The sequence below is a fragment of the Polyodon spathula genome, chromosome 21 (assembly GCF_017654505.1).
Source record: "Polyodon spathula isolate WHYD16114869_AA chromosome 21, ASM1765450v1, whole genome shotgun sequence".
NCBI lineage: Eukaryota > Metazoa > Chordata > Actinopteri > Acipenseriformes > Polyodontidae > Polyodon > Polyodon spathula.
This window is the reverse complement of record NC_054554.1, coordinates 9670820-9814998: the sequence shown is the minus strand read 5'-3', so window position 1 is coordinate 9814998 and position 144179 is coordinate 9670820. Positions and strand designations below refer to the sequence as shown.

The following is a 144179-nucleotide window of genomic DNA, read 5'->3' as shown; positions in this document are numbered from 1 at the left end:
ATTAAAATGCATTCAAATTGTTTTTTTTTTTCATTTATCTACACATCCTACCCCACAACTTCCAAGTGAAAAAAATATTCTAGATATTTGTAGAAAATTAGTTAAAAATAAAAACTGAAATAACATGGATGTATAATCGTCAACCCTATTTGTAATAGTAATCCAAAATTAGACCCTGCCTAGATCAGGCCGTCCCTCCAAACTGGACGACATAGCAAGGAGACTGATCAGAGAAGCTACCAAGAGGCCAATGGCAACTTTGCAAGAGCTACAGGCTTTTATGTACAAGACTGGTCAAAGTGTGCATGTGACAACAATATCCCAAGCACTCCACAAATCTGGCCTGTATAGTAGGGTGGCAAGAAAGAAGCCATTACTCAAGAAAGCCCACCTTGAATCCCATTTGAAGTATGCAAAAAAACACTCAGGAGATTTTGTAGCCATGTGGAAAAAAATGTTGTGGTCTGACTAAACTAAAATGGAACTTTTTGGCCTAAATGCAAAGCGTTATGTTTGGCGCAAACCCAACACACCACATCACAGAAAGAAGACCATCCCTGCTGTGAAACATGGTGGTGGCAGCATCATGTTATGGGGATGTTTCTCATGGGCAGGGACTGGGGCACTCGTCAAGATAGAAGGGAAAATGAATGGAGCAAAGTACAGAGAAGTCCTTGAGGAAAACCTGCTGCCCTCTGCAAGAAAGCTGAAACTGGGATAGAAGTTCATCCTTTCAGCACGACAACAACCCAAAGCACACAGCCAAAGTTAAACTGGAGTGGCTAAGGAACAAAAATGTAAATGTCCTTGAGTGGCCCAGTCAGAGCCACAACCTAAATCCAATCAGAAATTTGTGGTATGACTTGAAGATTGCTGTGCATCAATGCTCCCCAGGGAACTTGACAGAGCTTGAACAGTTTTGTAAAGAAGAATGGTCAAATATTGCCAAATCTAGGTGTGCAAAGTTGGTAGAGACCTATCCCAACAGACTCACAGCTGTAATTGCTGCCAAAGGTGCTTCCACCAAATATTAACTCAGGGGGGTGGAGACTTATCCAGTTATGATCTTTCAGTTTTGTATTTTTAATATATAACTTTTTCCTCAATAAAAAACTTTTTTCCCCTTAACAGTGTGGAGTATGGTATGTAGATAAGTGGAAAAAAAAATCCTCATTTAATGCATGAAACTCTGAGACACTGACACAACAAAATGTGAAAAAAGTTCAAGGGGGTGTAGACTTTCTATAGGCACTGTGTGTGTGTGTGTGTGTGTGTGTGTGTGTGTGTGTGTGTGTGTGTGTGTGTGTATATGTACCGGCTTTGCACACTGTGTCAGAGTGATTTTGGCCCATTCTTCTTGGCAGATTTGCTCCAGGTTGTTCAGGTTGGTTGGACGAAGCTTGTGGACCGCAATTTTCAAATAGTGCCACAGATTCTCAATGGGATTGAGATCAGGACTTTGACTGGGCAACTGTAGGACATTCACCTTTTTGTTCTTGAGCCACTCCAATGTTGCTTTGGCCTTGTGCTTGGGATCATTGTCCTGCTGAAAGGTGAATTTCCTCCCAAGCTTTTTAGCGGACTGAAGCTGATTATCTTGCAGTATTTTCCTGTATTTTGCTCCATCCATTCTTCCTTTAATTGTAACAAGATGCCCAGTCCCTGCTGATGAGAAGCATCCCCACAGCATGATGCTGCCACCACCATACTTCACTGTAGGGATGGTGTGTCTTGAGGCATGGGCAGTGTTAGGTTTGCACCACACATAGCACTTTGAGTTTTGGCCAAAAAGCTCTATCTTGGTCTCATCTGACCACAAAACCTTTTCCCACATCGCAGGTGGGTCACTCTCATGCTTTCTGGCAAACTCCAGACATGCTTTCAGATGGTACTTTTTGAGTAACGGCTTCTTTCTTGCCACCCTCCCATACAGGTCAGTGATATGCAGAGCTCTTGATATGGTTGACTGGTGCACCATTACTCCACTCCCAGCCACTGAACTCTGTAGCTCCTTCAAAGTGATTGTTGGTCTCAAACAAGTCTCCTTCTTGTTTGAGGGCTGAGTTTTGAGGGACGGCCTTTTCTTGGCAGTGCCTGGGTGGTGTGATGCAGCTTCCACTTCCTGATTATTGATCCAACTGTGCTCACTGGGATATCCAAACACTTGGATATTATTTCAGTATATAGAAGTATATGTATTTGCAGGAAATCCATTTAAGAGTGGTTTGGTATACATGTTAAAGTTATTGTTTAAATGTTAGTGAATAACAAGTTTCTACTGTAAATTTTCTTTTTTACAATGCCAGTGGTCTCCAATCCTGGTCCTGGAGGGCCAGTGTCCCTCCTGGCTTTTGTTCCAACTGTTTTTGTACCCTAAATTACTTAATTGGACCAATTAAGCTTCTAATAAGTATATACCAAGCCTCTCGTTTAAATACAGATACAGATTAAACAATCTGCATATTGAAAGACTAAGTAAATATCAGACTACTGTATTTTTTGTGTTGTAAAATGTAACAGTTGTTTTGGGGTGTGCCGATGGAGATCTCGACTTATATTAATGTTAGGATCCTGAGATCACTTTTCTTGTGATCACAACATAAGATCTGTTTTAGAATAAACACAGCTGAATCATAAAAAAAAAAAAAAAGTTAAATGAGATTTAAAAAAGTAGTTATAGAAATTCACTCTCCATGTGGAATGATCTAGGATCTGCAAGAGTAACAGAAAGTAATACACTGAAACTGGGAGCCTTCATTAACAGGTATGCGTTCAGATAGTCTTTTAAAATTAAAATACATATTGAAGAGAAAAGGAGTCAGGTAATCCTGTCTGGTGTGCTTCCAGTGTAGAAAGCAGGGAGGGAGAGACTAGATTCTGTCCTATATAATTAGATCCCCCTAGCCCCCTAGTAGGGGCGAATGGTGTGCTAACAAGGGACGGTTCTTGATTGGCCGAACAGCTTTTTCTTATTCCTGTGTTCTTATGTTTTATATGTGCTACTGTATGCTATTCTCTTAAAACTGCCCGAGTGCGAGTTGTAGTGCGAATGGCACTGCATGACAAGTGACTTATGGGATTACTTAAAAACAACAAAAAAATAAGCTCTTTGACATTCTTGTCAAAAGAAGTTTTAGTATTACTGCATATTCCAGCATTTATGGTTTTATTATTGTTTATTTGTTTCTGTGAACAATAGTGTTTAAAATAGGGTTTCATGATAAACGTTTGCCATTGTAAAAGCATAGCGAAGTGTAATAAAAGCATGGTGAAAACATGGTAAAGGACGGAGAGGTATTGTAAAGCATATTAAAAAAGAAAAATATGCTACAATAAATGTATAGTACAGTAAACCTATGGAAAAACTCCTAACTTACAGTACAAAATTATATTTAACATTTCAAAATTGTTGTTCTGCAAATAGCATGGTAGGCATGTTTTATTCAGATTTCCTCAGGGCACACAAAGCAGGCATCCATGTAGGGCGGCAAACTGAAAATGACACTCCTAGGTCAGGTGCCAGTTGACTTGGGGTGGCTTGTTTCTCTCCCTATAGCTTTGTTTTGAGGTGTCGTATCATGTGATCATAGTCTCCAAGATTCATACACATTGCATTTACTGACAATGTGAAACACCCATCAGAATGTATTACCAGCATTTAAACAATATAAAGCAAAATGTTTTGCAAGGAAGCAAATTTTGAAGCTGGTAACAAATTCTGATGGAGTACCAAATATTGACCGTGCACTGGCTCCTGTGTGATCCAAACCCCCCAGTGTAAATACTGTGAGATTGTTTCCGGTGAGCTGCTGAACCAAACTTGCTCAATACAGGATGGTATGACAGGTGGGAAGTGGAAGTATATGATTGTTAAGATTGTTAAGATCAGTTAAGATGATCAATTGGAGATAGTAAAGCAAATCCGTGTGACTGTCAATAACATTTTCGCATGCTTTCTGCATAAGAATATAGAAAAAGAGGTTTTACGAAAAGGAATCAAGTTGCAGTTTGACACGTAAGGTGAAAGAGAAACTGAGTGCAATTTAGTTGAACTCAAGAACACGTTTCCCCTTACTAGCATAAATAACCAGTTATATCTCACAACTTCATGATGGCTAATGCATTTAGGCACAGGAGAGACACTTTGAAAGGCACTCCAGGTCCTCCTGGTGATCTTGAAGATGTGTGCCGACGCGCTCCGAGAGGGAAAGGCAATTCAGCTATCCCTTTACCTCTGTAATAACTAGTGCTACATTATTTTGTATAAAGATAATGTTTAAAACATATGTGTGTAACTCTTGAATATTTGAATAAAATAACGGAACGTTAAAAGTATATATATATATATATATATATATATATATATATATATATATATATATATATATATATATATATATATATATATATATATATATACAAATAGATAACTTCCAGGAGAGAAACCGTAGCAAGGAAGAAAGACGGCAACTCCCATCAACAAAATGCAAATCCTTAGCAGATATTAAATAAACAAACTTTATTCTTATATTAACACATCGAAATAGTATTTGCTGAGATGTTTCGACAAAAGCATGGCTTCATCAGAGCAAATGATTTGGAAGGAAATTGAAAAACATTCTAATACCCAAAAAAAGAAGACTGAAGACAAGACTGAAGGCAAAAAGCCCCCGAAACAAGCAGGAACTGAAGATGGCCTCAGTACAGGCCTGGCAGAGCATCACCAGGGAAGATACCCAGCATCTGGTGCTGTCTGTGGGTCACAGACTTCAAGCAATCATAGCATGCAAAGGATATGCGGCCAAGTACTAAACATGATATATATATCCTTACAATTTCATTATTTATTCTATTCTGTACACATCGTTGGTGTATGTTCTCATTATACTAAATTTACAGCCATCGCAATCTAGTCCAGACAGGTGTTTTAAAACCCCAGTGTTTTGACCCTCTTTCTGTCTAAACTCTTGCTTCTGCACAGTCACCTTCCAGGAACAGACATCTATGCTTTCTTAGAGAACAGATAAGAGGCGAAAGCATGTGCTGTGCAAACCAGAAATAGTACTGTATGCATAACATTACAGATGTACAGGGTATTTTTTTCACAATATACAGTACTAACAAAGGGATTTTTCTACAGCTATATAATTGTCTAAAGGGAGTGTTTGGAAATATTCCAAATATGACATTTCAGATTGAAACCAATGGATGTAAAGATCCCATCTACTTGTGTAAATTCCTTTCTTCAGAGTAACCATATTACTCAAGCCAGATCTGGGCTTGACACTGAAGCAGGAGGGCTGGAACATTCTATTTTCTAGTATAACTCTAGACACACTAAATAAAATGTCATTTAAAAATATTTCACAGGTTATGCACCATCAAAATTGTAGAGTAGTACTGAGGGGAAAATGCTGGAGATGCAGTTCATGGTCATGGATGTCAAGCCAAATGATTTACTCACGGTAGTGGTAGCTTCACTCTATGCACGTGTTTTTGAATGCATGCTGCTATTTTCACTTTGCAAGTGTCTCAACCTCACAGATATCTTGTCAGTATTCACACCACAATGTCAAACAATTGGCTATATCATAGTTAAAGTGACAGTATGGATGTCCAATAGGAAACTACACAAAGCAAAGCAGTTGGCAGATTTGGAATTCTAGCCAAACGTGCATGAACCGAACAAAAACTCACAACTAATCACTGCCATTGGAGTCAAAAAGAGAACAACAGACTGACCAATAAAAGGAAACATAAAGGGAAGCCAGCAAGCGAATCAGAGAGGAGAACCAAACCATGACAACAGCAATGAAATAAGAGGAATGAAAGCTATAGAGCAGTTATCGTTAGCAACACCACTGAAGAAAGAGGGGTTGCTGAGGTATCTAATGGAGGGTGAGGGTTGTGGCCACACAAACGTGACGGAGTGTACAGACACAAGTACAGACCCTTGTGTTTCATGTTTTCTTTTTTGTAAAAGGTTTCTGAACCCTGGATATACAGAGATAACAGAAAACTCATTATCTGCTTTTTGTGTTTAGACAGAGTGATGTTTACATCAACATCAAAATAGTGCTGCATCAGGTTAGTCACCAGGGCACAGTACAGAACTTGTTTTTGTTTTTAGCTGTTCTGTAAAAATATCTGTGTTATTTTATCTCTTGCCGTTCCTGTCTCAAAAAAGGAACAGTGAACCATTAATCAATGTGTGCACCACAAGCGCTAACAATATATAAAAAAGAGAAGACAAAGTGCTGCTGTTTGGGGGAAAAAATAGTCTAGACCTCTTTTATAAAACCCAAACAGGGGTTTGTAGGTGGTTGGTCCTACAGATACTATAGGACTGGCAAACTAACCAAGACAGTTTTGTAAATCAATCTTAATTATTTATTCAAGTTTGCAGCACCCTTTTTTCAGCTGTTTTAGTTTAGAGATTCTATCTCTCAAGCATATTGCTTCTGAACAAGATTTCGCTTATCTTTTTAGTTTCTTCAGGAAAATTATTCTCTTCCAATTTCAGAAATCTGTCATTTTTTAACAACATAAAATAATAATTAAAACTTATTTCAGACGTTTCCCCTTACAAAAAAATACTGATTTTGTAAATCTTTTATTCACGGAACAACATAGAAACATGCGTGTGTCTGATATCTATTGTATTCTATTGGGAGGTTTCAACGGATCAGATGAGGGTATTCAAATATTGTGGAGTGGACAGCTTGGTGTTGATGAATAGAACCTTAATTGGCATTTAGGAGTGTATGCCAGACAACCTTTTATGGTCAATACCCACAATTAATTCAATATAAAGATAACTTATACTGAACTCCAGTAAAACTACATAAAATGGGAGTGATCCCCAATAATTTGTGTCACAGGTGCAATCTAACACCTGGCACTCTTGTTCATAGGCTTTGGTCATGACGACATCTTTGGAATTTTCACCAACTCTAGTGAGGATTTAAAACAGTTCATTCAGTCAGTAATACATTTCCACCCAGCCCTGGATTTCACATGGAACATATCAGAAACAGGCAATAGTATGTGTATCTTTCTTAGACATTTCCATCACTGTTTTGAATTCCACTACTACAAAACTAACTGATTCACATTCATATCTGCAGTATGACTCCTCCCACCCATGACTCGATTCCCTATTCACAAGTGTTGAGACTCAAACATATTTTCAGCGACGATCAAGATTTCTTCGTCAGAAGTGAGGAAATGTGTGGTTTTTTAAACTGTGGCTTTCCCGACAACATCATCACTACAGCTAAATCCTGCATTTAAAATATAAATAGAAAAAATGCTTTATATAATAATAATATACAACACACAGATGATAGAAACCCTCTGGTCCTCACTTATCACCCTACCAACAGAAAGATACAGACAATTGTGCAAAGAAACTTTCAAATTTTACAAGACCCATCTACAGCACCTATTTTCAAGGACCCCCCCCCCCTTGATGTCAAATAGAAGAGACAAAAATCTACCTCTGGGAATGAACATTCTATTCGAATAATCATGACACCACCCACAGAATTTTTGTATAATTACAATTATTGAACAACAACAAGTTTACTGCACTGTGCTTACTTTTCTTTTTAAACAGCTGAAGAAGGGCTTTTGCCCAAAAAGTCCTGAAAATAAAAGATTTTTGAATCTTTTAAACCTTTTGTGTACATTTTTTAACAACCTTTTTCTTTCATATGCCTTCAATTTTGTACACTGGTTTTATACACTCACACACACACACACACACACACACACACACATATATTTTGTACATAAAACAAAACAAAACATTATTTTCATGCTGTATGTTTTTCCCTGTAAATTTCATGAACTGACATGATAATTGTAGGACACCTAAACTGAATAAAAAGATTAGAATCAGACCCTATTAGTGTTCTATTACGGCAGTATTAGTCCAATGGCAAACTTCTGAAAAGCTGCAGTATTATAGGATGTGGGGGTCAACCTTATACTGTAGAAATCTTATTTTGAATCATATCAAGCTGTAAAACAATCCAAAAGTAAAAGTACCAGCCTTGGGATAACAACTCAAAATATATAAAATGGGATCAGTCTAGTACTGTATTGACCAGAAGTGGTTCCTTACACTTGATTGCTTTTTGTTCTTCTTGTTTCTTTTGAAATCGGTACAAGGATAAAGTTTACGCTCATGAGTGGTAGACACGCCTATGGTAATAATGTTTTGCAATCACCTTCTTCTTCTTGTCCGGTCTGCAGCTGTCCTCCAGCACTGGTATACTGCATACGGATTGCGCAATGGATGACATAAAAAGTATTTTTCTTTCCTGAAAGTACTTCTTTGTATCTGCCTCAAAACACCAGAAAAAAAATCTGTTTCTGGAACAAGAATGCAAATCTTACCAGATTATCAAGAATAACAGTGCTATGGCACAACCATGGTGTGATCCTTGTAGTTTACCAACATTGCCTACTACAACATGAGAGAATCTCAAAGAGCCATTATTATGCAAGACTGAAGACTTCCTTATTGCCTTGAGCTAAGAAAGTGGCTAACTGTGATAAGCTACAACAGCAATTATTTAATGCTAACCCTATATACAATGCCAGTAACCATGAGTTAACTTTACAGTTGCTGTTTGGTACTTTGGTACTTTCGAAAAGCTTCTGTAAGACCCAAGGTAGGTCTACTGGGTCATAGGGTGAGCCCAACAAAATCTTTTCACCGGTTGAACTGAACCAGGTCTCTGGATGTGAAAGGCATCTCCCTAGCATTACTAATTTCATTTACCCTTCTAGAAAATATATTTGTTATAGAAGCAAAGTAAAACTGGTAGAAATAGACTTTTAGTTTGTTGCTTTTCTTTATAGACAATATAAATTTGAAGAGTATATGTGAACAGCTGTACAAGGTTATAAATCACAAGTTCAAGCACAGAATCCCCTTTTTCCAAAACAGTAACAGGAAACAGAATTGATATTTAAAGTATTAAAGGAAAGTAATAACTTTTTAAAAATATTTACACACAAAGATAGATTTTCCAATGCAATAAATAGCAGAGGCATTTAAATAGCCATGCATTTCATTAATTGTATTTTAAAACTGTGTTGGAAGCTACAGTTTTAAAAACAGAAACATTTTGATCCCCTTATGACAAAAATCTTAATTTAATATTTAAAGCTTTGTTTCTCACAGTAAATCTCCACTGAAAATAAGCATGACAAAAAAATAAATAAATAAAAATAACACATGACTGACCTGGTTCCATGTATGCTCACATTCTCTTAAGTATTAAGGTTGGAGACATCACCCAAACAAAATTGCTTCATCAAGATTGATGTTTCTGCTGCAAGCAGAAAAAGGAAATAGAGGTTTTTTCTACTGTTAGTCTTCTTCCTTGCAAACTTCCTGTCGTAGAAGCAGGATAAAACAGAAATTATATGATATTCTCAAATGGGATATAAAAAAAAAGGAAGTGTTTATTTATATTCAGCACTACACTAAATATCTGGTAAACATGCAATTATTACAGGTATTCTCCATCTCTTCAATGCTGTGCATACTGTACATTATCGCCTCTCTAAATTATACTGCCATTCCAATCAAAATCCACATTTCATAACACAATTTAAAATGCATTTTCTTGAGTGCATTATTATTCTATTTTTTATTTAAATGACTACACATGTTTTATAATATATTAATATAAATATGATTTTTGCAACTTTGTTTGCACACAAATGTGTATTACAGTACAGAATAGTATACAATTATTTATTTTTTTTATTTTGATTATTGTAATGCACTTTTTTTTCTGATGTCCTAAAACGTGTGGTATCTCGCTTGTAGCTTGTACAGAATACCAGCGCTAGAATTCTGACAAAAAACAGTAAAAGTGAACATAATACCCCTGTTTTGGACACTTTACACTGGCTCCCTGTGCAGTATAGAATTCATTTTAAGATTTTGCCGTCAGCTTACATAGCCCTGAATGGATTAGCACCTAGTTATTTGCAGGAGTTACTGACCCCGTATCTTCCAAACCGCACTCTGAGATCACAGGATGCAGGGCTGCTGGTTATTCCTAGGATCAACAAAAGCAACACGGGAGGAGGGAGGGCTTTTTCTTGTAGAGCTCCTAAATTATGGAATGCTCTGCTTTCATTTGCAGAGAAGCTGGGACTGTTACAGTTTTCAAGTCAAGATTTTTATAAAATGGCATTCATACCTTAATGGGTTTTAATGTAACTTTAAAATTGCTGCTTTTGTATTATTATGTGTATACTGATATTTAAATGGTCTGACTGGCAGTTATATGTATGACATGCTATACAAATGTATTGTGGTTTGTTCTTTTTTCTGCTATGTACTGTACAGTGCTTTGCGCTACTTTTGTATAAAAAGCGCTATATAAATGCAATAAATACATTTAAAAAAATTAAGCAACATAGCTGAGTATTTTCAGAAACAACATCCCTTGTTTTAAAAGCAACATTAGTTTGTAACCCTGGTAAATAATGATATAGGCAAAAACTAAAATATTTATTTTTAAAATAAATCAGTTCCAAGTTACGTGAACAAAACTGTAACAAGTGACAGTATCTAGTTAAAGACACAATTAGTTAATTCTCAGGCACCGTTTGCATGTTACAGATTTGTTATTATTATTAGATATTTGTTTATTTTTTGTTTGGTCAGGCTGCAGACAAAATACTTTTTAAAGATTTATGCTTTAGCATAATCCTTTCTCTTAATGTAACAAAATTATTTTATTACTTCACATAAAATATACTTGGATGACAGTAATGAGTTACTCCCCAAAACTGCAAAACAAACAAAACATGATTATGGACTGAAAAGAATTCTACATATGATTTAGGGTAAAAAGTTTTAAATAACTTTTATAGGCAGCAATGCAGGAATCTTTAGCTGCAGGTGTGAACCCATTTACAATGCAAGACATAGAGTTTGAGAAGGTAAATTACATGTATAACATTTCCCTTGTGAAAGACAATAAACACAGCCTTGGCGCAACATTTGTTTGGTGTCATAAAATATAGTTCCTATGGTTTCAACAGAACAAATCACTTTACTGACATTTGCAGGAGAAATGAATTGCAGGCAGGTTTCAGGATATTACAACATAGAGGGATTATACCAGAGATAACATTTTAATATTAAAAAATATTAACCTGAGGTATGTAAGTAACACCACGACCTCCACCCATAGCACGTGGCACTGCATGACAAAGACTTTTTTCATAAGCATCTATTTATTCATAGCAACCAATGGTTTTATACATGATTTGCAATGTTGGTATGTAGGGTGAAGAAACCATGCTCATGCTTTTCTTTGTTAAATGCCCACTTGCCTTTGCTAACAGCCAAATATTAATAATTTAGTCTAAAATCTAAACATGAATGGTATTTGTTTTATATTGCATGATAAGCCATGTCCCATACTCACAGCGTGTGGGTACACAGTAGGCACAATAGATATAACAAAGGATCACAAAAAAAGTAGTTTGTACTTATATTGCTTTAAATTCCAATATTCTTTCCTGCAGCTGAAACCACTGTTCACGTCTAAATGTTCCCCCTCATATTTTTAATCCCTCACCCTTTTATGTTGCCTTTTTTATTGCTGTGACAACAGTTCTAACTTAGTTCAAACTGCAGACTAAAAAAAAAAGAATCAATCATAAATGTATATAAATTAATAAAGTACCGGTACATTATTAACGTATTCAAGTTAAATGGATGCAAAAACTACTTTAAGTTTCCAGTCACATACTGCACAGTTCACAGCTAAAGATTGAAAATATCATCAAATCGTTTACAATTAACTATAACAAATGCAGCCTTACTGTAAATATGTAACTCCACAGCACTATGCCTGTAACACTGACCATAGCACTGTGCCTGTAACACTGAGCACAGCACTGTACCTGTAACACTGAGCACAGCACTGTACCTGTAACACTGAGCACAGCACTGTGCCTGTAACACTGAGCACAGCACTGTGCCTGTAACACTGAGCACAGCACTGCACCTGTAACACTGAGCACAGCACTGCGCCTGTAACACTGAGCACAGCACTGCACCTGTAACACTGAGCACAGCACTGCGCCTGTAACACTGAGCACAGCACTGAGCCTGTAACACTGAGCGCAGCAGTGCGCCTGTAACACTGAGTACAGTACTGCACCTGTAACACTGGGCACAGCACTGTGTCTGTAACACTAAGAACTGCGCCTGTAACATTGAGCACAGCACTGCACCTGTAACACTGAGCACAGTACTGCACCTGTAACACTGAGCACAGCACTGTGTCTGTAACACTAAGAACTGTGCTTGTAACATTGAGCACAGCACTGCACCTGTAACACTGAGCACAGCACTGCGCCTGTAACACTGAGCACAGCACTGCACCTGTAACACTGAGCACAGCGCTGCGCCTGTAACACTGAGCACAGTACTGCACCTGTAACACTGAGCACAGCACTGCGCCTGTAACATTGAGCACAGCACTGCACCTGTAACACTGAGCACAGTACTGTGTCTGTAACACTAAGAACTGTGCCTGTAACACTGAGCACAGCACTGCACCTGTAACACTGAGCACAGCGCTGCACCTGTAACACTGAGCACAGTACTGCACCTGTAACACTGAGCACAGCACTGCGCCTGTAACACTGAGCACATCACTGCGCCTGTAGCATTGAGCACAGTACTGCACCTGTATCACTGGGCACAGCACTGTGTCTGTAACACTAAGAACTGTGCCTGTAACACTGAGCACAGCACTGCGCCTGTAACACTGAGCACAGCACTGCGCCTGTAACACTGAGCACAGCACTGCGCCTGTAACACTGAGCACTGCACCTGTAACACTGAGCACAGCACTGCGTCTGTAACACTGAACACAGCACTGCACCTGTAACACTGAGCACTGCACCTGTAACACTGAGCACAGCGCCTGTAACACTGAGCACAGCACTGCGCCTATAACACTGAGCACAGCACTGTGCCTGTAACATTGAGTACAGCACTGTGCCTGTAACACTGAGCACAGCACTGCGCCTGTAACACTGAGCACAGCACTGCGCCTGTAACACTGAGCACAGCACTGCACCTGTAACACTGAGCACAGCTCTGCGCCTGTAACATGGAGCACTGCACCTATAACACTGAGCACTGCACCTGTAACACTGAGCCTGTAACACTGAGTAGATCACTGTACCTGTAACACTAAACACAGTACTGCGCCTGTAACACTGAGCACAGCACTGCGCCTGTAACACTGAGCACGGCACTGCGCCTGTAACACTGAGCACAGCACTGCGCCTGTAACACTGAGCACAGCACTGCGCCTGTAACACTGAACACAGCACTGCGGCTGTAACACTGAGCACAGCACTGTGCCTACAACAATGAGCACTGCACCTGTGACACTGAGCACGGCACTGTATCTGATAGACTGAGTAAAGCACTGTGTCTGTAACACTTTGCCTTTAATGCACTTTAACTTGCACTTATCTGCTCCCTATTTTACTGTATTTAATCCTGCACTTAACCCCATCTGTAGTATTTTGTATTTCACCTGCACTCGTATCACCCCCATATCAAATCATGGTGGGTTTTGTATTTGCTCTTATTAGGACTGAAGTCATTGTATTTTTGTATCTTGCTCTTAATCGTACTGTAATTATTAATATGTATTTTTTGTATACAACTGTAAGTCGTCCTGGATAAGGGTGTCTGCTAAGAAATAATAATAATAAATAATAATAATAATAATAATAATAATAATAATAATAATAATAATAATAATAATAATAATAATAATAACAATAACTGGAACTGCCAGGCAGTTTTACGGCTCCCAAGTCCCAGTATCAGCGCCCATCTAAGCGTGTTTAGTTCCACAGAAGAACATTTTGAAATTTTTTTTTCAAAAATGCGTCACACAGCCATCTTGTTTAACACCAGTTTCTTAAAAGTCAGTTGTATTGCTACAGTGTCAAGGACGATGCTTGTGAAGTTTTGGGTTAGTCAAGTAAATCGTCTGTCAACTGAGGCAGTTTTAAATTTCAGATGTAAACGTACATCTGGTGGCCATCTTGTTTTATAAAACATAACCATTTTGACATATTTGTATTCCATTTTTACTGGGATAATAACTACCAAGTTTGGAGTTTGTTGGACAAGCAGTTTTTAAACAGCAGCAGTTTGTTGTTAGGGGCACGTTTCGATAAGATTTGTGGCAGCCATTTTGACATGAAAATTAACACAGCAGCTTCTGCTTCGCAAACTTGATGCGGGTTTGGGTGCTGATGATATATGCCAAGTTTCAGATCAATCACTTCACCGGTTCCCAAGAAAAAGATTTCGAAAGGGTTAATCAAAAAATGTGTCACGGCGCCAATTGCAAGAATGCAGAAGCACATTTTTTTCAGCATCAGACAGCCAATGTATCCAGCCTGTTACCTGCCAAGTCAGAACCTGATCAGTCACACAGCTTCGAAGCAGCAGCAGTTTAAAGTTTTGGGAAGAAAAAATAATAAATAAATAAATAAATAAATAAATAGAAATCTTAACAATAACAATAGGCTTCCTTAACAAAGGACTTTAAGGAATTACAGCCTTATTATGTACAGTTGGGTTACATTATTATTATTATTATTATTATTATGCTTCCTAGCCAAAGGCTGGGAAGCCTATTGTTATTGTTAAGAATTTATTTATTTTTTCTTCCCAAAACTTTAAACTGCTGCTTTGAAGCTGTGTGACTGGTCAGGTTCTGACTTGGCAGGTAACAAGCTGGATACACTGGCTGTCTGATTGTGGCAGAGCAAAGCTCTGCCATTTAGAAATTGGCAGGGATGGGGTTAATTTCCCCTACCTGCCTGGGTTTATTATGTTCAGGTGGCTGGGGTTGATTAGTTGATTAAATGATTAACTTAATTAACAATCAATCAGCGCCCACCCACCTGACATAAAAGAAGGCCTCTGATGCCCATTAAGGGAGGGAGTTGAGGAAGCAGGTTGGTGGTTTTTGGTTTGCTTGTATTTTTGAATTTTGTGAAGGCATTGTCCAGCTTGGAAACCTTATTTTTGTAAGTTTTGTTGTCTTTCTATTTGTGTTTAAAGATCTTTATTTTGCCCTTGTGCACTTTATTTTTGTGTTTATTTATAATAAATTTAGTATTTTTTTTGAACTGCAGTCTGTCTCTGGGCCTCTATCCACTCGCCAGCCTGCCACACTAATGCTAAAAAAATGTTGCTGTTGCGCCTTGCAATTGGCGCTATGATGGATTTTTTGATAAAACCTTTTGAAATCTTCTTGGGAACCGGGGAAACAATTGATCTGAAATTTGGCAACCATCATCAGCATCCAAACCCACATCAAGTTTGCGAAGTTGCTATGATACATTTTAATGTCAAAATGGTTGCCACAAATCTTATCGAAACGCGCCCCTAACAACAAACTGCTGCTGTTTGAAGTTTGTCCAACAAACTCCAAAATGTGGTAGTTATCGTCCCAGTAACAATGGAATACAAATGTCAAAAGGGTTGTTCTATAAAGCAAGATGGCTGGCAGATGTGTGTTTACATCTGAAATTTATAACTGCCTCAATTGACAAACAGTTTACTTGACTAACCCAAAACTTCACAATCATCATCCTTGACACTGTAGCGATACAACTGATGTTTAAGAAACTTGTGTTAACAAGATGGCTGCATGAAGCATTTTTGGGGGAAAAAAAAAAAAAAACTTTCAAAATGTTCTTCTGTGTAATAGTTGAAGTTGCTGATTTTAAACTTGGACACTGAGAACTAAACATGCTTAGATGGGTATTGATTGACTGGGGCTTGGGAGCAGTAAAACTGCTTGGTTAGTTGTTGTTGCTATTATTATTATTGGATAGCATGAAACTGAATCCTGTTCAAGTCAATACTGCAAAGGGACTTTCTGAAGAGGAATAATTAACAGGTAATTCGCAAGTAACAGGATTCTAAATGAAGGTGTATAAGAGCAGAACTAATCTGGAGTCAGGTTCGCGCTTTCATTCGGTCCGAAACTTGTCTCTCGGTTTACACAATAATCTGCACTTGGGAAAGACACCGGAGACTGGAACTCCCACAACTATGAAATGAGAATTAAAGAGACAATTGAGGTTAATACCTAATTGGGAACTGTGATTCTTTCATACCCAAGAACTTGAGAAAAACATAGCGAACAACACTGCATTCAAGAGTTACTGAATACTTATTGGATTACATTACTTCCATTAGCAAAATAGGTCTCGGGTGTGCAGTTTTAAAAGAAACACATTATAGCATATGTGTATCATCTCCTCGTAAACATACTAAAGTACCTTTAAAGAAATGTAATCACATTTTAATGACATGGTTAATGTAGAGTTGACCCCGAAGCATGGATCTGTTTGCTGAACAGTTAGCTGTTATTTTTTAAAGTAGTTACTATGTACTAATTAAACATTTACAACATTAAGTTAAAGAATCTCTATACTAACTGGGGGGGGGGGGGGGGGGGGGGACTCAATGTTTTTAAAAAATGACAATTTTGCTGGAGTACTTAGTAAAGCACAATCCAGGCAGAAACAATAGAACCCCCCTCCCGCTTAGTCTCACACAATATAGAGTAAGAAATGAAATCCAATGATAAAGTATCTCTTTAAAGATTAGCCACAAAGATGTGTTAAAGCAAATGTACAAGTGATAATTGAATATCCCTTAAAAATAAATGCTCATCAGTGCTATATAGACAACATCAATGGGAAATGAAACCTGAAACAGCCAATATTGGTTTACTAAAGACACAGGTTTAGTTACAGGACTCCTTGGGTGGTTTTGTTATTGGAAATTACCAACAGTCATTATACTATTTGTTTTGTTAAATCTGGTACCTTTTCAACCTGAACTCACTATTAAGGGAAAGATTGCCCTTCCTCCTGTATTAGAACCTTACTAGCCTAACCACAGTCACAGATCAACAGGATAGACTGCATTCCTGCTTCTTTGAATGCAGACCGCAAGTAGGCTAGGATTAAAGTGAGTGGTAGTTAGATCATGCCTTGCAACAAAATGAGAACACATGTTAAAAAATATGATAACATTTTTTTGTTCCTGGGTAAAAATGACTACAAAAGATTTAGAAGTGAGTAATTTTTTGAGATTTACAATTATACTGTATTTACAGTATAATCGTAAATCTCAAAAAACTACTCACTTCTAAATCTTTTGTAGTCATTTTTGTACTACTTTAGTATAAATACATGTTAATTTGGATTCATATGTTGTTTTTTTCTGACTTTATGTGAACGAAAAGACACACATTCGCCCGTTTTCCCATTGGAAATAGTGATATTTTGAAATATCACTGTCCTGGTCACAAAAGCAAAGTTTGTGGGGAATAATAGCCATTTTCTATACTTTTGAGGCATAAGCAATTAGGAAAGAACACTTACTACCCAGGAACAAAAATTGTGTTACATAGTGTAATAATTCTCTCCACATTCCTCCTTTTTCTTGCTGTGCTTATCCATCCCAATCAAATTGCTTTACTAATGGTCTTTATAATGTGCTCTTTTGTTAAAACTAAGAACTGGACTGAAAACAAGATTAGCTCATTCCCCAACTGCCTTTAAATTGCAGTGTTAAGCACTAACCTAATAGTTTTTGTAGTGTTCATGTTACTGTTTCTCATTAGTCACAGGCATCACTGATGTTATTTAAATGTTGGCTGTCTAAATATACTCTGCTGTTGCTTATTGAATAGACAGCTCCAATAGTGAAGAGATTCTATTCACTGTTTTGTAAAGTCAGAAAGGAGAGATGCATTTCCATAATATCCTGGCTTTGATTGCAAAAGCTGCTTTCAACATACAGGTAATGGACAAATGGAAATGGTCCATTACCTGTAATGGTAATGGAAACACCAATGTAAAGTCACTTAATAGGGCATTGGGCCACCAAATGTGTGGCCAGTACGGCCTGTATGCGCTGTTGAAGAATGGAATTCTGCAGGAGGGATGCGGCACCATTCTTCTACGAGAAAGTCAATTAACTCACGCCTGGTTGATGAAGGTGGAAAACGCTGTCTCAGGCGTCGTTCCAGAATATCCCATAAATGCTCGATTGGGTTCAGATCTGGTGACTGAGAAGGCCATGACATATGGATAACATCAGTGTCATGCTCATCAAACCACTGGGCGACCACGCGTGCTCTGTGGATGTGGGCACTGTCATCCTGGAAGACACCACTCCCCCGGCAGGAAAAAAATGCTGCAACATGGGGTGAAGATGATCAATCAGTACCATTAAGTAACAATTCACATTGACCTTGCCTTCTAAGGGAATGAGTGCACCCAAACCATACCATGAAAATGCACCCTACAACATTACGGAACCACCAGAACCCTTCACTGTTGGAACCAAGCACTCGGGGCTGTAGAGTTCTTTAGGTTGGCGCCACACGTGCACTCGTCCATTTGTCGAGAACACGGTGAAGGATGAGTCATCTGACCATATCACATTTCTCCACTGCTCGGTAGTCCATTGCCTGTGCTCTTTGCACCACTGTATTCGCAAACGTTCATTGCCAGGTGTGATGAGCGATTTGTGCACTGCAACCCGCTCTGTATCCCGCTCTGTGGTGTTCTCGGCAGACCGTTTTTGATGAAACTGGCTGCTCGCTCCCCAGGTTGAAATTTGCAGGCAATTGATCTGCAGTTGCTCGCCTATTTTCCCTTGCACTTCTAATTAATGCACGGATATCACGACCCTGGAGTATGCACTTCCGCCCACTGTTGGCCCTTTGCTGCTGATGTCACTCTTGTTTCATGACGACATCACCTTAGACATTGTTGCTCGTGAAACATCAGCAAGTTCAGTTGTCTTGGTCACTGATGCTCCTGCCAAACACGCCCCAACAATCACTCCTCTTTCAAAGTCATTGAGGTCTCCTCTTGCAGCCATGCTAGCTATAATTATAGGCAACCAGGCCTGTCTAGCATTTTTATACATGAGCCTAAGCATGCTGGATGTTATTTGCTTAATTAACGCATGAGCCACACCTGATGTCCCTCATTTACCCAGGTGTTTCCATTTTTTTGTCCACTACCTGTAAATACCACAGCAGTAAATGCACTCCGGTATAATCAGTGACCCAGATAGCTAATAACACTATCACAATGACTAACCTAATGTACTTCTGATACATCTGAAATTGTAATTGGGTACTCCCTAATCAAATCAAACCATTCAAAATCTACCTTGATCTAGTCTCAGACAGATGCAAACAAGCACCAGCCTTCCCCATTTGTACGTACTGGCTCCATTCTGGACCTGTGAAGATATGCAGACTCCTATTTTGGTATCTCTCAAATTAAGCTGTTGGCCAAGGATCTTACGTCAGCCAACTTTTAGTCTTCTTGTGGTCCAGGCAGGAGTCTAGTTTTAAGCTTTCCGGGCAGCTGTTCTGAAATAATATACTGGAATAGGAGACAGACAGTATAATATACTTTGGCACAGCTAAAGTACAAATACTGTCTGTGACGCAAACGTTTTTACAGTTCCTCCCTGTACTAACACGACTCTCTTTAATGCATGCCCCAATAACCTTCCATATGTACTAATTCACCCAGTTGAAACTGCATTGGGCAAAGTAGCACTGATATTCTAGATCTCTGCAGTGTATGGTGTCCTGTCAGCCGGTTACCAGTCAAGAATCTGTAACTATGTTTTGTTTTTTTTAAATATAGTATAGCTCGGTTATAATGCAGTATCTTATTTCAATTGGTATAACACGGTGCTTCCCTTCAGCACTTGTCCATGATGCTGGGAACTGAACCTAGACTCTTCTGATCTGCAGTCCTTAGCTCAAACCACAGTCAACTTCCTCAACCAGACAGCACTGGGATTAAGCATCTTAAAACCAGGGAGCTGTGCAGATTTTTCTCTCTGGCTGCAAGTCTGAAATGTGCACTCAAAAAACTGGTTGGCATTCTTCATAGAATGAGAGAAAACACTACTGGTTTCAGCAACACCAGAAAAACACCATGCAGACTAGACTTACATACATTTAGCAGGGAAACAGACGGGCGCCACATCAGTATGACCACAGAGACTTGGCATGCTTAATATTGCTGACAGACAAAGAACAAGGGAAAGGACAGCTCACAAGCTCAGCTATTAGTTTTAACCAGCCCTGTCGAAAAAAGGCCAAAGTAAAGTAAATGACTTCATTATTTTGAGAGACACATTTTATTAAAGAATACTAATAAAACAAATAAAAACACGCTATAGTTTATGGTCACAGTTCATTAATATGTATTACACATTGTTAATGTCTAAAAAAAAAAAAAAAAAAACAGGTCAACTGGATCTCAACCCTTTTACTTCCCTATGCCAAATTAAATGTGTTATGCCTGCAAACTTGATCCACTTTTTTCTTTTTTTTTTATCAAACTCTTAAATGAAAAAAAAACTGGTTCTTTCATATTTTTATTAACAAAAGTACAAAATTGTATGCAACAAAAATGCAGAACTCCATTTGTTTTTAAAAAATAAATTACAAATGACTTTTTATGATTAAATTTACAATGCACATTAGGAAAAAACAAATAACTTGTTTAGTCCCTGAATAGGCCTATTTATTAGGCTTGTGATTTCTTTGACAGGGAGGATGTACAGTTGTGTATCATGTTTTGAAAGCAGACAGCAAGCCTATACAGTAGTAGGTCTTCACCGCAAGATTTTAGAAATCTCAGTCATATAAATTATTAATAAAACTGGGGCCAAATGTTTCATACTCCAGAAAACCATCAGCAGCGTCAATCGTGTACAAAGATTTTTGATCCTTGTTAATTTAGTAACACTCATTTTCATTTTTACACAAAATGCAACAAACTGGTGTTCTCTGGAATAAAGTTAACCATGAAATCTTTTGTTTCACGTGGAAGCTACAGCATAGCAGCAAAGCAAACCTTTCCTTGAAGTATTTTTCCAGTTTAATTAATTTATTTAATTTTCAATATCTTTAAAATCTACATACTGTACACTGCCATCAGAATAAAAATACTGGTGTCTATTTATTTGATCGAAACAGACATGTACCTAAATATCATTAAAATAGGGCTTGTTCTTAAGACCAACATCTCTAACAGTGCTTGTAAAAATACAGTACTTAGTGTAATTTGTATTTAAAAGCATGTAAAATGTGTTTTAGTGATATAAATATCAAACTATGGACCTCTTTGTCTTTTTTAAACACTACAGTGTGACATTCTTGTGTCTCCAAAAAAAAGTTTTAAAAAATCTACAGTTCTATTTTGTGGAAGTTTGTGCAACTTTAACTTCTCTATCCAAGGATTTAACAAAAATATTACTTGTGTCTTATGATACATTTCGATTTCACAATCAAACAAAATATTTGCAGCTTGTGTAGAGTCAGTATTCAAAAAAAATGTTTCCAAGATGCAAACATAAGCAACTCTTCCTGCAAAACCGTATCAAATGATTTGAAGAGGCCACCCTTGGTTCTGTGGGTTGAGACAGATCTAGGACTGGTGCTGTTTGAATGGAGGGACTGCTATTGTGGGCAGAACCTGGTTCTGGAAAACAAAGATCTTGATCCTCTCAAAAACCCACAGGAAAATTAGCAAAACGCTGACGTACTGAACCCAGGCAAACTTAATCATTTCCCAAAAGCCAGGCTGATAAGTTTGCTGAAGTTAAGGAGAATTTTCAGCAACAGATAGCTAGTTAAATATAATCTTTCAGAATATTCTGAGACGTTTATCTGAGGTCATATACATTTTTGTATAAGTTGGTAAGCACTTTCATATTTAATATCTTTCACACGTTTGGTTTACATTGTACATGATGTGCTGGTTTAATAACATAATTATCTCTTAACACTGCACACCTCTATGGAGGTCTAGGGTCAAAACTTACCAAGACCAGGAACATATGCTTAATAATATAAAAACAGGTTTGCCTTTTCCAATGTCTGTTACCAAATACTTACTATTAATTTACCTTCATACGAACCCAGAAAAATGAAGGGTCATTTATTTATTAGATCTACATCTTAGTAAAGGATATGTAATGATCTCCACGGGGTATCTAATAATGGCATTTATTTGAAACGGGGTACCGGCAGCTCGAACCATCGTCCACACAGGATTTGGGTTTGACAGCAGCGTGGAAACTATAAAAAGACAAACAGATTGATATTTTGCATATATGAGAGAAGCAATGACTAGAGAAAAACTGAACAGTAAAACATTTAAGGAAGGTATGGATTTCAGGTTGCTGGACTCAGACCTATTTAGCGCTTTCTTATTTCAAAAAGCATTCAATTCATGCCTTATACATTATGAACATTCTTTATATAAAGGAAACTCAATCCCCTTTAATTTGTACAGCTGTCTCAATTCTAACAAAGAACAAATCGCAGCAGCACTGGATTGGACTGGATGCAATTTTACGCAGTGGTACATTTTAGGGATTTCATCATCTGTATTTGGCAAAATAAAACCAGTCATGCTTACAGCAGTGGAAAACAGGGCTCACCGTTTGTAATGGGTGAGCCCTGTAGAACATCTCACACATATTCCCAGGTGTGACCAGAGGAGTGATAATCAAGACCTTGAGATTAATGTTGTATTCCTCTTTTTAGCATAAGAAAATTCATTTATATGCGCTTTTTTTTATTATTGTACTGTAGATTCAAACTGCTGCTACTTGTACCCACGCAAGGAAGTGGTAAGGTACCAGGAAGCAGCAGTTCAACTGTTTCAATCTGAGTTCTCTCGTTTCCTGTGTAAGGCTGGTACACACCCTGTCACCTGCAAATGGTTTTGATCTATTTTTCTTTTAATTACCTTAAAAACAGAATACTGAGACTCACCATTTCTTTCTTGGTAAGTTCCAACGATGTTAGTAAGGTCATAGGCACTGGCAAATGGGCTGCTTCCATTAATAACAGAAACCTGGAAAATGTACGAATTAATTCAATATGTTAAGGAGTTAAGAAAACCCTTAGATACATTTCAACTAAGCTGAACTAAAATGAGGAACTTTTGATTCCAATGTTATATAAAGCAATCAGTAAATATGGCCCTCACATTGTATCTGGTATCGATTCCCCTGTGACTCAAAGGCTGTCTCTGCTGTAGCCTCAGATCCCCATTGATATAAAGCTGTGATCCAGGTACTGGAGAGGAGTGCTGAATGAATGCCATACACTGCATTACGAAGGTGGACATCCTCTGAAACACACATTCACTGGAAATGTTATCAGTGGGTTAAAAAAATAATAAACTGGCGTTACCATGAGAAACCTGAAGACTGTACGGTGTTTACCAGCTTCTGTTCCAATACTTCAAACTGAGTGGAATGTAACTATTACAAAACCTTATCTTTTCAGTGATCAGCAATTTCTTAATCTGAATCCCTAAATATCAGCTCTAGTTTTACTTTTCAGTTAACCTACTACTGTAAGTTGGATGATGTTTAAATTTCAGGAAGTAAAGCACAAAGAATAAATTATTTTGGCAATCTCTGTTTATTTTTAACTGAGCTTGTATGTCACTTGCAAACTGCTGTAAGTGGTAACAGGACCAAGACAATATGTTTACAATATATGAGTTTCAAAAACTGTAATGAATTTCAAATATTTACCATTCATTTAAGAACACAGTCCAGTGCTAAATCATGTACTATTATCAGCTGGCATTGTTAATTTGAAGACAAGTAATCTGAATTACAAGCAACTTTCTCCCAATTTGGAATTCTCGATTATTATTATTTTTCTCCTTCACCACGGTGATTCCCCACACAGCCCAGGGACTCTGGGCATAGGCGCCCTCAGAGCTCTAAGTGCTCGGTTAGTGGCAGAATAATGTGGGTCCTCCCCCGACAGGCGTCCGATGGTCGGAGACCTCTGGTTTCCGGTCAGGTCGTTAGATAGGTGGGGGGTTAGCAGTAACCGGACATCCCCAGCTGGACGTCTCGTCACTCCTCTGCAGAGCAGTGAGGAGAAACGTTTTAAGTGCCGGATCCACCCTCCCCACGCGGTCTTCGAGGGGTTCGGTTTTTCGACGTTCGCGGTTCGCGCGCGGCACGCGGCACGCGGTTCGCCGTTCGCCGGCACCCCCCCCCCTCCCACCCCCCCCCCCCCACACCCCCACACAGGGTGGCCAAGGTGCACAAGGTGATAACAAACTTTTAAGAAAACCATCCATTTAAGACTGTTTACTTACAAAAAGCTGGTATGAGAATGTGAGAATAAGCTGGACACTGTACACCTGTTCTGTGGACTGGAGTGGGAGTCCCAATGTGAGACTGAGCTGGTCAAACTTCCCATCCTGGTTCTGATCATCTTCTCTCACCTGTAACAAAAACAAATGAGCAAATGTTCAGTATACAAGTGACCTGCATCCTGAAAAAATACCTGCTTGTCATGTACTTTGTTGATTGATCCAACACAGAAACATATGGCCTATCCTTCAAAATCTATTACAGTACAGTTCTTAATTACGAACAAGCCTTAAATTAGTTAGCTGCACTTCAATGGATCTTAAGGGACAGAGCTGGGATCCTGCTATCTATCTTATAAATTATATAGCCATTATAATCATTTATTTGCAGGAGGGTCAATTTAATAACCAAGAAAATGAAAGGCTAAAATTTCCTGCAATGGAATAGTCTGGAAGAGACGAATTTGCCTTTCCCTTAACTAGGGTATAATGATTCATATTCATATGTACTCTGCTGTCTTGGGAAGCTTAACTTTTTGTGTCATGTATTTCATGCAAGGGAAAATAAAATGCTGAAACCAAATTATTTTATGTGTAGGCGTTTGTTTATTTGTTTTTTTCTTGTTTTTGTTTTTATTGATTAATGTTTGATGAATGCAAACAAAATGAGGTAAAACTTACTGATATTGAAGGTATTCTAAGGTTGTTTCCCTGCAGGTTATTGAAGTTCTGATATGTACTCCATGCAACGTAGTCTCCACTGGTACTAGTCGCTGCGATTAACAAAACCTGGTACTGAAATCGCACACTTGGCTGCTCCTCATAGGTGCTGAGTTTTAACCAGAAACCTAAAAAAAAACCCACAACTTAAAAACAGTTACACCTACCGTGTCTTACAATCATATTAACTGGCATTTAAATGCATTCTGGTTGAACAGAACGTACGATTGCATTTTACAAAAATAGACAAATCGCAGTATTTGTTACCTTGACTTCTGTAAGAAACCAACAAAGGTGGAATGTAGGTGAGCCCTAACACGATTAATAAAAACACCGTGGCTTTCGTGCAGATACTGGTTTTGTATCTTAATAAAGCAGGGTGGGAGTAAACCTCATATATGGCCATTTAATAAGGAGAGGTAAATCAAATTAACTAATAAAGATAGATAAAAAAAAAAAAAAAAAAAAAAAACAGCGTTAAGAGTTATTTTGTGACGCTTTTCGACACGACGTATTGATGTTTAAAAAATAAAAAATTCTAAAACAACTTTAGGGTAAATTAATAATAATAATAATGAAACGTTTCTAAAAGTAATCGTGTAGCAGGCCTTAAAAACATTTTAAAACAACGCGTTTTGTGTGAAAAAAATTAAATACACTAGAAATCGTTTCAAATTTTAATTATAGCACTGTTTAAATGCTTTCGAAACTCATTTTTAAATAATAGTTTTTTTGTGTTTTTGTTTCAAAGTTCGACATTCAAAATAATCCAAGCCGCTCCGTTTTTAGTTACTTCGTGTGGCTTGGCATCTCTCAGTTTCCATAGCCTCCACCTTCCCTAGCAACCAACGTTAGACTGTGAGTGACAGAAGCTTTGGTCCTATAAGAAATCACAGTCAAGGGGTTGCCTTAACAAATCAGGTTAAGAGCTTAATAGTCAACAGGAAGTAGACAAGCATGTTATTAGTAACAGGAAACAAAGCAGCTGTGAAGGGGTGTGGTAGTTTAACTGTCAAGCAGTTCTGTAAAGCATAGATGGAAAAGCACACATATTAAAATATTAAAATGTCAATATACCCCCGAGATCGCTGTGGCTCGATTGCCTGGTCGTGTGCTAGTCCGCAATCTCCGTATATTATTCAGCCAGGCAGTCATATGATCTAAAATGGGGCCTGCCTTCCCCTAGCTTGTAAATAATTGTTAGGTCCAGAGAGACTATAAAGTAAATTTTATTGTCAAAAAATGTAGTTAGGAGCATACAAGAGGACACAGAAACAATTTAAAAGGGGTGTTTATTAGCCTCAATATTATAATAATGAGCACAGTTGCATAAGGTAATATGCTGCTCTGGAATTGTTTAGAAGACAGTGAATATGATGTATTACAATGATGACCTGCTGTGTTTCATTTTAACACCGTTGTACAGAAATTTTAATTGCACCTATGTCTTACTGAATGTACACTATATATGTCTAGTATGGCACCGTTATAACCAGTCAAGTAAAATATACAATAGAGAAATGTCAGAATATCACAGTATTTGATACCACAATACACGGTGCAGGGTGTGGCAACCATCTAAGTACTGAAATACATCTTGCATAGTCCCTGTGAACTGTTCACTACCTGTATTCACTGTGTTGTGGTTGACCACTTTCAGCTGGCACAGCTTCATACAGCATGTAGACCGGTTTTGTAGTTAACAGCAGTCATTTAAGACACAGTGGTGCTTAATTGTAGCAAACTAAATACTTCCATAAATCATATCCATTTTACACTTCAATTTGCCACATAGATTTCCAATGTTACAGCAAAAACAGACTAGGTTAAAGGAAGTGTTTAACTGCTGTGCGTCCTTAGACGTTTCACCCCAGCAGTGCCTTTTGTGTCATGCTACTAGCTAAATGCATGTCAGCAAAAAGGGGGAAGCAGCTGACTGGTTATTGCAAGGCAGTGCAAGACAGTGTAAAAACATGGTTTGCAAACAGGGATTTATTTACTCTAGTGCAGTACCAGGTGTAATCTTTTAAAAGTAAAATGTTTGCTATAACACGTTGTTTCTTTCTTGTGCATTTATATATAATGGATGGCAGAGGAATGCATGGAATTATTTTGTTAGCTACAACTACTTAATATTGTTTCTTGATATTCCCTAATAAAGTGACCACAGCCTGTATAAACATGTGCTATTCATATCTATAGGGACAAATACTCTGGTTTTTAAAAAGCTGTCATAGCAATCAGTAGCCATTACTGCCAGACTCAGTACACTACTGAAATACTGAATCAGTCCAGGGGTTTAGTTGGCCTATCTGCATGCTGTTATGGGGTGAAACATGCCATTATTTAACCAGTAAGCTGTGAAATGTGGTATTCAACATACCCTGGTCAAACAAAAGTATAGAGGCTATAACAGTATGAATATGCTTGCAATTAACAAACTAGGGCAACTGAAATGCCATTGCAGTAAAAACCTACTTTCTAAAACAGGAGGTGTGCAAATAATCGAAATGACAACTGCAGGACTGTTTAAATGACTTTCCAAATTTAGAAACCACCTTAAATAAGATTTATTACAACCCATTTATCTTTAAATATATAACATAGATCACTGCACTCGTATTGCAAACAGAAAATACAGAGATGGTTAGTATTTTCCATGACAACAGGGCAGAATAGCACTGCGCAGAACAAGCCAGGTTAACTGGCTGTTTGGATAACCGAAGTGTCGCGGTTATTACGCTTTCTTTGTTGCCTAAACACAAACTCATAGGTCAGGGTGTAGTCGTGTTATGCAGCATTCATCAAAATACACATCCAGAAGGTCAGACTTTTGAAATACAAATTTGAAAAAGTACCAGTGGTGGTTTTAAAAACCCGCAGCACACATCTCCTATTCAAGATTAGGCTGATTGAAAAAAAAAAAAAGCGTGAAACAGAAATTAAAACCGCTTGAGTACAAAAAAATCCATACGATCTTTCAGTTCCTAGTAAAGGTGTCTACATTTAGAAACAGCAAGAGGTAACCTTATGGAATGAACTATTCCACAAAAGAGAAGGATTTAGCTTCCAAATGCTATACTACCACGATTCTCTGTTTGTATTTTAGTTTACAACACATTAGGCAGAATAAAGCTCTTAATTTCAGTACTAAGAACAGAGGCTGTTTTATTTTTCCAAAGCAGCCTCCCCCCGGTTACAGAGGCAATGTTTCACCCCATGGAGGTGACATCATAGCCTGGGTTGGACTCTGAAGCTGCAGCTTGTTTTTGGTACCTTGTTGATGTTTTAGTTTATCGCTTTTGTTTATAAGAAACAAAATAACAGTTCAAATTAATTGTTTTTTTAAAGAAACAAGAGTCTGCAAAAATGAAATGGATGTTTAAAGAAGACCATTCTCTTGGTAAGTAGTTTTTGCGGTTGATTTGTTACCGATTTGGTTTTGTTTCCTAGCGTTATGTATTTTTGACATCTCAAGGCCTATATAGTTTGGATGGCCCGTGTAGATTGTGTTTGTGTTTTTTTTTAACTTTTGTTTTCTATTCTGGGTATGGGGTGGACATGTTTGACATTGTATTACGTAACAATAACGTAGATGTATTGTTTTGTGTATTATAATGCTTACGTTCAATGCATTTTCAAAGTGCTGTTGCTATTCATCTCATGTATTCGTTCTATACATATTTCACACTATATACATAGTTTAGTTTTTAGAGATGTTCGTTGATATGAGGTTTCCATACCTGTACTGTGCATTACTGTCACGCCTAGTTTTTAAGGGAATACTAAATAGGCTATTGAATTATAGGCAGCATTTTAAAGGTAGTGTTATTTCCAATTTGTCACCTGTATTAGAAAGTCCAGTAAACATTAAAATGTTAGAATATTTCCTATGATACGACTTTAATTAGGTTATCTGAGGTTACAAATATCGAACATAGGATATCGTGTGTTCCGTATTGCACAGTGACGTTATAATTATAACATTAGTTTATGGTTCTATTTAATTTATATTCCAATCATTGGTCAACCTGTTAATGGAGGTCTCAATGTTGTTTTCTGAAATGTCTTGTTGATTAGTTAGTTGGCACAGAATGTTAATCAAACTGCTCCCACTCTTTTTAGATTTGGGCCAAAAAGTCGCTATTTATTGCTGTTAATAACACTCTGCATTCAACTTAACTCCCGTTTTGGAAATGATAAGGTTGCCAGGATGTTTTCAGCCTGGCCTTCTACAAGCCTGGACGAAATTAGAGCAAGCACAGCCCTTTTAAACGACATAGGCCTTTCAGTTAAATACCGTACCTACATATTAAACTAATAAGATGTTAACTGTTGTACAAATTCCATATAAGTAATCTATAATATTGTGTTTTATTTATTATATGAAGAAACTCTTTCAGTATGATTGTATTGCATTGTGGACCAAGTTTGATTTTAAAGGTTACAAACAAACAATATGAGAAGAGTTCATTTGTTTCAATAGAGAAGAAAGCAAGTTAAAGGCCTTTTATTGAAGTTTTTCAAGTTAGACATGCTCACAGTCAGAAAGACCGAGGACATTTACTGCAGGCAAAAAATAGCTTTTGAATGCTGTAAACAGACGTCCTTCATTATGCTGCCCTAAAATTGTATTCTTTAAAACATTTTAAAGGTTTTATTACCCCAGTAGTATTAACTGTCGAAACACAAGTTTGATATACAAGCACGCTCCCACTACTGAAATGCATGGAACAAGCAAGTGTTCCCCCAAATGTCTGCTATGCTGATAAAATATACAAATTGACAAAAAAATCCACCCCCACACCCATTGGCAGTCTGGCTGGACAAAATCTTTCAGATAGTCTGTTATTTTTTTTTTGCTGATACCCAAAATGAACAGCTGTATTCACACAAAGGGTCTTTTCAACTGCTATCTTTCACAGTTTCCTGAACTAGCAAAAATTATCCATCTTCAATTACCCTTCAAATGCAACTTGCTCAGTTTCAATAATTGGTATAGTACAGTAGCATACAGTGCATAAAGTAAATCTGATTAATACTTTAAATTGTATTGTATATTATAGATATCTGCAGCTTGGGGACACCAGAAAGAAAAATAGGGATCCATGAATTTGAGATGAGCAGAAATTGTATGTGTTGGAACCTTCTTTCGAGATACTTAGAGTAATTGAGTAACATTTATTGATGAGCTTAAGCAGACTGAAAAATCTAGGTTTTAAAGTCTGGTACAAATATTTTTTTTAAATATAGGGTAGTCCTATTATCATCAGCACAAGTTCTTGAGGGTATTAGGCTTTGGTGACCTAGTTAGTATGCTTCAGTTTTGTCTGATTTGGTTGGGCTAATATAGTGTAGGACGGCAAACATCTGTTTATGTGGAGTAATATCAGAGTAGAAGTGAGTCTGTTTATGGCCTGCAAAGGCCATATTTTTTGTATTATTATTATTTTTATTATTATTTAGCAAACGCTTTCATCCAAAGCAGCTTACAGAAATGAAACAAAATATAACAATATATAAATTAGTCTTAACTTGAAAAAATAAAACAAAAAAAATAGATAGAGAGAAATGACAAACACCCAAGAACAGCCCCAAAACAGCCCATGTCTTTTCCCGATTTTCTTGCACGATTACCGCACGTGCTGCCGCTCACACCGGCAGGGAAGATGAATCCGTAGCAGTTCTGAATTGGAGGCAGTAGAAACAGGTGTGTGATGGAGACATGTGAAAGCAATAAAGTCCATATAACCCGTGCACAGATGCTTGCAGTCCTATTAATCTATTATATATTTCTTTATTATTGATATGTATTTAGTCCATTGTCAATTTCACTGAAAAGAGGGAAATGTTTTTGAATGGCTTGGTTAAGCAACCAAATGGAAGGTCCCCACTTTGAATGGACTTTGCAGTTGAATGGAATCCTGAGAGGCATCTCAGGTATGATTCTTTTTTTTAAAGTAGGCGATGTCCATTGTGCTGACATAGAGAATACAGCAAGGTGAAAACTGAAAGTGGCACAGCTGTTGTCATGAAGAGTTTTTCTGTGATGTGTCCTGGAATACAGAAGGTGAAACGTACGGTCTGATTGGCTGAAAGATCCAGAGGCATCTATAATGAAGGCTTTATGTTCAGACCTCCTTGCTAAAATCCATGTACGATTAATGTAAGGAACTGTAAACAAATTTGGTCGATTGGACCTACATTTATAGTATGCAAAATAACTTGTAACAGACAATTCATGCAAAGTTTCATATACAGGGAAAAGTGGATATCAGAAGCTAATATTCATTTAGAGAGTATTCATGTTCAATAAAAAAAGTACTTTTTCATTTAACAGTATTTCAAATTGTGCACATATATATATATGTATGTACATATATATAGCACAAGGGTGTACTGATACTGTAACTTAGAGATGGCTTCGTGATACAGTATGTTTTGGTTACCTCTACATGTTAACACTAGCAGTAAAAACAATACGCATTTCTAAACGTGGATTGTCATTGGTTGCTTACCTGTTTTAAGACTCTACAGCCTTTTTCCTTTTACCTGTAAAAGTGATTTCAAAAATCTAAATTTCAGTGAACGAGGCAATGTGTAAAGAATAACTGTTCCCCGCTATACCAGTGAGGCCTACATTTCTTTTAATGGCCCTTGCTGCTGAGTGAGCACTATAGCTTTTAACTGGTGCATGTGCTAAGTGGAAAGACTGTCTACATAATGGCTAGTAGGCCACTTAAAATATTATTATCCAGCTGATATGCTTCCTGTATTTAAAAAATATATATATATATATATAGGATCCTTCCTCCAAAACCAAAATGTCAACGGAAGAATGCACTATTTCCAAATACAATGCAACCGTCACGTAACCACCCTGATCAGTTAACCGCCTTGGTAAATAAATAAATAAATATTAAAAGTAGGCTACAAGAGTAATGACATTGGCAGCAAATGCAGCTTCCACTATGGAAACAGAAATTAAGAGTTATAGCAGTCAGCCTTTTGGTGCGTTCCTCTTTAGAGAGGCGGGTTGTGTGGGTGTGTCAGTCAGCTGCATGCAACACGTCGAAAGATGGAGCGCATGCTTTCAGACGTTGGCAGCGTGTTGTTGTAGCTTTTAAATGCATTTCAATTAAACAAAGCAAGCTTCATAAACACAATACTTACCGGCCGTTTGTTTAAAATAGCCGAAGCACTGTTCAAACTGAGCTGCTTATTGGCTGTTGGCAGTATCAAGAAAGAGTGCAAAGTACCGTGACAGAGATATTAAGAAAGGAGAACCAGGGAGGCAGGGACTTCTAGAGTTAAGAAAGAAGCCATCAGTTGCAGGTTACTGTACATTTACCATTTATTTTGTACTTTTGGTTTTTTTAAAGCTTTGGTTGGAGGTGGCTTATAGCAAACCGCATAGCAAATACACAATTTGTAGCCTAATTAATCTCGTTCACTCACCTATTTATGGATGTGTAAATGCTTTTTATGTAGAATTTCGCAAATCCGACTTCCACATATCCGCCTATACCAAAGTCCACAGGGGGTCGGATATGTGACGTTGTACTGTACTGCCATCTAGAAAAGCCCCATCAAGGAAACTATAACATGAGAACAGGCATAACTATGACATCGTAATGTCACAGAGTGTCGAGCTCGCACTCATAATGTCAATGACAAAGAATTCTAAACATTTAATCCACAACATAGCCTACAAAAACAGATTAAATGCCCTAATATAAGGTTTTCATCTGTTTTTTTAATTTAGATTTAATTACTTTTAATATGTTTTGGTGCTTACCTCTGATTAACTTGAGAGTACTTTATCTTTTACTCTTTGTAAAACAGATCCTAACACAGCAAAGAGTTGACGAGAAATACACTGGACTTGATTAGGTAGCCACTGAAAACTTCGAACCATACATTTATAAGACATGGCTTTCGAGTCTGCCAGCCATACTTACACAATACAAAGTAGTGTTGGTACTTATAATAGACACAGAGGTGACTATGTAGACACTAAGTGAGGAAGATTGGAAAATAAGAAAACTTTAATTGAAGGAGTCAAATTCTGGAGTACATTGCTTAAAGTTTTGTTAATAGGGCCATATAATACTCTTATGTCCTACATTAAAAACACACACATATACACACACTGAATTCATTTATAACTTATTTTTTTCATTTACAGAACACCGATGTGTCGAGTCGGCAAAAATCAGAGCCAAATACCCAGACAGGGTTCCGGTGAGTATCTGTACTGGAACGGAGGATGATTTCCTGTGGTTTGTGTGATTTGAAAGCAAGAGTCAGAAAGCACAGTACCAGAAGGAACTGTGTAGTTCTAAAGAAGTCTGTATGGCCCATCCCCAGATAATCTTGTCCTGCTGTTGCTTCCAGGTGCCCGAGTCCGTGTTTAGTGGAGGAGTTGCATATGAATCGGGTGTTGGGTAGCTGGATAGATCTGGCGCTTTTCTAAATTCCATGTAGCAGCAAGCACCTTGGGACCAGCTTCCAGTGCACTTTGATCTCCTTTTTAAACTTCATCTCTGTGCTGTCAGTAGGAATACTTCCAATTATCGTAAAAAAAAAAAAAAAATCTTTTTTCTGGTTAATTCTGGTTAACTTTACTTTTTCTTTTTCTTTGGTACTTCTTGTGGTCCTGAAAGAGAAGGAGCAATGGCAGACTTACAGGCACAGTGTGCTGTGAATGAGAGATGATTATCTGTGGTGGGGGTTGTATGTTACTAACATACTTGTTACAGTTGAAATTGACCTAAAGGTGGTCACTGTACTAATTCTAAGACATTGCCACTTTATATCTAGACCCCAGTCCTGTAACTATTACTGCTCTACATGAAATTTTTTTTTTGACAATTTCAAAGTTAGGCTTTCAATTCTGTGGGAGTGTATGGGCAGACACCTATCATTTGAAACAAACTTTTTTTGGTGTTTTTATGGGCTGTCACCTGGAGGTCATATGACATTTAGCAAGTCAGTTTTATTCACAATGGGCAAGGAATCAGATAGGACAGACTGATACAAGACTGATCATTGGTGCATGGTTGGCACCTGTTGCTGCATCCAACACTGCGTGAGGAACATTCTCAATTGGAGAACAGACTTTATTGCAGGTAATCTTTGAGGGATGGTTACATACCCCTCAGGAACAATGAAAACACAATGCAGAGTCATCACTTTGAGTCTGGAATCCTGGCTACCCACGGTGGCTCTTATACTTCATTTTTCTGTCCAACCCCTGTATGTGACTAGTCCGTCAGCTGCAAGTCTGAGACAATATAGGAAACCATGTCCAAGATAACTTTTTATGCAAGAATCCTTGTGTGTTGGTTTGCATGAAAACATCATTTTTTTAAATATAAAACATCAGCCGGCACTTGATAATCTGAACACAAAGTTAGACCTGATGCAGACTTTGTTTTAAAGTAATCAAATACAAGAAACCTGTAAGCTCTTATTTCATTTCAGCAAGACTAAAATCACTTCCTTACAAAATCTGCTCTACCGCCCAACACATTTCGTTTGGGATTTCTTCTGCAATGTAAAGCTCTTTACCATTGTGTGTTTTAGGTGATTGTGGAGAAAGTGTCCGGCTCGCAGATCGTTGATATTGACAAGCGAAAGTACCTGGTGCCCTCTGACATCACAGTAGCTCAGTTCATGTGGATCATCAGAAAACGCATCCAGCTGCCCTCAGAAAAAGCGATTTTCCTGTTTGTAGACAAAACTGTTCCTCAGTCCAGGTAAGAAAGACACAAACTCCCAGTGTATCTGATACCGACGCAGACTTAGTTCTGCAATGTGGTTATCAAAAGGAAGAAAACACTTCTGTGTCATCATGAAAAAAACAAAATATGAATTTTCAGTCTGCATTGCTTTTCAGAGCACACTGAATACAGTCAGGTAGTTGCCCATCACAGAAGCAGTCATCCATTGTTCTCTTTAAAAGGGATTAAGATTGCAAATGACGTAAATATTAATATCGGAGCAATATATACAAAGCTGTCACCAAGTTGTAAATCATTTAATTCTTTTAAAGAAAAGACCCAGGCAGATCATTGTTAAAAGGCAGTCTGTCACATTTCCCAAGCAGTACTGCTAAGTAGTCTACTGATCATAGATGCACCTGATTTGCATTTCTCAATTAAAAGAAGCTGAGACTGAACTCCCAATGAATTCCTCTACAGATTTACAACTCTCTCCATTTATATTAAGCTCTATATTTGGCACAAAGAATGAAAAGCTCCTTGTTTGCTGTATCGCATACATTATGCCATCAAAAATTCTCAAAACAGTACCCAAAGCAGAATGCATTGTGGGGGCTGTAGTTCAATAACAGACAAGTACTGTAAAGTAGATAAAAAAAAAAAAAAAAAAAAAAAAAAAAAGAAAGAATATGGCTGGGAAGAATACAGTAATTAACAATAGGTTAATTTCAACAAACCACAGAAATGAGCTGGAGATCCATTATTTAGATTGTCAGTTGCCTAAGGACGTACACCTAAAATGCTATTATATTATATATATCCACATAAAGAAGGTGCAGTCAAGTGTAATACTTTTGTTTTACTGATTTATAATCTAATCCAATTTAGAGTGTATCAGTATTGATCCAAAAGTGGTATGCCAGTAAAGAACGATATTTAATCCAGGACCAATACATTGAAACATTGGCATAGTGCCACTTTAGGTCTGTTCCAAATATAGGTTCTATTCAGTTTGATCAAAACAGCAGTGGCTTTAAATATGTTCAGATCCATTCTGTTTTACATACTTTTCAAAACTAAGAGACTCTCATGCACTATTATCAGAACTTTGATAAACAGAAGACCAAAGTAGATTATCAAATTGCGAAGCTATATAGATCTGCTGTTATTAGATCAAATAGTTTATTTTTAGATTACCTGGGTTATGTGTGTCCTGAATAATTTGGCATATATTCATTTTTGTAGTTATATATATATATATATATATATATATACTTTCCACCCCAGAACTATCGATCTGTCATTATATATATTTCTGAAACAAGTTTCTGAAAACCTTGTGATTTGGGTGACAGCTTAGTAAAACTTGTTACCACCTTCTTTGATACAAACTTTACAAGTACAAAAGTGGTGATGCCAACGTCACTTGGCTTTCATGGAACCTTGATTTTGTGCCATTAGCAATGATCAAAATGACCAAGGGTTAGAATCACTAAGCATTTTTTCCAAGGTTGCATCAAAATGAAAAACTTTATTTTATTTTTAAATGGAACTAGAAATAAATAACCCAGTATGTAAATGTGTGTTGGTTTTGTAACATAACGAGTGTATGCTTAGTGAATCGGGTCAATTGCACTGGGTGGGTTGCCTAGATTATTGAATCATTGAAAAGTTGCGCTACACTAGATCCATTAAGGGTAGAATTTGTGTAGTGTGTTAATTTGAGTGCTTTTCTTTATTTAAAAAAAAAACTAAAAACATTTGTTTCTCTTCCTCTAGCTTGACAATGGGACAGCTGTACGAAAAAGAGAAAGATGAAGATGGATTTTTGTATGTGGCTTACAGCGGAGAAAACACATTTGGCTTTTAAACGTTTAAGTTTGGCTAACCCTCTCGTCACTCTCTCGCCGAGAAGCTCGATTGTACTAGAGCTATACTGCCGTTTTGAGCGCTACATTAATCGTATTATGGATGCATTTGTAACTCTTATGCTATCCCGTATTGTATTTAAGCTGTATACATCATTAGATTGTAAAATTAAATTTTTTTCTGTCCTTCTGGCTGTGAATTGTTTTGCTAGCTGTATTTTATCAGAATTGCTTGCTGTTTTTTTTTTGTTTCATTTCTTTAGAAAATATATTTAAAATAAGTTTAAGTATTTCGAACGGTAAGGTAGCTGGATGACCTAACCAATAAAAAACAGAAAAGAAAACTTGCTTTACTGAACTGCTTATCTGGTTTTAAAATGTATGAAGGTCATTACATTTAAGGGATTTAATACAAGAATTGTTGGTGAGTCATGGAGGGTCTAGAAATAATGCTTAAAGTCAATTCATGTTTAAAGCTTTTGCAGCCTCTTAATTTATATATATAGTGGCGTACCTGAGCACTCTTAACTCTCTATTAATTCTGCTGCCCATTTCTCCGGGGGGTGATATATTACCCCCCTTATTAAACTAATTAAATGCACTTGTACAATACATTGCTGCTTAAAGTTTGAGTGGTGATGACCTATACCACTATTAAATGTTATCTGCATGCTACAGTACATACTAGCTATGCCAAATCGATTATGGCACCTTTGCTATTCCTCTGAAGTAGAATACAATATATTGTATGTTAATGATTGGATTACATATTAGGTATTTGGAGTTGAAGGCACATTCAGTTCATTTTCTCCATTTCTGATCTCTTTTGAAGAGTAAAAATGTTAATCCGATTTGAAACAGTGCTGCAAATGGGAAGGAGACACAGTAAAGAATACTATTTTTTATCATCCTATATAAATAAGTGTACACCTCTATACAGCAGGATACATATTTTTCTGTAGATTGCAATTTTTTTTATTTAACATTACTGGTATGATATTTATTTGATTATGTTTATATTTAAATATTAGTTATTTTATGGCAAAGCTTAAAAAATAAGTGGCATTTGCACACCTTACAAAATATGTTACTGAACCGATCCTGTTTCATATTGTGGCTGCACTCTGATACATATGACATAACTGTTGATAATACTGTTGCATCACATGAAAATCTGCATTGGAAAATGTAGTTTTTGTATAGCCCTCTGTCCAAATATTGTAATAAAAAAAGTATATTTAACAATCATGGCTGTTTTAGTGTCACTGATTTTGTGTTAATGTTTTTCTGCTCTTATCTAACTGCATAACAGCACAGTAATCAACGGAGCTGTTAATCATGGTGCTTAGATTTTTGCAAGTTCAGACAACACAGCTTACACGAATGGGTTAATATTGTTGTCCTATTTGATTAGTTCATGAAACCTGGCATCACGTTTATATCCCTGCTTAGTTCCACATGGCTGACAGATGAAACCCTGCTGTGTCCTAACTGAATAACAATCTAAGTAAAGCTTCACAATGAGCACTAACTCCAGCTGAGTCCAGATCACGGCACTGAAGCACGGACAAATGCCTGATTTAAGCTTCAAGTGGTCGAACTGTGTTTTGCATCATTCATTATTATGTCACAAGAGGCTCTAGTCTAACTGTGTTGTAATTAAAAGGCATAACTTTTGGTCAAAATGTTTCAATCTCACTTTCTGTAACCACTTTAATAGTTTTGTTTAACTCTTGATTGGTCATTAACTTAAAATAGGATGGTCCTTAATCCAAAACAGAGTTATAAGGACAAATGCTTGCAAATGACCAGTACAACTCACCTACAGGAGTCGGTTGTTAGCGACAAATTCCAAATCACGATAACGTGTGATTAATCTTGAGATAGGCGTGCTTAATTTCATCGCACTGGAAAGCTTCAAGGCATAGCTCCGTGGCGTGCAGGGTGTCCTATGGTTCATGAAGTGCAGGTTCCTGACCTGGGTGTGTGAAGTTGCCAGTCTTTGCTGGGGACTCCACAGGGATAGTCACACTGGATCTGGTGCTCCTGTGGACAGGCCAACAGCTCTGGAATACATTTGCTCTCGAGTTCCTCAATGTAAAGAGACAATTGGCTTGGCCATGGGATTAGAGCACACCTTCAGTTCTCCTGAGCTGCTGTGGGGAACTACTGTGGTTGAACATAATTGGTCATTCTAAACTGGGGAGAAATAATAGGGTACTCTAAAATTTAAAATAAATAAATCACACATCAACATGAAAATTGTGTAAGCATGTTGCTAACCACAGATCATTTTATGCAGAAACTTACTGTAAGAGGGCAAGTGCAGACATAACACCCGAATGATTAAATTATTACAGGTCATATCTTGGGGACTGGTTATCCAGGTTTGATTAATTATAAGCAGGCCATAGGGACTTAGTTTTGCATAATGCTGACGCCTAAATGATTATATTCCTGGTGGGAATATGTATGTTTCTGTTAGAGGAAAATATGACAGCAATGCAGTTAATCTCACAGCATGGAGCACTGCTTCTAATTAACTGTATTCAATCTGGGATTATTTTTTGGTTTTCTGTTCTAAAAGGCTACAGATCCGAAGAGAGGAAGAGTATTTGTACTGTGTACAGTATTTATGCATAGAAAAGATCAATCCTTGTGATTAATGTAATTTTTCCCAATGTGTTCTTGGTTCCCAATTCTCTACCAGTTCCAACAGTACCTCTAGTTTATTTTTTTTTCTATGCAGGCATGCACAAGTTACGTGGTATTTTCTTATGGTAACAGTCTTTTTACTTCTTTATTTCTGAAGGTCACATTTCCAGTATCACAAACAGGGCAGGAGAGATGGTGCTAACAGGGTTCCCTTTGTCTGATGGTAAGCGAGTTCTGTGCAACGATGATTCTCTCCTGTCAGCAATCCAGCTTCAGTAGCATCCCGCTCCACAATATCTTCTTTTAAGCAGTTTTCATTCCAATATAGAGGATATAATTACTGCAGCATTATATTACCGGTGCTCCCTATTATCTGGAATCATTGTTTTATACAAGAGTGAGGTACCAGTCCCCTTTCTATTGAAACTCTTTAAGAGTGCACAGCATATGAGCAGAGTTAGGATGAACTGCATCATTTTCAAATTTTGTACAATATCCGCTACAGTGATGCAATACTTAAATTAATATAACTGATTACACCTTTTTGTTTGAGTATGTCAGTCCTGACCTGAACCTCTAAACAGCCAATAATGTACCACTGTGCTTAGTGATATGGTAGCTGAGGCCACCAGACTCATTCAACTTGTGATCTGAGCTGTGGCCCCCAGAGGTGAAAGGCCCATGGCGCTGGCGCATTACTTCAGAGATACAAGCCAGTCTGCATTGTCACTAGGTGTCACTTGTGCTTCTTCATTCAAACTGCAGAAGCTCCCTTGGGCTTCTTATCCAGGCTTCAAAGACATGCTGTCGCAGTGCCTGCCAGGCCTGCTGGTAACCCACTGCAGCTCTCTTGAAGTCCCAGTACGTCTTCAGATCCTTCTCCCTGGGCAAGACAAAAATAATCACTAATAAAATAATGGTTACATGCTTTCCAGCCCACCGGGTATAAGCAGGATTATTCTACTTGTTTGCACTACAGTGTTAATGTGTCCAGTCTATGAGCTCATCCTACCTGCTGGAAGTGAGGCCAGCAAAAATGGCCTATTGATTCAGTGCCATGATGTTGCCATTATATTAAGTACTGTTGCAATGTGTGGTGCTTTTATTTATGCAGTTGGGTTTGACTTGGTAAAGTTGCAGGGACTGTTTACATAGTAAGTGTTTAGTAGCGGCAGGTCATGCCTTGTGCAACTGTCAGTGTTTTCAGAAGTAGACCACTAAGAAAAAAACATCCAGCCTCCACTGTTTGTGTGATTTCTGCCTGGTTTCTACAGCAATCCCTTTAAAATCAACATCATTCAAAGTTCTTGCTATACTAGAACAGCAACAGGGGATCCTGAATATATTGTAATTATCAGGCTTTGGGACTTGGGTGCAGCAGTGGCAGTGCTGCCAATTCACACTGGACTCGCAGCACTGCCATCCAAAAATGAACTGGACTGTGGTGTTATTTTTGGCAGGCACCCCAGCATCATTCTTCCACTTTCAATCCTATAAAGCCTGGGTAAAATACATCACTGGCTGACAGAATTTAAATGAAGTGCCTGAAGACTTTCAATCCAACTTTCAATTACGGAGCTGAGGTATTAGGGCATATTGGAACACAGCATCTGCAGACTGGACAGCTTGGGAAGTAATTTGAAATTAAAGAAAAGAGACAGGCGACTGTTAAAATATTGATATTATACTGCATCAACAGTGAAATGGTAAATAAGGAACTGGAGGTTCTGAACTGGACAGAATGAGCTCACCACTAGTTCTGCGTCTCTTTTGGGCCTGTCTTGGAGACACTGTGCAAACAGCTAGGCATGGAGAAATGTTAATTTCTGAACACAGACCCGATTATTCACACAGCGGCAGGCATCAAGGCGAAAAACTGAAATAAACACAGTTCAGGTACACTGCTCTGCCAGGTCGATGTTAACGCACTGTCCTCAGATCTAGGAACTGGAACACACAATTACTGGCTCCTTATTGGAAAGCCAGCTATTTATATTTATGTATATATAGAGGTTACATGAGTACTGCAGTTATTCCATCAATAAGGATAACCAAATAATCCAGATCTATCCACATTTGTATAATACACAATTATAGACCACGCAGGATCTTTCAGCCAATCAGAGTGCAGATAGAAGGTTTTGCCTTCTATCTTCCATGACACATCACTGAGAAACCCTAATCGTGCCATTTTCAGTTTTTGCCATGCTGTATTCGCTATATCAGCATGGTTCATGTCACCTGCTTTAAAAAAAATCATACTTGAGGCACCACTTGAGATTGCATTCAACTTGTCTTTTTGAGTAACTAAGCCACTTCACTCTTCTCAACCTTTTCCCTGGTTTCAATGAAACTGATATGATCTAAATAAAGGTGGGTAGTGATTAGAAAGCTGGATTTATACCTTGTGTATTACTATAAAGCAGTATATAACAGAGTTATAGGACAGTGAGCGTGTGTGTATGGGTTGTATCAACACTGTAACACTTAAGCAGACCTTGGCTTTCAGCCTTGGTCTGTTCCCTTCTACTGGTGAGGACATCCATCCACACACAAACGTTTGGCATCCTATAACCGTATAACATGCATTGGAGTATAGTGCAAAACTTTTGTCTGACGGGGTAATATTATAGTTATTGTTCTACTTTGGTGCTAGAGTGTTTTTTTGAGGAACACATTGGAGTTGACAAATGACCCGACTTTCAAACAGCAAAAGACATTCTACACTCTTCAACTTCTTACACAATGTGGCTCCTTGAAAACAGAGACAGAGTTCTTTACAAATATCCGATAAAACTTTTATACAATTTCCTTCAGCCTGCAGGCTTTTTAATTTCCAGCATCCTCTGAGTCTGAAGCTGAAAACATTTCTCGAAAGGGGAAAGTCACGCAATGTTGTGGGAAGATTAGAGGCTCCACACTGGTCTGCGAGTATGAATGCCAAACTGATGACGCCTTTTTAACTGTTTACGGGTCCTACTCACTGGTTTAAGTTTGCATTTGTAATACATAATATTAAAATAACTGTGTATACACTGTAGTGCTTGCTGCTACAAAACAACAGAAAGGGTGGGAGGACTGGTGGCCATTTCTCACTGAGCTGTCACGTTTAAACACTTACAAAGTTCAGTTTATTTAACCCATTCACTACATGTTTTAACTCAGAGATACAAGGACCTAAATGCAAGCATGTTAATAGTGCACCAAGAGTTAGAACCATAGAATAATCGGTTCTCCAGATATACTGTATGGAAAACTCTTAAGTTTGACATGCTTACCTATAGGCAATTCCACTGTACCCGATTCTGAGTCAAGCACAGCTATATAATGGTTTTTAAAACAAACTATAAATACTTTTACGTGAATAAGTGAAAATTTATAAGGTTGCAAAGCTCACACATATGTGGTATATGGGTCTATGTACTATTACATCTGTCTGTCTGTGTATATTCTCATTACAATAGCCTCAGGGGTACTTTGTTTTTGCTTTAGACGTTTTCTTTTACAGGATACTCTCCTCTCTGCTGTGTCAGGAACTGATCCCTCTCTGTTTATTTACAAAGGGATTTTTGGGAAGTCTCCAACCATGTCACTGCAGCCAGTAAGAGAAAAAAAAAAAAAAAACACCTTACCTATTTTGTTAAACAGTAGTTAAGATATCAAGTGAATGAACACATTTAACCCTGTAACATTTATATCAGTGTGTTATTCATTTGCTTTGGAACTTTAGTGAGAGAATAAAAGAATACAGCTACTTAACTGTAATCTTACCAGCAAAAGAAAAGGGTATTTTTAGTTTTAGCTGAGCCCCAAAGTTGCTGGGAAGCTTGGCTGGCAGAGGTGTTATGTATCAGTATCCTTGGAGCAGGATAGTGCAGACTGTTTTATGTGGTTTAATCAACTGCAGAGAACCTTTCAGCCAACCAGAGTTCATGTTTTGCCTGCTGCATTCCAGATCACAAATAAACCCACTTCATGACATCGTCAACCAAGCCATATTAACTTGTGCCCTATTCTCAATATCGCCAGTCACCTGCTTTAAAAAAAAAATCACACCTGAAACACCTCACCTTCCCTTCAACTGCAAAATCAATTCAAAACAGGGACATTATGATGTGTGTTCACTGTTAGATAATTTATTTATTTTACCAGGTTATTTCTAACTATCCCCACAAAACCATCTCAACCACTTCTAACCGCTGAGTTTTGGTGGTCTGAGAATGACAGCTAGTGGTGTGCAACTACTGGGTTATGGTAATGCTTAAACAAAAATACTGTATACTACAATGGTTTACTAATATAAAACTCACAGCTCTATCTTAACCTAATTAAAATGAGATCCCACGTTCTACTTGGCTGCAAAAAACACAGAGCTGCTACTACTGAGCTATACAGGGCATGTGATGGCAGATGCCACAGCTTAATTTATGCTACTAAAGGCTCTGAAGCGAATATTTATTTTTTATTTTTTATATATTGTAACAAAGTGCCCGCCCCTGTGTATATTATCTGTTATGTGTTGCGTGTGGTGTGTTTAAATGTTGGTGTATAGACATTGGTACACGGGATATAAACGGGTCTGTGTAACACGAGTGTTTAAAAATGTATATGTGTATTTAGGCACGAGGATTGCACAGCACTTCACGTGCAAGTAAAATGTAGTAATATGTGAGCACGGGGAATTGCACTTTATTAATTCACGTGCTGGGATTCAAGTGAATAATTAATTGGTAATTGAATCCCAGCACAATAGTATATATAGATGCACGTTGTCACATACTGGTGGTTGGGTGTTCGGTGAGCGGAGAACGGGATTGGAGACGGAGGAAATAAGCAGTAGTAGTAGTAATGATAAGAGGAGAAAGTATCCGCTCACCGTGTTTGTCAGTGTCTGTGCGTGCACCGTTTTGTTAAGTTTAGTCTGTTTTTGTTTGTGCGTAGAGTGCCGTGTCCTGTGTTTTTCGTGTTTGTTAAACCTTTTATTTTGTATTAAACCGGCGCCAACAGGCGTCTTCATCATTTCATTTCATCCGTCCTGTGTTTTGTGTATTTCATTACTTTTCCTGGCTCTGACGCCGCCCACTTCGGCCGTCTCTGTGACACGTGGTGTCCTGCGTGGGATTTAACAGCGCCTCCAAGCGTCAGACCAGGAGAGGTTTTTTTTTGTGTGGGAAAAAAAAAAAAAAAAAAAAGGGGGCGTCTTTGGATTACAAAAAAAAAAAAAAGAAAGAAATGGGGAGAAGCAGGAAAGAGGATAAAGAGGTGAGGGACAGGGAGGAGGAGTGCCGCCTAAGGGCCAGACATCCCCGGCGATGTAACCAGTCCTTGCCGGGGTGCCTCCTCTGCAACCAGGACCATCTCTTTGCCAATTGTCCCTTCCGCTGCCCCTACCAGGAGGGAGAGGAGGAACTGCCACAGAAGAGGAAGGCAGAGGTCCCACCGCTGTCTCCACAGCCGCACCAGTCTCCTGCAAGGGAGGAAGAGCCGCACCAGTCCCCTGCAAGTGAGGGAGAGCCGCACCAGTCCCCTGTATCAAGGGGAGACTACACACCGCTCCCACCTCCACCACCAGGAGACTACACGCCGCTCCTACCTCCATGGGCAGGAGCAGAGCAGCAGGAGCTGCCTCTGCCTCCGCCACCTCCACCGGCAGGGGGAGAGCAGCAGGAGCTGCCTCTGCCTCCGCCACCTCCACCGGCAGGAGGAGAGCAGCAGGAGCTGCCTCTGCCTCCGCCACCTCCACCGGCAGGGGGAGAGCAGCAGGAGCTGCCTCTGCCTCCGCCACCTCCACCGGCAGGGCAGAGCAGCAGGAGCTGCCTCTGCCTCCGCCACCTCCACCGGCAGGGGGAGAGCAGCAGGAGCTGCCTCTGCCTCCGCCACCTCCACCGGCAGGGGGAGAGCAGCAGGAGCTGCCTCTGCCTCCGCCACCAGCAGAGGGTGAATGCCTGCTGGGTCCCTGTCCACCAGCAGAGGGTGAATGCCTGCTGGGTCCCTGTCCACCAGCAGAGGGTGAATGCCTGCTGGTATCACTTCCCCCACCAGCAGAGGGTGAATGCCTGCTGGTATCACTTCCCCCACCATCACGAGGAGAGGAGCTGGAGCTTCCTCTGCCTCCACCTCCATCAGGGGGAGAGGAGCAGGAGCTGCCTCTCCCTGCACCAGAAGGGACCAGGACTAGATGCTGGCGGTCCTCAGCAGCCCTTGCATAGGCTGCTGAGGGAAGCACGGGGAAGAACCTCCCGGCTGCAGTGGCCGAAAAGAGGGCCAACACCCGCACCCCAGCTTGTCCTGACTGCCAGCCTCGCTTCGCCCAAGGATGCCAGCCTCGCTTCGCCCAAGGATGCCAGCCCTCGCTTCGCCCAAGGATGCCAGCCGCTCTGCATCGCCCAAGGATGCCCGCCGCTCTGCATCGCCCGGGGTTGCCCGCCGCTCTGCATGCCTGCCGCTCTGCATCGCCCGGGGTTGCCCGCCGCTCTGCATCGCCCGGGGTTGCCCGCCGCTCTGCATCGCCCGGGGTTGCCCGCCGCTCCGCATCACAGCCGGAAGTACTGTGGCCGGAACCCCACGAAGGGGAGCTGCCGGCCACGAAGAAGGGGGAGGAGGTCTGGAGACCGCCAACCCCAGCAGCAGTTTCGCTGCCGGAGGAGGGGGAGGAGGTCTGGAGACCGCCAACCCCAGCAGCAGTTTCGCTGCCGGAGAAGGGGGAGGAGGTCTGGAGACCGCCAACCCCAGCAGCAGTTTCTCCGCCGGAGATCGTGGGGGAGGTCCGGAGACCTGCTCCCTCTGCAGTTTCTTCCCTGCACCAAGGGGAGCTGCCGGCGCCGAAGGAGGGGGAAGGTCAGGAGACCACACCCCAAGCAGCCTTTCCGCTGCTAGGACTACCCTGGCAGGAGAATGCTACCCCGCTGACAGCATTACGACCTGTGGGCCCCTGGAAGCCTCTGGTCCTGGCCAAGGACTTTGGGCGGGACTTTTGGGCTTTTAAGGGGGGAGGTGGCCATTGAGGCCATGTGTGCTTTGCACAGGAGGGGGTATATGTAACAAAGTGCCCGCCCCTGTGTATATTATCTGTTATGTGTTGCGTGTGGTGTGTTTAAATGTTGGTGTATAGACATTGGTACACGGGATATAAACGGGTCTGTGTAACACGAGTGTTTAAAAATGTATATGTGTATTTAGGCACGAGGATTGCACAGCACTTCACGTGCAAGTAAAATGTAGTAATATGTGAGCACGGGGAATTGCACTTTATTAATTCACGTGCTGGGATTCAAGTGAATAATTAATTGGTAATTGAATCCCAGCACAATAGTATATATAGATGCACGTTGTCACATACTGGCGGTTGGGTGTTCGGTGAGCGGAGAACGGGATTGGAGACGGAGGAAATAAGCAGCAGCAGTAGTAGTAGTAGTAGTAGTAATAATAAGAGGAGAAAGTATCCGCTCACCGTGTTTGTCAGTGTCTGTCCGTGCACCGTTTTGTTAAGTTTAGTCTGTTTTTGTTTGTCTATTTATTTTGGCGTAGAGTGCCGTGTCCTGTGTTTTTCGTGTTTGTTAAACCTTTTATTTTGTATTAAACCGGCGCCAACAGGCGTCTTCATCATTTCATTTCATCCGTCCTGTGTTTTGTGTATTTCATTACTTTTCCTGGCTCTGACGCCGCCCACTTCGGCCGTCTCTGTGACATATATAAATATACTATAATGGATAAACTGTACTGCAGTTTTAAATAACTGAAGTCTTACTGACGCTCTATACACTCAGTGCTAAAAACAAAAACACAAACATTGGTACTGTATTGCATATAGTCACATTTTCAATGTACTACAGCGCTCGGTATAACCGACAGGAAGTTTTTTGCTTGTAAAATTCTGAAAAATGTAACCAATTAGGAAATTATTTCATAGAGTCATGGTATTGCTGTTTCCTGAATAAGCGATGAGTGATGCTTGAAAAGAAATCCGGTAACAGTATTCAGCTCTGCTCTCTGCCACCAGACAAACATTGATTGTTTTCTTGCTCCACCACAAGCAAAACTGTGATCTTATTTAATTCTGATCAAGGTATTATGTTGTTTCACAGACTATCACTAACCAACACAGGAGGAAACACTCAACTGTGTCCTTACAAGAAAAGCTACATAACAGCTAACGAGGGCCCTCTTTGTTTGGAAGCTGAATTAATCCTGGTGTTGTTCAACCTCTGTGAATGCTTTCCTGAAACATACTGCACCCTGGGGGTGTAATACCATCAGAATACTACAGCCCACAAAGGCTTCTGGGGTTTCTCTCTAACATAAAAACAAGAAGGAGACCATTTGGCCCATCTACTGTGAGCTTGACTCCGCCCTCCACGGGAATAACTGCTCCCTGACCATGCCAACAAGCGCATGCTCAAACCAGTTCTCAAGCACTAGAAACTTGGACAGCTGGCAAAAGAGAAGCAAGCAAAGAGCTGCCTGTGGCTTCTTCTATATGCCAATGATCTTTCCATTCATTATTATCCAAGTAAATGCTGATTAGCAGGACCACATAATAATTTTCCCGTAATGAGTAAATCATATCTTTCGCTTAAGCTAGCTGTATTACTTCAGAAGATACAATTCGTTCAAAAGTGGATTTCTGTGACCTAATTTACTGTGGTGATGAAGTAAAACCCATTTGGTCAATTGACAGTAGGGGGGGGAACATGTTAAAACTCTTCTTATTTCAATGACTTGCATATACGCTTTGTTATGCTTTTTTGTGTTCCATGCAACTTGTTCTTCCATCCCAGCTGCCTGCCATTGATCAGTCAAAATGTCTTTCTAGATGGCCAACAGCATCTAGTGCACAGCTCTGCATCGCCATTCACACAAAAAGAAACTTGATTCTTACTACCTGTTTACTATTCAGGGCTGGCTGTTACTTCTATAAAGATATTTTGTCCTAAATTATGTCTTTCTCAATATCTTCAAATGAGTTTAGGGTCACATATTTATGTAGCAAGATGTGCCCCTCTGAATAAGAAATCAAATATCAAAATAAAATTTAAAAAAACTCTACATTACAGCCCCATGTGGTAAAATGTGAGAATCTCTTAATATCCCATTAGGAGAAATGAGTTAGTGCTGGTTTGAATGTTGAAGTTTTTAACATTTGTTAACATTATGTACTAACTGCTCAGGATTATGAGTAAATACAAATTGCCAAAGCAATTTTGTACACTATGATTAATGTGACATAGATTACATGAAATACAATATCTGAATAACGCATTATAAATAGGTCATAAAACACGTGTATACTGTTTTTACCAACTTCATGAAGCTCTTAACAGATAGTTATGGCATACCTTAAGAAACAATACAGACCTAACCCTAGAAATTACACACATTAATAGCATTTCCTAACTAATACCCCTTAGGCATTCTGTTCTCTTTTGTTAGGCAACTGAAATCGAATTCCTAGTACAGTACTAAGAAACTTAATCACACTGTACACTAGAATCATTTTCAGTTTTTAACCCTGAACAGAATCCGAGACACAACTGCCCATTCACATGGATGCCCAGTCCCCATTTAAAAGTGGAAGAGTTTACTTTTAATGTTATAAGTTAATCAAATTTTGGTTAATGTTGCGATTGTGTTTGGAGTATTTGTCTCTGTTGATGATGACTTTAGAAGGATAACTGCAAAATATGCAATTCCTTCTTGTTTTGCATTTGCAAATGTCTGTTTAGCAAGGTACAGAAATGATTGTACGCAACAGTGGCACAGTAATTGCATATCTCTTCTGCTATGTCTACAATGCCTCTGAGCCCCTATCCCTTGACAAGTAAAGGTGCTTTGTCTAACTGTTCTGAAGCCACCTGCCAGAGACATGTTCCTCATGCCAGATCAGACCAATGGGTCCCCACAGACGCAGTGTACTGCCAGCTAAAAAAAAAAAAATGTAACTTGATCCAAAGTGGAAAATCTTTAGGCAGCACTGGTTCTCATCTCCCAGAAGGAACGATCCAGCCCACGTCACACACATCAGCAGGCAAGTAGAACTGAAGAGCAGCTTTCGAACCAAGGTAGACACAGACTCAGATATTACAACAATTCACTGCCTTCCAACTATCAACCAACCAGCTCGATCACAAACATTTGTAAGTTCCACACACTTGGACTTCAATTACCAACATATTATCAGAATGTTGCAATCACACTCAATTTAGCAACACAGTGTTATTTCCCAGATACTGATGTTGGGAATATTGAGAAACCTGTACAATGAGTATACAGTATGAGTATTTTATTAACCCTAAACTGACCTGTAGGAGGAAGTTTCTTAACCTCGGTTTCCACTCCTCACCTGAAGGGATTTTGGTGGTGTTGAAAGCTAGTGTACGTCATATGCATATTCAGCTGATCCTGTTACAATGCATCACCAGTGATTTCCGACAGAGGAGAAACTGTCGTTTAAACTGTCTAGTTAACCTTCTTTTAATGGTCTTTTCATGACCTTATTGTTTGTTTATTTTGGTTTTAGTTAATTAGAAAAGTCTGAACTACTAATTTTGTTAGCCATATTGAGACATTAAAGAATACTCATAATTACCATTAGAAACTATAATATTATTTTGGTAACATATGCACCAGTTCATTCAAGTCAAAGTAATGCTCTTATTAAATTGAAATGCAATAAGAGCTTGGAGTTCTTCTCATAGCCTATTATTAGGTCCAATTTAGATATTGTATTTAAGAACATAAGAAAGTTTACAAATGAGAGGAGGCCATTCGGCCCATCTTGCTCGTTTGGTTGTTAGTAGCTTATTGATCCCATGATCTCATCAAGCAGCTTCTTGAAGAATCCCAGGATGTCAGCTTCAAATACATTTACATTTAAAGATATACATAACCTTAAGAGACTTGCTCAGGAGGTTCATTTCCCAACTCCCCTTCATGTAATGCTTTTAACAGCAACAGTATGTAGTTTGGCTACTACAGTAGCCAACTACAATTCTAAGTTTGGGATCTTTTCAGCTATTCTAAATTCCCAGCTCCATGAAATGTCACGCTAGGTTTCTGAGAAAAAAAAAAAAGTATAACCTTTGATAAAAAGTTCAAAATGTGAATAGAACTAGAGTATGAAGTATTTCCTCATTCGTGAAAGGTTGTCTCAAAGGTATTTATTCTTTTTACCACAAGGACATCACAACTGCATGACTAAGTCTGAGAACAAGTCTTAAAATCCCACATTCACTTGCTTTTTCACCGTCAAGCAGACTTAGGGAATCCTACACTAATGCAGGTTTTCACTGCACACAGTCAGTTTTGTGTTACAGGATAAACAGCTCTGTCAAATAGAACATAATAGTGCTTTTGTTGTAAGGCACAGGGCAAGTATTTTGTTAAGTCATCTTAAAAAAAATGATGACTCCCCTACATTATTATTTATTTCTATAATCACACCTCATTACAAGCCTGGTCTTGCACAACTCAGCGTGTTCACACAAATTGCCATAACCTTTATAGGGTAAAATAATGAGTACAGATTTATATAGGGTTATAGTTTTTCTATTCATTACAACCTCTATTGAGTCCACAGTTATTTTCGTTGGAAAGAAGGATTAGGTTGATGAAGAGAATTCTGTTAAGGGGCTGATATACATGGCCGATTGTGATGGTCTTAAAGGTACTTTGCAGTTGATGTGAATTCCAAGAGGTGACTCGTGTAGGATTTTTGAAGGCAGGCGTAATGATACTGAGAATAAAACTTGGTAAAACAATAATAGTTATCATCATGAAATTACAATATTGAAAAACACTTAAGTACCGCCCACTCCAGAATGTGTTGAGAAACTCCGGAAAACATAGCTTCAATATAATTTGATTCATGGACACCTTGAATGTGCAGCATTTCATATTAAGAAAAATATTTTAAAAAACAGTCAAAAGTAGCAAACAACATCCAGTGATCTGGTTTTCTGGTGAAAAACAGTTTTCCTGGCGCCACACCAGACCAGCCCTGCTCCACCCCGGGGAAAAGAGAAATCATAGTCATAGCTCTGTTGGTATCCTTTTCAAAATGATAAGGATCAATCTTTTGAACTAGGCTCACAAAATGATACAGTAAGACAACAATTTGCCATTTTGAGCAAAAAAGCTTTTTACACAACAGAGTAATGGAGAAGTAATGGGGCTCTGTTGAAAGAAACTCGCAGTTTGGTTAATCGAGGTTATCCCTGAAATGCTCTCGCAATGTGTTTGTGTTGTGACTGTGCCTACCTGAGGGAGTCTGGGAGCAGCTCCTCTGGGGTGGATGCTACGAGCTCTCGGAATCGGAGGAAAAGTTCAGCCTTACAAATCCGTGACCTGCAAGCAAAGACCAAGCATTCAGCTGAGCGCTGGCTGAGACTCAAGCATTCAGCACAGCGCTGGCTGAGACCTCATCAAGCATTCAACAGGACGCTGGCTGAGACCTCATCAAGCATTCAGTAGGGCGCTGGCTGAGACCTCATCAAGCATTCAGCAGGGCGCTGGCTGAGACCTCATCAAGCATTCAGCAGGGCGCTGGCTGAGACTCAAGCATTCATCAGAGTGCTGGCTGAGACCTCATCAAGCATTCAGCAGGGCGCTGGCTGAGACCTCATCAAGCATTCAGCAGGGCGCTGGCTGAGACCTCATCAAGCATTCAGCAGGGCGCTGGCTGAGACCTCATCAAGCATTCAGCAGGGCGCTGGCTGAGACCTCATCAAGCATTCAGCAGGGCGCTGGCTGAGACCTCATCAAGCATTCAGCAGGGCGCTGGCTGAGACTCAAGCATTCATCAGAGTGCTGGCTGAGACCTCATCAAGCATTCAGCAGGGCGCTGGCTGAGACCTCATCAAGCATTCAGCAGGGCGCTGGCTGAGACCTCATCAAGCATTCATCAGAGTGCTGGCTGAGACCTCATCAAGCATTCAGCAGGGCGCTGGCTGAGACCTCATCAAGCATTCAGCAGGGCGCTGGCTGAGACCTCATCAAGCATTCAGCAGGGCGCTGGCTGAGACCTCATCAAGCATTCAGCAGGGCGCTGGGTGAGACCTCATCAAGCATTCAGCAGGGCGCTGGGTGAGACCTCATCAAGGATTCAGCAGGGCGCTGGCTGAGACCTCATCAAGCATTCAGCAGGGCGCTGGCTGAGACCTCATCAAGCATTCAGCAGGGCGCTGGCTGAGACCTCATCAAGCATTCAGCAGGGCGCTGGCTGAGACCTCATCAAGCATTCAGCAGGGCGCTGGCTGAGACCTCATCAAGCATTCAGCACAGCGCTGGCTGAGACCTCATCAAGCATTCAGCAGGGCGCTGGGTGAGACCTCATCAAGCATTCGGCAGGGCGCTGGCTGAGATCTCATCAAGTATTCATCAGAGCGCTGGCTGAGACTTCATCAAGCATTCATCAGAGGGCTGGCTGAGACCTCATCAAGCATTCAGCAGGGCGCTGGCTGAGACATCATCAAGCATTCAGCAGAGCGCTGGGTGAGACCTCATCAAGAATTCAGCAGGGTGCTGGCTGAGACTCAAGCATTCAGCAAAGTGCCTGCTGAGACCACACTTAGTTGTCACCTTTTCATTAAATAATTTGATTAATTAGTCACAGCTGCAGTGACCCAATCAGTTTAAACTGTCAATCAGAACTGTAAAAAGTAGCAAAAGATGAAAGGTTATAAACATATGGGACACTTCGCTTGCTTGAATGTAAAATAAATATAGTACTCTTTATGCAATTCCCAATACAATGTACAAAGTTGGGCTGGGCACCATGCTGTGCCCATTTGCTAAGACATCGACATCTTTCAAAATTACACATTTGAGTGAATGGCTATCCATGAAGGGGAAAAGTTATCAAATTATTTTGTTAGTAACATTAACTTGAAATGCTTTTGGTTTTATTAGTTGCTGCATAAGCATTTCATATTTTACTGTTATTTACTAAAAGGCAAAAAACCTGTCTGTGACTGAACCTACAAGCTCTGTTTTTCATCAAACCTGCTATTGTCAAACTACAACCTTTCTGGTAGACCACAAATGGGATATTTTTATTTTTGCTGCTTCTTGTAAAAGGTATTTATAATCAGTACTGTGAACCCATATATGTCTACGATGTCAGGAAGCCAAAGAGAACTAATAAGGCTGGTCCAGTAGTGCAGACTGCTTACCTGGCCTGTGGAGTACCCAGGGCTTTCTTTGTCACTCCCTGCTTAGAGCCGTTTGCAGTGACATCTAGTGGGTGGTCAGGGACAGCACACCAGCTGATTGCTGTAATAAGAGTAAACCCATCTTTATCAGTACACAGTATGGCGTTCCAAAAAAAGATTACAAAGAGCTGACTGAAAGCACCTGGAGAAGGGTTCTTCAAGAATATTTCACTCTGCTCTGAATTCCAATTACAAAGTAATGTTTTAGTACTGATTACATTTGGTTAAATTGCACTTCCAAGACCTGAAGGCCTGACTTAGCCCAAATGTCTGCTAGGTCCCTGTACTTGTTATACAAACCAACATCTCTAACAGTGCATGTAAGTTTAAAAAATGTGCACATTCCCAGGCAGAGTCCTGTTTCTAACAGCAGTGATATTTAGATCCCTCACTGCTACGATGAACTGAACAGACTGTCTTTCTTTAAACAGCCCCACAGTACCTGCTCCACAAGGCGTGACCTTCCCTTTGCTGGGGTCGTGGTTCTCGTCCAGCAGTCTGCGACTGTGAATGAACTCCACCTGCGATTGCTGCAGCTCCACAGAGAAGACGGTGAACCCGGGAGGCAGAGGCTCCACAGCAGAGCACCTGAAACAAGGGAACCGGGCAGCTCAGGAGGACAGCAGAACTGCGCTGCACAAAAACACCAGCCACTGCAGGACTGGGGGACCAAGCTAGATGTACATCCACAACACTCAATCATAAAATCAGAGTAAGGTTCAGGAAATGCCTCTGTCTATTTTACAATCATGTTTACATTTAGTGTTCGTGAAAGGGTTAGGGTTAGGGTGAGGGGAGTGGGGTATGGTGCTTGCCTGGTTACTTGGTGTTTTATATGGGACTAAGATAAAAACACCAAACTGAAGAACTACAGCGTGGATTCTGCACATCAAGAGGGTTCGGATTCACACTGTGTGGAATAGTTCCCCTAGCAATAGATCTGCTGGCCATCATTGTCTCAGGACCTAACTGGACAGGAGACTTGCTGTGGGATATTGCGGGATTCTTAAAAACCTCTTCAAAGGTGGGATAACCAAGGCTTGAAAACATCTGCTCAGCTTTCATAAGGATTACAGCATTCTAAAGTCCCTTGTTTTGCAGATCTGTTTCTTTTACATTTCTTTGTAGGAATTCTCTACCAAGATTCCACCTGAGCCTTACACTTGCTTTCCATTCCACACACAGGAAACAATGACATTCCTATCACCTGTAAAACAGGAAGTGAATGATTACAGGAGGTGAACTGGTGCTTGCAAGTGGCAGAATAAATTGGAAGTACAGTAATCCGTCGCGTATCCGACTGCGTGGGACCAGAGTAAGGGCTGATATGTAAAAAGTCAGATAGATGAATTAATCCTGTTTTAAATACCATTATACACAGCTGTAACAATTACTATATTGACACAATTATTGTTTTGAGATTCAGCTTTTATTAGGCAGCTCCTCTAAATCCCTTGTTTAGAAAGATACTAATGCTTGTGACAGTGTCACCTCTTGCCATGTGGGTGCGTGCATTCGCTGCTGAGTGACAGGCAGGAGATCGAGACGGAGGTTGAAGATGATACGCCCCCTGCAGGCGAACAGGATTTATTTACATATCAACACACTGAACAGCTCACGTGACACTACCAGCAACGGCAGCGCACGGAGCACTTACAACACAGTGTATGCAAACTGTGGTAGGATCTACAATCTCTGAACGAAACTTCTCTGTTGAATAATAATTTAGCGTTGATGACGATGTTGGTGGATATGTGACAGGCTTACAATGGATTACTGTACTTGAGTAAAAGTAAAAAAAATAAATAAAAAAATCTGGGGAAATACAATATAACAGTCAAACTGTAGCCAGCTCTGTACACTGTGATACCTGCTGATCAGTGCCCTCCTCATGGCTTCATCACTGTAAGGACACCGCCCTGTGATCACTGCTGAGAAATAGAGCGGCCCCTGCAGGTAGTGCATGAGCAGTGCACCTTGGCAGCCCAGCACATTCCACCGGGCCATCTTATCACTGCACGACAGGGAGAGTGTGCGGTCCCCTCGGCCCGGCTTCAACCGCAGTTGTCCCACACTATGGTACTGAGCGCCGGCCTGGTGTGGGTCCTGACTACCCCCTGGGACACACTTAGCCCCGGTCCTGTGCACATCCAGCACCTCAGTTTGAGCAGTCAGACTGCTCTTTGATGCACTGCCGCTGAGCGCAGGCCCTTGCTCCAAAGTGGTTGCTTCCTCTTTTTGAGAAGCCTGTCCTGAACCGCCTCCCTGCCTCTCTGGAATTCGATTTCCTTTCTCTTTTGCTCTGAATGAGCTTCTGGAAAGAGAATTCTCGGTTTTAATCCTTTTGATGGAAGAGCCGGCATTGTTTTCCTCTGGTCTCCGTTTCAGTCTAAGGTCCAGGGCTACAGGCTCTGATTTGCTCATGTGATCCTTGTCGTTACCATGGCACTGAGTCGAGGGGGAGGCAGCGAGACAGGGTTCCTCAGCTCTGATTGGCTGGCAGGGCTGGTCCTCTCTATCCATCATGGGGATTATGGAGGCATCTCCACCTGCAAAAAAAGATAAAAAAATAAATAAAGAAGCTTATAATAATAAAGATGATTACATCAAAGGATTTACAAAATACCACAGCCCAAAAGCCTAAGGATAGGTCTATGATATGACACATGCCAGTAATCTGAGTGAAGCTGAAACAGCGTTTAGCCAAATCTGAAATTGTAGTTATATATAGTTTTTAATTTTAGGGAGGCAAACTAACTTTTGACTCTTAATATGGACATCATTTGTCGCAAGCAAAAAACATTTAAACTAGCAGAAAGCAGCATTTCCATAGGGGCACACAGTACTTCTTTACATTCAGGTAGGTGGGGACTGTTTTCTACAGCAGCAAGTGGCCAAATGAGTTTGTCATCACTGACCTGATTTTCCACTGTGTAAAACTTTCCCATTTTATATATTTACTATGAAGGAGACAATTTGCCAGTTAGTTGCCCACAGTGAAAAAATAAGCCCACTTGAAGAAATGTGGGTTACCAGGTCAGTAGTTCTCGGTGCACTACAACTACTGTATTGTTGTTGGTTGCAGTGTCTCTGTCACTAATTACTAGGGCCAAAGTAGAGAAAACGCTGCTCTGCAATAGCAAGCTGCCCCCATTCTCAGTCATCCAAACTCACAAGGAGTGTGGCTTGTGAAGAATACAAAAGAGAGTCCAGGTTTCAGCCTCCACTTCCCCTTCTCTGCTCCCAGGGTAAAGATACTGCTCTCATCCCCGCGCACTGCCAGCAGCAGCTGATAGCACAGATACCTGCAATTAACAGGACATCAAGACAGGGAAACCATGACATGAGGGACAGTCATTGGACCGAGACAACAAGGGACCTTACCACTGAAGACAGATTATAACCATGGTGGTTACTATTAATGTTAGCTCAGCCAGTTTATTTTTTAACCATTTTCTTTGATAATTGTGAAGTAGCCTTTTACAAAGGCTGAACTCTGTACTCAAATATACACCACTGTACTCAAATATATTTTGAAACCAAGCATTGATGAAGGAACTAGATGTTACTATCAAGCTGGTGGTGAAGTGCTGTCCGAGTTAAACCTAGCTTTAGGAAAAAGCCTGTTTTCTTTCATGCAATAACGTCTGAATGCAAAGCCACCCCTTTTAGGCAGTAACCAACTACCTTCTCTACAGGGTCTAAGAGAGGGCATGCTTCTATATACCCCATCAGACCTCACTCCCAGAGTGGGAGTTTATTATAAATATTCTAATCAAATTCTCATGTAGCCCTTGGTAGATACTTACCTCAGGAATCCTCGCCTGGCAACTACCTCAGCATGGCTGTCATTGAGCACATCGCCTGTGTTGAAATAAGAACATAGGCCTACAGCATAAGAACTAGTGTGGAACACTGTTTATATTGTCTACTGCATAACACAAACTGGAGCTTACTGTAGAATACGGCAGACATGTATAATTCACGTCATTCTAAAATATGAACACAAATATAAAAGGTGGCATTCCTATGCATGTGCAGACAATGAGAAAGACACCTGTTTATACATGGGTCTACTGCCAGACTAGTTTCTTTAGTTTCTCTGGTTTTATATATAGACGTTTCTGAACTGTTTCAAGACTCAGATCAATCCTGGTACTTACCATTTTTGCTCATTTTTGACTGGCCAATGCATTTTGTTCCTGTTCCCAATGCAACAACCTCTTTTGACGCTGAAGAACAACAGTAAAAGGTTTAGGCAAATGCACTAATAATAAAATCATAGTAATCTATTTTGCCCTGTCCTGTAACAAGGCATGGCTTGTTTGATTTAATGAGACTTTCAGTAATTGCAGCTGTTTCACTTCAGTAAGGAATACCACATAGAACACGTGTGTTATTTCTCACATCCACTGGGATCTTAGAGATGACATGTTTCAAAGAGCTCTACTTTTTGAAAATAGACACTACAATTGGATGACTGAAACAGAAAATAATTTGAAACAACACATTCATTAGTAAACTGGGTACTGTATTTCATACCCAAACCAAGCTGCAGTGTAATAATGACAGGAAGACAATCTAGGCCAATGCAGCAAAAGAGGTTTACCTTTTTGTCTGTCACCACTGGGGGCAGAGTCTTCCTCTGGTGCTGCTTTGATCTTTATTACGGCTGCCAGCAGGGTCCACTCCCGGCCGGACTCGGGCATCCCTTTCCTGGGCAGTTTAGTAGAGTAGTGCTCACAACACAAGCTGACAATCTCATCTGCTGACCACATCCTCAAAGCTGGTTGTAACTCCTGAAGTATTTTCTGAGCAACCTATTCTAGAATTATGATAAACATCAGTTTATCCAAGCAGGGGTTAAACAAAAAAAAAAGTGAGAAATCAGTATATGAATGGCCCACATATATTGTACATTTGCAAATCCATAGACCCTGTATGTTTTTTTGTCTTTCAGGGACAGATAGACTTTCTGACAGGCGGCTGTCCGCATGCGTTGCCTAAAACGTATGGCTGTCTAACTGTACCTCAGCTACAAAAAAAAAACTTTTATCATTTAATTTTCTACTATCCTATAACTATGATGGCACTATAATGTTAAAAGATTAGAATATATACAATCGAACACATAAAACCCTTTATCCAAGACTCAAATTCAACGTTCTGTACGAGAAAAACTGTTTTTCCAAACATCATTTACACACTTCGCAATGAATCCCTGGAAGGATGTTCACAATCGTCAATACAAGTCAAGTCAGCAACATATAACTGTATTTTACAGCATGCATTTAAAATACAGTCTGTAGAGAGGGTCGTATAACAATGTTTGCTGATACTTGGCGCTCCAAAGGGAGTTAAAGTAGAAATTACCTAATTATCTCAGTATGGTAAGTGCGCCGTTTTTCCTTGTTTTATCCGTGCACACAGTATAGTATTTTCCAAAAACTGGATTCAGTACATTTTACACAGAATCATCGCTTGCATTAATGATTTATAACTGCACCAAACGCAAACGGTAAGACCGCACGTACGGCGTAAATGCATGCACATTGCAGACTGAGGAAAGTCAAGCTGTGATGACGTTTTTGAGCAGACGCTGTTAGATGATGCCAGAGTTTTGAAAGTGCTCAGATTTTTGTATTTGTTTAAAATGCACTCACAGCGTCTTGCTACGTGTTATCTTAGCACAGATGAAATGCTTAATTTTGCTGTATCACCCACTCCCTGTGTACAGAATGAACGTGTCCGTAGCTTGTGCAAATCACGAGGCATTGTGCTCTGTGAAGAAAGCGGTCTGCAGACCAGTTCATTCATCCACACAGCGGTGTTGTAAACTTTGTATTATCTCTTAATTTTCATTAACACCCTTGATGTAAATAGTCGAATTACTGTATCATTTAATTACCACCCAGCCCTAATATTAAATAATTATGAACAGAATTAATCAGAAAACTACAATTTATATTTGCTGCATGTCTTAGTTTTATATTGGTCTGACAACTAAGGTGTGTATATAATTAAGAAAATTATTAAATATTAATAATATGACGGGGCGTTGCAATTTTAACTTACCACAACTAGAAATGCAGTCAGTAGGCTACATGAATACAAATGCGTTTAATATTCTGGTATCCACCAGATGGCGCTCTACATAGTAATTTAACAGTACAATTTTAGATTAAGGTGCTGATCAATGAACCCTTTCCAGTACTATAAAATTTATCTTGGGCATGGATATTTAATTCAAAGTGTTCTTAGACGTAGATGCTTGTCATTACTGGGTCATTTTCCAGCACTGGGGTTCCTAAGTGTGACGACGATGGACAATTCAGTGTTTAAATTTCATTTAAACTTCTCTTTCCTTTTTTTTCCAGCTGCTGATGTTCTTTTCCACCAATGTTTCGTTATTTTTAGAGTTGCAGACTGGAGTAAGATAAACTATCAAGTCACTGTAGTGTATATTTTGATGTTTTTGTGTGTATCAGAAATATAGTCCAAAATAATACACGTCAACATTTCAACATGCATGTCTGTTTTGCCGTGGAACTGAAATATAGCACAATTGTGTTCATTAATAGAATTTATCTTCAATATACAGTCTAATCTTCCCTTTTAAAAAGTTTCCCACGATAAAAGCATATGCAATTGTAATAAAGCATAATGAAAGCACAGGTAAGCGTGGTAAACTGGTAAATGCATAGTAAAACCACTGGAAAAGCATGAAAAACTTACTGGGCAAATTTACGGTCGTAAATTTCTATAAGTGTTTTATTTCTCAAAGTGATATTAAGTGGAGTTGAAATCAGTTGTATGATTGATAAATGTGAGTACTATTAACCAGAGTGTGACAGTAACCAACGTGATATTACACTACGTAACACAATTTTTGAATCCAAATTACTATGTATTTATATTAAAGTAATACAAAGATGACTACAAAAGATTTAGAAGTGAGTAGTTTTTACAGTATAATTGTAAATCTCGAAAAACTACTCACTTCTAAATCTTATGTAGTCATCTTTGTATTACTTTAGTATAAATACATGTTAATTCGGATTCATATGTTGTTTTTTCTGACTTTATGTGAACGAAAAGACACACATTTGCCCATTTTCCCACTGGAAATAGTGATATTTTGAAATATCACTGTCCTGGTCACAAAAGCAAAGTTTGTGGGGAATAATAGCCATGTTCTATACTTTTGAGGCATAAGCAATTAGGAAATAACACTTACTACCCAGGAACAAAAAAAAAATAATAATTTTGTTACACAGTGTTATCAGGAGTTTGTTCCCATTGACTCTCATTGTATCCTGTCTGGGACATTTCAATGTGATAATAATAAGCACAGATCTACATTAACAGGAGTGAGATTAAGTGGGCTTGATTGTATTAGTGATAACAAGATAGCAAATTTGGCTTCAGATGCTAAGAAAGCCCTAGTGATTCATTCCACCCACTCCAGATCTTAAAAATCCTGTAATAAAAGTGTTTTTTTCATAACACACACAGTTAGCGGTCATGGGACTGTGCTGTTTGTGTTAGCTTTCTCTGTGTATTTTCACATGTGTGGAAATAGACAATTACCGGTATATAAATACACTGGAAGTAAACAGATCTTAGGTAATAAAAGGCTTTATTTTTAAGTCAAATAGTTTTTAGTTAAAAAAAAAAAAATAATAATAGTTGTTACAATTTATTACAGCCAGTTTCATGGTTTTCAGGTTTTACAAAAACAAAGTACTGCTGTGTGTGTTCCTGTGTGTCTCTCTCAGCTTTACAATGTGCTGGCAGGAAGCTGGTTTAGTCTAAACAGCAGCTCTTTGCTTTTAACCGAGTGGTAAATGTAAAAAATGTGTGGCAAATATCACAAGAAGTGAAACACTGAGATCCTGATTCAATTCACTCAACTGAAATCTGTTCGCATACTGTAATTAACAGTGAATGTGAATCAATGATAGAGTCCATTCCATAGGTCTGCATGACAAAGAGCAACAGTAGGTTGAAACAATACAAAGTTGAGTCCCAATTCTGTTTGATAGAAGGTGATTGAGGAATTATAAAGGAGCTGACTATAACTGTTTTAGTTGTTTGTGAACAAGAAATCCCAGTGCGTACATGTGATTTACCACACTTTCATCCTTTATTACAATTTCAACCTTTATTACAAATATTACAATTTTAATCTTTTATAAGGGAATGGGGATATGTGTAATTGAATGGTGTGCAAACAAGAACTTATGTGAACTTTGTTGTCTGTACCATTGATATAGGTACAGTAAAGTTTCATCCAATATTTAACATACAGGACTGACACCTTCAAAACAAATGAATCTTTTGTACAGTATACAATGGTCATGTATGTGGACTGTTTCAACAGGATTGAAGGTGGCATACTACTGTACACAGTTCTTCCCCAAATTGCCCTTTTCCATTCATCCAGTCACACAGGTGAGAAATAGAACAGTAATACCTCATGAGAGACCGTTTTAGGATATGTGGTCATGCACTTAATATTAAGCATTCCTTATTTAATTATTGATAAGCGAAGCTGGGATCATTAAGAATTTGGATGAAGCTTGCTCTTCTGTTGAGGGCCCAAATTAAAACACAGCTTCCACAATTCACATGCCTCCTGCAGTCATATGAAGCATTATGTTTTTAATTTTAGAAATGTTATTTTGTCATTTAAAACATTTCAACCTGCATATGGTTCTCTTGGAAGCCTGTCATGTTTGTACTGTAAATTACTCTAGCTGGCATGTGTTCTAGGATCACCCTGGCATTTGTAGAGGGTGCTGTAAACCCATGCAAGTTCCTGAGAGTAATTCCAAACAATCCCTGCTGAAACTGAATCTGCACTTGTCTTGTTTTGTTGACTTGTTTTTAAACTTGATCTAGTGAATGACAGAATGCTGCTGTACACCGAATAGGAAGGCAGAATCTCGAAGTGTTCTGTCTTTGTCATCCAGAAACCAAACAGCACATGGAAATTTAATTTAACTGGCTCCAAATAGTATTCAATACAGACCTGGAAACAAAATAAATGGATTAAAAAAAAAAAAAAAAAATCAGCTTTCAAGAGATACAAGTAGTTATTCTCGGATGAGCCAATTCCAGAAAACGTGGCAACCTGATGCAACAGGCCTTAACATGAGGTTGCAGTTCCCTTCTTCCACCATAGAGTACACCTGGTCTGGATCCTGTGATGTTTTCAGAAGGAAGTCATTTTTAGATATGAAAACCCTGCAGCAGAATACAGGAGTAGGCTGGAACACCTCAGGTTTCTATGGTACATCCATTGTGCAATTACTGCGATATGCAGGAAAAATGGGTATGTGGATCTGGATACGGTGGCATGAATAGTGTGGCAGGTAAAGGATAGTTAGCTGTCAGAGAGGTGCATGTAGGAGCTGGACTCCAAAATCTCTCAGTTGAACATGTAAAGGTTACAATCCTAGAGTTTGCCCAAGAAAAAAACATGGCTGCATACAGTTCCAGAATTGGCTCCTGTATCTTCAGTTTGAATATGAAAACCTATAGTGTACATGCACATTTTAACAAGGTTTGGACTTGAGTTAGCACCAATAAAATGTTACAACGAGCTTAAAGACCACATGCACACAGAGACACATTTGTAATAACTATTTTATTATTGCACAGAAAGATTCATTTTACTATACAGAGACAGGCTGGTGGCATATAAGAGCTGTTGGTCATCGTATTATTGTACACATCCCTTTTTCATTTCAAACTTACTTGAAGCTAGAACAGCAATTTTCTATTTTTTTAATTTTTTTATTATTATAACACTGCAGTTCACAACATTAAAAAAGGCCTCATGTCAACTGTACACTTAAAAGGAAATATTTTTTAGCATTTAAAGGACAAATGATTATGTGTATCTGACATTCACACTTCTTTTATGTAGGGGTTATATGTACTAAACTGTATGTCTCATTTTTCCCATTTCATTGCTCTACTTTCACTGCTAGAAACCTCAGTGTATTCCTTGCTACCAGTATAACATACATATATTTGCAATTATATTTAATACCCAAAGTATATCTTAGATATTTGGTTCTTTTAATGGCAAAAGCTGATGCTCATTTTCAGTACCTGAAGCCAGTTTCTTGCAGCAAAGTGTGGGTTGGATTTACCTGAATACGGACTTGAAAACCAAATTTGGGCAATATTTAATCACTTTGCAAAAATTAAAAGAGGGGTACTTAGTTTTTCAGACTCAATGGTATTCATGCAAGAAACCATCAAATATGAATTTCATAGACATTTTTAAATCTAACCAAGCTTAATTAGTTGCTATATAAATTAGCTAGTTGTCACTTGGCTTACCCAGTTAAAGGTCCCTGCTGGTTAAAGAAAAGGGCTTGTAATCAGGAGGTCCCCGGTTCAAATCCCAGCACAACCAGTGGCACACTGTGTGACCCTGAGCAAGTCACTTAACCAACTTCTGCTACGTCTTTCGGGTGAGACGTTGTTGTAAGAGACTCCACAGCTGATGTATAGTTCACACACCCTAGTCTGTAAGTTGCCTTGGATAAAAGTGTCTGCTAAATAAACAAATAATAATAACTATAGACCTGGACTGAACTTGTGGCAACATCATAACTGCTGGTACCAAGACACTTTATTTCATTTTGTACAGTTGCTCATGGTGTTGTATTTGCACTTCCCAGTTAGATAATTTGTCTTGCACATTAAACAAAAAAAGTAAAAAAAAAAAAAAAAAAAAATGAAGGAGGTTGGACTTAAACTCTGAAAGCTAAGATTCACAATATACAAACCCTCTAAAAGAGTTGAAAACAATAAGGAACTTTCCCGTCTGTCTAAATCTGAATAGGTCCATATTTAAATATGTTAAACTGCTTATCCTGCCAACGATCACTTTCTATTAGATATTATACTCAATTACCACAGCTGTCTACTAACACAAGGCTTTCATTTTCTACCATCAACTCAGAATAATGTAATTACATTCTCAACAGGAAAGAACGGGGCATATATAATAGTTACAGCATGGTCACTTCACTTTACTTATAATCAACTCTATGGGAAAGTAGTTACATAAAGCAGAGATTTTCAAATGTCACTGATGTCTACTGAAAGGTAATACTTAAATATGCTTCTGTTTTGCCAAATTTCAGTATCCAAGGCAGCAGCCACTAAACATTAGCCAAGTTACATCACACTTGAATCCCTTTCTTTTGTTTCTAATCAAAAAAAAAAAAAAAAAAAAAAATTTAAACTGATCAGCCAATGGTTTATGAAAACAAGCTGGTAAGCAGTCTGACAATACACTCTGCTTGAGGGATACAGAGCATGTGCAGCCGAGTGCAGTGATATCTGCAATATTTAAAGGATTCTGTGACGCGTAGGAATTGAGACAGAAGGAAGCTAAACTTGCTCTGGTTCGAATGTTTCTCAGTGGATGTGCATGTCCATCACTTAAGTATAACAAGTCGCATTTAAAATTAAGGAGGAATCTCTCCTTTAACCTGCCAGTCTACAGTAAACTAATTGACAATATTAAACCAACCTTTTTACCTTAGAAACAGCATGACAGACAAAATACCAGCAAACGGCTGTCAAAAGTTGTATTGCAGGCTGATTCATCGTCTACTGTCATTAAGAGTTACTGTCAGCAAAGTGTTCACGAAGGCAGCATGCGCAGAGACGCTGTCTTCTGTTGGGGCTTTGGCTTTTAGTCTCCTCTCAGCTTCACAGTATATAGGCCGCATTAGGACCTAGTAAGTCACCACGTCTGGAAGATATTTTTTTTGGGTACTGCCCAGGAAATGAGCAGGCAGTAAGCTGGTTCTACCACCTTGCAAACATGCAGCTATAAAGAAGTTTCTTGAAATGGTAAATTGGTTTGAACAACAAACAAAGGGGGTTTGAATAACAAGTTTGCTGTTTTCGACCTCAAATCGGCAGTCTAATCAGGAAGGGTGACTCTGCAGTGACATCACTGGGGAGCTCACTTCACTTCCAGTGAACAATTCTGTATAGGGCAGGGTGGTGTTCAGTAATTGACTAACATGGTTTCCAAAAGGCAGCATCTGTAAGTTGTGTTCTGTGTCACATGATGTTTAATTAAATACAATTAGTACCCTAAAAAAAGTGCAGCTGTAACAGGCGGTGCACTACAAATCCTTGAAAGGTCATTCCAGCTATTTTAACATTTGTAGGCAGCAAACTCATATATTTAACTGCTTACTAGGTCTGACGAAACATGTTAAAAATACTAAAGGAGGAGGATGGGTATAACATACTTGTTAGTAGCTAAGTGATGTCATTTTCCATAAAAAGACTATCAGTTGTTAAAAAAAGAAAAAGAAGAGTGGTACCAGATGTATAGACGAAACAGCTGGTTTTTGAGTAGATTCTCTGATGAGGTCACAATGAACACAGGGCTTTTCAGTTTTTATAATTCTATTAAACACCGCTGTGCAGAAATATTTCAACGTCTTTAAAGTGAAACAATGTAAATAATGTACTAAATCCAGTGGATATCCCGATTGCTTGAGTAGGTAACTATGTTAAAAGGCCATCAGATTTTTTCCCCTGCCAACTAAAACATAACACAAGATAAAAGCAGGAAAGGAATTCAGAAGTGTTGGCTGTAAGCCAGTACCCTACACTCAACAGCAAATAAGGTCAAAACAGACCGTATTGGCAAAGGACCAATACTTTGATAATGGCTCGGCAAAAATTAACTCTGCAGTTAGCACTGGTGATGGTGATTTTATAAATTGACTAAAAAATTAAAACATGAAATGTGGATCACTGTAGAGACACAGTACATATAGTTTTCCCTGTAGTGCTATATCTTATATGTTGGGTTTAATTTAATATATTAGGAGTCTGGTATTCCATAAGCATACAGGATGGAGAACCCTACCAACATTACCCTATTATTAGAGAAAGCATTTGATTTAGCCATTTACATCATTATCAATTACCACAATACAGAGTTTGGTTTTGGCAGTATAAGAAAACTTTTAGACTTGGTTTACTTTGGTGGAATCATCTTATATTGAATATAATTGCGTTTCCTATTGGAAAATGTCACAGCTAATGATGCTTTAACTTCAACATCATCCACAATCGCACCACTGGCAAGCACACCCAGTCATAAGGATGATACTGAGGGCGGGCTAACATAATAAAGAATAAAATATCATAGAATTAAATCCATTACATAGTTTCGTAAAATGTCAGTTTAACTGACCAAGAGAGACATACATCACAGACAAACATAAAAGAATTACTGGACACTGCTGTGATTCAGACATAAAGTGCTCACTATACAGAACTGGTCCAAATTAAAAACGAACACACAAGGGAGGCGTGCCAGCAAATACTTAAAGTGCTTGTTTATTCTGTCTTGCTGTGCACATTTCAACACCACACGAATCTTGTTAGATTTTCTCCAGCAGAAATGAGGATGCTCAGGAAACATAACAATGGGCCAGATTCTCAGAACTTTTGACTATGAATTATCACCTTCTGACAGGAATAAACATACAATTACAACTTTAAAAGAACTTATAAGCCACTGAATCAAATCTTGGAGTTGTTTTGTGGTTAGGTGACTATTAGATGCACCGGTTCAATTTGGAGCTAAGAGTTTTGTAGCCACAAGCCATCACCTGGTATAGCTGGATGGAGGCATATGAAACAATGTATTAAATATAATAATATTCATATAAATAATGTACATTACTTTAAAATGTGAACAAATAGGACTAAATCAGTACAGTGCCTTACTACACTGACATCAGAAGGACTTGACTTCTGAAACAAAGGCTGCTAAATGAAAAACATGGATAATGAAGATTGACTGTCTATGTCTTGTCTTCACACAGAGAGTGGTGAGGGTATGGAACGGGTTAACTAGTCATGTTGCTGAGGCAGAATCACTTGGATACTTCGAGACCCAACTTGTTTGTACATTTTCTTATGTTCTTGTGAATACAACTAAAGAAACATTTCAGTCCAGCGCACAAACATTTCAACAATGTTTCTTTGGTTTTACTCAAAACTTATGACAGAAAGTTAAGATTGGCGGACGGAAGAGAATTAAGATATATATGTGTTTAAATCTGAAGTGAATCTGTTCCAGCCCCTGCTTGTTAAAGACAACTCAAGTTTTGGGAATGGCACTTTGTCAACAATATTACCATCAGGAACATGTGATTAGATAAGCCCATAGCAGATATATGTTTGGGTATATTGTGTCATTCCAATGCCACACCACATGGTTCTTTGCTTTAACTTCTAAAAGAAATTAAGACACCCACCCACCACCACCACCAATATGCTACTCTGCATGTCTTGCTTTGTTTCTAAATGCTATCAGAGATGCTTCACTCCTGGCCAAACCCTTCTGTTTCTTCAATTGCAAAAAGCAATTTCTCCTTCAGCTGTTCGAAGCTTTTGTAGGGAGGCAGATCCAGTCGATTAAAACTAAAAGATAAAAACATACAAAATTATAATAATAACAATACACATCTTTACAAAGATCTGCAAAAGATCAAACATCAAGGAGATGTGCATGTTCTGCAAACACTATATTCAGTACCTTCAAAAGTAATGCTAAACTGCTTTGACTAAAGGAGGCATCTGCTGAACAGCCCTTTATAATGAACTGCTTCATCAGACTCAGTATTACAGTTCACCTGTGCAATACAGCTGTGTCGGCTAGTAAACCAGGAATGACCCACACATGAATTTCAAAAGGGAATGCCAGCAATTTGTGGTGCAAGTGCACATCTGCTGAATAACAGGCCTCCTTTGATACAGCATGGGAATAGTCTCCAGACTGGAAATCACCATTTGCCAGAGGGATCATATTCCACAAGCACACACACAAACAGACATACTTACAGTACAAACAAATGCAACAGACCCAAGTGAAAGACTTAAGTAGTAAAAAAAAAAAAAAAAAAAAAAAAAAAAAATTAAACAAAAACAAAAACATGCAAACAAAAAACAAACTCACCAAGTATGACTTCTAGGTAACCAGGTCTCTTTCCCCACCTTATCAATACAGAATTTCTGGGGTCCATTACTCCCTGTTATAGAATGTAAGTTGTAAGCATCTCAGAAAAAAAAAAACAACAAAAAAAACAGGTGTTTTTGTGAACAAAGTATCCTGAAGGGAAAGGGGAATGGCACCCCTGTCTAACATGTAGTCAAGTCGTCACTTGATACATACAACAGAACTTGATCTAGTGAACCACAGATTACAGTAGTGTACCAATTGTGAAGCCAGTGGGGACCTACTGAATAATTAACATAGGAACCAAGGTGAAAATCAAAACACCCAATGATAGTCTCTTTATTTTTTACACAGAGTGGATACAGGTCATAATGCTCACTTTCACTGGTTGCTGTTGGACAGTTTTGAATTTATAGCCGCAGTGGGGATGAATGCCACTGGGATGCTAGTTTTATTCTTTTTAGTTCTACACAATTTATTTTTTATGAATCTTATGACCTTGCATGTAAAGAAACCATACATACCAAAAACTAAAACTAAGGAAGGCATACTAAAAACTGAATCTAAGGGAAGACCTCTTTCACCTTTGGCTTCAGCTACTGTATAACCCTCATTTGAACTCATCTGATGATAACCTACTGTATGTAATACAATATATTTTGGTTTTAGTGTCTATTTTTGTGTATTGTGGCACTGTTTGCCACGTATGTGCACTGTAAGTAAATCTACAACGATTGCAATTAGAGGATGATCACGGTCTGAGCTGTTTATTCTCACCTATCAATTCTGTAAAGCCACCAACAGGCAGACGGCAGGTTCCAGTTACAAATTGCAGCAAGCGGATTCTCTTCTCGTTATCCATTTCCTTTACCACCTAACAGGGAAGGGTTAAACATCAGCAATTAGGAAAAAAAAAAAAGAAATGCATGAAAATATTTTAACATGTCATTTTGTTCACAGATGTGTGCTGAAGTGAAACAAATTCTGACAAACATTTCTAATCACATTTTCAAATGAAATAATACTTGCGACATATCATACACTTTCAAATAAAGCCATCACAATAATGAGCAGCTGTAAATAAAACGACAGATGACTGGCTATTCAATTGAAGACAAAAGAAAAATGACTTACTTGCACCTTTGATCTTTTTTCTAACATCTGTGTACATGGCAGATGCTGATTATTTATTTTCTGATATCAGTATAATTAACCTCAAGTGCTACTTGAAATTATTTTTGGAATATTATTCTTCCCATGTCATCCACGCTCCGACAATAATTCTGTAATAAACACTCTTAACCACGAATTACTATGCTGAGGCAATAGGGATCTCTGGCATGCTAACGTTTGTTCCCAAAGCAGGGGAAACAAATCTGGGTTCAATCACATCTAATCAGGAAAACAAAATACACTACAACAAACTTTGAGCTTGTTACTTAATATTGGGATTATATGGCTGGGGACTCTTCACCACAAAGACTTGATGTTAGTTGCCCCATAACTTATAAATTACCGGATCCTTATACACACTTTAATTAACCATTATTACATATATTGTGTTGGGAATATTTGAATCTTCAGTGAATGAAATTATTTCTGTGGCATGTTGAGGATCATATGCCACAGTAGGACTTACTATAAAAACATTTAGAATTACAAAAGGAAAATCATTTTTCATTCAGAAGACTGTCAAGAGTTGCTAGCTCACCTGCCAGAACCACTGAATCTGCTTGCTGTTTTTAGTGTAGTGGCGGTAGATGGTGTTTTTCTGCCAGTCAATCAGATCTATCTCCTGCATCCCACAGAGCATCAACTACAAAAATATAAAATACTTTTTACTCAATTCATCCTTGTGCTTCATAGTAAAACTACACATCTGTCATTAGTATTTGCTTAAATGTACTTAAACACAAAACCTTGTCTACAGCTCTTTATTGAAAAGAAAAGCCTCCACATTCACAACTTCTTATGGAAATAAATGTTCTCCACACATCATAGCAAATGCTTTACGTTCTAAAATCAGGTTTCTTTACATTGAAATGAAAAGTTGGAAGAAGAAAAGATGACTGCACATCTCTTTGCAACAGATGCCAGTTGATTTGTTTTTCTTCTTTATTTTTGTAAGCCACAGAAACAAGTGTATGCTCTCAACTGTGTATAAGTAAACCTGTTTTTGTAAAGTTCTCCCTTAGTGGAGTGAACATACTTCACAAGTTATTGTATGTGTGTATTGCTTCAAATCGTACTGAATGACTTCTCTACGGTCAACTACAAACTTAGAAATAAAATCCTTTTCTTAAATAGGAGGACGTGTCTGTGATTAACAAATCCAAAAATATTCCTTATATATCTTTCGCTAATCACTTCAATTTGATTAACAGTACACTAAGTGCTAACATTTACTATGCTAATCTAGCTAGGTTACTCGCTGATCTATGAATGGATAAGTATTGGCTACATTAAACTCTTCTGGAACGGAGTGGTGCCAGTTTGGAACTTACATTTCAATGATTTTGACCTCAGCCGCAGACGCAGTAAGACAAACAAATACAGTTCATAGAGCACAGTACAGTATATTGTACATAGTTTTGAGTCGGACACATTAAGAATTTAGTGTAAAATATAAAGAACTTATATCATACAAAAATCACTTAAAATCATGTATATTTGAGTCTCAGATTTGTAAACCACAGCCTTTAGTCTTTTCTTCTTTCCTAATGTGTTTAACTCTCTTTGGGTTTTCTTCTTTGAACTAATGCATCACATGCTCCCTTTTGGTTTTGTATGATTAGAAGCTACCTGCATTGTGTTTGTTTGAGAATTAGATGTATTCCTGCATCGCTATTTCATACTGTAAATAACAAATTAGAGCTACCAGTATTGTAGATCATTGTAACCAACATCCACCAAACGTACATGTACAAAAACGTGTGTGACATACGTACAGACACATGCACAGGAACATTCTTATATTCCTAGATTGTGATACTCTCAATAACTGGGGTTTAATCAAGTGACCCTTATAAAAGTTTACCATTGTAAAAGCAAAGTGTAATAACAGCATTGTTAAGCATAGGTAAGCAAGGTAAAGCATACTCAAAAACATTGCAAACCATGGTGAACTATGGCAAACGCATAGTATAAACATACAAGTACACGCTGAGAAAAGTACTGGAAAACTTTAGCAGTAAACTTTTATAAGGGGGCGTATGGGTGTCCCTACTCTGTATCCCTGTCACAAGGCATATTCATACCTGGCATGGAGTAAAAAGAAAGATTACTTAAATAGTACGAAGAGTAAGGAGATCCAGGACATGTTTCCCAGCACAGCAAGAGACCCACGTGAAACGATACACAAGTCATGTGGGTTTCTTTCTATACCCAGTGTTGTCAAATGCTGTACAAGTACAAAATAAAAACTGGTAACAGAACTATTTACACAGCACAGCCTGCAATGTTTCCATTACAAACTAGCAGTCTTTGAGGTCTCAGTGTGGGTTAAAGAGCATTTTCTAAGCCTCATCCGACTATTTATTTCCTGCATTTCTCCTCTGACGCAGGAACATACAGGGCCTTTTTAAATCTTAAGGAACACTTTCCATTTCATTAGATTGATTTGAAACCAAAAAAGGAGCAGTTGGAGATCACAAGGAAATGAATCAGTTCCTGTATGGGTCTGTTTTCTGCTGTGAGTTACTGGCCCTTTCTGAAGGCTGCACCAGAAAGAACAATTACATCACTCTTAAGTGCTTTTTCTTTTTTTTTTTTAAAGGGAAAAGGCTCCGTTTTCAGAATTCCCCAATTAATTTCATGGAATTCGTTTAATGAATTAGCAACTCACTGCTGTAGAAATTACCACTTTAGAAATCCTTCAAAGTATATGTTTCACAATTCTCATTGGTCAAACTTTGCACTCAAACCAAATCATTTTGTGTTACAAAATATTCAATGTAAAACAAAGGAATTTAAAACTGAACTTAATTACATCTTCTTAGGTGGATTTGGTCTCCGATTACAGGATTTCATATCCTCTTGTCTTCTAAGCCAGGTAAATATTGGTGTCTATTCATTTGGTCTCAACCAGGGGTTCCGAAAGTGCGGCCCGTGATGGCCCTCGTCAAACATTTCTAAGATTTTTCTATATTTTCTTGGAATGAAAAGACTTGGGTCATTACAAGTAAATTTTCTGCTCAATATGGGTACAAGCAGCTCAGATAGCAGTATGGTGCTAGTACTGTAGCTTTAAGAACATGAAAACAAGACACACGTGCAGCCAAGGGCGCCGATCTCAACTGCAAGGGCGGCAGAAACTAGGTAAGTTCCTTTAAATATAATAATAATAATAATAATAATAATAATAATAATAATAATAATAATAATAATAATAATAATTAGTTAACATTAACATACACACTATAATAATCACGTGAAGCCCTAAATAAAACCTGCTTAATGTGAACTGTGTGTAATGTGAAAAGGGCTTACGTGGCTTAATGTGCTGAAAAAAAAAAGCTACAAACTCTGCAGCTATCAAGCTTAATAACACTTCCCAATACTATCCTAAAATAAATCATACTTTTGTAATTAAACTTTGCGGATAAAAACAGGGAGAGTCGTGTGATTGTGATATCCTATGTTCTGGATTTATTTATTTTGGCACTGGTGTTTTGTAATAAATTCAGATGACTGAAAAAAATAATTAAAAAAACGCATTTTCTCTTTAATTTGAAAACATTTGTAAGCATTTTATTATTATTTTTTAAATAAAGCAATCCCAATAGATTTCACTAAATATGGGTAAACATAACAAATAACTTAATTTTGCACATTAAGTAGGTTATTTTTAGGGCTCAACATTGTTATGGTAATAAAAACCACTACTTATTTTAGGATAGTATTAGGAAGTGTTAAGCCTGATATTGTCAAAGTTTGTAACTATTTGTTTTTCATTTTAGTACACTAAGCATTTTAGGATGTCCCCATAAACACACACATAAATGACTGGTTTCACAGATCCCGATTAGTACTGTCCTGGACTACCCTATGTTAATTTAGGTAAGATAAACCAAGATTAGTGCTAATTTGGGTCTGTGAAACCATATTTCAGAAACCAAAAAAGAAAAGGCAGCCGAAAATATGTACGTCTTGGGTCTATATATTGCGGTGAAAGGTATGTTACATTTATTGCACATATTGGTCTTTAATTATAGGTGAATTTTATTATGCGGCCACCACCCAATGTCCCACCTGTTAAGTGGCCCTCCTTCACCAAAACTTTGGGAACCCTGATCTAAATGGTGACAGATCTAAATACTGCTAATGTTTAAGTAAATAATAGAGGGACCAAGGTTATGAAAATGAAATATCAGACCATTCATGTTAGTCTCTTTAGTTTATTTTTGTCTATGTAATGTTAGATCAATGGATTAGACCACATTATAGCTACCCATTAACATTAGGCATTACATTCATTTTACAGTTTTATAATATGAACATTTTTGGAGAACCCCTCTGAAACTTCAAAACCGAAACTATATCCAAAACAAGTTTTGATGGTGTTATTTTACCTCAATCTCCTTTTCATCAAAGTATCTGAGCCACTCGAGAGGGACCACCTCGTTGAACCCATCCAGGAAATCCTTGGTCTGCTCCTCCACACCTCGAGTGAACCTCCAGTCTGTGAGCAGTCTGACAGAGCAACCAAACAGTCAGGTATGTGCATTGCTATCACTTAACCCCTTTATATCAATGTACTCTCACAGCAGTGTCATCCGAGAGCACAGACAGTCTGCGATATCTGTACACAACAGTGTACTGCTATACCATCTCAAACAAAGTGTAAATAAAAAGTATGGGCCTCTCACAAGCAGAGACTAACTATTGTATTGATTTTTTATTTATTTATTTATTTATTTTTTTAATGTCCACTGGAGCTCAGCTCAGAACAACCAACTAATTTATCTTGCGACCTGAACTCAGGTCAAAGCCACACAAGGTCAGTGGCTTAGCAGTATGTGCCACCTAGCGCCCCTTATGAATGATAATATCTGGCATTATTATGCTAGCTATATGAAATCTTTAGAAGGTAGACTAATGGGTGTTGCTGGTTACCTGATGTATTCTTCCTTGTTCTCTGCCGTCACCAGTATGTTCTCCCCATCTGTTATCAGTTCGTGTGTTGTCACCTTTCCTAGTATCTCCATGTCCTGAGCAAAGAACAGCTCCACCCCGCACTCCTCCAGATCATTCTCTCTGAAAACCAACATTAATACAACTCTTAAAAGCTTGGATGCTCATCACCAGTACTCTATAACTGCAGTACTGATGATGGTCCACTTTGTTCCCAGTTTATCCACTTTTTCAATCAATGTGTTCTTCTGCTATCAGAAACGGACTGGAAAGCAGCTGCAGTTTCAAAGCTATGTGCAATGGCGAGTTAGTGCTTTTTAGGTTGCAGCAACAATGAGAAATACATATGCAGATAAATGACTACATTGTGATATGTAATAGAACTGATACTTACTTGACCCACATAATGGAATTGTAGAACTCTGGGTCAATCGACTCCAGGTCCTTCAGAGTTGGTTTTTTATTCAGCATGCGCTTGTAGAACGGCAGAGTAAAACCTGTGTCGATGAATTTACCATGATACAGAGCCTGGGAGGGTAAAAGAAAAAAGAAAAAATGACTTACTGTAGCAGAATATAAAAAGGCACTGGACTAAGTAATATTGTTAACAGCTCTGGTGGTCCCTGGTGAATTCTGGCACATATAAGTGAATTCTGAAAATAACCTTGCAGTGCTGGCAATTTTTGTTTTTCTTAAAATGCACTATTTATAGCCAATTGTTCCCTCTTCCCTCATCATTCACCACTGCTTACATCAGCAACTGCTGAGAGGGACCACAGCTGCCTGCAGCTGACAAATTTATTGGACATTACAGTACTCAACTTTGGAGTTCCTTGAACCGCTTCAACGAAGGACTGCAAGTTTGAGAACCAAGACAGGAAAGTGTTTGGTAAACTGAACAATGTGGAAGCCTGACTGCTTGCAAGGGGTAGCAGTGTGACGGCGTGTATGGCAGCATATGTCTTTATATTATGGCATCTGCAAGAGTATGCAGATCGAAAACACACGGCAGCGTTCACTTACAAAGTATCAACAAATATAGCACCTCAGACACAGGCATTCAGTTTAATCCAGATACCAAATGCCTTGCTTTGAATGCGTAACTTCCCAGACTGTGACACACAAACTGTTTGTGTAAAGCAGTTACTCTTCTAGATATGTTAGATGGTTCTGGGTCTGGCGGACAAAATCCAGACTGTTTTTAAAAATGTAATAATACTTTCATGGCTTGGAAAAAGGTGTCCAACAATAATACAGACAGTTCTTAAATGACTAACAGTCTGCTGTTTTATTTAGGATTATGTCTTAACATGGGTGGTGTCCACACTGCACGTTTGAGAAATGAAAACGACTGGAATTAAATATTTAAAAAAAGAAAAATTTAAAAAAAGACTTTAAAAAGGGCATATATGACATTTTTTTTACAAACACAACTAAATATAGTTTATTTTGGAAAATGGGTGGGGCAGTGAGTTAGTGCTTTATCCTTTGTGGAATGGCTTTTGGTTTGGGGCTTGCTTCTTCTCTTTCGCAGAGAAAGAGGGGAATGAAAGTGATTCTGATTTGACAGCTATTGGATTAATTCCATAGGATCTTGCTTAACTACCAGTGTAAAAATATATCACTACATTGTTGCTCTGAATGTCCACATTAAATTAATTTGAAAAACATTAAAAGTGTATGTACTGGCTGATTAAGCCGTTTTTCTATAATATCACAATCATAGACACACACTTTTAATCCATGGTGAACGATGGTTAGAGTAGAAGCTCTAAGAGCTGCTGATTACCTGTCATGCTTTTTTTTCAATCACATTTTGAATATTAATTGATAAATGCTCTTGTGAAAACCTATAAAACTCCTCCAACCAAATGAATGCTTTTAAAAGGTTTTCTTTTTATAGTGTGGGTATGCCATATTTTGCTGTTTGTATGTACTGTAAATACAGGTTTCAAATGAAAAATCGGGCAGTTCTTAGTCTGTATGATTTGAGATCACAAATTAAAGCGGTCCTGTTTATTATGGTTCCCAAAGGTATTAATACCAGTTCATGTAGGAAATGTATGAATAAGTATTGCCTTACACTAATGCCCCCTTACCATGGCTATGAATCTGCCTATGAAGCGGAAGTAGGACAAGTGATCAGGGTTGATGGAGGAGGCAGGATTGATCTGCAGACAGTAGTTATTCTTCCCTGCGTATTCGAACAGGCAATACATGGGGTTCAGTACCTCATGGGACAGCAGGAAGAACCATTCTCTGTGGAAAAGAATGAAACATAGCATGGTTTAAAAGTAAATCTGCATAAATAGCAGGAACATATCAGCAACTCACACAATCCTAATTAAACCAGGAGGTGGGGGGGTGGGGGTGGGGTGGCGCGCTAGCATGTGATTACAAAGGACAACGCATCAAATGATCTTATAAAGTAACTCAAATAACAAATGACATATGTAAAGGAAATGATACTTTCATACATGTAACAGGTATTTAAGTGGTCTTAGGTGTCTTACAATTTATCAAAGCTCTTCCTTCATAAATGACCTTCATTTCTCTGACCTGTCTATAGCAGCTACAGCTGGCAGGCAAAAAGTTCTGGAGCAGGGCTTGGCTTTCTTTCACGACTCAGCTGCCAGTGTGCGATGCAGCACATTACAGTCTCACCACTGCTAGCTACTTCCTCACCACTGAGCAATGCACCACCCCATTCTCTTACCAATACAGGAGAACTGGACTTAACACATTTCTGGTTCAAGTCCTTATTTCGCAATGCAAACTAAGATGGAAGAGTAAAGAAGAACTCACAATCGACCAGCACTTCTATATGGTAGAGTATTGCAACTTTATGGCGATACTGTATGTATTTTCTTATTCTGATTTCAATAGATCAGGACTTGCATACAAAACATATTCAGTTTCCCAGCTTAGCTGAGGTTGGAAAACAATCTTCAAAATAAAGATTGCAATTCAAGCAGAACATGAGGCAATCAAGGCAAATCTGCCAGGCCCACCCAACCATACCACCTCATTTTCTTCTTTGATTATTAAATAGTACTTGCTCAGTAAAAGCCAAACCCAGTACATTTTTAGCCCTCTTTTGCCTACAGTGTCCGATGGGGTAGTGCAGTGGAGATGAGACAAGCTCTCTCACATAATTTAGCCCTTTAGTGCATACTCCTGTGTCTGTAGCTTTGGGATCCTCATGTCAATGTGACACCAGTCTCAGCATTTACATAAACACCTCACCAGAATTCTCACACTCATGTGTAGAACAGCAGTTGACAGTGAAAACGAGCAGATCCCTGGGACGTAGAGAGATCCCCAGCATCCTGTCCGTGGTTCTACCCTGTGGTAGAACAGCATGACGTAACCTACCATAGGGTAAAACCACTGGCAAGACACGGAGTGAGACAAAGACATACATACAAATACAGGGAAGGAGGAACAAGATAGACTCCCATTACCACAGAACCAGGATTGTACCAGCAAGGGAGAAACACAGGATCCCAACACGGAGAAGCTATCCCAGTGCAACATAAGGGGTGAAGAACATTGAAACAAGCAGGGGTATAATGTAGTACACAACAAATCCAACACCCTGACAACAAGTGCAGAGAGAGTGGGGAACTGTTATTGACCACACTTAACATCAACTATTAGGACACCATGTAGTTGATTTTTAATTATGTTAATGTTAAAAAAAAAAAAAAAAAAAAAAAAAAAAAATGATTGCAGGACAACAAAAACACTTTAATTCTATAGGACAGGTGTAACATTTGTGATCACAATGCAGTGTTCTTGACTCATTTAAACACTTTGGTCGTAGGCATTTATTTATTTATTTATTTTTATTTGCATGCTGTAGATAAAAACTTTTTTTAAATTTATTTATTTTTAAATGTGACACTCAGTGGTGGTAGTACCCAAGTGTTTCAATTTAAATTCTGAAGATAAAAACCTGTCCTTTTTAACCAGTTATGGAAATTTAAAATTTGAGTTCACAAGACATTTTTTAAATATTACTTTAAAAAAAAAAAAAAAAACCTGAAACTGCAGAGTACAACATAATTAGCACTAGAAAAACTGCAGAAAAAAATGCTATATATTTCATTCATCCATGTACATCAGAACTATTACAATTCGATGTACCTCATGCAAGCCAGTCGACAAGATGTTCTTGGTATACAGTATGTGCTTACCTTGCAATGCCTCCATAATCTAGCCCCTCTTCTCCACGCATTATTATATACAACCTGCGACGCAAGTCATATGCTTTCATATTCATGATCTAGAAATGATATACACAATACAAATCTTTAAAGAGTACAATTAAACAAAGACTCACTTGGAAATCACTAGGAAATTCACACTGAGACAAACATATGTTAATCTTATGTTAAAAAATAACTCAAATAACTAATCAACAGGGTGGATTATTGGTTTGTGATTGCTGTGTAAAAATTACTGGGCTTTAACCGGAAACCGACATCACTTGGTAGATGTATTTACTTATTTAACACATACCGCTGCCCAGCCCATAGCCAGCATAGGCTGCCCAGGTTACTTTACCTGCTGGAAGGAATCTTCAAATAAAGTCTGTCTGGAGACGCTGATTTTCACATGGCTTGGGAGTGCATTAGACTGGAACAGAAATAAAAAATAACAACTCAGTAAGTCTACAAACACAAACACTTTATTCCAGATGCTATTTTAAGAGCTCTTAATAGATGTTCTAAAGATGTACAGTCCAGGGTACACAAGCATCCAAGAATGTAAAAGATTTAATCAGGAACCCTTTTAATGAAAAAACACACCTCTATCTAGTTCATATAGTATGCTGTGAGGAATTGGAGTCACATTGCAAGAGACTCTGCTCAGCCAAAGGACAGATTGGCTGTTTGAAGTCATGCTGTATGTCTCACAGAGTGGAGTGTAAAGGGGGAAACTGTGAATGCTAAAAAATAAATACAGTACTTCTCTAAGGTTTCACACAAAGATGTTTCTGAATTAATACATTTTTAAAAATAAATTAATGTAATTATAAGCCTTGAAGGCAGAATGACAAACAGTCTTCATCAGATAAACTGGATGAAGTAATTTCGGATATGTATACCAGATGCAAGCTGTCACTTTCTTTGGAAAGCCAAACCGCAAGGTTTGGAGATAAGATTGGCCGCCATGCTTCCTCACCCAGTGATTATCCAAGCTCTGATGTCATACAAAATCCCTCAATGGTATCTATGAGATCTCATAAACCGCAGGCTAGCAATTGTGAGGCTGGGTTTCCATGAGGAAAAACTGCATACAAAAAAACCCACAGATGGATAGATAGAAGATTAAAAAAAAACTAAAAGACTATGAAATAACTTTTTACAGAAGATCTGCAGGTTATACTAGGTTGTTTAGTTACATCCATCCTCTTTTACACTGCTCCTTTCTTAATTAACTGTACTTACTTGACACAGAAACCGGAACTGGTGATACTTCCACCTGAAACTCCGATCGTATGCTCCTGGGGACCCACCCTGTTTTGAACTTAACATGAAAACAAAAATAAAAGAAAACAGTACATTATACTTCTTAATTCTCGTGCCTTATTAATGGTTTTGGCTCAATTGTTTCTACTCAAAACAGGCAAGTCATATGTATTCATGTGAAAGACCTGCCATTCAATCATATGGCAATGCCTCTTACAGTCATTCTCTTTCCATAAACAGTAGGTTTGTTAAAGCAGATGATGCTGTCTATTGACAGCAATGTGTGACACGAGACAATGGTTACAAATTGCAACACTGTGGTGTACTGTATGTTCACTGCAAAAAGAACAGTTCTACTGTATACATAGAGGCATGGTTTGTTTTATTATCGCCTTGGCTGGATTGCTAATTTTTACCAACAGATCACAAATTTATTTTGTTTTTGGATACCAATCCACCAATCCAGTCCACCAATCCTGTTCTGTGGTCGAAATAATCTGGGCTCATGTAGAGGGCCATATTTTCTCAACATGTGCCCAGTCAGCGAAGTATGGGTGGGAAAGGGGTCACTAATAATCTTTGAGCCACTTGGCTACCTGCCTCTTGGCTATCTCCAAACAAAGTATTTACAGTCGTTAACATCACACAAACTTTAAAAATAACTGAATGTGTTTTCCGGAGCTACCAAAAACATTTTATTTGTGGACAGTGTTCCAGCCCCCCAAAATACATAAAACACATATACATACACATATACATACACATATCTGGTAGAATTTGTGCTGTGTCTTGTTTGAGTAAAAAGAGAAAATCTTGCCTGTGTGTATCTATCTATAAAATGTTGCTATAAAGATATTATAGATAAGTCACCAATTAAAAAAAAAAAATGTATAGAACTCCTATTAAGAGCCATAGGAAAATGTATATTTTCCTGCTTAACCATGTAAAAAAAAAAAAAAAAAAAAAAAAAGTCCTATATTTACCCTGAATCAAATCCAGGTCGTGGATCTTTAAAGCTGGTGGTGCGAGTGTTGTGGTCGACAAAATAGCGAACCCCTTCGTTGGTGTATTTCATTTCCCAGCCCGGGGGGAGAGGTGGCTCCTGAATCATCCTGCAAGAACGGAACTGGTATCAAACTGTGTCCTTGTGCAGGCCAGCAAAAGTGTCACAATCATCTGTGCAGGATGAGCTCGAGACAATGCCAAGGGCAGAGGCAAGACTCCCATTGCATAGCAGTTTCAGCCATTCCAGGTTTAATTATGAGCCTGGTGAAATGAAGCTCTCGGTTTTGCGATAGACTCAAAGTACATTTCAGTTGGGGAGGGGGTCATATTTACATCTCAACCAAGACTGTATATCTTTACTCTCAGAAACACTGTTTTAGGAGGATTTCTGATTAATGCTGTTTTTTTTGTTTTTTGTTTTTTACAGTATTTTCATAGGGATGAATGGACAGATGGATGGTTTGTAAACAATAAGCTCCACCTTTAAAGGGCTTGGATTTCTGTATGTATTGTACTGCTCAATACATACATTCGGACACTGGAATTACAACACAATTATTCAGCATCAAATAGTTCATATCCACCAAATAATAGCAATGTATATGTATATGAATATGTTTACCATATGCATGTGCTGTATTTACTTGTGGTTAGCTCAACCCCACAAAAAGGACGTGTTTGTAATTGTGCAGTTCTTACCCTTGGGTTCTGGGATCCTCCCACTGTGTGGTGCGTGTATTGTGGTTAACAAAGTACACCCGTCCATTATCTTGACGTTTTTCTGGAAAAAAAATAAAAGCAAATGGTTTGTTTGCATATGTTGTGAATACACTGCAGTACTATACTACATTAGGCTATAATTACAAACAGACTCTTTTTAAAAGGTTAAAGATGCATTGTTGATTATACCAAACAGTACAATACAATACGCATGATATTCCTCGAATTTCTACATTATTTTTATATTAAAATAGCAAAACCGAGCATGAAAAATTGAAATACCATTAAAGCCATAAAACACATGATACCAGTCACAATTTTCCTCAATAAATCAAGTTAAATGGAAACAGCAGCATGCAATAACTAAGAAAGTCCTTAGCTTGTGTTAAAAAAAATTAAAAATTCATAACTAATGAAGACTGAAGTGCTGCTACTTTTGGTCCAGACTAATAAATCAATTCAGAAGTAGGGAATAACTACACTTACTATCCCCCAATTATTACAGATAATGGAATTTCATAAAGCAGAGCCAAAATGTACAAGTCCTCTATCGTAGAGATGAAATTATTACTGGATGACAGAACACAACAAAGGATGTTTAGAAACCATCTCTACACAAGCATATTATTATAATATCAAGAAAGGCTACAGAAATGCTAAAATAAATAACCAATGTTATACTGTTTTTTGCACGTAACTGTATTTTGGCAAAAGAACGCCAGCGGAAGTCCACTGACGTAAGCAAATCTTGACCAACTACTCAGAATAAAGATATCCCATAGTTAGGTTCAGCACCAATGAAAGATGCAAAGGTATACCACATTAATTAGCAGCAGCTCTAATACTATTGTGCTTTTTATTAAAGCCAGAAGGCTGTGCCTTCTTCTATGCAGTTCTCAACTCTGTGGCGTCAAAGGCTATCTATAGGAAATTAAAGAGCACACAAAAGGCAAGACTGGCAAGTTACCTAGTGGTAAGGAATGACAACAGCAAGTTTTATAACAACTGGATAAGCGGTTCTCTAGATATAAAACTGTAATGGGTGCCTCCACTAGATCACCATCACAGGGGATAACAAGTTAGTTTCAAGGAAAACACTAGAAATTATTCTGTTTATCTATCTATCTATCTAGTGCCACCACTTTAGGAAGAATTTATTTACTTTTTAGATGACCAATGGATAAATAATCTAGAAACTATCAAAATCTTAGAATAAATGCTTTCCTCCAGTGGTACTGGGTACATTTTTGTTTTTTAATTCCTTATTAAAACCTTAATCATAAAAGATATTCTGGTACTTAAATAGGTCAATGGTCTTTACACACCACATATAAACACTCAAATCATATTATGGACTTTAGTTTACCGGTATTTTTTAAAAAAAAAAAATATATATATATATATATATATATATATATATATATATATATATATATATATATATATATATATATAATAAATAAAATAAAAAAGATTTAATAAAAAATTCAAACAATCTCAATCTCAACAAAAAACACTAGCAAAGCATTTTATATTAATAAAATAAAACTGATCTGTTTTACATCTGATAGTATTTAATTGTATTATTTAAAGAGTAAGTAGCAGGTTTCCAAAAAAAAAAAAACGTTACACGTTCCCACGTGTTGCTGCAACTGTTTTACTGTTTAACGTACCTGCAATATTTCTTTTCATTGTACAAATCCTGAAAACTTTTTAGACTTATAAATTTACGTATGTTTTTTTTTTTTTTTTTTTTAATTGCTCTTCCTGAAGTGATTGAGATCTCACTTTAAAAATCGGTTAACAATGAAAAGAAATTACAGGTAAGCTACTTAAACAGTAAAGCAATTGTTACATCATTCATTTAATACACAGACACAGTTCATTAAAAAAAAAAAAAAAAAAAAACAGCTGTTGAGAAATTTTAGCCAACATATTACACAGACTTCAAAACATTAAAAAAACAAAGAAAAAGTTCGGTCCAGAGGCAAAATCATCAATTTAATCCGAGTGCATTGAGGTATACAAAACTACGACTTTTCTTTTTCTTTTGAAGTTTTGGTAATGTGGCCAAACCTGAACTCACAAGTCACCAAAGGGACTTACAGGCTGCATATTGCTGAAACATACTGGGCAGGTAATCATAAAAAAAGGTTTAGCTTTATCTCTTATCCTGCAAGTAGGGGTTGGCTGCCAGCACATCTTTTGAAACATATTATTTCAATAAACTAATATACAGCAGAATGCCTTGATCACCACCACCAAAAGAAAGGGGTTTATAAATCTGTCTTAATAAATAGAGGGTGACTGTTTTCGAATTGAATAGGAATGACTGTCTTCATGGTGAGCTTGACTTTATATCGAGCGTTTCAAAAAGAGGGAACTTTATAGGAGTAGCTTCATTTCAGCATCATGGTTGATACAATATTAAGAAATCTGATTCATCAAGACCACGATGTTACCTTGTATAAAACACAAATGTTTCTATCACACCGCACGATAAAATTAGTTCTTATTCTACTGAAAGAGAGAGAGAAAGGAAACAAACGGTTTCAAACTTTACTAGCTGCTGTTCTGAGTTGTTAAAACAAATAAAGCAACAGTAAAGCCATTAACTTTACTGCTACTTTATTTCTTTTGTTATAATTCCTAGTTAGGAAATCTCAAAAAGAGAAAAACACTGCTACAAATAACTTTCTTTCCTTTTAGGCAAGAGGACCTTTACCAGCCTCAGGATAGCTCACAATTTATTGAAACAGCTTATTGTCCAATTGCAACAGCTGTTAAAAACTTAAATGGTTTAGAATTGCCTTTAGTGAAAAAAAGCTTATATTATATGGTTATCAAACCCTTGTTTGCCAACTTCAGCAAATGCTTCTTTTATATATATATATATTTTTTTAAATGCTTTGCCACAGATGCTTTGTCAAACATACTGTACTCATTAGACATATGCACACTGCAAACAGTAGCTCTCAAATTGCATGCTGAAAGTCGCCTGGCCCACTGAAAGGGTTTATTATGAAGTCATCCCTTTACCAAACACAAAAATAGTAAAAGAATTATCCCATTACATACCAGAGCTTTGCTTTGTAATACCACAATTTTATTGAAAATATATCAACTCCAGAAGGGGGAAAGAGACTTGCACTTCAATACAGTTCAACAGTTTCAGAAAATCTGCAGTAAGATTATAATATGTTTGCTCTAAACGGATGTCATGTCATATGCTGAAGAAAAAAAAGTGCAAAGGAGAAACCACACAAAGGTCCAGCAAAGTGGTATTACTTCATCTGATTTAATTTCAACAACTGGCTGATGCAATGTATTGACTGGTCCTTTTTACTCTTATTCATGCACTGGGGAAAAAGTGCATGCATGACAAAATGAAAGTAATTTCTTCCAAGTATCATCTATTTTGTGGTCAGGTGAGTAGATTATATTCTGCTTTAAGTATGAGTTCCACAGTTTCATGAACAGGTCTCTATTTTTTTTTTTTAAATCAGAGTAAAACCCACAAACATGGATGAGATTTGTCAGATTTATTTTTATTTTGGAACTTACAGGTATTGCCAATTGTGCCAAATTGAGCCAAATGGCGTAGTGGATTTAGATGTCGACTGAAGTTCATTAAGGACCATAGGTTACCTATTTGGTCTCCAATTGCATGAATTTAATTGGATAAAATATCCAATTCAACATACATGAATAAAAAGCAGACATTTAAAATATGTTTCAAATTCAGTACAAGCATAGCGTCAATGACTCAACCACTACTTACTGTCAACATGGAGTATAAAGCTTTTTTAGTCCTTGCAATGCGCGAAGTAGAAATTAGTTTTTTTTTATTTTACAAAATAAAAACCTAACTATTAAAAAATGGTAGTGGTTCATAGAATTTTAGTAGCCATACCAAGTTCATATTCATCCTGTAAAAAAACTTTACTTTAAAACTATTAATCCAGTTTCTTTTTTTGGACTACACAATTTTAAAAGCAACAGGATATAAGATACAGTAAGTATGTTTTAAATTATAAAACAGTTTGTGTAGCTTCTCAGCAGACACAGATACAGCAATCTTAAATTAAGTTTAAATCACTGTATGTTAGCCTGGAACTCTAAGAAAATGTGCAAGGAAAATTCCATTGCATTATTATAAAGTAGGGTTAAAATTACAGAATTGTTAATTCTGTAGATAGTATAATAAATGATCCAAAAATAGAACTATATATTACAGAGAGATTGCTAATTAAACATGAGACACTGCCAATTTAAGTAAATAGACACTTGCAGTAAAAGCCTGCAAGTTGTGAAAGAAGCAGTGTGAAAAGAAAAGAAATTGATGTAGCTCCTCAAATGTAAACTAATAATCTTAGGCAGCATTGTAATATAAAATATATAAAACACATTGGAGATGTTCTATATATACTTACTTATGGCCAATAACTCATAATAATGTCATAGTAAGTCAACAAACAAACATATATAACTTATAAATATATTATGCTTCCAAATCAGGTCATCAATGTACAAAAAGCAGCTGGCTGGCAGAGGCAAATTCTTACTTACCCCAGCCTGGAGGTTGGGGGCCAAGTGGATCATTGTCGGTGGTGACACCAGAGGACTAGGAGAAAGAAAACAAAATATCCAGAGTTATACACTTTCTCTCTAAGTCTTCTTCCATTCCTCCTTCTCACTATCTGTAAAAATCAACGGCACCCAATAAATTCTTGCTATTGTTTGATCTCATGGCGCGATGCATTTCTGAAAATTCTGACAGCACAATGATAAAAAGGCATGCTTACTGAAAAGAAAAGGTAATGCAATGGATTACAAAAAAAAAAAAAAAAAAAGATCCCAGACTATACCTATGCGTCTGCACTCCAACTGTTGGCTCGAGTGAATGCTATTACACTAAAGCAGCGTCTCAAACTCTCTCCAAAATCTACACATTACATTTTTAAAAAAAGCACACACACACACACACACATACACAGCCCTTTCCAATGAAATCATTCCCTCAAGCACAAGGCACGCCCAAGCTTCCTGACTGCAAACTAACAACCCCCCCTCCCCTTATAAAGAAAAAACTCTACTTTCTGAATGTGCTGTTAAACTAAGCAGTAGCGCGCTATGTACATTCAAACTTTCAAACTAAGGGAACATTCATGCCGGGTCCCAGACAGACAGCTACCACCCACCCCCCAACAGTGGGCCCCCCCTCCCTGGCCCCCCTCCTCTATGAATGTTTTTATTCATCCTGACAAAAGCACCTTTATTCAGAGAGCTGTGGAAGTGAGCGTCATTGTACATGCGGTTCTGCTTTTACCCTGCCTGAACTGAGTAAAGTCTAAAATAATATATATTTTTTTTTTTTGTAAGTTTTGGAAGGGGGGGGACCATGTCCAACTTCATGACTAATTCGTAAATGCTTACACAGCCAGACCTGTGGAGGCTGCTTAAAAAACAGAAAGGGAATATTTAGTCCAGTAACTTAATTCCGAAACCATTTCTTTACTTTATCTCACAGGGCAATAAGAAAAGATGTACAGTCGAAGCTTTGAAAGGCTTTGATTAATTGCAGTGAAACCTCCTAAAATCGCTCTCTGTCTAAAAATTGAAAACAACAGCTAAATCAAAAGCACAGTACCTGAAATCGCCTGGCTGACCATGTCAGCTTTGACTTGTACATATACAGTGGTCTAAAGCTTATTTTCTTCAATATACAACAGCACATTAATTCTAATTGAATTATTAGATTACATGAAAATCTGTTTTGTCATACTGTCTTTTAAGTTCAACATCACCAACGGTCAAGGGCGTTTTGGTATACTCATAAATAAAACACATAAAATATAAAGGGAAAGAGACCTAAAAAGTAATGCAACTCATTCCAGATTCTGTAATGTGCCCGTCATGTGAAAATAAATATATTCAATGTATTCTGTGACTAAAAAAGGTAAAACCAAGACATTTGTATGACATCATCCACTGCTCCTCTAGCCACATTTGTTTTTTTTACCAATCCAGAGCGAAAGCGACTGAAGGGCGTGAACAGCAGTGGAGCAAAGGGACAGCCAAACATGCTGATTAAAGACTCCACAAATTGCATCACAATGAAGGGTAGAAGCCACAATAAGAATTCTGCCGGCGGACGGAGTAGTTGACCAACCCAACATAAATATTGACATATGTTTTTAAGAAGAAACAATCCATCCAAGAACAACACAGTATGATGTCACTGAAATGTTGGGTGCAAGCAATTTTCAATGATAAATTGGGTCATCTATGTACTAGTGCTTAACATCTATAGAGCTGAGGCTTATTTAACCAATTTTATTATTTACCCAATTTTATTTACAGTTTTAGGTGCCAGTGCACCCTACAGATTAATCAACAGCTGTCAACAATTTGTTGAGAGTTTCAAAGTATTTGTTAAATAAATAGAAAGTATCAGTGGCATATCCTTCCTTAATACCTTTCAAGAGGTTTTCATTATTATACATACAAACCCTCGACCAGGGACACAGTGGAGCCGGACATTCTGTATGTCAAACATGAGTTTTGCATAAATCGCATATCTACAGAACTGCTTATCCAGAGACAACACTTGCTAAGGACCTTCTTCAGCAGAAGTTACATACAATATAATTTTCTTGGGGTACTTGGAGGTTCATTCTCAGTCTGTCTGAATGTCACATACAGTACATAGAAAACTTTTTGTACAGCAGTGATGAAACAGGCTTAGGATCTCCTTTAGCACAAAATATTGTGCTGGGGATGTATGGAGGCTCTGTCTAGGACACTGATGCCACAAAAGATCTATATTTACTATCAGTAATATACTGGCAATATTCTCTATCTATCTTGCACTCACAGATAAACAACTTATGAGTATATATATATATATATATATATATATATATATATATATATATATATATATATATATATATATATATATATATATCATATATATTCACACACACACACACACACAGAGTAGGCTAATTAGATGCTTTAAAACACTAAGAAAACCTTGAGAGTTAAATAAAAAGTTTTCCCATAGGATGCAGAATTCAGCTGTGCCCTTTTTAAACTGCTCTAAGGAATTTAGAAGTAAAGTGAGACATTTCTTTTGCTACAAGTGGTGTAAGAAGCTCATTTCTCACGCAGTGTTATTCTGCACTACATACTACATTAGAAAAAAAGACTCCTGATCTAAAGCTAAAAGGCTGAGTTTAAAGGAAAACAAAGAAAAAAAAGGTAAATGCTGACTTTACTGTACAAAGGGTGATGAGGGTGCAGACTAATCTTTTTTTTTTTAAAACTCAGGTCACAGATAAGTATGCTTTCCATCCCCAGAAATTGATAGTCATACAACATATATATTTCTTTTTTACATTTCTTTTTTTTTAATTATTATTTATTTTGTTATCACTTTCTGGGCTCCTCATACCCATATCGTCATAAATATTTATACAGATTCAAAGCTGAGCAAGTGAGTTGTTACCTGGGGAGTTGTAACAGCAACCCACTTAGCAAGACAGGATACAAATTCCATTTGTATTAAACATTTGCATCTACATGGAACTACCCCATTTCTTGTACACATGGCTGATGCTGTTAATCAAATAGGAATCATACTTTAGTATTAATTATCAACTAGCTATCTGAACCAGCGGGAACCTGAACCAGTTCAGATTAGTGATCTGTTCAGAATACCGGTTGTAATTTGTACCATACAAAAATACTTTGCCTGGTCTTTGATTTATGTTTTTAATGCTTACATTTAAAACTTTTTTTCCCCATTTGAATAAGAAATACAGAAACAGTCATACAAACTTCTTATGCTCATGGTGACAATATTGTAGTATAATATTAAATGTTTTTGTGTAAATTATTATACAGCATGTTAAGCATACAAATGATCATCAAATTGCAATTTATTTCAAAGTGTGAAGGGGGTCATATTGCCTGCCCTCCAAATTCAGTAACGTTATGTTTTAATTACTTTGCAAACACAAATGCATGTTCACATTCAAATGTGTTTCCTAACTCGAGTTGTATTTTCCATCATAAAAACTGAAATAACCATCATAAATACAGAAAAAAAAAACTTGATAACTCAACATCCATTGCCATTTTCTTCAGCATCCAAGATGCCATTTTCTTCCCAAACACCAATACATAAAATATAAATGACTGTAGCAGAACAAAATAACTTCTATCCTTTTTAATGCCTATAAACCAGCACCGGCAACATTTTGATGTGGAACATAAAAATAAACGGAAAAGTAATTAAAACTTTATAAGAGCACAGTAAAAGTCAAGCTTGGTGTCCCATAATATCGAGAAGTCTGTGGCGTACACTGATGACATTAAATGCAATGTTATTATTAGGTTAGAATACATCTGAAGATGGAAATTACATTCTAAGCAGCACTGGAAACATTAAACCAAGACAATATTTTTGGCACCTAATGTACTACAATGTATCCCCAAACATCTTGCTGTGACATTTTTCCTGAAGAGCTGCTATTGTCCTGTACAAACTAAGGTGGGATCACTATTGGAATACAGTAAGTTAACACTTTACTGTTGCGGTTTGATCTGAAGAAATTCAAAAGCCTTGAGTTTTGGTTTATCAATATAAACATTTGTGACATCCAACAACATTGGGAGGTATCATACAAATATATTACAAAATGACAACTTTGTTATTTATTTACTTATTCAAAATATTTGGTATAAAATACTGTTCTACTTTCGTGATCGCATGAAGTTCCTGTGATAAATGGAGCATTCACAAACAGAAATTCAACCTAAATGCACAATGACCTGTCATTACTTTAGATGATCAGACAGATACCCCAAACAATAAAACCATTACTATGCTTTAAAGGTCAAAAAAGCCAACAACAAATAGGTCTTTGGGTTGTTTCACACAAAATCCATGAAAACAGAATCTCTTTGTTATTTATAGATAGAAAGGTGGCCAGCTCTGTTTTTACCACTGTTCCAATGTAGGTGTCAAACAAGTATTTCTTTGATATTTGGGTTTCATGTATGGAAACAGTCTCCCCCTCCCGTATCATATGGGGTATTGAAATAACAATTACTATATATAGAGACATGTTTACTCGACCACTACCACCTACAGTACTACAAAGTAAATAAAAACAACCTGTGTTATTTTTAGGGGTTAAAATTGTAAATCGTTTAAACCAGTTATTACCAAAATACAAACATTTTATTTATAAAAATATAAGACAGTTTACAAACGATAGGAGGCCATTCGGCCCATCTTGCTTGTTTGGTTGTTAGTAGCTTACTGATCCCTGAGTCTCATCAAGCAGTTTCTTGAAGGATCCCAGGGTGTCAGCTTCAACAACATTACTGGGGAGTTGGTTCCAGATTCCCACGATTCTCTCTGTAAAAAAGTGCCTCCCATTTTCTGTTCTGAATTCCCTTTTATCTAATTTCCAATTGTGACCCCTGCTCCTTGCTTCTTTTTTCACGTAGAAAAAGTTACTTGGACCGACATTGTCAATACCTTTTAGAATTTTGAATGCTTGAATCAGATCGCCACGTAGTCTTCTTTTTTCAAGGCTGAATAGATTCAGCTCTTTTAGCCTGTCACATATGACATGCCTTTTAAACCCGGAATAATTCTGGTTGCTCTTCCTTGCACTCTTTCTAGAACAGTAATATCCTTTTTGTAGCAAGGTGACCAGAACTGAACACAATATTTCAGATAAGGTCTTACTAATGCATTGTAAAGTTTGAACATTACCTCCCTTGATTTAAATTCAACCCTTTTCACCATAAATCCGAGCATCTTGTTGGCCATTTTCATAGCTTCCCCACATTGTCTAGATGAAGACATTTCTGAATCAACATAAACTAGGTCTTTTTCATAGATTCCATCTTCAATTTCAGTATCCCCCATATGGTATTTGGTATGCACATTTTCTACTGCCTGCATACAGTACCTTACACTTTTTTCTATTAAATGTCATGTGTCTGCCCAGTTCTGATTACTGTCTAGATCATTTTAGATAACCTTTGCTGCTGCATTAGGTGTTTGCCACACCTCCTATTTTTGTGTCGTCTGCAAATTTAACAAGTTTGCTTACTATACCAGAATCTAACTCATTAACGTAGATTAGGAATAGCAGAGGACCCAATACTGACCCCTGTGGTTCTCCACTGGTTACCTCGCTCCATTTTGAGGTTTCTCCTCTAATCAGTACTTTCTGTTTTCTACATGTTAACCACTCCCTAATTCATGTGCACACATTTCCTTGAATCTCTACCTTGTTCATTTTGAGAATTAATATTTTAATCTAAATACACCATGTCATATGCTTTGCAATTAGCCATTGTCGATGTTGCATCCTCAAAAAAATCAAGCAGCTTAGTTAGACACGATCTCCCTTTCATAAAACCATGCTGACTGTCTCCCAGGATATTGTTACTATATAGGTAATTTTCCATTTTAGACCTTAATATAGTTTCCATAAGGTTACATATAATAGAAGTCAGGCTTATTGGTCTGTAGTTACCTGGTTTGGTTTTGTTTCCCTTTTTGTGGATCGGTATTACGTTTGCAATTCTCCAGTCTGTCGGTACAACCCCTGTGTCAAGAGACTGTAGCATGATCTTGGTTAGTGGTTTGTAAATAAATTCTTTCACTGAGTTGTTGTTGAATTTCTTTTTTTGTCCTAAAACATATCACTTAATTTGTTTACTAAATTTAGTTGGGGTTAGATCACATCAGACTATATCATTTGTATGGTTTATTAGTTATTTAGAATGGAAAAATACCTTTAGTTACTTTACAAAATTTGACTGCCTGCACACTGTCAGAGATTTTTATATTTTGCATTTACTAGCTATCTTTATCTTTCTGTTCTGAAATATTTTCTAATATGTTTGTTATCAATCCTATTATTAGTATAATAATTAAAAATATATATTCTCTTTATTTATAAAGTATCTGTTTTGTTTTAAAAAGTGTAAAATTTGAATTGTGTTAAAAGCTTAGTAACTCTTTCCATATGACTGACCTTTCTCTTGTGGGAACTATCCTAATTAAATACTCAAAAACTGATAAAATGTAGGAAAAATAAATTAATTATTGGTGCAGACTTCAAGAAAACTACTCTGCCATGAATCAGCCCACCAATAAATACTGAATTACAAATTCTCAGTCAGTCACAAAAATAATGATTTTAACACCAGGAAATAATTATGGCATCATTCTTTACAGTATTCTGCAAATAAAAAACTAAGATTCATCAGGGCAACTATGCTGTATTCAATCTCCAATGGGTGTCTAATTGAGTTATACCTTGCCTTCCAGTGACTGCAGCTGTGCTGAAGTATACGTGCAAGTTTGTTCTGTTCAACTATCTAAAGTTTTGTTCTGTGCTCAAATTTACGCTATAAAAGTGTGTAATACACATTTATATGCTGTGTTTTCAATTTTTAAATTTGTGTAGGATCTTTATCTTTACAAGGTATATCTCTGCTGTGACCAAATGTTATTTCAATGAGAATGTTGGTAACCACGGTTTTGTTGCGTGTTGAATATGATAAAGGTGCTTCGCTAAATGAGACGTTTCTCAATGGCATAATTTTTTTTTTTTTTTTTTTTTAAAGCATAAAGGTCGATTTCACCCATTCTCTGCTTGAATTGAAAAATAAAGATTAAAAAAACCTGGTAAATTCTTTCTAAAATAAACATAGATATTAATCATTGATTTGGCAAAAAAAATAAAATCGAATAGTAGCAAGCCTACACATAATCCAACCTTCGGGATCAAAATAAAACTGTCCGGTAATGTGTTGTGCATAAAAAATTAAACTATCCCAAAATATAACCCCACCCCACCCCCCCAGTCAGAATGCTTATGGTGGGTATGTTGAAGCAATAAGATTGGAATCTCGGGAGTGTATTTCAGCATTGATTCATACAGGAAATACACTGGTCTCCTGATAAGAAACTAATTGTACTTATTCTGCTAACTTCCATACAAGCACAAAACAAAGCTGTACATTCGACGCATCGACAATGTAGTCACTTCTGAGAAACCTCTTCGTCGGAAAATACTAATTACACCCCTTGCATAATAATAATATATATTTCATAGTCTATATATATATATATATATATATATATATATATATATATTACTATATAGATATATATATATAGATATATTGGAACCTCATAATCCGGTCTAGTTTATATGATGTAAATGTTCTTACTGGACAATTTCTTGACAAATTAGTGGTAATATCCAATTACAAGTGATTTTGATTTCTCCCATGCATATTCTTCTGCTTTCTCCCTGGCTTCTGAGGTGTTGGGGGGGGGGGGGGGGGGGGGATACCAAACCATCAAGTCAGACCTTTATAATATTGGGGATTGGATTAATTTACTACATATGTGTGTATGTTTTCACTGTATGGAGGGGCGGCAGAAAAACAACATTAGTTTTGTTTTTATTGAAGCTAGCTATCCACAGTTGAGAAATCAGTAAAAATGAAAGAGACGATAAATTATCCTCCGCATTCGGTCTTTGGTAGACAGGCAACTTTTTTTGGTGGTTGCTGTTGTGATGAGGGATAGGGCTTGCAGTAATTTCATAACTACTCCACACCCCGTCATGAGTATTTTCCTACCCACAGCAGTAATATATAATAATAATATAATATCTTTATTTTATATAGCGACATTCATCACAAAGCACTTTAGAGAGGTAGGCTGTGAACTGTGCATTATATGCCTAGTCACCTACAACAGGACATTGATTTAACATTTGTTAAGTGACTTGCTCAGGGTCACACAGTGAGCCAGTCAGTGGAAGAGGTGGGATTTAAACTGGTGACCTTCTGGTTACAAACCCTGGACTTTAACCACTAGACCACAATGCCTCCTATGAGTACAGTTTTTTCAATTTGCCTTTTCTTTAGTTTTTAGTTGGATAGTGAAAATAATGGCTAAAAAAGCAGTCCGCTCCCCCATGCCCCACAAACAAAAAAAAAAATCTGCCTTGGAGGCTAAAGCTCTGCTCTGTCTTGTTACCTGGTAGAGGAATCTTTGGCTGAACTGCTGCATGGCTCCTTGCAGCTGGTTTCGCTGGGACTGCCACTGTTCGTAGTTGCGTACTGTTTCGGCCGTGGGTCTCTGCCATGTGGTAGTCCTGGTGTTGTGGTCCACATAGTAATACCTGCCACGCTGATCCACCCGCTTCTCCCACCTTTAAAAAAAGGATTTTAACGATGCAAGGAGCATCTGTTGTGCTGCAAAAAAATACATATATAATATATATAATATATATATATATATATATATATATATATATATATATATATATATATATATATATATATAACCAATAATCATGTCAACCATATGTACGTGAATTGATCATGTCAAATATTGCAAAAAAAATTTTGGGGTCATATAGAATAAAATAGAAAAAAAAGTAACTTGTCTCAAAGTTGTAATTATATTTTGAGAATTTTAAATATTATTTTTGACTGGAGGGTTTACTGTTTTGTGAGTGTGAGTGTGAGTGTGTGTGTGTGTGTGTGTGTGTGTGTGTGTGTGTGTGTGTGTGTGTGTGTGCGTCTTTCTAATATTTGCCCACTGGTCAAAACTTCTAGTAATACATGGCTACCAAAATGATTTGCTTGAGCCAGAACATTTTTTAAGTAGTCCAGCTGATTTCCTGACTCAGGAAGTCTGTCTTTAACAGCAAACAAACAAACGGAACGCACTGAATGTTAAAAAGGCCAATTACCTTTTTAGTGTACAATATCTAATAAATGATGTATAGTATTGCCTTAACAGCATCATATTAACATTGCATTGATATATTAAAAGATAATGCTCACAAAATGGTTGCAAACTTAATACAATTACACTTTTGCTTCATGGCACAATGCATTTTTACTCCTGTAGGTCTATAAAGATCCAGAAATCTACTTGTTAAAATCTGGGAGTAATTCATACATATAAAATAGTTTCCAACTAATAAACAAATGAACACTAGCTCTTAAAACCTAATATTCTGGGTCTAGGCACTTCCAAGCGTATAGGCCTAGACTAAACCACATCAGCTTGAACTTGATGCAAAGCTCTAATAGAAATGCATTTAAGGATATTGAACGTTACTAACACACATCTTTTCTGTGAACTTGCTAAGTAATAAATGCTAAGCCATAGCTTACTAATGTTAAATGAAATAAACAATTATATTCTCTGTACACAAAATGTTTATTACATGCTATGTGTACTTTATTTTTCATGCAATTTTTTTTTTTTTTTTTTTTTATAAAGGAACACAGAAGCAGACCATGACCAACTGGAAAATGTGAATATTTACTTTAGCAAGAGAAGGGTGTTACTTTTCTAACTTTTTTTTTTTTTTTATGTATAATTTTACACAATAACAAGGTTTTATAAAATAGGATAAAAAATAATAAAAAATAATAATTGTTTTGGCTACTAAATAAAGTGCCTTTCCATTTCATCAATATAGCACACCCTTCAGTAGTTTAGGACAGTAGAAGCATTTTAAAAGACAATATCAAAAGTGCACAGACTCCAGAGTTTAGAGCTCATGGAACTAAACACATTCTCTTGGCCTCAATAATAAACATTTTAAAAAAGACCTTTAATTTGTTATATTTCCTAAAGGTCCAGAGTAATGAGAAAAGGGCAATTCAGATGATACAAGCTTTTTGAAAGAGCTTTTCTACCGTTCTGTTTTTAAAATAAAATTTCTTGAAGATTAGTCATTTCCTGTTTTTGTGAATCCTTATTAAAATGTACCTGAGGGTGACATATGAAGATTTAAATTGCATTAATGTAGAACATTTTCCGCAAGAGCTTTTTAACATACTTCACGGTCCCTTCTGTATTTGTATTTATTCTGTCACCTATTATATACATTACAACTACACATTATGTGTTTGTCTTAACAAAAAGAAGGCATGTGTAAACACTTAGTAAAAGAAATGTCAATGCACAATTGGGGACCATAAACAAATGTTTTTTTTTAACTCCCCATAACTCTCTTTTCATAGTCATATTGGACACAGTGCCCGCTTACAAAACAGACTAGATTGAAGAAGTTTGTCTACATGCTTAGCAAGCCATGTTATAGGTAGACACAAATCTGTGCGCCTATCCAGGAGTCGTTCACTGTGCCAAAAAAACATTGTCTATAAAAGGCCATGGGTTGTAGATCAGGTATTTTAAATGCAGTTCAAGCACTGAAAAAGCATGTAGGGAATTTTTGTACATGTTTTTTTTTGTTTTTTTTTTTAAACTGCTCATATTTTCTATTGGGTTACCCCAAACACAGCCCTCACATAGTTTTTTTTCCTGAAATCTCATTTCTAAAGTTTTTTTGACTACTTGTTTGAATACAATACATACATTCTAAACATTAACCTTTATGTTTTAAATCTTCCCTCTCTTACACCTTCATTTTGTTCTTGAACTGGAATTCAGGACCTATTTATAATAGGTAAACCAGATAAGAATCATTTTAAAACAAGCAGAAAAAATAAGAACTGTTCTAGCTGTTCTGTTTTTTTTTTATTTTTTATTTTATTTATTTTTTTTAGCGAGAGTTAAAACCAAACCTAAGCAAAATGTTTACAATCATGTGCAAATCTTAAATTTCTCAGTGACTAAACAGTGGTGCATCTAAATATCACTGTCATACAAATCATAAATCTTTTAATACACTGAAGGGACTCACATGCACTGTTAGATGTATATAAGCGGATGCAGTATGCATATGAGCTGCTGTTCAGATAACATTGATCAATTCTCAAATTTGTTAAAACTTATTTTCTGTGTGTTTATTAAACAATGCTGTGTGTTTCTTCTGGGTCTGACGTCACCGCTCAGGCCAACTTGCCACAGAAGCTTACGGTAGATGATACTTTCAGTTTTAAATAGTTTTCTATGATAAACCTTCAGTGGTTAAGAGAAGGAACTGTTAATGTATTAACCTAATTCAAGGAAGAAATCACTGCTGCTAATAATTGATCAGTGTTTAATTTTAAACAGAAAGAAGTGATTTTTAGGGATAATACAGGTTTTGTGTTCTGTGTCTAAAAAAGAACTTATGTTCTACTGAACGTGTTTCTTGTGATGAAGATTGTTTTTTTTTAAGTTTTTACTCTGTTGACATTTAAGTAAAGGTGCAGACTTTTAATTGTGATCTGATCAGATTCTATTGCTGCTCTTCAATGGAATGGTGAGGCTTGTTTTAACCCTTTACTTACCCAGGTGGCAGAGGTCTTTCCCAGGTGGTGGTCTTTGTGTTGTGATCAACATAGTATACTCTTCCATTGGGAAGAACCCTCTGTTCCCATCTAAAAGTACAGAAAAAAATAAAATGTATACATTAAAAAAAACTTAATTTATGGACATACAATTTCTAGTTTATCTTATATATATGTATATATATATATCTATAAGATATATATATATATATTATATATACTATTATACTAGTGAGTTTCTATAGTGATCTGAGCCACCTCTAGTGTTTTATTAAACCCAAAGCCTGCAAACCTACCAAACAAGTTCATAGTTTTGGGTTTTTTTTTTCATTTTGGAGCAAGATTAAAAAATCACTAAGAATGACTTAAACAGTTTCAATATTTGGCCAGAACAGTCTATGCAAGAATACGTTTGTTTTGAAGTTCTAACTTGGCAACACTTAATATCACCATGTATTACAACAATGTGGTGAAAAGCACTCCCTCAGGTTTAAATCTGTTACCAATTAAGAGCTATATGCTCCACAAATTATCACATTACCTTTTCCCCCCCAGACGGCTTGCTGTTAAAAAATAAATAAATAAATAAATAAAATGTGTAGGAAACTAAATTAATTACAAACCATCTAGATTTTGACATTTTGCTTTTGTACTGATTAATCACTAAATGTGTAAGAGTGCATTCATATTTGTAGTAAGCGTAGCTGTCATGAATATGTTAAGCACATCCGATCAAATCTTAGATCAGTCAAAACTCACTTTGGACCCCCTAAAATGCAACCAGCCTGCATGCCAAAAGGTTGTTGTGCAATGTATTTTCAGAAAACATATAATATGCCCTGCAGACTTCATAAATGGTATTCCTGGCAGACCTATATGCAAGGCAATGCAACTTTGCTTTATACCCCAGATGTTATCTTTCCTTCGGATGAGACGTAAAACCGAAATCCTATTGGAAGTGACTCTGCAGCAGTCGTTGATGCATAGTTCACCCCCTAGTCTGTAATCTCTTTCGATAAAAGCGTCTGTTAAATGGCTAATTAATAATAATAATAATAATAATAATAAGCTTTGCCGTTCTCTCACCTAAACTGTATCAGATGGCATCCTTTACAGAACAAGAGGCACCCTTAACACAGTGTATAAAGTTGCAGTATGTATTATATTTTTGTGTTGAACACTTTGTCTTGTACGATTGCTGTGACTATGGTCTTCCTTGTTAAACAAAGTTTAATAATGGGTGAAGTCTCATTCACCCATCTTAAAGGGTAGGGTACTTGGCAGCAGGCACCACTACTTTTCAAATAATTTAATTTAATACATAATAATCCTCAAAAGAATACACTCCCCATTTTCCCTTACAAAAACAAAAACAGTTGAATAGAAGTGTAAATCCCGATATACTAGTTACTGGTCTTGATTTATTATAATATCTTTATCTGGCTGCGATATCCAATGGAAATTCACACATTGAGAAAATTACATCAGTTAAGATGGCAATGCTTAATAGTCTCCCTGTTGCATCAGATCCAAAACCTCAAGACAGGAGGAAATCCAGCTCAGCTAACGTTGTCAAGCATGAAAAAAATATTTTAAATTAAACTGAACTTAAATTTAAAAAAATGTAAAAAGCAGCTATAAAAAAATATTTTTTCAGTCCAAAAACATGTGTTTGAAAAAGGAAGATCAGTCAAGATAAACAGCATTGATTTGAGAATACAAGTCTGAATAGGGTGTACACAATACTGGATAGAAAGAACCTGCCAAACAGACTCTAACCCTTCTATCAGTTAGATTGGGTCCTGACCATTGTGACTGCTGACTGATTTGAAATAGGAAGATTCAGGTGTCAATTATTACAGGATACATGCGAGGTCCATTTGCATAATAAAAGATCATTAAAGAGTGGCTTGTGCTTCATATAGCACAGGGCTTTTCAAAAGACTTGGTCCTAATGGGGTGAGAGCTTATCAGGTTGACTGTATGAAGAAATCCAGTATCACTCCCTCTCAATGCACAGAAATGTTAAGTCAATTGTCCCCATACGATGATAGCTTGTTACTCCTGATGGGGTCCAGATGGTAGCTCTGCCTCCTAATGGTGCTCCTCTTCATACCTCACTGACTTTATCATTAACACACTTTTCCATCTCCTGAACTGGTGTTTATGTGTGTTCTACCTTCTATTTGTTTGTACTGTATCCCTTACATCTGGAGGTATTTCTTTTTTTTATCTCCTAAAATCCACACATAAAAAAAGGAGGCGAGATCCACCTAACCATAGTCAACCCTGGTCCTGGATAGCCATTCTCTTCCAGGTGTAATACAGGTAGAATGCATTTTACTTTAGGACCAGGTCATTGGTCACATTAATGCAATTTAATAATTAAGGATATTGTTGGAACAAAGAACTGGAGAGACAGCTGAGGTTCTGACTCTGGCCTAACCTACACATATTACAAACAAGTAATTTATTGTAGAATGATATAAGGATTACTAATTTTACAGTATTTTGACAGCAAGTGTGGCAAAGTAGACGGCTAAAAGATCTCCATCGCAATCTCAGCAATTTACCTGGGAGACGAGAGCTGTAGCACAGTGAGTTGTGCTATCCACCAACCGACTGCCAATGCATTGCTCCCTGTGGTGCTCCAGCTAAGATCAGCAACTCAGCAGGAGCAGGATTCAAACCAGTGAGCTTCTGATTGATTCTGCTCTTGCAGTGCTTGCTTGGCACAGTGGTTTCTTACTTTACTGAAATGGCTGTTTGTACAATTTCAAGTGATTCACTTAAAAATGTCTGGTACAGAATACTTCATTTTATCATGGCATTATAATCAGATCTAGTCATGATTCACTGACAAGTTTTGGAATGAGAAACTGCTTTTTTGTTGATTTAGACAGAAAAGGCCAAGCTATAAAAAGATTGCAGCACATCAAATCTGTTACTGATTTATGCTTTTAGGGATTAACTGTTGAGTCCAAACAAATTATAAACAGCTAAAACCTTTCATGTATATATTTATGATATATACACACACACACATACAACTACAGTGTCCAAAACTGAAGGCATATGAAAGAAAATGTTTTTAAATCTACACAAAAGGTTTAAAAGATTAAAAAATGTTATTTTCAGGCCATTTTGGGCAAAAGCCCTTCTTCAGCTGTTTAAAAAGAAAAGGAAACACAGTGCAGTAAACTTGTTATTATTCAAGATTTGTAATTCTACAAAAATTATGTGGATGGTGTCATGATTATTATAATAGAACCTTCATTCCCAGAGGTTCCAAAGTTCCCAGTTTGAAGATAAACTTGTGTTCCTTTTGTTCCATAGCACTGGTTAATCACACAGACTGTGATGTCTTCAGCAGTATGATCATCACCACTGAAGTGAAGGGCTACTGGTAATGCAGTGGCGTTAATGTGAATACTTCTTAAGTGTTCTACAAACCAGTCTGCTAAACGCCTTTTAGTTTCCCCAATACACAATTTGTTGCATTTCTTGCAGATAATGCAGTAGACTATTCCTTTAGAGGTACATGTAAAATGTACATGAGTCTTAACAGTTGTGAACAAGGAATCGAGTCACATCAAGCCTTAGGGTGTGACGAGTCATACTGCAGATATGAATGAGAATCAGTTGGTTTGTAGTAGACAGTGGTGTTAATGGTGGAATTCAAAACAATGATGGAAATATCTAAGAAAGATACACATACTATTGTCTGTTTCTGATATGTTCCATGTGAAATCCAGGGCTGGGTGGAAATGTGTTACTGACTGAATGAAATGTTTTAAATCCTCACTACAGTTGGTGAAAATTCCAAAGATATTGTCAACGTTCCTAAAATATAGTTTAGGTGTGTTTTCACTGAGCTGCTGTAAAAATTTGTTTTCAACTGATCCCACAAAAAGGCAAGCGTATGATGGTCCCATTTTAGTTACCATGCAAACACCCCTTACTTTAGTGTAAAAATTACCATCAAAGGAAAAACAATTCAATGTGAGCACAAGTTCAGTTGGTCTCAGAAGGATATCTGTTGGAGGTTCTTTCACTATCCGTTCATCAAGAAAGTGTTTTATTGCAATTAACCGTTCATTATTTGGTATAACAGTATAGAGGTTTTTAATGTTGACTGTATCCAAGAAATTACCAATTTGACAGTATATTATTTATGTATATATATATATAATATAGTATATATATATATATTATTTTTATTAAACAGTGTTCATTTGCTGTAATGTTAACTTAAGTTCTACAGATTGCACAGTGTTAACATCAAACTTTACTAAGGTTTTTGCATTATTTTTGTATCAAACAAGCTTTTGTTTGTAAGAATATAAATTCACGCTGCCTTAAAAAGGGTAAGACGTATGCCTCGAGTGAAAAAGAAAGGCCCTTTGAGAGGGTACTGTAACACTGAGGTTTTTGCAGCATTACTCAGGAAGTTGACAAGCTGGCAAACACTACCACTCACACACTGCTGAACAAAGACTCACACTCAGACCTTTAACACTGACAACCTCTGACTGGTGAATTTGCAAAGGCCCAGACCTTCTAGGATTGCCTTTCCAAAACCAAATAAATAGTTTGTTTCCCTGTAAATGAGTGGCCTTCACATGTTTTTTCCTTGCCCTGGTCAAATTAACCATTTCTATTTGCTTAAAAAACGTCGTAAGTTGAAAGCAAGAACACCCTGTGTCCCCTTCTAGACCAAACAACCACTTGTTCAGGCTGTAAGGACTAGGGGGAAAACGAAATACACGAACATTGAAATTCACATCGTCTTACATTACAGGTGAGAGAGGTCCATATGTACTTATTTAAGGAAGCTACTGGTATGGCAAAATGACATTCAATAAAATCTGTTTTTCTAGGACTGAATGATAAAACACTTAAAAAATGTGAGAAACTAGCATTGCGTTTAATTATCATGTGTCCTTTACATTTCTATACATTTTAAATACCAGCATGTAACAGGATAGGAAACATAAGTTCTCAATCTTAAATAATATATATGTATTTTTTAGTCACATTTTCTGAGGTACTAATAGGAGGATAAGTATACAATATTTATCTTTAATGTAACACCTTCACAACCATAGTATTGTAGACATCAGTAGCAGCAAATTTTAATGTGGTTTATGTGCACATTGTTTTGCATTCAGAATATCAGTAACTTGATACGAATGCAAATTAAAAGGATGACTGAATATTTCCAGTGTTTAAAAATACATTTTTAAAAAGAGCTTGCAACGTTCACCCACGGCCGGTTTACTCCACTCCAACTATGAAAACTGATAAAGTAAAGGAAGACTGAATTGATAACATCTTCACAGTCAACTTCAGCTAGGTGATGAATGCAAACGTATACATGCCCCTTTCAGGACAACAGCTGAAGAGCCTTGACTACAAAATGAATATCACTACAAAAGCATATTTGTCACAGCTTCAATTAAACAGTAAAAAAAAAAAAAAAAAAAAAAAAAAGTACAGTACCTTTATTGATTAATTGAAATCATGCATTTCATCACAATGGTCCAGAATGTGTTCATACCTGACTACTCTGAGAATGTGAGTCATGGAATAATAAAGAAAAATACACGACACAGCCTGTATGTACATTTAGTACATGTAATGACAAAAATAAAATTACTAATACTATATACCTTTATTATTATGATTAATTGATATGATAAAATTAAAGTGATACAACCATATTATTTTTAGTAAATATAATATTATATACTATATTATAGATTACTATAATTTTAATTATTATATAGCTAATATATATTATTATATACGATATATGCGGAAATTATATAATACTATTCCCATTGGTTTGCTTACTGTGTAGGGAATTTTTCAGGAACTTTTCTGGGTTATGACCCGTATGTTAAAATCCTTACAGCAGTCATCCAAGTGCAATTTCCTTATAAACCGGCTGAACAGACCAAAAAACAATGACTGATACACATTATGTCTTAAATTACCAGATATAAAATGCAAGTATGCATTTAACTTCCAAACCACAGTGACCAATGATTTTAATTAGCCAAAGAGTTATGCATTTATTTGGTCCCTGCCTCATTTAGGCATACATAGTATACAGAAATTGACTGAGTAAGCAACTAGAATCTGAAGGGAAAAAACCCCAGAAAACTCAGTACAGGTTTTTCTTCAGAAGAATACTAAGGAGTATGTCTAAAAGTTTCAAACCAATTCTCGCACTTAATGTTTGCGAACATCAACTGTTTAAGCCTTTAAAACCTGGATAATGAAATTGAATAAAACACCACACTTTTTAACAAGGCAAAGCTTTCCAAAATCATGTGTATTAATTTAAAATAGATATGAATCTCAATTTAAAAAAAAGTACTGGACAGTTTGCATCTACACCAAGCAGATAATAACAACTAAAAAGTACCTTTGGTTTTGAAAAGCACAATACGTAAAAGGGAAACTGAATTTAACATGATGGAACTCTCCCACAGAGGAAACTGCAGACTTTTCTGAAGAAATTTGGCTGCCACAAGGGTCAGTCTTAAACACCCCTTTACTATACACATGTTGGATTACTCAGCTACCACAGGTCCAAAACAGAGGTCACAATGTAAACCACATAAAAAATTTTAAAGTACCCCATAATATCAAAACTGCCAGCTGCCTCTGCTACAACAAACTTCAATGTCTCATGTAAACTACTCAGGTTTCCTATTAAGTAAAAATACAAAGACACATGCAAATGCAGCTTTGCATTTGACAAGAAAACCATTGTTATATTTTAATGTTTTCAAGGAAAAGTATGATTTGCAATTAAGTGCAGTGGAGCATTAGTTTATACAGCCTAAAATCAGGCTTCTTATACGGAAGACACAGGACTACAACCTAGGAGGTTTTGGATGAAATTGAAATAAAATGTTTGTCAGTTACAAAAGATCATCCATCAGCATTACTGAAGAAAAAAAAAAGCAAAACACTGAACAGAGCACAACTTTCTGTGTCAAGAACTCCTGGGGGCTCTATCCTTTTTTATAAAAACAAATCTGTAAAACATCTGCCCTAACAATGGACCTGCTCCACGAGACAGAGTACTGAGGATCTATTATTTACACAGCTCCGACTCAGCCTCCCCTCACTTACTCCACTATTTAACCAGGTATACATTATAACATTTTTTTTTTTTTTAGAAAAACAACACCTTTCACAATGAGCCTTGTCCAATTTTGTACTCAGTGAAAACATTGCTTCCTTTGGGATTTACACCACCTTTTTCATTTACTGGGTGTTCCCCTCAGTATATAGCCTTATGTTACCTTTCAATTACTGCTGCTGTTCCTTCTCCTCTCAATATAGTAAGCACAGTATGTTTACACATTAAAAATATGTAGCATGCTTAAAGCCTTCTGTATAGAAATGTACAGAATATGCTTTTCTAAATCAATGCACAGGCATACTTATTACAATGATAATAATGCTAGCTTTGCCAATTGCATTTAATGCTCAAAATATGTTGCGTAATAATCTTTGAATTACGGTTTATGTTGAAATACTAAATGAAAAAAGTTCAAATTTGTTGACCACTGTTTCATCTATATTTTCATTTTTAAATAAAGGAAAGTGCCTCAAAGGAACATTCAGTAGTAGAGCAGTATGCTTTTCTGATGTGATTAAGCCATGCATGCTAAAGAAAACAAAATTGTCGAACGATCCCCAAGCCAATTGTCCCTCTTCTGAAGAGTTATTAACAGCCACCCATGTTTGTCCCTAAACTTTAAAAAATATCCCCACTCAAGTGTGGCTTGTGCAAGATCAGAACACAGACATGAAGCCCAAGACTTAATACAAACTCTGTTTTAGTATTACATGTTTTTAACATTTTTTTAAAATATATTTTTCATTACACAAAATTTAGCACATGGGAGTACATTCACAATACAGCTTTTTGGAAGACTGCTGTTTTAGACAGTCATTAAAATACAACACTTCCCATTTACTCATGTACTGTTAATATTCAATTTCCCCCTACTGTGTTGCACTGATAGAAAATGGGCCTCAAGGGCAGACACGGTTTCTTATTTTATGTTGTAATCCCGAATGGAGGTTTTGAATCCCTTTCAGCCCAAAATAAACATATCATAGAAAGAAAAGTAATACAGTAGAATAGGTCAGGAAGAGAAAGGAGGGCTTTCACTGCACTGTACCCAACAAAGCAAACAAAGTACTACCACAACTTTGACAAAGTGTGCTTTCACATATGCCATGTTTCTTTTAAAATCTGGTACAATGTAGCATTCACTACTCGGCAAACTATTAAAATTCCTCCAAACATCGACGTACAGAGCTCACTCTTCTTCCCTCAGGCAATTTAGCAATGGAATCTTCCCCTACTCCCAGTTACTGCCCTGCTTCTGCTTTTTTTCTTATGTGTGAGCCATGTGCTTCTCCTGCCAATTCATGTTATAAAGGTAAATGGGTCAAACAACTTTCTTTCTTTATGCCTTCATCACTAAAGGACTTCTTTAACAGCACAACCAACTAGCGAATGTGGAAAGACAGGAAAAGCCAACATGATAAAACATTATTTTAAGGGGACATACATTGTACAAAGCTATATTAGTTGCATAATTGCACCTGTTAACAATCCACATCTACTAATCTTTTGCTACTTCATCATTTTTAATGATCCAACAGGTCGAAATTAATTGGATACTCACAGCTAAAGTGAATTAACCAACCAAGCTGTTTTTGAATCTTTAAGACAATATAAATTGAGGCAAGTATCCTCGTGGGTACATTGTAAGGGAATTACCATGTGTACTACAACAGTTCATAAATCTGAAATAAAATAGTTATTGATATGTCCACAGATTTAAATAAGGTGACAGTAAAACTTAATTTTTACTGGACAACACTTGTAGTAGAGAAGTAACAGGAAGCTAAATAAATAAAAACAAATCATAGAATTATGACATGCAAGTAGATACTAATTTTGGCATGTAAGTTTCTATTATAAATTCAAAAGTATTTACAGCTCCAATCTTTATTTTGCCCCTGCTATCATAACAAATACCGGGTAGACATCCCACTGTGTTGAGTATGTTTAGGGCTGTCACTGTTTGGAGCCATTTCCTTATGATGCTTCGCTTTCACATTCATGATGATACTTCAGCACACTGCAATCTAATTACACACCACAGTATCAAAATAAATCAAGCACAACAATGAGGAAACTTCATTCACAGGAAAGAGGGCAGACAAGGATATCTGCACTATCCTTGATGTTGGAGTTTTCTACCAAGATTTAAGATGACAGCACTCGACCACAGGAGGAAATTACTACAGGCTATCTAAAGGTTATGCAATTGTTGAGCAACTACAGTTGCACAGTGACATTTAATTTTCCACTAGTTACTCTTGTTTTTTTGTTTGTTTGTTTTTTTTTTATCTGCAACTAATTGTGTTATCATTTATCTAATGTTGTCTTGTGTTACATCACCCTACAGTCAGAAATCTTACCCAGTTGGCAGGGCTTCGAGGTTCTGGTTTGCTGCAGCAGGCTGTTCGGTGGTGGATGTATGGGCAGGTTCCCCTGCCTCTGTGCTGGCTGAGCTGGGGGTTCCAGTGCTGGGGGGAGGGCTGGCAGACAGAGACGTGGAGAGAGACACAGAGGGTGACGGAGGAGGTGGACACACTGGGCTGCCTCTTCCACTTTCAATCCCGTTCACAACAACCTCTCCATTCACTGTATAAACAAGAGGACACAATAAGAGTATTTTTGACACTTATTTTTTTTATAAATTCGTCGCCAATTTTAGTCCAGCCCATTGTGACTGGTCTATGTTTGCTTGCTATTAAAGGCGTTCTGAATCGTTATATGCAATATATCATCAGCCCTTTTTTTTTTAAATATAGTTTCAGGTGCAATTTACCATGCGAGAGCATTTAGGGCTATGACATTGGAAATCATGCTATAGACAAAGTTTTATTTAACTGTCATTAAAACATTGAAATAGTGCAACAGTAAATTAAACAAACAAAAACATCAGTCCAATTTCAACAAAATAATGCATACAAAAAACAGTAACCTTGGTTCAGATTTTAAAGCTGTGGGTGTGTATTATAAAATGCATTCAGCAGTTCTGTTCGTGATGACTGATATGAGTCGGCTGATGCATTGGCATATGGTTTGACACAGGCTTGAGGGGAAAATAAATGTGCATAGCAGTAATTGCACTATGGAAACTATGGTCATTTCAAACATCAACTTTACAATGTGTATAAAACATGTAACCAAGCTGTTTTATTTTTGAAGTTTCCTTACAGAAAAACAATATAGTACAGTACAAAAATAACTGAATGAGTTAAAAGATATATCTACAAAAATAATTATCAATTTATTTAGAAGTAATAAGTTTACAACAAATTTTTATACAAAATATAGGGATTATTTGGCACTGACATAAGGATGCATTTTTATAAAATAAACAAATGTTATACTGCAATAAGCCACTCCAGGGTGTGTACTGATGTCTTTTAATCACACTTCTTGGGTGGTTAATTACCAGATAAGAGTAAGCAGCCCTTCGTCACTTACTGTTTAATTCATGTAGATGCGACAGAATTGATTAAAATCTATGTGTTTGGAAAAGATTAAGAACTTCATGTGCTATTCGAACAAGATCCTAGGCTTAAAAACTGACAATTTCTGGAAAGTAAAGCACAATTTCTTCAGACTTGCACTTGGAAGAGACTGCTTTTTAATAATGCTCAAATGGAGTTCTTTAAACAGATTCCTATTGGGACACTCAACCAGTACACAACGTTTAAGCAGCATGCTGAGATTTGTAAAGGGAGCCTTTGTCAGACTAAATCACTGTAAAAACCTGCACATATGCCGTGGGACTTCCATGCAGTTTCTGCAAACGGAGGGCCCGATGCAAACAGTTACAGGCCTGCAAACTCTTTTCTGTGCCGTTTCCATGAAAAAGTGCTGGTCACAGAAAATGTGTGGCAAACAGAAAATTAAGAAATGCCAATTTATGACTATTTTTCCACCTTGACTTGTAGCCAAAAACAATACTGGAAATATAAAACTAGTCAAAACAGTACTCCGTTTCTGGTACCTCCAGATACAGCAATATGCTTGCAAACCACAATTAAAAAATGTAATTTACTAGTCTATTTCTGAATGGATGTAATTAACACACACAAAAAAAACAACAGTGAAATTTTTTTTTTAAAAAATAAAAGGAAATGAAGCTTGAAAACTGAAAAAGAACGAGAACAATTTTAATAATCCATTATTATTAGCCCCATATATATATATATATATATAAACTGCCTATATTTTTGTATTGAGCCTGTGGGATGAGAAAAAAAAAAAAAAAAAAACCTTTGATAAATGTGTCTAATGGCTACTACTGCAACTGATTTCAGTACAGGGTGGGTGCATAGTATATGCTGTTTGTGCCAAAATCCTGGCAGTTTCAGCTTATTCCCATGTGGACACAATCTGGCAACACCTTAATAAACGTCTAATTTTTTTAGTTCAACAATCAGCATTTAAAAAAATAACAAATACAGATGGGATTAAAGTGAAGCATATGAATGTGGGGAATACATTAAAATAAAAAAATCATCATCTTCAGGTATTTAAGTTAACATTGTTTATTTATCTATATTAGGGGTGGGCACCAATATTGATATTTTGATATCGGATGTCGTATGATAATGAAGATAATTTCCATATCGTGATATATAAAAAGAAATTCACGTAAGCTCGCACATACATACATTTTGTTGCTTAAAAATACAAACGCAGTATAATCAAGTTTTGTTTATATTAAGATACAACAAACCCTATGCATACCAATCACTGTTAGTCTCGTAGGCAAACACTGTTTTTCTTTTTCTAAGAACCCGAGTAACAAATGTATTTCCAAGATTCAACACATACACCTAAAAACAAATTTAATATAAAAAAACCATAATAAAAACAGGAACACTGTTTTCAATAATTTGAGATATACATCTCAATTTATTGCAAATGATTTCTTCTTTTTTTTTCTTCCATTCAGATAGCAAATGCTGTCTGCATGCTGCATTGAGCACTTTTGGGTTATTTTGTCATGAGTCAGTGATTAATTGCACTTTGTCCGTGTGATTACTTACACTATTATTAATGTATTTTTAAAATATGAACTTTTGGTATTATAAATGAGATGTACTTTTAAAACATAAAATTTATTTTAAAAATAATGCAGCATTCAGCATGACACTGTACTTAATACTTTTTGAGGTGTCATGTCAGCACATACACAAAGAAGATTAAATTACTTCTGGATTAGCTAGTCTATGTGCAGCGAAGTATAGAAATATTTTGGGTTTGGAGTTGGCTGACACCACTAAGTTAAAGTAAGTTATTGATTTTCTTATGTAAATATCCGTGCCCATAGAAAGTCTACACCCCCTTTCAAAATGTTTACCTTTTTTTGCCTTAAAGCCTGGAATTAAAATGCATTAAAATTGTTTGTTTTTTTATCTACTAATCCTACCCCACAACCTCCAAGTGAAAACAAATATTCTAGAAATTAGTAGAAAATTAATTAAAAATAAAAACTGAAATAGCTTGGTTGGATAAGTGTCCCCCCCGCTTGTAACAGCAATCCTAAATTAGTTCAGGTGTAACCAAATGCCTTCAAAATCAGAACAAGTTAAGTGGCCTCCACCTGTGTTAAATTGTAGTGATACATGATTTCAGGATAAATTCACCAGTTCCTGTAGGTACTGTTGGGTAGTGCATTTCAAAGCAAAGACTGAACCATGAGCACCAAGGCGCTTTCAAAAGAACTCCAGGACAAAGTTGTTGAAAGGCACAGCTCAGGGGATGGGTATTAAAAAATATATCAAAGGCCTTGAATATACCTTGGAGCATGGTCAAGGCGATTATTAAGAAGTGGAAGGTGTATGGCACCATCAAGACCCTGCCAGATTAGGCCATCCCTCCAAACTGGATGACCGAGCAAGAAGGAGACTGATCAGAGAGGCTACTAAGAGGCCAATGGCAACTTTGCAATAGCAACAGGCTTTTGTGTCCAAGACTGGTCAAAGTGTGCATGTGACAACAATATCCCAAGCACTCCACAAATCTGGCCTGTATAGTAGGGTGGCAAGAAAGAAGCCATTACTCAAGAAAGCCCACCTTGAATCCCATTTGAAGTATGCAAAAAAACACTTTTGTAGCTATGTGGCAAAAAATTTTGTGGTCTGACTAAACTAAAATGGAACTTTTTGGCCTAAATGCAAAGCGTTATGTTTGGCGCAAACCCAACACACCACATCACAGAAAGAACACCATCCCTACTGTGAAACATGGTGGTGGCAGCATCATGTTATGGGGATATTTCTCATGGGCAGGGACTGGGGCACTCGTCAAGATAGAAGGGAAAATGAATGGAGCAAAGTACAGAGAAGTCCTTGAGGAAAACCTGCTGCCCTCTGCAAGAAAGCTGAAACTGGGACAGAAGTTCACCTTTCAGCACGACAACAACCCAAAGCACACAGCCAAAGCTACACTGGAGTGGCTAAGGAACAAAAATGTAAATGTCCTTGAGTGGCCCAGTCAGAGCCACAACCTAAATCCAATCAGAAATTTGTGGTATGACTTGAAGATTGCTGTGCATCAACGCTCCCCAAGGAACTTGACAGAGCTTGAACAGTTTTGTAAAGAAGAATGGTCAAATATTGCCAAATCTAGGTGTACAAAATTGGCAGAGACCTATCCCAACACACACACAGCTGTAATTGCTGCCAAAGGTGCTTTCAGCAAGTATTAACTCAGGGAGGTGGAGACTTATCCAATTATGATCTTTCAGTTTTGCATTTTTAATATATAACTTTTTCCCCTCATTTAAATGCATGAAACTGAAGCACTGACACAACAAAATGTGAAAAAAGTTCAAGGGGGTGTAGACTTTCTACAGACACTGTATACGTTTGATATTGCAATTGTCTTATTATATTATTCTGTCTTTTGGAAAACTTTGATATTATCGATATAGAAATACAATTTTCATATAGTTGCCCACCCCTAATTAATATGTACTACGTGTAGAGGTTATTCACCAATAGCACTTCCACATGCTGCTGCTTGCCAGCATAAACCTGAAGGGGCCACATCCTAAGGGGTCAGTCTCCATACCCATCTGACCTTTACCCTTGAGTCTGCCTGCAACGGTGTTCAGAGATGAGAACTCCAAACTAAATATCTCTGTGTCCTAAGCAAGATCGGAACACAGGCCTTGGGAAATAAAAGGCTAGCGTATTAACTCAACGCAACACCAAGCATTGTTACAGCAGACAGCTGTAATAAAACTTTGAGAAGAGGAGATTTTCTTGCCTGAAACACTACTGCTGGAGTGGTTAGAGAGGCTCTTGGCTGTCTGTCGGTGTCTGTTCCTGGTACTGGGACTCTGTTCACCATTCACAGCACCGTGTCCATTAACCGCTGACCCGCTTCTGGAAGTTTCTGGCAAGTGTCTGTGTGTTCTAAGGGTAGTGGAGGTGGGGGAGAAAAAAACAATACATTACTCATGCAGTGTTACATTTTAACTTCATCGTTTAAAGATATTTGCTTATTAACATGAGCTATCTTGTAGGGCTTCCAGGTTGACAAATATTTGTAAGCACGTTTAATATTTCCAATGCAGAAGGATACAAAAGACTGAAGTTATGGGTTAATATTTAATTTATTTCAGCTGTGTTAGTTCTTGCCAGCCCCATCCTCCACCCAGGATTCTGGGCATGGAAAATCTTAGCTAGGCTGGGCTGGTATTCTTAAAATAAAATCTACTGGGATCCACTTTAAATGCAGAAATAATACACCCTCTGAAAAGGAAGAGTCAGGGCTAAAAGGAAGATAAATCTTTTAATATTTCCAAATTGAATTAAAAAAATGTGTCAAACCAAAGCATGTCAAACCTCAGTGCCTCAAATACTGGCATTCCTTACTGTTTTTGTACACCAACACGTTTACTACACAATATCTATATCATAGAATACACCTGTGTAATAAATATTAGGAGACTATTCACAAAACAAGGACTGTTTTAAGGAATGTTTAAGAATGGGTTAAACATTGTTTTTTTTTTTTTTTATGGGAATGTTCCCTGTTTCCATGACACTGAAAATATGAAGGTGGCATTTGCAATGTTTGAGATATTAGTAGTAAAATAAGTGGGAGCACCCTTACCATATAATGCTTAATAAGGCAGCTTTTTTAAAACTAAAAACTGGGGAAAAGTGTGTTTTATGAGAAAATTAATAGCAAAAAACTTGTCATTTAACACATAAATCATGCCAAATAATACATAACTTGCTGCTGTTTCTTTCTTACCTAAATTATTCATTATTAAATCAATCTAAATACTTGTTTCAAGTTGCTCTTCAGATGTTTTACACCAAATTATGCCCATCCTATAAAAGGGGAGTTTTTCTCAGCTGTTCACCTTTTAGGCACACAATGGGCCCTATTCAACAGAATGCAGCATTCTTTTGAACATTTGGAAAGTTATTTTTATTGTTGCTACTAGTAGAAACTAATTCTATTAAAAGGGGCACTTTTGTCAGGACACCTCCTTGTGCATTCTGTGTTGTAGGTACAGGTACTTGTGATGACTTAATGTAATGTGTTCTTTTCAACATATTGTTCTTTACTTTTGTCAAAAAAGGTTTTTAGTTTTTATTAACCTGACCAGCATCGCTACCGAATCTTACTCTATAAAATAACTCTCAGATATTTTATTGAAAGAAATAGAAGTGAGAATCATTCTACTGAAAATTCTAAATTTTAAAAGGAACAAATTAAATCTGACTCTTGCTACTCTCATGGAAATTACTTACCACACATACGATATATATGTGGTGTGTTTGGAAAAGAAATACAAACTTTGTTATATTATGTACCTCCATTCTTGATCAAGATTTGCCTAAGTAATGCCAGATTTAATAGGACAGAAGGACGATAGGAATATGCTGCATTATCCTGTTATCAAAAAAAGGGGTTACAATTTTTACATAATTTTATTGCACCTAATAATCGCATTGCCTCCACCCCCCATATGGGAAAAAAAAAGTTTCTTTAGCCACAAACTGAAAGAGACAGAAGCTAATTCAATAGGGACTAGATGTTACGTAACATGGAAAATGTTTTAGTACCTGAAATATTATGAATATGTTACAGTAGTCTGCTTTGCCTCATTTCAGTATGTATGGAAATGGGAAACAGCTGGCAACAGTCACGCTCACACAAAATCTGAACACTGATACTCTGATAGTACAGAACTTCAAACTAACCTGCAATTATTTCCGACATATAAGTGGCTGTGTTTTAATAAATCACAAGACTTACTGACCTTTTTTAAAATAAAAAAGCCTATAAATGTTATTATTATTAATATTATTATTATTATTTAACTGTGCTAAGATTTTTCATCGGTGTGCTAAATTTGAAAAAAATGTATGGGGCCATTATATTTGTCATGCTATAGTCACAGATGTCAAATTCTGCACGATAGTGTGCAAATATTTTAAACATTGTTAGGTCATGTGTTATAAAGACTTTGCTTATATGTTCCCTCTACTATAATCAAAACTTTACTGGAAACCTTTTAATGTTGCAGGACTTAAATGATGATATAAGATGACATCAAGAATTTAAGTTCCTATTTCACTTGAGATAAACAGTTCACACTAACGCTTTGGCTCAAACAATAATGAAAGGAACCACACAGCATTACTGAAAATTGAACATCACCCAAGTATTTGTCAAACCAATGTTTAATACATCTAAACAAAATGTATAGAACGATTGTTTTACTGCAGGGCCATTGCTAAAAAGTAAATATGCTGCTGAAGTTGTTGAGGGAAAGATTAAATGAAACACTTTCTAAGGTGTATTCCAGTACTTTAAAAACTTGAGTGAGATAAACGTGCTAGTAGTCTGGCATGTTAAATAGGCACACTATTAAAAAATTCATTAAAATGCAGCAGTTTAGCTTACAAACTTTCATTGAATGTATGTAAATGTCCAGAAAACACATGGCAAATTGGAAAATGCACAATTACCAGGAAAGCTGTTAGTTCTACTGCTGGAATTATTAATTTTACATAATACTTTAAAAGTACAAACAAGGACTTTTGACCAGCTACAGTGTAGAACAAAACAGTTTATTCGTTATTCTGAAATGTAACTTTCACTGTCATTAGTGAAAGCATAGTCTATAAAAGCAGTTACCTACTCAGCTTTTCAAGACATTAGCTACAGCTGCAATGGAAAAGTAATCGTATATTTAAAATATATATATATAAATATATAATATATATATTTATACAAACAGTCAGAGAAGTCTGCATTACACTTCACATGTCAGCCAAAAATAGGTGGCAATCAGAGTTTACCAGTGTTAACAATACACCTAAAAGCTTATGTTTGTCAAGAGTACAAAAAATAAAACTCTTATCATTTTTGTTTGCAGTGAATTGTAGCTGGGTATAGTGAATATACATCGACCACAGAACTGGTCAGCATCACACCAACATGCCAAAATCAAGCTTCTTAATCATTTCACAGCCGACCATAAAATGTGGCACCCACTTAACAAAATCCATAAAAGAGATTTCCTTGTGCCATTCTTCTCCAAAAGAGATGTCGTGTCATTTTTAGAGGTGACAGATGTGCGCAATGGAATCTGCAGTTGTGCACAAGCAATCATATATATATTGTTTTTCATTTTGCGGTTTATTGAGGGAGAAATAAATTCATCATTATGACCAGTCACTGATTTAGCCTTTTTTGACTGAACATAAAGACAATGAATCATTTATTTATGGTGCAGAACTGGAAAGCACAAGGATTTAAGGACAGGGTGGTGGTACAATTTTTTAATGCCTTCAGCTCAGGGGGCCCCTTGGGTTACAATCCTGATTGAACTCTTTTAAACAATCACAAAGCTCTTTAAGTTTTATCCCATTCATAGATTGAGCTGCAGTGAGGTTGCAGTTAGGTAACTTACACACCAAGCACTTCTGAATTAGCAGACAATCGAAATTAGAGTGAATCACAACACCTAACCCAAGTTTAATCAAATCTTTTATAGTGGTCAAACATGTGTACCGCATGGCTATGAAGTTACAGGGACACCCTAGACAACATGTCGACTCTAACTTAACATTATTATTGTTGTACCTGTAAATAATAACCAACACATATCAGCCGTGAAGGTAGGAAAAAAAAAAAGTGAAGGAAAAAAAAGAAACATTGAATAAATAGCTAACAGAACTAACATCATATAGAACCTTGTTATGTTATTGTCTGACTTTGGAAATCTACACAATTTCGTTGAATGTTTTAGCTTAACAATATGGCTGACATTTAAGCGAAGGTGGCCTGTGAATCTTTTAGTAAACTACTTTCACACTCTTTTGTGGGTCAAAACATGGTGGTAAATGTTTTACAGCAGAAAAAGAAAGGTTGTTATGCTAAATGTTAATGTCCCTACCTTAAATTCTTACTATTATTAAAATTATTATTAAATATGTTTCAGGTTAGAATACACAGATATGATAACACTTTCTGCCCTAACTCACTTTTCTTGTGTGATATGAGAGCTCGGGAGAAGATTTTCTATTGACTGTCAATGGAGTGCTGTTGGATTGAGCTGCCTTGAGCTTATTTTAATAGACGTTTAAAAATATAAAAAACACTTTTAAATAGTCAAGTCTATTTTACTATTGCCCGGGGTGTCTCTACAAAAAACATAACCTGTGGTAATGATGACGCTAATCTATACGAAAAATACACTTTTCTTAACGCAGAACCAGAGAAGCCTCATGCACAGAAAAAAGACGAAGTGCACAGTACTAGCACAGACTGGTGCAATTAAAATACTTGGATTTAATGGTAATGGCTGTCAGTTTGTATATGTTTTTACTACTGTAAATATAAAAAAACAATACGTGAATTAAAAAAGCATGTGGAGTTGAGAATCTTGGTAATAGAATACCCTTGGTGTATGTGAGCGCATGTCATTGTATTGGTATGAAACTTGCTCTAGTCTGGGTTTCGCATCGATACAGTTATACTGATACAACGCCAGTAACAACTCCAGTGTGAACAGACGTTATGAAATTGTTTACTGTTCCGCAACGATACCGGTATAAAAATGTATGAACAGACCTTTAATTTCTCAAGCCCTCGCATTAAACTGAAAAAATTCAGACACCATCTGGTCATGGGAAATTTACAGTAATCTCCCAAGATGTTGGGCTGCTATCTTTTCCTTAGTCACTGCACTGTGAATTTACAGTGCACCCCCCACCCATCATCTCCATGAGCCCCATTCCAGACTTAGCAATGTAAAGTCTGGGAGAAAGCAAATAGGTTAGGCTGGTGAGAAGAATTTTTAACAAAGGACGTCTGTAATCCAAGACTGTCAACACATCAAAACATCTGATTCCAAGGTTTTTTATTATTTATTTTTTAAATACACTGCTGCCACCATCGTATTCCTGTAGGGTGGTACTTTAATAGCAGTTTCCTGCCACACACCTCGGTGATCATTGCTGCTCCAGATCTTTGAGGTGTAAAATGTAGCAAATTATCTTAAAATGAATAAATTAAGTACAACAATTTTTTATTTTTTTTTTACTTTAGTGTACTTCATGTTTAAAATAGGCTATAGAAACCTTCGCTATGAAGATCAGTGGTTCAGGTAAGGGAATGCAGTGCATAATGTTATGGCTTTGAGGTAGGGGGGTGGGCATTTGCTGGACGCATTTCAAGTGAATCCCTGCAATGTCCATACAATTTTAAAGACTTCAAAAGCATAATTGATTTGTGAATCACTGATAGTGAAAGAGATTGTGAACACATCCCACTGATCAAACTCACATTGACACTCTATTCACAGTTTGCCAGATTCATTACAGGAGGGAGACTAGTTTGTTGTCCCCTTCTCATAGAGGAAACTGATGTTAAATTTCCAGAGATTTTTTTTATTTATAACTATTTTTGCAAGTATTTTACTTAGGCTTTTTAATCTGAGGTTTGCTTATGATTGTTTTCAAGATTAAGGCAGAAAATGATTAGCAGTCAGTAAACGTATAGCGATGCTTACCTTTCACTGGCTCCAGGGGTGCTGGTGGCAGGGAGCAGGTTTTGAGACTCATCATCACTCTGGATTGGGTCAGCATTGTCTTTTTCATCTGGTTGTGATTCTTTAAAAGAAACAGTATTGATTAGCTTGCTTGGTTTGTATTTTCTTCAGACACAATAAAACACCACAGCAGGACTCCCCTGACTATGGCAAGCACAACTCTTTTCCAGAATGCATATCAAAGCATGCCCTACAATCTGTAAAACTATTTCAATCTTATTTTTTAACTTGTATGTCTAATGTACATTAATCTTTTAAGAGGTGGGTCATTCCATGACAAATCACCCAATAGGTAACATCCTACCACCTCCAATTTAGACCAACAGGGTGCTTACGGTTGTTCCAGGCAAAAAAAACTAATTTAAAATGACCTGTAATGATGACAGCACAGCATTTTCTCAAGGGGTATGCAGCAGGTGTCATCCTTCTTTGGAAATTACATTAGTAGATTCACGCAACAAATGCGTAATGGAGGCAACACCTGTTTTGAAAACTGAAAGAAAGTGGGCGGCAAAGAAAGCCGTGGAAGATACTGGCTGCCCTTCGAATCGGTGGTATTATGGGGCAAGTTCAGCATGGTAAAGGAGGTTTTGGTCTTAGTTCAGCTCCCCCTACATGGCACAAGGCAACCCCAGCTCAAAGGAGGAAGCTGGTAGTCAATGAGGTGCAAAAGCAGGAGTGTGGAGTGTAAAGGCCGTTTCCCAAGTCAAGCAGGGAGAATGGATGAGATGGGAGTGTGGAACAACGCAAGATCGGCTGGCAAGACCTATGGACAATGGAACAGAGCAGGATCAGTTTCTTCATCAGATCAACATACGATGGTCTCCCATCAGCACAGAACCTAAATCTCTGGGTGGGTGAAGAGACTTGTTCATCACCTGCAACATTAAGGCACATTTTGACAGGATGTAAGGTGGGTCTTAGCCAAGGACGGTTTACTTGGCGCCACGACCAGGTGCTGTGATTTTTGGCCTTAGCACTGGAAGACAAGTGTAACCTGATCAATAAGTTGCTACCAGTTCCATCAAAGCACTACACACAAGAAACAATATTTCTCAGTCCAGGAGAGCAACCACCAAGAAAAGGTGTTAAAGCCAAGCCTCGTCCAGGACAACTGGAAGCTGCTAGAGACTGGAAAATGCTGGCAGATGTTGGTCAACGGCTTATTTTTCTACGTGAGATTGCCACCACTAACCTTTGACCAGACATTGTCTTTTGGTCTGGATCAGCACGCTTTGTTCATCTGGTAGAGTTAACCCCAGTGCCATGGGAGGATGCTGTGGATGAGGCGTATCAGTGGAAGAAACTTTGGTATGCTCAACTAGCTGCTGAAGCGGAACAGTGAGGATGGAGAGTCTGGGTTTACCCAGTGGAGGTGGGTTGTCGAGGATTTGTGGCACACTCTACAAACCGGTTTCTCAGAGATGTTGGGTTCAGTGGCCAAGAGTTAAGAACTTATCTGAAGCAGCAAAAAGGAGCAGCAACTGGCTGTGGTTGAGAAGGAAAAATTCTGGCTGGGGATCTCGAGCACAACAGAAAGAAAGCAAATGCTGATGTACGGGTAAGTAAGCTGGGCTGAGTTGAGTGGGGACGGAGGGGGGTGATAATGGGATGCCAGAATCACTGTCAAGCCCTCTTGAGCTGTCGTGAGTTAGTCAACGAAACACTGAGGACATAAGGTGCCCACTTGAAGACCCCAGAGATGTACCCTACTTAGCTCAATCCAGACGGTTGTCATGCTGATGCGCTAGGGAGACCGCACTCTGGAGCCAGCATCGCAGCCATTGTGTGAGCTGATGCACTGGGGAGGTAAAATAAGCAGATCCCTGGAGCCAGCGTTACACTTCAGCCATCAACATCAGGCAGAAGGATATCACCATCATCAGATGGAAAGAAACGCAAATGGATGGAGATGCAGATGGATCACATTAGTTTACTGTAAAGCTACGTCTTAGTTGGTGCTTATCTTGGTGAGAGCTGAGTTCAAATCAGCATGAAGTTTTAACATCTACTCTCATGTAATGGAAAACATAAACACATATAGTAGATGCAAGAAAAAACATCCTCATATAAGAAACATTTCTTATAATCTGACAAATGTTAAAAAGGGGATAGTGGCAGTGACTACCCATGCTTAGTTTTAACACAATTGGATGAGCAAATTAGTTCCTCTCCTATAGGAAACTATAAACTATTTTCTATAGGATGACACATGTTAGATACCCCTTAAGAACATGTTTTCAAAGCCAGTCAAGCCTCACTGCACCTTACACAAGAGGCAACAAACTGCACAATCAAGATATTAATGACTGAGAGACTGTAGAGCTATAGAAACACCCTTGACTGGTGTGACCCCTCCCACTCTTTTGCTGTGTTATTGCGTACGTCATGTAAAAACATTTTTTTCCAGCTATTTACAAGACATATCACCTGAATATTAATCATATTTACTTGGAATGGAAGGGGTAGTTTAGTCTAGGTTCATTTTTATAGGTTAAAATGTCACCTTCCTTAAACTTTGTATGAGAGTGCGACGCGGATGGCTGTAGGGGTGAATTCAGACGCCTGAATGAAATGAATCCACAGCAAAATAGCGGACTGGGGTACAACTGTGCTTCTTGTGTGTGTTCATTCAAAATAAAATATTTAAACAAAACAGACACTGTTACAAAACAAAAGGCACGAGGACCAAACAAATAAACAGAACACAAAACAAACAAACAAACACCGTACTGGTTTAAACTATCACACGTAGCAATTGATAGTTTTTAATTTACTCTCCTCTCGACGAACACCCAACCCTGAGTGAGTGAAACGCTACATCTTTTATCCAGCTGTACCGAGACTCGACTTCTAATCAATCATTCAATTGGAATCTCAGTACATCTGCACGTGAACTAATTGTGCTCCCTGTGCTTCCATAGTAATGCCCACTTTAAAATGTATCTTCCAGGTCAAACACACCAATACATTTCTGTATATATATTTCACCTATAGAAATAAAATTGTGCGGTTAAAAAATATTAAATGAACAAAAAAGATATGATGGATTTTGTGTGACGTACGGCCACACTCACTCAAAAATCGCACTGGCCAGAAATAAAACCGGAAGTTACGTATGAAAAGGTAAACGCACATGGCGACTGCCACTGAAAACATAGAAGATGAAGTCGAAGATCCAATTAAATTTTAGGGAACAGGTGACACAACCCTTCATTTCTGAACTGCCAGCGAATATGAAAAAATATATATATATACACACACACACACACACACATGTGTGTGTGTGTTCATGGTGGTTTCCTATAAAACCTCAATGACATATTTATTAAAAAATATATGAAGGTACTGCATCCGACTTCAACTTGACTTGTTGCTTGCTTCTAAATCCCATACTATGTTCAAGTAAGCTGCCCTTCAGATAATCACTGTCGCGAAAGTGAGTGCCACAAACAGAATTATAAACAGGTATAAACAAACAAAAAAAAAACTTTCAGTTCAGTGAATATAACAATTATTGTTACCAAGTAAAATGACAAAATGAAAACAAAATCAAATAAACAGAGCACTTTTGAACTTTGATACATTAGTGAAAGTGACACCTATCCCAAATCTCTCTGATACATTCATGAATCCACACTATGCTATGCTTGCACTATGAAAACCAGACCCTTGACATGCACAGGGTTGGATTTAGGCTAGACATTTAAACAGGTTCATTGTTGCCGACATCCCTGAAGAAACGTTCCATAATTCACAAATGAATGACACTAAAACTTGACATCATCCGATGAAACAACATTTTCTGATACACTTAAACAAGCAAAGTTCATATGATCTACAGATATAAAAAACTACATATTATTTCATGATATATTAAGCTTATTTAACTTATTTTAGTTTTGAATTTTGCAATTGAAAATGAAAAGCTCTTGATAAAAGTCTAAAGTATAAGCATATAAACTATGCTTACTTTATGAGACATATAAAATAGAAAAAGTATATACATTAAACGTTATTATATGATGTGCTCCCAATCGCAGACATGAAAACTAGACTTGTCTGAATAGATCTGCTGTGAGCCAGCCCCTTGCCTGGCCTTGTATGTCACAAATATAACAAAAACAATAATTAACTATTTCTAAATCAAAAAAATAAACAACCGCAGAGTTTAATTACCTTGTAAATCTGAGTATTTTTCCTAGTTTTCCTTTTTAGTGAACAGATAAAATTTCATGAAGGAGGGACTGTACGGAATAATCATAACCAGCCATCAAACTTTACATTAATTACAGCAGACTATGTTCTCTTTCTTCTAAGACTTGGCAAAGTGCAAATATTTATAAAACTTTATCCCACTGCAAGTCCTCTTGTCCAAAGATGTATCCAGCTCTTCTTCCAAATACAGAATGTTCCAAATCAGATTATTAATATTAAGTAAAATGTCAGACTATTAAAAAAATAAAATGAAAAAAAACAGCAAATGGGAAAAAAAAAAAAAAAAAAAAAAAACCCTCCCAGCTTCAAAACAGTAGTAGCCAAAACATAAAACTTTACAGGACAAAGTAGGCTATGACTTTAGCTGTGGTGGTTATTAACACTGTTTTGTTTTTAAATTTCTTAGCTGTGCCTCACGTCAAACAGCCTAATGGTACCTTGCAGAGGGCTGAGCAAGCAGGTGAGGGTGGGAGTACAGTGGTGACGCAAAGCTGTGAAGCTCAGAAATGCACTCATCTCTTCTGCAACTAGTGTTGTTGACATTCTTATTTGCATGTTTTTTTTTTGTTTTTGTTTTGTTTTTTTAAGTAAAAGATAGATATGCTTGACTTCAAATGATGAAATAAATAATAAATACATTTCCCTTTTAAAATCTACCATGAAAATTGGTCAGATAAAAACACAGAAAGAACAAAAATTAGGTTGCACTGTTCAGCCACTTTGAAAACAGTGAAGGAGAGTGATGACAGAGGGACCCAGAATATTAAAAAAAACAAACATGTAGATTCCCACAGCTATGGTAATAAGCCCGCACTACAAATCAATACAACTTAGTAAAACATGAAATATTACAAATGTAATTTCAACTTTAGTACAATACATTTGTATAAAATGTTATTGGACTGGCAGTGAATTTGGAAAATATAATTCCAAGTCACCAGATCTTGTTATATTTTAATTAGAAACATATGAAATGTTGCAGACATTTCTTACTTCTTTCAGTGGTTTGTGTGTGTGTGTGTGTTATGCAAGAAAAGAAAATGTTTGTGTTCGGTTTCTAAAGTTTACATGGTCCCTTATCTTGTACTTACTATACTATAAATTAGTCTATCTCCAATTTATTGAATACACAATTCAAATGTGGACCATGTCTGCAACAAACTGTGGTTTCTATTTGTTTACAGCATGAATAAAGTAACTCAGCCAGTGATAGACTGCCATGTCCTTGATGCTGGAGAAGGGCATCGACAAAAGTCATTACTACTTGTGTGTCTCTCGTCCACCCATGTTTTATTTATATAATGTTCCAGGGACACGACGATCCAACCAGCTTGGTTAATCTGCTCTAAGAGGATATTTCTCCTGCGGGCGGTAACAGGAGTAAATGAGAGGGAAATCCAGAACTTGCTTTATTCTTTTCTATTATCTTGATCATTACCATATTACAGTGGACCAAGCCAAGTGGCTCCATCCCCTCCACACATAGACACAATAACTACATTTTTGCCAGTTTAATCCGAGAATGACATCACTGCTTTGACATGTGCAGGAAGGGCCAAAAACAATTGTGACAAATTGTCATCTATAAATACACAAATACACTCTGTCAAACAATTAAAGGATATTTCTGCTATGCTGTCACAACCCAAAAATATAATTTTATTGTTTGACCATATGTACTTACTAATATGTATCAATCACACATTTTAAGGAAGCAATGAAGTTGAAAGAAATAAAATGTGAAGTGTGTCTCATTCATACACTGTTTACACTGGCTCATTTACTGGGGCTTAAGCCATCATGGGGCATTTAGGTTAAACTGCTTCTATGGCTGGCTCAAGCAATGTGGACACTCACAGCTCAAGCAATGTGGACACTCAGGGAGTCCCAGCCTAGTAAATTGTGGACAAAATATGCAGCTAAAGTTTGGTAAAGCTGAAGTTCAATGGAATCAAGCCTATTGTTTTCACTCTAGAACTGCAGAGAAATAATTGCAAAATATAAGAGACTAACTACAAAACGACAAAAAAAAAATGAGAATCAGCTTCTTGAAGCATACATTTTGACTAAAGTACCTTTATTTCAGAAGCAAATGTTGCTGAATCAAGATGTTTACAGCTGCTCCTAAAAATGCATACCATACTGTTACCTGAATAGCATCAAGAAGACAGATTACCCACAGGTGTTCAAATTGGTGCTGGCTTAGCTAACTGCATTTGACTTTCACCCCTTTATTTGTCCCTGTCTCACACAGTATTCAGTGTAGGTATCTGCAATGTGTGTGTGTGTGTGTGTGTGTATGTTTGCAGTTTAGTACTTACTGTCTGTCACTGCATTGCCATTAGGCAAACTTCCTAGATCAACAGCCAGTCCATCCAGGCACACGGTCAGCTCTCCGCCTGACACAAGGCTGCCTTTGTTCTCCGTCTGCAGGTTCAGGTTCAGCTGAATATTCTCCACTGTTACCAAAGACAGAAAGGAATATTCCATTCAGTTACTTCTGTGCTTTAAAAAAAAAAAAAAATACTCCTTTATCGGTTTCTAGAGTTTTTCTTTTTAATGTTTTCATGAGGAATTTAGTGCCACCCAAAACATCTGTGGTGGATACACAGTCATCTGTCCATCTGCATCACAGGTACAGAAGAGGCAGGCAAAGGGCCAAGTCTGTCTCATCTCATGCAATCGTAAACCAGAAACTGTGAGCACCACAATCCAAGTCTTGGGAAAGCACCTTCAAACGGTTTTACAGTTTCCATGCTTCATCATTCCAGCACTGGCTGGTGGGAAAATAAAGTATTACAATGCATGCTGGTCTTGTAACAGGTCTAGGATTTGAACTCCGTTCTCCCAGGTTAAAGATGCTGCTTTAGCCTACAGTGCCTCGACCAGCTAAGATTTAAATTACAGCACTTTGTTTTGAGTGGTGTAGAGCCAAACAATGACACACATTTCATCGTCTACTTAAACTGTGTTCACAGAAATGGCTAGGTGTCACACAATACTTCTTTATATAGACACATACTAACAAAGCAGAATAGGCTAAAGTCTATCCTTAATGTAACTGCTGGTATGGAAACTAGTAAAAACAGTTTGCGATTCTCTGGCTAGACATTAGGTATGGGCAATAAAACATTTATTTGTTTTCTAACCTTGCTTCTGTTATACTACGTTAACTTGTCTTCAGAGCTCTCTCACATAAATGTGGATGATTGAAGCACCTGGCATACTACATGACTGTTGTACTGAAATATAAAAGCCAATTTAATTGCAGTTTATATTCAGTTGTTAATTTCTTTGACTGTTTTCATTCACTATGAACTGTCAAAACCTAGAATTTCACAAATGTTAGAGGGAATGCCCTAATCCAGGATAGTGCCAGCATTTTCTTGTAAACCCTTTCATCTTCTTTGCTTCAACGTGTACCAGATGGGACTTGGAACAGTAATTACTTTGATACGACATGTCTGGATTACAAGACATATTTTTTACCACCAACAAAAAGGACACCCAAGCTTCCTAAAATAGCACTTCTGGAAAGAAAATGAATCTCCACAACAAGAATGTTCTCTGCTTTACACATCATTGCAAGGCAAAATACTTGAAAAAAATTTCCAGGTGTCTGGCCTAAAGGGGCAGCTTCAACATGGCAGGGTAAAGCAGCCTATACCCCCCCGAAAAAACTGAGTGCCAGGGCCAATGCAACATTACCCATGGGACTTGTGCTTATATGACCCACAAGCACACCACACAGTTCTGCCTTTTACCAGACAATTTAATTTAGATTTTTCAGCAAATGCAACAATTCTTGTAAAGTATCACATTGTTCAATCTCTCTTTTGATAGTTAGCTTGTCTTGACTTTAAGTTATTCTCTTAATACACTCAAGTGAATGTGCTCCATCTTAACTTGGGGCAAGACAGCAACTTGAAACATGTTTAGTGTTAACATTATCACCAATTAAAAGTATGATTACCAACCTTTCCTGCCATATAAATGTGCCAGGTCCTTATCACAATGCTCATTTTATGTTGTCATTGGCGCTAACTTTTAATATTTTCAACACTAGTATTAAACATTATAAAACAAAAAAAAAAAAAAAAAAAAAAAAAAGAGATTTGTATTTAAGTGTTAGCAATCACATTGATTTATATTTAGAAGTACAGTTCGATATCCATTACCCAGATACATGTCAGTCGCGTTTTACCACCCCTGTATTAAGAATAAAATTAATTCCCATTATATATATATAAAACTAATTAATGCACTTACCCATGACATGTGACTTCCAACTCCGTCACCAGTTTTTTGATACAAAGCCAATCTCTCCAATGTTACAATTTATCTGAATATCCATCACAGACCATGTTTTTTTATTATTATTATTATATTTTGCAGTTACAAAGCGCTTCCACCAATTTCACTTGACGAAAATGCAGAAAAAACAAAGCAAACAAGACAAGCCAGGGTAATGCAACAGTTAATCATTAAAGTTTTAGATACTGTGATGCATTTTTTTTTTTATCTGTGATCTATTGTTGCTTTTGTGCATTTTCATTTACAAGTGAACTGTGACATTAGGGCCTTATCTAGCACTATATTCTGCAATTTTGAATACTGTCTTTAGATACGGTTTTAATTCTGGAAACACAAAAAAAAGATACAAGGGATTGGAACGGACCAAATGAAACAATCAGATATGCGTCACATGCGTTTAACCGTCACTGAAGTCAAAATGTTATAAGGTTGGATATGTGAGAGTTGACTAGATTTTAAAACTGAATAACCTTGGCCACATTTTATTTTGCCGTGAAAGAACAAAGTAGTACTCAAAAACAGATTTTTTTTTTTTAATATACAACGTTCGTATATTAAATCTAAGGTATGTTATTTATATGTCTAGCATGGTATACACCAAAGGCAATGTCAGTCTAAAAAACAGACTTTCCATCATAGTCCAACTTTTCATCTAGACCATATGAATCATACATTTACTATTAAATCCCTCTTTTACAAACTACCTAAAAGGTATATTGTATAAAGAACTAGCCACAGAGGGGTTTTATACTAAAAGTATATTCCTTTAAGACTGAAAACAGAATCAGACTCTGTTCACCCATGTTGGTACAGTTGTGAACTGGTCACATATCAAGTTTTTAAAGTAATTTCAGCGCAATTAAGATCCTTCTGAATAAGTTCTCAGTTGTTAAACTTCGGGCCCCATTGACTGACCTTACCTTCAGCTTCTAGATTGTTTAAGAATGAAAATCCCTAGGCTGCAATTAACCTAGATTTCTGTACAGGACAGTAACTGTAGCCTTCTTGTTTGCCTTTACATAGCCAATAAAAAAAAAAAAAAAAAAAAAAAAAAACTTCTTTCATAAAGACTCTGATTTAAACAGTCATTAAATCACAGTTAAATTAATTATACAGAAAACTTCCAAGTAATAAAAAATGTGATTGAAAAGCTGCCATTTATGAAACAAGACACTGTCAACTGTTAAAGTAAACCATTAGTACAGGCTAGTAGGCCAAGTTGCTTGTTTCTATGTAGCTTCAGTATAGGACTGTATGAAGAGACAGACCAACAGTATGAAATGAATCTGGCGTCCAAGGGTCACAATTAGGGCTCAAACTCTCTGTTAATTTGTTTTTAAAAATATGCTACTGACAAATTGGACTTTGTCTCAAACTATAAAAGACTATTGCATATTAATGTCGCCTACAAAGAGATTTTTCAATATGCCTGTCAGGTGGATTAGGAGTAGTGTGGAATTTTCAATTTCTAGCTTTCTGTCCCCACCACAGTGCAACCCTCCTAATATACTATCTTGATGCAGAAAATCACCAAACAAGTACACACAAGAAGTGAGGCAAAGTAGAAGGCCTAGTTTTTAAGGCTTTGAATCTGGCCTAGGTCATTAATTATTGATACAGAGTCACTTTACACAAAAAATATTATTCTTTGGTTGTTGTTATCAAAAACTGTCAGCCTCTATACAACTTTCCACTCTACCAATGAAAGACAAAAAAAGAGGAATTGCTAGCATGCATGACTGCTTGACCCAATTGCCAATCATGCAATTCCAAGATGATATACAGATCTTTGAGAAGCTCATTCAAGTAGGGGGTGGAATTGTTTTTAAACTTGAGCTCCAGCTCTGGGAGCCTGATTAATAGCAAAGGAAAAGATTACTTCAATAAATGGCACAAATAGGAGGTCAATTTTGCAAAGTGCCCATGAGCACTTTGGGAAATCAATTCATAGCTGCTTCAGTGTTAAATTAATTCTTAATGAAAAAGTGCCTGTTTAAAGGGTTTTAAATGTAATGAGAACATTGCCCCAAACCTTTAAAGTAAGTGGAAGTTTCACCTATGAGAAAACCATTTTCATATGCATATTTGGGAAGAAAAAACAAGTTTCATGGTCCTGCTAAGAGAAGTGTGGTAGGGATGGAGAATATAGAAGTGTTTTTGTATTATCATTTAACAAACATATTGCACCTTGACATCACATTTTAAACCTTTCAATAAAATGACTGACGATGGTGCCATTAACTGAACTGATGATCCATAGGGATTAAGAAGGAAGTCACCCGTCACAAACTTTCATTCAGTATTAAAAATAAAGTTAAAAAACTTTTATTTACGTTTCCTTGTCCGAGTGGCACATCCATAAAGACACTCCACGTGGACTGCAGGATGTACCCTGTAGCCTGGAGATCACATGTTTGAATCCAGACTATGTCATTGGCGACCATGCCCGAGGGTTCTTAGGGTGCAGCGCACAACTGGTAGAGTGCCGCCCGGGTAGGGAATACCATGGTTCACCGTGCACCTCATAGGGCACCTACGGGTCTGCAGTGGAACCACCCAGTTCTGTGTTGTCCTCTGACACTATAGGTCTGGTGGATTCACTGTGGATCCACAGTGCGAAAAAATTACGGATTAGCAGACATATTTCGGAGGACGCGTATCTCAGCCTCCGTTTCCTGTCGCTGGGGGGTTGCAGCGGTGAACCGGGATAAAAATATAATTGGGCATTCCAAATTGGGGAGAAAACCGGGGTAAAAAAAAAAAAACATTGGCGACAACTAAATTAAAAATAAATAAATACATAAATAAATTTCTACGTCTGTTTAGCCCTTGCTATGAATGGCTGTCTGTTTATAACATAGTAAAGGAAGCAGCTGTAACTTATTCCTCCACATTTCTCCTGACCACAGTTAAGCAAGGGAACTTGTTTATGCCTGAGGTGTGCTTTTCTTTATTTAAAAAACAGCTTGCTTGATCACCTGAGTCTGTTGTTTGCTTGCGAATGTGGTTAAAGCAAAGCTAGCAAAAATGGTATTTCAACACCCAGTTTGAACGTTGGCTTTAACCTTTACTGCTGTTAACTGTACCTTCTGTGAAAATAAACTTACTTTTGCCATTGTTGTTCTTTAAAGTGTCATAGATGTCAATGGAGGCACTTCCGAGGAGCTCGTTTCTCAGTGTGTGACAGCTCCACAGCTTCAGGTCCAGACGGCTCTGGGGGGTAACATTCCTGGAAAAATGTTTTAAAGAGAAAACAAATGTTTTTGCTGTATCCAATAACAAGCGTTGCCACAGTTATGAAAAATAAATGGTCAAGAAGCACAAGCAGGGTGATGCATATGTACATTCACCACACTCTTAAAATGTGCCTAAAACCCTGAACTAGAGGGAGCACAGGGCTGCAAAGGTAGTAGCAGTATCTGTGATCACCCACTCGCAGACTTCTGATCAAAAACATACTAATACAAGGGCAGATTTGAGATGTGGACAGCCATCCAAACATGAACAGAACTCATCTGATTTGCGGAAAACTTTATGCAAGCTCTGAACAATGGAATGAAGTTTTTTTCTGTTTGTTTTTAATGTATTTAATAGTATTTTTATTAGCTCATTTTGTAGAAAATGCAAACAGTAAGTATTGTATGTACTCTACAAACACAACAGACTGATGCATTAATGACACAGCTCTGGCATGGATGATGTAGAAGGGGCCAGCAACAATAGTCGTAGACATTTCTTCTAGGCAGAAAATACATTTTCTGAGTAGTACAGAGGAAGCTAAATACTCAAAGCTATGTACTTCAATAAGTTTTTCTAAATTATGTGTGTAAGGGCATGTTTAAAAAGTGGTCACTAATCACAACTGACAGGATCGCTTCTGGTATAAACAGTAAAATAAGACAGACAGCTAACCACAGAATACTGTCTGTTTGGAACAGGTAACAGGTATATCTTGTATTCAGTTTAGATCCAGTTAATGTTCCAATTAAATCCTGATAATGCCACTGATGTAAAGACAACTACTGCTAGTGCTGAATCAAGAGGTAGGTAGATTTCATAATAAAAAGAACACACTCCTGTTCACACCCCTAGGAAAATTCCCTTTGGAATTTCAATACACAGCTATGTATATGTAAGGCAACAGATGTACCACACTATCAGTATCCACTGATGTCAAAAAGTGTATGCAATCTGTGATGCAAGTTCTAATTCAATCACCTCTCCTGGTAACCAGCATACATCCTTTGTTTTATCACATATAGTGGATAGTTGGTTTGCAATGTGTGAGACAGTGAGACTAGCACTTGGCTTTTACCAAGGCAAATTTTGATTAATTTATACATTAATGTATGTTAAAAAAAGAATGAACAACATCAGCTTTTACAACTTTTACAGCTTTATTTAATTTGTGTATTTTTATTATTAAGAGAGCAGATGCAAGCATTAAAAAAAAAAAAAAAAAAAAAGCAATACCCTACTTTGTAGCATTAACAGTTTACATACGCGATTACAGCCAATTTGCGATTAACATTCCCTCAAAAACAATGCTTGTCGATGATTTCTATTATTTCCATTGTTCTCCATGTATTTGAAAACTTAGATGACTGCTATTTTTGTGATGTTTACCAAATGTATGAAACTTTACCTTCAACTTTTTACATTACAGCTGTTTACCCTCCACTACATCAGTTCAGCAAGACATGGTTTGGCTATACAAGACCAAATCATTGTTTTCCTGACTGTACACAAGACCATTTGAAGTATATATCTAAGTACCTGAGGACTTTCCAAGTAAACTTTTTTAAAACTGTTTTACATAAATTCCATATTTCTACTTGTTGACATTTTGGACATTCACATGGTAATCTTCCAAGTTTTCAGAGAAATGGAAAATTGGCAAAAAATATGGTATGTGAAAGGTGATACATTTTTAAATTTGTATTTATAAATCCCATTTTTGAAAATGATCACTTTATAACCTTATTCAGCTATAGCAGTAGTAGTATTGGATGTGTACCTCCTGTATTTAGAGCACACAGAAGCAGTGGCAAGTAGGTTTCAGAAGGGCATACTATCTAGTATTTGTACACTGCACAGAGGGCTAAACTATAAGGAACAATGGTACTTTACTGTAAGATCTGCTGGACACTGCAGCTATTTGTGTGCATACAATACTCAGGTAAGTAGAGGAGTCAGGCTGTTCACTCATAGCACTGAAGTTCAATACTATCATTGTCCATTGTCTGAACACTTACTATGCCTTAGCTGTTGTTAGAAATCACAGTTTCAACTAGATTTATTATCTGAGTTCTATACAAATGTTTGAAGTGTTACACTTCTACCTTGGTAACTAAAATGTAAAATAACTTCTCATCACCCATAGCTTTAAACACAATCAACAGATCTTCTGTAACACCAAAAAAACATAAGTTAATAAACATACACTGGTGATATGGCTGTTTTGACAGCACATTGAAATGTGTGTTACTATTTATATAATTTTTTTAGGGTACTGATCACGCAATGGAAAGGAGAGCTTGAAACTTACAAAGTGAGATTTTCATTCCACTGGAGCTCAGGATTCCCACTACGTTTTCCCGTCTTTTTGGTCTCATTTGATAGTCCATCAGGGGTGACTTCCACAAAAGAGTTGATTCGGGAGTTTCTGCTGGGTGCTTTGGGGGACTGGGGCTTTGCTGATAAAACTGACAAAACACCAGCATTGTTCAAAGCACAGGGCTCTTCTACAACAAGTAAATCTGTATACATAGTCTTACTTTGTCTGTTAGTTTCAATGCCCTTTCTCATGGTCACTTGAATATCTATACTCTACTTTGAATCAAGATATTATAAAGCACAGAAAATAGTAACTCTGATTATTCAGCCTGTACTGAAAGTCATACCAAATAAGCAGTTAAAATGAATTGCAGTGCACAACTAAACAGCACCACTTAGTGGCATCTTTATAACTTGCGTCAATCAAAATGAATTCACAGCAAAACAAATCCAAATTAATAACAGTACGACAGAAGATAAATTATATACTAAAACAAAGTAAGAAAATGGTAAAGCAGAAGTAGAAACGAATAATACAATCTACTTTCCAGAAAATGGTTTTTGTAAGTTTCTCTGTTCTGTTTCCCCTCATAGCCTACATGAACACTTGTAATCACAGCCCAATCTATTGATTTAAGTTGGTTTCCATTTTATAATTGTTTTAAATACATGGACAAAAAATAGACAATTAGAAACCTGAATAATACACACACTAAAAATGTTTACAAATGTTTTTTTCTTTTTTTTTTTCTTCCTCCCCAAGGGATCAACTTCAAGTTAAAAAGACAAGGTTTTGAGACATGCACTCTGATTAAATTACTCTGTGCAGGAACTACACAGCAACATATGGATGCTGTTTTAGTTTGGAAACATAGTCCGAGAGCTCACTCAATAGACTTTACAACAAACTTACAGCTGTATTTTTGTACTTTAGAAAATGTGAGTTTTACAAACTGACAAAAACAAAGCTGGTGCTATGATCATACTACTATGAAGATTTGCTGCAATATCAATTTAATATGTTAATTTCAAATGAAACAGCCAACAAAAAAAACAGATTACCTATTAGCACCTCTACATCACAAGATGGCCGCATCTCAGGCTCACTGCAGATTAGAAACGCCTTAAGACTTCTAATGGGAGTCTACTGTAAAAGGCCTTCGCTTTGCATGCACTGTACTTATGACAATATTGTAAATGCACTGATGTAGCTCTGTACATTTTGCATGGGGTAATTGTTACTTACTTTTTAAGGTCAACTGTGATTTTTCTGAGGTTGGGCCAATCCCAGTTCTACTCGAACTGGCAGATGCCATTACAGATCATTACAGCTCTAAAGAAACCAAAACAAAAGTTCACATCAATAAAAACACTGTAAACAACAAAGTACACTCACTTACTACAACATACAGATATATCAGCTTGTGAAGACAGTAAAGCTTAGATGAAGTAACATTAATACTATATCCCCCCGCAGGGAGATGCTCATCCATCTGTTCATACATGTCACACTTTACATTTTTCCATATATCTGGAAAACTAGTTATCCAGTTGTGACGAAACTAGGTATTAACATAATTTAGTCAGATTGTGGGAATGTATGGAGGTGTATCTTTATACATTTAATAAAGACACAATATCTTTGTGAGGGCAGCACGGTGGCGTGCTGCTTAGCCCTGTGGCCTCACAGCTCCAGGATCCTGGGTTCGATTCCAGCCTCAGGGTCTGTGTGGAGTTTGCACGTTCTCCCTGTGTTCGCATGGCTTTTCTCTAGGTACTCCGGTTTCCTCCCACATGCTGGTTAGGTGGATTGGTCTCTCTAAATTGTCCCTTAGTCACCCTGCAATGGACTGACACCCCGTCCAGGATGTAGTCCTGCCTTGCACCCCTATGTCTGCTGGGTTAGGCTTTGGCAACCCTCTATAGGGTTAAGTGGGTATAGATAATAGATGGACAATTTGATTGTATTGCTATTTTTTCTGTGTGTGTATGTATTTAGGAATAGACATGGCAGGCTGTATCAGACAGGTAAGTGTACACAAGTACAATAATAAATCTGACTTCTCTTATAGCAGAATCAGTATGAACACTTACAACTGAAGGAAAGGGAAAAGAACATCTGTGGTTTGTAAAGACAACTTAATCCAAGTTCAGACAGACTGCTGTATCTGCACTGTTGGAGCACAGAGTAACTAATAACGTATCTCCAGCTACTGTAAATGCAAAACCCTAGCAAGTTATCTTTTAGTCTACTAGGGCTTGCTTACTATGTGCTACATAGAACTTTGTAATCTGAAATTTTAACATTAATTGATGACTGATGAGGCAATTGGCTAAAACTAAAATACTATAACAGTTGTAACAGGGGACACAGAAACATGTGATCTGCAATTGGAATTACATTTGGTTAACTTTGATTAAAGAAACAGTATCATTTTGAAGTACTGTAATTTTTAACTAACAAAGATTATACTGATGATCCTAATCTGTATGGGTAGTATTAAAAGTGTGTTAGGAATCAAACTGAAGACAAACAGAGTTTCCATTTTACTCTGAAAGCAATAACTAAGGTTTTGTGATAACTGGCTCATTAAAATCCAAATTATTTTCTTCATAAGGGCTTCAGGCTAGATTTGCAATGTGTCATATGGCAATGATTTATGGTTTTAGTTCAGAAATGTTTCCTACTTTTTAAGAAATCTTGCAGATATCACAAGGTGGTTTAAATCATTTATGGAGAAAGACAGGTATGATTTAAACAAGAGTAGTCAGTAACCTTTGATTTCACCAGGCAGATTGGAGCCGTTTCTGACAAGATCAAAATGATCTGTCTTCTGAGGTTTCATGTAATGCAGCAAGAGTTTTTTTTGTGGTCCAGTCCAAACCACTTTCCTTCTGTTCAATACATATATAATACACATAACATCATGACAACTTTTTACACATATAACTTTAAAGTATGTTTCAAAGCTCTTTTCAAAATGGCCACTCTAGTGCACTGGGGTTTGAGATCTGTACTCTAAATCACTGCCAGAATAGCAATTTATTAAAAAAAAAAAAAAAAAATGCTCTGGCTTTTGTGTTACCTGTTTGACAATGTGGGCAATAATGCTTACATTATCAGTGCACTAGAGCAGCCATTTTGAAAAGAGCTTTGAAACAGACTTTAAAGTTATAAGTGTAAAAAGTTGTCAGGATGTTAACAATGAAAAGAAAAATTACAGGTACATTATTTAACAGTTGTAGCAACACGTGGGGACACGTACACTTTATTTTTCAGAACCTTGCTACAAACTCAACAATATGCTATGTCAGTAATATTCCCCAGTATATTAAAAAATTGAAGTGCAACATAAAGAAAGATGACCGGATGTCCACACAGACATCTGAGATTCTTAATAAACTTAATGTTCATGCCATGTTTCATGACAATAGGATAAAGGGGTTTTAAAGATGTTGCAAAAATGTGTTTAGTGTGACATACATTGGTTTGACCACCTCCACTACATCCCTTTTGCTGAGGATTTCATAACAATTGGTGTTTCCCAACTTGTAATGTGTGGTGAAATTCTAGGGTGGCAATTTTCTAAACTCTTGTATTTTTGTTCTAATCTGAAAAGTCTCTCTACTTTCTAAAATGATAAAACAACAAATGGGTAACTGCTAAAAATGTAACTTTAGGTCTACCTTATAAATGTGGTAAAAACACCGTAACAAATTTAAAAGCCACTTTACATTCACGTATATTAACTATACCATGCTAGGCTAGTATCAGACAACATCCTTGAAGAAATTATCTTATGATTGTTGATGGGCATGCCGCAGTGGAAAACCAGTGCCCACACATTACTTCACCGTTCCAGCAATATACTTAAGGAATGACTTCCCACATGGACGGTTTCTAGTGTCTGTAAATAGTAACCGAATGGGAAAGATTACAACTTGTAACAAGAAACCGACAGAGGTGGCAAAACTCCGAAAAAAAGACCTCAAATCTGTCTGAGGTTCAAATGGGTGACATAAGAAGTATTTCTTCTTGTTCATATTATTTCCGTGCCAATGGTGCAATAAATCATTATAAACGCTGCTTACATAATCTTCAAAAACAAGAAGCGTATTTGTGGTGAGCTGCTTGCTTACAAACACACCTGGCTGGGCGACGTCGCTCTTCTGCTATCCTGTAACATTAAACCATATACTACGACTGCACGTAGTTCACTTTCAAGTTAACTGGATACAATAGTTATCACAAACAACTGCTGTCACATTACCAGCTCGGCTTTCCCTTTGTATAAACAACACAACAGTATTTGCCGAGTACCGTGACAATAGAGACAGCAGGTAGCTATAGCTGCAAACCATATCGATATTCTTTTTTTTTTTTCTCCAGAGCGAGTTCATTTTTTTTAAAAACAGCAAACCTAATGAGACAGAATGAAGATGCGTTAAGTTAGCAAACAAACATTTCGATTGCTTACCTCTCAGCCAGGCTCCGCTGTTCTCAGTTTACTTTCACTTCCGCCTCTACAACAAGGTCACGTGACAATGGCAACCTGACCGGAAAAGTGAAGCTAGTCCCCGCCCCCTGCCTCTTCTAACAGGGGCAGTAACAAAAGGTAAATCATGCAATTAACTGACTGTACAATTCCGTATGGTCACTATAAAATTAATTAAATGGGTATAAAGGTGATCTTCCAAAGAGCGAACAGAAAGCAGAAATCCCCGTACCGTGCAGCATTAACCACGGTGTGCTTTCTTTAAGTTCTTGCCGTCTCTTATGTACACTTAGTCATGTCTGCATATCCAGAGCAATTCTCAATATTAGATTTTCCATGGCAATATTTACTGTTAATCATCAATTTGTTTTTACTCTGAATAAGCTCACTATTCTTACATGGGGGAATTAAGGCATATTTCCTGTTACTAATACGTAGAAGTATTTTTCTCAAAGATATGTTATATAGTGCTTCGCAACTTTATGGGCAGGTTAACCTTCCTACCTGTGACATGTAGTAGTACACTGTATTAAGCAATGCATTATCCTTACAAAAATGTAGCCCAGAAAAGTATTTCATTTTACACCACCTGGGCGATACACATACAATAATGAACCACTGTCTGTATTGTCTTTGGGTGAAGTAACTATAAATAAAGAGGGTGACGTGCAACTTCATGTTAGCATGTGCACGTATCTCTATAAGATTTGAGAAAATAAACTGTAAACAAAAAAAACAGAAAATAGTCGTATCGTGCGCTAGTACAACTCGTTTTGACTAGAGAGATCTCCCCACCCCCCTTTGTCTAATTGAAGAAAAGTTTTTCACCAACGAATACAGACCTTCCAAAGTCTTACCAGCATTCCTGCTTGCTTGATTGTGCACGTATACGGTACTACTAGACCCTATCGCTGATTGGGTAGGAACAGCTTTCAAGATGTCTGCGGCCTTGGCAGAGCATGTTGTTGCTGATGCTGGAGCTTTCCTTAAGAATGCACCTTTACAGGTAAGAACAAAATTCAGCGATCTGCAGCACTTGAACAGAACGTGTTCATGTTTTACTGTTATTGGTTTGGGGATAAAATGTTTCTTAAAAAATACGCGTTTTCATGAATGCGTCATGTCTGCTTTGTCGGCGTGCAGACAGTGCTGTACCGTGTTGCCATCACGCAGATTATTGTTTTGACCGAAAACCACAGGATCCTTGTTTACGTGTCTTAAAACTGTATAGCTGGCAGTTACTGCTACTTACTTACACGTGTGCCGGGTCTTCTGTATTAACTTCGTGAAAGACACGCATGTCATTTCTATCACTATCTCAGTTCATGACTATACCGCTATACCCCGACGATTGTATGCATGTAATTGTGAATAAGTAAAGACATTTTTTACTGTAAACTGCTTCTGATTTAACATACTGATTTGTTATGCAATCCATCAGGAAATAATTTCTAAATTATTTCACTTGTAATACATCATTTAAATAAATATGAAATTATATTTAAATTTGCATGTCTTCTAAAAAGCTGCTTCTCCACCCCCAGGACATTGGGAAGAACATTTATACCATCAAAGAAGTTGTGAATGAAATCCGTGATAAGGAAACAAAAAAAAGGCTTGCCTTTTTACCATACACGCTTCAGTTCAAGGATCCCTTTCCGGAGTTCATTCAATTAGGTGAGTTTTTTTTTCTTTTCCTTTAACTATAATCTGCTTGTATATTAAACGTGTTTGTCTTTAATAGCATGTCTACAATGTCTATATACACTAATATATAACACATTTATGATATTGGACACATTTTGTTGAATGTGTTGGATTGAAATACTTTTTTGTATTCAGCACTGTGAAAAAAAAAATATATATATATATATATATATATATATATATATATATATATATATATATATCTATACACTTACGCTTATATAATTAACTTAGCTAATTTAAAACTGTTTAATTTTGCATGAAAACATACTTCCTTCTTCATACATTATACATTCTATAAACAGAATACTCCATGAACCTTTATGGAATTCTGACTGTCACTTGATGTCTCACAAACAACCCACCCACTGGTTCTTCTGCCTTCCTCATTAAAGGAATATCTACAGCACTCCTTGAACGATCACAAAGTAACCTCTATGTTTCCAATTGTTCAGCTGGGTGTTGTTATCTCCAGCCATTCCCCTCTTAGGAAATCAGACTGTGCTTTTGTCTGCAGGAATCCTCATTTAAATTTTTCTTTGCTTCTTATTGTAGTGACTGAATTCTCCAAAAAGACAGGTGATTACCCCAGCTTGTCAGCTACAGACATCAAGGTTTTAGCCTTGACCTACCAGCTTGAGTCGGAACATGTGGGCATCAACCATCTGAAACAAGAACCAGAAAGAAAAGTAGGTAAAGGTATGAAATAGTGCTGGTGCCCATATGGTTTTTATATTGAGAGTATCAGCATCTGAGGGTATATGTAGAAGCCTGTCCATATGTATTGTTTCTTACAGTGCTAGGTTTGGCGATGAACTTATACCCTTGTATTTCCTGTTGTGATGGGGGATATAAATGTTACAGATGGCATTAAACGCGTGAAAGTAAACGCGTACCGTTGTGTCCACAGGTCCAAGTGAGCAGCACTAGACAACATCCAGAGGCCCCAGTAAATATTGCTGGATTTCATCTACCTTCAAAGGTGAGGTAAATACATGTAGCTGACCAGGAGGCTGTTTCCCCAAAAGCAACTTTAATCAAATCAACAACCCAAATCTCGGTGTCTCTAAATGTTCTTGAACTTTTACTTCAGTTCATAAGTGGTCTGGGTAGTCGTGAGATTTTGTGGAGGTTGAGAATACACAGCACCACCATTAGGAGAACACATACTCATACTTTTGTGCAAGTGCATGGCAGCTTAACAAATACATAGTTTCTTTGACTTCAGTAACACCACACTAATAAGAGGGGGTCTTTACCATTCAGACAGCCAGAAAGATTGGGTTTGTTTTTTCAAATTACACCCTTAACTGATACTCAAAGCAAGTAATGCTCATGAGAATTTCGAGGGATTTTAGGAAATACACAGATAGGTCAGAAGCAGATGCATCTTACTAGAAATAAGTCTTGAAGTCACAACTTTATTTCTGTTATCAGGAAACTGTCCCCTGGTCACTGTGTATGTGTGCAGTCTTTGAGGCGCTCTTGTATTTTAATCACTTGTCTGATTTTGATGAATTTGTTATGGGACATTTGTTATGTACTTTTTGTGGTGTTTACACATTTGGCTGGGGGTGTCATTTTTATAACATGATGTACCTGGTTTTCCCCAAGCAGAAGCACCAAGAAAATGCTGCTGGAATCTGTTCCACACAGACCCCAGAGAGCTCAGAGTTCAACACCTTCCAGTTCTGGAGGAATCCACTGCCCAGCATAGAAACTGATCTATTGGAGTTACTGGTGAGTTTTGGAAAAACTGAGGGCTCCAGTAAACCTGAAACCCAAAATTTGGAATTCGCAGTAGTGTCTAACATATTTTCAATTAAGTCGATCAGTAGCAATATTGCATTTGTATTCCTAATAAGTGTTACATTCAGATACTCCTAATATTTGAGCTTATTGTGAGATGCATGTAACTTTTGAACAAAAGTGTGCTTAGTATTTGTATAAAACTGTTGTGACTTGGTTCTCTCCATGCAGAGTGCTGAGTTGGTGTCAGTAGCAGACAGCTCCACAGGTGTAGGGGATCATCTTTCCAGAAAGAGTCATGAAGGGGATGGGGACTCTAAAGAAAGGAGTGAGGAGGAGGAAGAGGAGGAAAACACAGGGGAGGCTGGTGGTGGTGGTGGTGATGATTATGATGATGATGGAGGTTGGATAACCCCCAGCAATATCAAACAGATTCAACAGGACATGGGGTGCTGTGAAACTCCTTCCAAAATGCAAGTTGGCTGTCTGACTACAGATTTCGCCATGCAGGTAAACATGTTGGAGCCTTCAGACTTTGTTCAAAGCCATTTAATAAAGCCTGATTTTAGCAGGTGCATTATATGCTGCTGCTGCTTCTTATTTCAGTTGTACATTAATATCTCTTAGTAATGAGTACGGCTTAACTTACATGTGGAGTAATGCCTAGTTCACTTTTTTTTCTGATTCTTTACAGAATGTTCTCATTCAGATTGGGCTCCATGTACTCTCGGTCAGCGGAATGTTAATCACTGAAGCCAGGAGTTACATCCTGCGGTGCCACGCATGCTTCAGGTGAGTTATTTCTATGAACACATTTACGGTTATATTTGTTTCTTTTCTGGGGAGAAACATATTTACAAAACTAAATACTCTACCCACTCTATATCGCAGGTGTCGATGTCCAATATAAATGCGCTATATATCGAGGGCCGCGATATAGCGAGACACCCATAGAAAAATAAATAGTCTAACAAATACTGGACAACCACTCCCTCGTTTTATCGGAGGCGTCAGGGTCCACTATAAATCCTTTAGGCGACCTGATTTTTATCATTTTTTGTATATATAAAAAGCAGCACACCGTTTTAATTTGTACAGCGGAGGGTAATTGCTTCTCATCAACTTCAGTCTCCAATTCATTTCAGTGTTCCTCTCCTTTCTCAAATGCACAAACCCGCTGCATTGAAATAATCCATTCCAACATAGGAAGCTTGTTGCTAGGGAGCTGACGTCACTGACTTTTGCTAGTGCATTGCTGCCACACCTCAACACCTCGTTGGCTAAAATAAAAACCGCTTCAGCAAGTATATTAATGCTTTTTGTTTTTAATTGTTTTGTATATTGTTGTTTGTGATGTGCAGTATGAGATAAAACAAACAGTAATTCTAAGTGCCTATGTATTTTGCAGCTAGTGCATACACAGTAAGACAGTATAAATGGGGAGCCAACTCCAGGAATACGATATATCTGAATCCGCAGTATAGTGAGGGGTGCTGTCACGAGGGGTGGGTGTAGTTAAGAGTATTGCAATATCCATTTACAAATAGACACTTAAGATTTTAATTCTTTCAACATTGCAAACCAGGTATAGCATAGCACTAGAATGCTTTTTCTTCTCATGATACTGAAATGAATTGATTACTAGTAGATATTTTAGGATTATATTATCTAACGTGGTGCTTTATAGTCTAGTTTTATCTTGTTTGTTTTCTTTTTAAATACAATACAAATTACCCTTAATCTGTTGGTATATACCAATATTAATACCTCTAGTTGTATAAAGTATGACATATAAATAGGCGATAGACTTAAATTTTGCAGCAGTGGGGAGAGGCTGAGTTGTGACCATGAGGTGCATCTTCATTTTCCAATATTTAAGGACCACATCCAACATGACAAAAGTCTTCTGCCCAAACTGCGGGAATAAAACCTTGAAGAAAATTGCAGTGACGATAAAGGAGGACGGCAGTTTCCAGATGCACTTCTCACGCAACCCCAAGGTGCTGAATCCCAAAGGAATGCGGGTGAGTGTGTGCATTATCATGCAGATTTTAAAAAGTGCACCCCTTGCATAGTGTTTTTTATTTATTTTTTTCTTAAATCAGTTTTGTGTGCTCAGCCTTTTGCTAAAAAAAGAAAAAATGTGGTGGGTGCATCGCTGTGTTGATTCAGAGTCTGAGTGAATAGTAAATCACCATGTGCCTTTGTATCTTTTGCCTTCCTCTTGCAGTACTCCCTCCCAAAGCCCCAGGGTGGGAAGCATGCTAACAACCCCCACCTTGTGGAGGACCAGCACTTCCCACAGCAGCGTCTGTCCCGCAAGGCCCGGCAGAAGACCAACGTCTTTGACCCCGATTACACCGCCGGGGGGTCTCCCTTCGCAGAGAACGACATCTACAGCCGGGCGGCTAACCTCAACATCCGGGACAGCCAGTGCGGGGCTGGCCGCCGCAGGGTAAACCCCAACGCCGCCAACAAGAAATTTGTCAAGAAAAGATGAAAATTCAGCGTGCAATATTTATGTTCCGACTACTTTGATCAATGTTGCAAAATTAAACCTGTATGCCGGTAAAAGCAAAGGACTTAAAACAGAGACAAGCAAGCAATTTTAGACTTGTTAAAATTGAAGCTGCAATCTTAAGTAAAGCTTAGACAAAAAAACACTTTGATATCGCCATTCTTCAGTTTAAATTCAATACGACCCCCTTTATTCTTTAATAGAATAGCAAGAAGTAGAAAGAGGTGCTTGATATGAAGAATTTGACCAAACATATAGGTACATCTCTAATTTGTGTAAGATAAAACTGATCAAACAGTGCTGTGTGCAGGGAGGTGATTTAGTCTGTTATTTAGTGCTGACGTGTAAGTTCGTGAATGTACAAATCCCTCCCAAATACTAATTGTCAGACAATAACAGCTTTGTACACTACTGTAAAATGTGCAAATTACATTTTATGGGGAAATCTTATTTTACGCTGGTTTGATGGAGAATCTCCATTTACAGCGGCACTGAATTTAGCACAGTGCAGCAGTGAAGCAGACAATTCTAACCACTGTTCTGAGTAATAGAAAGTTTATGTATGTGAGATGCACAGTAATGGCATTTTATCTTCTGCACTGCAGTATGTAGATGGGGTTTAACAGGAAGCATGTAAAAACTGTTTAACTAAATAAGGACCCGTATATTGTTGACATGCAACTTATTTTGATCAATTTCGAAGTAGTCTGCAACCATGACACACAGTTGTAATGTACTGTACAATTTACAAAGGTTGGATTACAGCCTGTGGAAAATGAGGCCTTATTCCAAATCATTACATTCAAGCAATAAAATGTGTTAAGCATATTCATTTTTTGTTTTGTCATTTTACTTGCAAAAAAAAAATTGCATTACGATTGTATCTTAGGACATGGTGCATCAATGATGCCAGTAACTTACAAGGAGTTTTTTAAAAAATATATTTTATAAATAATCTTGAATCTCACTGAAGGCAATTAACCCACACCAACCTAAACATTCTTAAAATCATCAATATTAAATAATTTATTAATTTTACTTACACCCAAAAGTACCATCACCCAGATACTTCAAGGAATATATACAGAAAAGTTAACCATATCTCCCAAATAAAAAAAAAAACTATAATGACAAAGGTAAATAACACTTTTCATGTGTTGGGTAAAAAAAAAAAAAAAGTGATAAGGAAGCAAGTAACTACTTAGATTCCAGACATTATCTACAAGTTCAAATGAACCCCACTAGCAT

The 144179-nt window shown here is 37.4% G+C and overlaps 5 protein-coding genes across 8 annotated transcripts; 2 read left to right on the top strand and 3 right to left on the bottom strand.

Annotated features, from left to right (window-relative positions):
* Positions 1-20428: 20428 nt before the first annotated feature.
* LOC121296030 (transmembrane protein 231-like) lies at positions 20429-25840 on the bottom strand. Its single transcript, XM_041221171.1, has 7 exons — positions 25282-25840; positions 24976-25142; positions 24298-24426; positions 23161-23304; positions 22944-23025; positions 22136-22241; positions 20429-21751 (listed from the first exon to the last, which is right to left on the bottom strand). Exons 1-7 carry the CDS (start codon positions 25418-25420, stop codon positions 21589-21591), a joined length of 930 nt encoding a protein of 309 aa, XP_041077105.1. The 5' UTR covers positions 25421-25840; the 3' UTR covers positions 20429-21588.
* A 2400-nt stretch (positions 25841-28240) lies between these two features.
* On the top strand, positions 28241-37855 carry LOC121296515 (gamma-aminobutyric acid receptor-associated protein-like 2). Its single transcript, XM_041222167.1, has 4 exons — positions 28241-28417; positions 33203-33258; positions 34603-34775; positions 36519-37855. The coding sequence occupies exons 1-4, from the start codon at positions 28384-28386 to the stop codon at positions 36607-36609; spliced, it is 354 nt and encodes a 117-aa protein (XP_041078101.1). The 5' UTR covers positions 28241-28383; the 3' UTR covers positions 36610-37855.
* A 473-nt stretch (positions 37856-38328) lies between these two features.
* On the bottom strand, positions 38329-58984 carry LOC121296163 (tRNA-specific adenosine deaminase 1-like). Of its 2 annotated transcripts, none has more exons than XM_041221428.1 (10): positions 58843-58984; positions 58079-58294; positions 57633-57701; positions 57279-57333; positions 56644-56774; positions 55340-56018; positions 53912-54057; positions 53431-53530; positions 51518-51604; positions 38329-40145 (listed from the first exon to the last, which is right to left on the bottom strand). In XM_041221428.1, the coding sequence occupies exons 2-10, from the start codon at positions 58245-58247 to the stop codon at positions 40013-40015; spliced, it is 1569 nt and encodes a 522-aa protein (XP_041077362.1). In that variant the 5' UTR covers positions 58248-58294; positions 58843-58984; the 3' UTR covers positions 38329-40012. The 2 variants fall into 2 exon arrangements, with proteins under 2 accessions (XP_041077362.1, XP_041077363.1); XM_041221429.1 differs by having other exon boundaries at positions 58079-58289.
* An 8827-nt stretch (positions 58985-67811) lies between these two features.
* LOC121296627 (NEDD4-like E3 ubiquitin-protein ligase WWP2) lies at positions 67812-137828 on the bottom strand. 3 transcript variants are annotated; one of them, XM_041222377.1, is made up of 24 exons: positions 137800-137828; positions 133708-133794; positions 132454-132610; positions 130013-130134; positions 124913-125050; positions 118335-118434; positions 112559-112707; positions 107677-107902; positions 98152-98241; positions 94928-95102; positions 86401-86455; positions 81811-81892; positions 81090-81218; positions 80086-80164; positions 79199-79270; positions 78829-78917; positions 76729-76888; positions 75024-75157; positions 74612-74752; positions 74068-74188; positions 70209-70313; positions 69275-69371; positions 68498-68570; positions 67812-67962 (listed from the first exon to the last, which is right to left on the bottom strand). In XM_041222377.1, exons 2-24 carry the CDS (start codon positions 133775-133777, stop codon positions 67863-67865), a joined length of 2664 nt encoding a protein of 887 aa, XP_041078311.1. In that variant the 5' UTR covers positions 133778-133794; positions 137800-137828; the 3' UTR covers positions 67812-67862. The 3 variants fall into 3 exon arrangements, with proteins under 3 accessions (XP_041078311.1, XP_041078310.1, XP_041078312.1); XM_041222376.1 differs by lacking the exon at positions 137800-137828 and adding an exon at positions 136940-137034; XM_041222378.1 differs by lacking the exons at positions 81090-81218; positions 137800-137828 and adding an exon at positions 136940-137034.
* Positions 137829-137859: 31 nt separating this feature from the next.
* Positions 137860-143763, top strand: LOC121296628 (RNA-binding protein NOB1-like). Its single transcript, XM_041222379.1, has 9 exons — positions 137860-137963; positions 138502-138634; positions 139220-139353; positions 139575-139646; positions 140282-140404; positions 140645-140923; positions 141108-141205; positions 142293-142437; positions 142644-143763. The coding sequence occupies exons 1-9, from the start codon at positions 137895-137897 to the stop codon at positions 142911-142913; spliced, it is 1323 nt and encodes a 440-aa protein (XP_041078313.1). The 5' UTR covers positions 137860-137894; the 3' UTR covers positions 142914-143763.
* Positions 143764-144179: the final 416 nt, after the last annotated feature.

Coding starts and splice junctions, on each gene's coding strand:
- LOC121296030 (XM_041221171.1), bottom strand. CDS start 25,420: ATGGCCATATATGAGGTTTACTCCCACCCTGCTTTATTAAGATACAAA. Junction 25,143..25,281: donor GGTTTCTTACAGAAGTCAAG/GTAACAAATACT, acceptor GTTTTTTTTTAG/GTTTCTGGTTAAAACTCAGC. Junction 23,305..24,297: donor CATTCTCATACCAGCTTTTT/GTAAGTAAACAG, acceptor TGTGTGTTTCAG/AGGATGTCCACCTTCGTAAT.
- LOC121296515 (XM_041222167.1), top strand. CDS start 28,384: ATGAAATGGATGTTTAAAGAAGACCATTCTCTTG. Junction 28,418..33,202: donor TAAAGAAGACCATTCTCTTG/GTAAGTAGTTTT, acceptor TTTCATTTACAG/AACACCGATGTGTCGAGTCG. Junction 33,259..34,602: donor AATACCCAGACAGGGTTCCG/GTGAGTATCTGT, acceptor TGTGTGTTTTAG/GTGATTGTGGAGAAAGTGTC.
- LOC121296163 (XM_041221428.1), bottom strand. CDS start 58,247: ATGTGGTCAGCAGATGAGATTGTCAGCTTGTGTTGTGAGCACTACTCT. Junction 57,334..57,632: donor GTCAAAAATGAGCAAAAATG/GTAAGTACCAGG, acceptor ATTTCAACACAG/GCGATGTGCTCAATGACAGC. Junction 56,775..57,278: donor GCCAGGCGAGGATTCCTGAG/GTAAGTATCTAC, acceptor TGTTAATTGCAG/GTATCTGTGCTATCAGCTGC.
- LOC121296627 (XM_041222377.1), bottom strand. CDS start 133,777: ATGGCATCTGCCAGTTCGAGTAGAACTGGGATTGGCCCAACCTCAGAA. Junction 132,611..133,707: donor ATCACAGTTGACCTTAAAAA/GTAAGTAACAAT, acceptor GTGTTTTGTCAG/TTTTATCAGCAAAGCCCCAG. Junction 130,135..132,453: donor TGGAATGAAAATCTCACTTT/GTAAGTTTCAAG, acceptor ACATTTTTCCAG/GAATGTTACCCCCCAGAGCC.
- LOC121296628 (XM_041222379.1), top strand. CDS start 137,895: ATGTCTGCGGCCTTGGCAGAGCATGTTGTTGCTGATGCTGGAGCTTTC. Junction 139,647..140,281: donor GATTTCATCTACCTTCAAAG/GTGAGGTAAATA, acceptor TTCCCCAAGCAG/AAGCACCAAGAAAATGCTGC. Junction 140,924..141,107: donor CTACAGATTTCGCCATGCAG/GTAAACATGTTG, acceptor GATTCTTTACAG/AATGTTCTCATTCAGATTGG.